Source organism: Somniosus microcephalus, chromosome 2 (assembly GCF_052327205.1).
Source record: "Somniosus microcephalus isolate GS21.2 chromosome 2, FLI_Smic_1.0, whole genome shotgun sequence".
Classification (NCBI taxonomy): domain Eukaryota; kingdom Metazoa; phylum Chordata; class Chondrichthyes; order Squaliformes; family Somniosidae; genus Somniosus; species Somniosus microcephalus.
Window position 1 is genome coordinate 269,797,243 of NC_140988.1, and position 144,179 is coordinate 269,941,421.

Consider the following 144,179-nt stretch of genomic DNA (forward strand, 5'->3'; position numbering starts at 1 on the left):
TGCTGCCAGGATACTTGGCTTTCACCATCATGATGTGCTGGGGGTGGTCACATACCAACTGCACATTAGGTGAGTGGTAGTCTTTGCGGTTACGGAACATCTCAGCACTGATATGCGCTGCCCGCAAGGCCACGTGTCTGCAGTCAATGGCACCCTGCACCATGAGGAAGCCCGATATCCTGGCAGAGCCATGTGCACACTCCTCCTGTTTCTTCCTGTTTAGAGCGAAGACTATGATGTCCCTTCTCCTAGAATACAGAGCCTCTGCAACCTCCCAGATGCAGCAACGGATGGTGAACTGTGAGATGTTTGCTATGTCACCTGTGCCAGCCTGGAAGGATCCGCTGATGAAATAAATTCAGGGCCACGGTCACCTTAAAGGCCACTGGTCGCCCTGCTCAGAGGCTCCAGGTCTGGTTACGAGAGGTGGCAGAGTTCTATGACCACCTTCTTGGTGAAGCGGAGCCACAAAACACACTGCTCCTGTCCTGGCTTAGGTGTAGGTAGGAAAAGTGCTCCCTGAAGACCCTAGGTGGGTATGGCCTCCTGCTGAGAGCCCTCCTCCCTCTGCGAGCAGCTTGTCTTTGCTGCCTCTGCTCCATCTCCCTGTCATGCTGCAGTGCGAGGGGGGACTGCGAGTAGAGCCCCCACGGCTGAGAGCAAGTGGTGTAGTCAGAGGCCTTCCAGTAGCAGCCAATGCCTTCCCAATGTCCAGTAGCACTCCTTGTGCACTTTAACAAAATTATAAATGTCTTCCAGCAAGCCAGTATTCATATAAACTCTGCGAGAGTCAGTAATCAACTTACCTACAAGTTGGATGTATCCCTTTAAATAGCACTGGTGGGGATGTCCCTCGTGAAGCTGAACGCACGTCCAGCTCTCCGTGTTTAGGAGAGGGCATTGTTTGGAACGGCGATGTCCAAAATGGCAGTTCGTGCGTCAAATCAGCATTACACGCTGACTAAAGTCACAATCTGCCTAATCTACATACTGCCGGCACACACACGTTCCGCCCGCGCTATCGCCCTTACCAAGACGGCGACCAGCATTGGCAGTGCCAGAAGTGGGCAAAAGTAGTTCGTTTTGGTAGGAGGAATAAGGTGGCCACTAATTCCATGGAACGTAAGAAACTAAATGGGGTAGAGAAGCAAAGAGATCTGAGATTACAGATATTTGACGCTGACATCAGCTTCTGACCACATATCCGCACCATCACCTACCTCCACCTCAGTAACATCACCCATCTCCACCCCTGCCTCAGCTCATCTGCTGCTGAAACCCTCATCCATGCCTTTATAACCTCTAGACTCGACTATTCCAATACACTCCTGGCCAGCCTCCCATTTTGCACCCTCCATAAACTTAAACTCTGTCGGTATCCTAATTTGCACCAAGACCCGTTCACCATCACCCCTGTGCTTGATGACCTACATTGACTCCCAATCTGACAACGTCCAATTTTAAAATACTCATCATTGTTTTCAAATCCCTCCACGACCTTGCCCCTCCCTAGCTCTGTAACCTCCTCCAGCCCTACAACCCTCAGAGATATCTGCGCTCCTCCAATTCCAGCCTCTTGTGCATCCACGATTTTATTTGCTCCACCATTCGTGGCCATTCTTTCAGCTGCCTAGGCCCTAAGCTCTGGAATTCCCTCTCTAAACCTCTAGGCCTCTCTACCTCTCTCTCCTCCTTTAAGACTCTCCTTAAAATCTACCACATTGACCAAGCTTTTGGTTACCTGTCCTAATATCTCCTTATGTGGCTCGGTGTCAAATTTTGTTTGATAATGGTCCTGTGAAGTATCTTGGGAAGTCTTACTATGTTAAAGGTGCTATATAAATCCAAGTTGTTGTTGTACATAGATCACTAAAAGCAATACAAGTTGATAAGGCCATAGAGTGCAAAGAAAGTACTGAGGTTCATTTCCAGAGGAATAGAATACAAAAGCAGGGAGTTAATGTTAAATTTATATAGGACATTGGATAGGCCACACTTAAGAGTACTGTGTACAGTTCTGGTTTCCATACAACAAAAAGGATAGTTAAACACTGGCGAAAGTGCAGAAAAGATTTGTAAGGACGTTAGCAGAATTGAGAGGATACAACTATCAGGAAAGAATTAAGTAGGCTGGGGCTGTTTTCTCTGGAAAAGAGAAGACTAAGGGGAGACTTGATAGGGGCCTTTAAAATTATGAAGAGGTTCTATAGGGTGGATGTGGAGAAACTGTTTCCACTTGTGAATGAATCCAGAACAAGGGGGCATAAATAAAAGATAGCCACTAACAGATCAAATAAAAGATTTAGGAGAATTTCTTTACACAGAGTGTGCTGAGAAAGTGCAACTACTTGCCACATGGAGTGGTTGAAGCAGATAGCACTCATATATGTAAGGAGAGGCTTGATGCATACAACAACAATTTGCATTTATATAACACCTTTAATGTAGTAAAACATCCCAAGGTGGTTCATGTAGTGTATGTGCCTTTAAGACAGAACTACTTTTACAGCTCCTGTATACTGTAGTACCGGCAGTGACCACACCTGTATATAAGCTTTGCGCATGCCTCTGTACCCCCAGTCTTGAGACTACCCTCCTCCAGTAAATACCTGTTTATTGTTAAGTTACAGCATCCGTGTGGTTACTGAATAACAGCATACCCTCAGAATCACGGGTCTAACAGTGGCGACGAGTGTCGATTCGAATTTACCTGCAACTAAAAAAAAAGTTGAGGCCAGGAACACGGGCGTCGACCACGAGCAACCGCCCAGTCGTCAGGCAGAGAGTGAACATCGCAGGGGAGGCTGTGGAGACCCGGGCTTGGTTCCCCAGCCACGACGATCAGCAAGAGACTGACGACAGGTCCAGCGCAGACCCTTCCCGGGCAGCGGCGGCTGGAGCCGACCGACGGCGGAGAGAAAGCCGAGCAGCGTCGACGGGGTAAGACAGAGGGTGAAGCGCACAGGGCGCAGCCGGGGGTTGAAAACCGAGCGGCGTCGAGAAAAAATAAATAAATAAACAAACCGGAGAAAGGGTAAAGCAACAGCCGGGTTCAAGACCGAGCGGCGGCGAGAAAAAAATTAATTAATAAATAAAAAGAAGAACGCGCAGAGCACAGCCAGGGCTCACGGGCGGAACAGGGTCTGCGGGGAGAAGACGGGAGAGCGTGGGAGATGTCATTGAGCCGTGGAGAAGGAAGAGCGCGGGAGACGCCATTTTTAGAAGCCGCAGCGGAGAAGAAGGGCGAGCGCGGGAAGGAAGGAAAGCGCGGGAGACGCCATTTTGTACCAGCGGAGAAGAAGGGGAAGCGCGGGAAACGCCATTTTTGACAGTTAAATCACACCCAGGGATGCCGAAGAGTGGCAGTATCTCTACGTTCGACAATGAAGTCGAAGATTGGGCGACATATGTGGAACGTATTGAGGTGTACTGCAGGGCGAATGAAGTGCCAGATGCCAGTAAAGCACTGGTTTTGTTAAATTCCATGGGTGCAAAAACTTATGGGTTACTGCGAAATGTAATAACCCCAGAGAAGCCGCTGAACAAGAATTTCGAAAGCATAGTAGAAATCCTACAGGACCACTTAAACCCCACACCGCTGCTGATAGCAGAATGATTTAAGTTCCATAAAAGGAACCAACACAAAGACGAAAGCAATGCTGAGTACCTAACGGAACTGCGCAAGCTATCGAAACACTGCCAGTTTGGAGCAGGACTAGCAGATACGTTAAGGGACAAGTTTGTGTGTGGGCTACAAAGTGAAGGAACCCAGAAACGGCTTCTATCAGAAAAGGACCTTACGCTGGACAAAGCTTTCAATATGGCAGTATCACACGAAGCAGCCGCAAGGGGCGCTGCAGAGATACAACAGAGACTGCAAGAATATGGCACCAATGAAATGTCCTATGGAACAGGGAAGTGCTATCGCTGCGGCAGAACAACACATGACCAGAAAGATTGTTGGTTCAAGGACCAAGTGTGCAAACAGTGTGGAAAAGCAGGACACATAGCAAGAGTCTGCAGGTCTGGGAAGAAAACCAACAGTAAGAAATCTCCACAGGAGAAGTGCAAAAAGGTACACCAGGTGATGGACAGTGGTTCAGACGAACAGAAAAGTGACACAGACTCCGGAAGCAAGGAGCTCGGTTGTCTGAAACTACATAAGGTAACCGAAATGGAGGATCACCAGGCTATCTGCGTTACACTGAAGATAGACGGAGTCCAAGTGAAAATGGAACTGGACACAGGATCAGCCCTAACAGTCATAAACCAAAGGGACTACAAGCGGCTATTTTCACATATACCCTTGAAAGCTACAGAGATTGTCTTGAAGACGTATACGGGGCAAAAAGTCTACCCCAAAGGAAAAATAAGGGTGAAAGTAATATATAAAGGCCAGGAAATACCTAAAATGGATATATATGTATTGCCAGATGGAGGACCACCACTGCTAGGACGTGAATAGATCGGAAGATACAATTAAATTGGCATTCCATACAGGCACTGAAGGTTGAGGCCAAAAAGGATGACGACGTCACACCTGGGCGACTGTCAAAAATGCTAACTGACGCAAAAGAAGTGTTCCAGGAGGGACTAGGAACACTAAAAGGCATAACAGCAACGATTAAAATAGAGGAAAATGCAAGCCCAAAGTTTCTTAAGGCCAGACCAGTGCCTTATGCGATCAGACCAGCTGTTGAAGTAGAGCTCGAAGGGTTGGAACGTTCAGGAGTACTGTCCAAAGTGGACTGGAGCGAGTGGGCTACACCCATCGTTCCTGTAATGAAGAGGTCGTTGAGTAATACGCCTGGGGAACCAAAGAAGGTCCGCATCTGTGGGGATTTTAAGGTGACAGTGAACCCAGTCCTTCACACGGTACAATATCCGCTTCCACGAATTGAGGATATTTTCGCCTCGCTATCTGTAGGTAAACGCTTCACCAAAATTGTTCTAGCCCAGGCGTACTTGCAAATGGAGGTAGAAGAAGCTTCAAAACAATACCTTACGATTAACACTCATAAAGGTCTCTATCAATACAACCGGCTGGTGTTCAGAGTAGCCTCGGCTCCGGCTATCTGGCAAAGGGCAATGGATCAGGTCCTGCAAGGGATTCCAGGGACCCAGTGTTATTTGGATGACATCTTAGTCACGGGCGAAAATGACAGTGACCACCTCGCCAACTTGGAGAAGGTGCTCACCAGATTAAAGGAGTATGGGCTACGAGCTAATCACCACAAGTGCGAGTTTTTCCAGAAACAGATCTCGTATTGTGGCCACGTCATCGATGAAGAGGGGTTACATAAGTCCCCTGAAAAGATTGAGGCAGTAGTCAAGGCTCCAGCACCGGAAAATGTGTCACAACTGAGGTCGTTCCTCGGGCTGGTAAACTACTACCACAAGTTCTTACCAAATTTGTCCACGGTATTACACCCACTGAACACCCGACTGCAAACAGGGGTACCATGGAAGTGGGATGACGAACGTAGACGAGCTTTCCAGAAGTGTAAAGAATTGATCACATCAAAAGAGGTGTTGGCCCATTTCAACCCAGCACTACCAATTCGTTTGGCATGTGATGCATCACCCTATGGTATTGGAGCGCTGCTGTCGCACAAATTCCCAGACGGGTTGGAGAGGCCAGTAGCCTTTGCGTCTCGGTCACTAACCTCAGCCGAGCGCAACTACGCCCAGATTGACAGGGAGGCCCTCAGCCTAGTATGGGGAGTAAAAAACTTCAACCACTATCTGCATGGGCAGAAGTTCACCTTGCTGACTGACCACCAACCACTTGTCTCCATCTTTAATCCTAAGAAGGGCGTTCCAGTGATGACTGCACAACGGTTACAAAGATGGTCCCTGTTTCTAGGGGCGAATCAATATGAAATAGAATATAAAGGCACGAAACAGCATGGGAATGCTGATGGGCTATCGCGCCTGTCACTGCCTACTGTGGAGGAAGCACCAGCAGTGGACCCTATCGAGATATTTTATTCGTCAATAATTGAACGATTGCCAGTAACGAACGCGGATATAGAGGAGACCCGCAATGATCCGACGCTGTCTCGGGTATATGATTTGACGGTGAGGGGATGACCAACACATGGCGACTCACTGTTGCCAGCATTCTCCTCCAGAAGAAAACAGCTGTCAGTATGCCAGGGGACAGTGATGTGTGGATCCAGAGTGGTGATTCCACCCAAGTTAAGGGAGAGAGTGCTAAATGAGCTACATGAAGGTCATCTGGGGGGAGTGAAAATGAAAAGCTAGGGCTTATGTGTGGTGGCCGGGAATCGATCAACAAATCGAAGACCTAACTAAGAGCTGCTTAGGATGCCAGAAGGTCCAAAATGCACCACCACATGCCCCTCTACACCCATGGGAGTGGCCCTCCTCTCCATGGCAACGGGTGCATATTGATTTCGCTGGTCCATTCATGGACTCAATGTTCTTAATAGCAGTGGATGCTCATTCAAAGTGGCCTGAGGTGATAAAAATGTCTTCAACCACTACAGAGAAAACGATTGCAGTCCTACGGACCATATTTGCCAGAAACAGTTTGCCAGAGCAGATTTGCTCTGATAATGGACCACAGTTTGTGTCCGAAGAGTTTCAAAAATTTATGAGAAGGAATGGGGTAAGGCATTACACATCCGCCCCGTATCATCCAGCCACAAATGGATTGGCTGAGAGGTTCGTACAAACCGTTAAGAAGGCGATAAAGGCCATGTGCGACGATGAAATTCCACTACCGAAACGCGACACATGCAGTTACCAACCAGACCCCGGCCATGATGTTCTTTAACCGAAGGTTGAGATCTCGTCTGGACTTGCTCAGACCAAATGTGCGAAGAAATGTTGAGGACAAACAATTCCAGCACATCAATGAGAAGCCAACAAGGAGCTTCAATGTAGGACAACCAGTCTTGGCCCGTGACTATCGAACAGAGAAATGGCAACCCGGAACAATATGCACAAGGCAGTACACATTAATGTACACAGGGGATGTCGGGGAGAACATTGTGAGACGCCACGTCGATCAGATCTTAGCGTCACAGGAACGCGTCAACCCCATGTCTCGAGTACCTGGGGATGAACCCGGCATACCGGTAGCATCTACCTCAGAACCAGTAGCAGTGGAACCCGATGAACTACCCGATGAAAAGGGGTCAGAATTGCCTCTGCACCAAGAACAAGAACCTCAGGAAAGGCGCTATCCCGAAAGGGTCAGGAAGCCGCCCCAAAGACTGAATCTATAAATGGACTATTGTTGTTTAATGTACATGTTAAAGTGTTAATTGTTATTTGAATATTAGGGGTACTACTAATCTAAAAGGGAATTGTAGTGTATGTGCCTTTAAGACAGAACTACTTTTACAGCTCCTGTATACTGTAGTACCGGCAGTGACCACACCTGTATATAAGCTTTGCACATGCCTCTGTACCCCCAGTCTTGAGACTACCCTCCTCCAGTAAATACCTGTTTATTGTTAAGTTACAGCATCCATGTGGTTATTGAATAACAGCATACCCTCAGAATCACGGATCTAACAGTTCACGGGAGTGTTAGGAAACAAAATTTGACACCGAGCCACACAAGGAGATATTTAGACAGGTGACGGTCACAGAGGTAGGTTTTAAGGAGCATCTTAAAGGAGGAGAGGTAGAGGGATTTAGGGAGGGAATTCCAGAGCTTAAGGCCTAGGCAGCTGAAGACACAGCCACCAAAGTTTTTTTTAAGCTGCGCAGACAGGCAGCACTCTGGAGCTCCCAAGCAGCCAACTCACCGGCTTTTAAGTAGGAAAAACCGCGCATGCACAGTATTTTGAAGGGGCCGCGCAAGAAAAATTAAAGGGAACATTGACGGCCGCCAATGGTGGAGCGATTAAAATCGGGGATGCACAAGAGGCCTGAACTGGAGGGTTATAGGGCTGGAGGAGGTTACAGAGATACATAGAAACATAGAAATAGGAACAGGAGTAGGCCATTCGGCCCTTCGAGCCTGCTCCGCCATTCAATGAGATCATGGCTGATCTTCATCTGAGATCTTAGCTGATCTTACCAGTTCAGTACCCCGTCCCCGCCTTTTCTCCGTAACCCTTAATCCCCTTAGCCTTCAGAAATATATCCAATTCTCTCTTGAAAATATTTATTGAATTAGCCTTCACAGCCCTCTGTGGCAGGGAATTCCACAGGCTCACCACTCTTTGAGTGAAGAAATTCTTCCTCATCTCTGTTTTAAATGATTTGCCCGCTATTTTTAGACTGTGGCCCCTGGTTCTGTGCTCCCCTGCCATTGGAAACATTCTCTCTGAATTCAGCCTGTCCAGGCCTGCCATAATTTTATATGTTTCGATGAGATCCCCTCTCAATCTTCTAAACTCCAGTGAGTACAAGCCCAAACTATTCAATCTCTCCTCGTAGGTCATTCCCGCCATTCCAGGTATCAGCCTGGTGAATCGCCGCTGCACTCTTTCCATGGCAAGAACATCCTTCCGCAGATGGGGCGACCAAAACTGTACACAATACTCCAGATGCGGTCTCACCAGCACCTTGTACAGCTGTAGTAAGGTATCCCTATTCCTATACTCGAACCCCCTTGATATGAAGGCCAACATACCATTTGCCTTCTTAATCGCCTGTTGCACCTGCATGCTCTCCTTCAGTGACTGGTGCACAAGAACACCCAGGTCCCTCTGCACTTCCCCATCTCCCAATCTATTGCCATTTAGATAATAATCTACCCTCCTGTTTTTACCCCCAAAGTGGATAACCTCGCATTTATCCACATTATAGTGCATCTGCCACGTATCCGCCCATTCCCCCAACCTGTCCAAATCGCACTGTAGCCTCCTGACATCCTCATCAGAGCCCACCCCTCCTCCTAGTTTAGTGTCGTCAGCGAATTTGGAAATATTGCATCCAATTCCCTGATCCAGATCATTTATATATATTGTGAACAGCTGGGGTCCCAGGACAGATCCTTGCGGCACCCCGCTGGTCACTGCCTGCCACTCCGAAAACGAGCCGTTTATTCCAACTCTCTGTTTTCTATCCGCCAGCCAGTTCTCTATCCACGTTAATACTTTGCCCCCAATCCCATGAGCCTTAATTTTGCATGATAATCTTTTGTGTGGAACCTTATCGAAGGCTTTCTGGAAGTCAAGGTACACCACATCCACTGGCTCTCCCCCATCTATTTTACCAGTTACTTCCTCAAAAAATTCCAGCAGATTAGTCAAACACGATTTACCCTTTGTAAATCCATGTTGACTCTGTCCGATCCTTTCCCCATTTGTCAAGTGCTCCGCTATTTTATCCTTAATAATGGACTCTAGCATTTTGCCCACAACCGATGTAAGGCTTACTGGTCTATAATTCCCTGCTTTCTCTCTACCCCCCTTTTTAAATATTGGGGTAACATTAGCTACCCTCCAATCCACGGGTACTGTTCCCGAGTCAATGGAGTTCCGGAAGATGATCCTTAGAGCATCTGCTATCTCCAGGGCCACCTCCTTAAGTACCCTAGGATGTAGTTTATCAGGCCCCGGGGATTTGTCGGCCTTCAGTCCCCTCAACTTACCCAACACCATATCCCTAGAGATACTAATTTCTGTCAGCTCCTCCCTCTCATTAGTCCCTATGTTTGCCGATATTCCTGGGAGGTTATTTGTGTCCTCCTTTGTGAATACAGAACCAAAGTATGAGTTTAATTGGTCTGCCATTTCCTTATTCTCCATTATATATTCTCCCGAATCGGACTGCAAGGGACCGACTTGGGATTTTACCAGTCTTTTCCTCCTGATATACCGATAAAAGCTTTTGCAGTCTGTCTTTATGTTTGCTGCAAGTTTACTTTCGTATTCTATTTTCCCCTTCCTGATTAATCCCTTTGTCCTCTTTTGCTGTATCCTGTACTGCCCCCAATCTTCCGGTCTGGTGCTTTTTTTTGCCAGTTGATATGCCCTTTTTTTTGATTTTATGCTGTCCCTAATTTCCCTCGTTATCCACGGTTGAGCCACCTTTTTAGGTTTATTTTTATGCCAAACCGGTATAAACATGTTCTGGAATTCTTCCATTCTATCTTTGAATGCTTGCCATTGTCTATCCACTGTCAATCCCCCCAGAAACACCACCCAATCAATCTTACCCAATTCCCGTCTCATACCCTCGTAATTCCCTTTATTTAAGTTCTGGACCTTAGTCTCTGATGCAATTTCCTCACTCTCCATCTCGACTGAGAGCTCGATCATATTATGATCGCTCTGACCCAAGGGGCCTCGTACAAGAAGATTGTTGATAAGTCCCTTCTCATTGCACAATACCCAGTCTAAAATGGCCTGATCTCGAGTCGGCTCCTCGACATATTGGTCCAGATAACCGTCCCGAAAACATTCCAGGAATTCCTCCTCCTCAGAATTTTTACTAATTTGGGTAGTCCAATCAATATGTAAATTAAAGTCACCCATGATGACAGCTGTGCTCTTATCGCACGCTAAGATAGGAAGGGTCGAGGCCATGAAGGAGAAGGGAATAGCAGAATATGGGGGGAGGGGCAAGGTAGGAAGAGATCATTCGAGTGGGAGGAGGCTCCGGTGGGGTATAAACCCTGGCATAGACCCGCTGGGCCGAATAGCTTATCTTTGTGCTATAGAATCTATGGGATTCTATTTGTGTTGAAATTAAAATGACAACCAAAATCTTACTTTAAGTACTGTTTAAAAATAAGCAGTTTTGTGGTTTGGTCTGGTTCCCACTAGGAACTGATTGAAACTAGTCAACCTCATTTCACAAATAATTCTTACAGTAGTCAGGAGATCAGACGTTTACATCGGCAAATGGATTGTTTTCAAACCTGCTGCATCACCAAATTCCCTTCCTGCTCATCCCCAGGCTGCAGGCGTCAGTCGGGTAACGATCTTTTCGTGTTCGTTCTTTAAAATGTAAATATCCATAGGGACTACAATCTGTAATTATTTCATGACGTGATATTACTTTCCAAATATGCCACAGGAGTGTGCATCAGTGATGTGATTAAACCACAGTATTACGTTTAAAAAATTCTGACTTAAATCGGCTATTTTTACTGTAAAAACTTGACAATACATGACAGCGTGTGTGCCACGGGAATTTATCCTACTAATAGACTCTTCTCCTATGAGGTTTAATTAACTTTCCGGTAATCTCAGTATTTTGCATATCTTTTGATCCGATAACTAGGGTTTATTAGACAAAGAGTGTATCGAATATCCTGCAAAGTAAAGCGAGTTTTGATCTAACTTCAACAACAACCTGTTTTTCGAGTCTTAACACTTTCCTCTCTGTCATGAAGAATGTTTGCGTACAGTGACACATTTTTAAAAAATCAATTACGAAGAACTCATAATACTTTTCTGTAATTCACACGCCCACCTATGAACCAACTGATGATGACTCAATTTACTGGAAGGCCACATTTCAAGGGTGTCTGCCAGGAAGTCGTTCTACCTTCCGGCGCAAGGCGTCTGCTGTCATCGCGACTCCTCCTCCGTAACCTTTTCTAAATCGATTCAAAAAAATCTAAAATGTACAGCGGATCAAGCTCTCAGTTACATGAAAAAAACGTAAACCAATGCTTCCCTTATCCATCTACAAAAACGACATGAACGCTCCCCTTAATCTACGTCTTTAATATTACTGGAACACTCCCTTTACTCATCATCCACGGTAACTATATTTAACAATTCCCTTAATCTCCATTCACAGGAAGGATGGTAATGCACTTCAAACCTTAATCCCATCTTTTCTTTTTATTCGTTCATGGGATGTGGGCGTCACTGGCAAGGCCAGCATTTATTGCCCATCCCTAGTTGCCCTTGAGAAGGTGGTACATAGATACATAGAAGATAGGAGCAGGAGTAGGCCATTCGGCCCTTCGTGCCTGCTCCGCCATTTAATGAGATCATGGCTGATCCTTTAATTCAGTATCCCGTCCCCGCCTTCTCTCCGTAACCCTTAACCCCTTTTGCCCGTAGAAATATATCTAATTCCCTCTTAAATATATTTAATGAGCTGGCGTACACTGCCCTCTGTGGCAATGAGTTCCACAGGTTCACCACTCTCTGAGTGAAGAAATTCCCCCTCATCTCTGTCCTAAATGGTTTAGCCCTTATCCTTAAATTATGTCCTCTAGTTCTGTTCTCACCCGCCAAGGGAAACATTCCTTCTGCATCCAGTCTGTCTAGACCTGTCAGAATTTTATACACTTCTATGAGGTCCCCTCTCAATCTTCTAAACTCCAGTGTGTACATCCCTAAACTACATAGTCTCTCCTCATAGGTCATTCCCGCCATTCCTGGTATCAGCCTGGTGAATCGCCGCTGCACCCCCTCCATGGCAAGAACATCCTTCCTCAGATGAGGCGACCAAAACTGTACACAGTACTCGAGGTGTGGTCTCACCAGTGCCCTGTACAGCTGCAGCAAGGTATCCCTGTTCCTGTATTCTAACCCTTTTGCTATGAAGGCCAGCATACCGTTTGCCTTCTTGACCGCCTGTTGCACCTGCATGCTCGCCTTCAGTGACTGGTGTACAAGAACACCCAGGTCTCTCTGTACTTCCCCCTCTCCCAATCTATTGCCATTTAAATAATAATTTGCCCTCCCGTTCCTGCACCCAAGGTGGATAACTTCGCACTTGTCCACATTATAGTGCATCTGCCATTTATCCGCCCAATCGCCCAGTCTGTCCAAATCGCTCTGGAGCTTCCTGGTCTCTTCCTCTGAGCCCACCCCACCTCCTAGTTTAGTGTCGTCTGCAAATTTGGAAATGCTGCATCCGACTCCCTGATCCAGGTCATTAATGTAAATTGTGAACAGCTGGGGGCCCAGGACAGATCCCTGTGGTACCCCACTTGTTACTGCCTGCCATTCAGAAAATGAGCCGTTTATTCCAACTCTCTGTTTTCTATCTGACAGCCAGTTCCCTATCCACGCCAAAACTTTCCCCTTTATCCCATGAGCCTCAATTTTCCATGCTAATCTTTTATGTGGGACCTTATCGAAGGCCTTTTGGAAGTCCAGGTACACCACATCTACTGGCTCTCCCCCATCTATTCTACCAGTTACTCCCTCAAAAAATTCCAATAGATTAGTCAAGCACGATTTACCCTTTGTAAATCCATGTTGACTCTGTCCTATCCTGTCCCCATTTGGTGGTGAGCCGCCTTCTTGGTCCGCTGCAATCTGTGTGGCGAAGGTACTCCCATAGTGCCGTTAGGAAGAGAGTTCCAGGATTTTGACCCAGCAATGATGAAGGAACAAGCCATATATTTCCAAGTCAGGATGGTGTGTAACTTGGAGGGGAACATGGAGGTGGTGGTGTTCCCGTGCGCCTGTTGCCCATGTCTTTCTAGGTGGTAGAGGTCACGGGTTTGGGAGCTCAAAGAAGCCTTGGCGAGTTGCTTGTAGATGGTACTCACTGCAGCCACGGTGCACCGGTGGTGGAGGGAGTGAATGTTTAAGGTGGTGGATGGGGTGCAAATTAAGCGGGCTGCTTCGTCCTGGATGGTGTCAAGCTTCTTGAAAGTTGTTGAAGCTGCACTCATCCAGGCAAGTGGAGAGTATTCCATCACACTCCTGACTTCTGCCTTGTAGATGGTGGAACAGCTTTGGGGAGTCAGGAGATGAAACTCATGCCACAGAATATCTAGCCTCTGACCTGCTCTTGTTGCCACAGTATTTATGTGGCTGGTCCAGTTAAGTTTCTGGTCAATGGTGAACCCTAGGATGTCGATGGTGGGGGATTTGGCGATGGCAATGCCGTTGAATGTCAAGAGGCGGTGGTTAGACTCTCTCTTGTTGGAGATAGTCATTGCCTGGCACTTGTGTGACGTGAATGTTACTTGCCCAAGCCTGAATGTCGTCCGGGTCTTGCTGCATGTGGACATGGACTGTTTCATTATCTGAGGAGTTGCAAATGGAACTGAACAATCATCAGCAAACACCTCACTTCTGACCTTATGATGGAGCGAAACTCATTAATTAAGCACTTGAATATCCTTCGCCCTAGGACACTGCCCTGAGAAACTCCTGTAGCGATGTCCTGGGGCTGAGATGATTGGCCTCCAACAACAACAACCATCTTCCTTTGTACTAGGTATGACTCCACCCAGTGGAGAGTTTTCCCCCTGATTCCCATTGACTTCAATTTTACTAGGGCTCCTTGATACCACAGTCGGTCAAATACTGCCTTAATGTCAAAGGCAGTCACTCTCAACTCGCCTCTGGAATTCAGCTCTTTTGTCCATGTTTGGAACAAGGCTGTAACGAGGTCTGGAGCAGTGTGGCCCTGGAAGATCTCAAACTAGGCAACGGTGAGCAGGTTTCTGATGAGTAAGTGCTGCTTGATAGCACTGTCGATGACACCTTCCATCACTTTGCTGACGATTGAGAGTAGACTGATGGGGCGGTAATTGACCGGATTAGATTTGTCCTGCTTTTTGTGGACAGAACATATCTGGGAAATTTTCTACATTCTCGGGTAGATGCCAGTGTTGTAGCTGTACTGGAACAGCTTGGCTAGAAGCACGGCTAGTACTGGAGCACAAGTCTTCAGCATGACAGCTGGGATGTTGTCGGGGCCCATAGCCTTTGCTGTATCCAGTGCGCTCCAGCCATTTCTTGATATCACGTGGAGTGAATCGAATTGGCTGAAGACTGGCTTCTATGATGGTGGGGACCTCAGGAGGAGGCCAAGATGGATCATTCACTCGGCACGTCTGGCTGAAGATGGTTGCAAACGCTTCAGCCTTGTCTTTTGCACTCGCGTGCTGGGCTCCATCATCATTGAGGATGAGGATGTTCATGGAGCCTCCTCCTCCAGTTAGTTGTTTAATTGTCCACCACCATTCACGACTGGATGTGGCAGGACTGCAGAGCTTTGATCTGATCTGTTGGTTGTGGGCTTGCTTAGCTCTATCCATAGCATGCTGTTTCTGCTGTTCAGCATGTATATAGTCCTGTGTTGTAGCTTAATTACGTTGGCACTTCATTTTTAGGTACACCTGATGCTGCTCCTGGCATGCTCTTCTCCACTCCTCATTGAACCAGTGTTGGTCCCCTGGCTTGATGGTAATGGTAGAGTGAGGGATATGCCAGGCCATGAGGTTACAGATTGTGGTGGAATACAACTCTGCTGCTGCTGATGGCCACAGCACCTCATGGATGTCCAGTTTTGAGCTGCTAGATCTGTTCTGAATCTATCCCATTTAGCACAGTGGTAGTGCCACACAACATGATGGAGAGTGTCCTCAGGGTGAAGACGGGACTTCGTACCCACAATGAACATGTGGTGGTCACTCCTACCAATACTGTCATGGACAGATGCAGCTGCGACAGGTAGATTGGCGAGGACGAGGTGAAGCAAGTTTTTTTCCTCGCGTTGGTTCTCTCACCACCTGCCGCGGGCCCAGTCCAGCATGCTATGTCCTTCAGGACTCGGCCAGCTCAGTCAGTAGTGGTGCTTCCGAGCCACTCTTGGTGATTGACATTGAAGACCCCCACCCAGAGTACGTTCTGTGCCCTTGCTACCCTCAGTGCTTCTTCCAAGTGGTGTTCAACATGGCAGAGTACTGATTCATCAGTTGAGGGAGGGCGTTAGGTGGTAATCAGCAGGAGGTTTCCTTGCCCATGTTTGGCCTGATGCCATGAGAGTTCATGGGGTCCGGAGTTAATGTTAAGGACTCCTAGAGCCACTCCCTCCTCCCAACTGTATACCACTGTGCCGCCACCTCTAGTGGATCTGTCCTGCCGGTGGGACGATACATACCCAGGGATAGTGATCGAGGAGTCTGGGATGTTGGTTGAAAGGTATGATTCTGTGAGTATGACTATATCATGCTGTTGCTTGACTAGTCTGTGGGACAGCTCTCCCAATTTTGGCATACGTCCCCAGATGTTAGTGAGGAGGACTTTGCCGAGTCGATTAGGCTGGGTGTGCCTAGGTCAATGCCGGGTGGTCCGTCCGGTTTACTTCTTTTGTAGTGGTTTGGTAAAACTGAGTGGCTTGCAGTTAAGAGTCAACCACATTGCTGTGGGTCTGGAGTCACATATAGGCCAGACCAGGTAAGGACGGCAGTTTTCCTTCCTTAAAGGACATTAGTGAAGTAGATGGGTTTTTACGACGATGGGTTTCATGGTCACCATTATTTTTATTCCAGATTTATTTATTTAACTGAATTTTAATTCCCCAGCTGCCGTGGTGGGATTTGAACTCACGTCTCCGGATCATTAGTCCAGGCCGCTGGATTACTAGTCCAGAAACATAACCACTATGCATCTGTATTATGCTACAGTAACTCTTCCCTGGCCCCTTCTAAAGTAATTGTAGTAACATTTTCTTTCTTCTCCACCTTTTTGTTTTGGTTCATTGAGTGTCTAACACAAGTATTATCCAATATATTAGCCGCTAGCCACAGTGGCTAATTGGGAATCCAGTTGTGGTTAATTGCATTTCTGATTAGTAAGTAAAAAAAAAGTAACAGACACTGTTCTTGGCCATGTGATCTCAATACTCATATTTGCACAGCGTATGCATATGTACTTTAACTTTTTTGTACGTTTGTTGGTAAAATAATAGGATGAAAATCAGTGTGCCAATAGGTTTTGATCGGTGTGAATGCTTTACTTAATTGATTAATGAATGGTGGTAGACGTTCATTAAATAAATATACACATTTGGAGTACATTTACCTGTATTGTGTGAGCATATGCAAGGAGCTTTCTACTAAAATTAGTGCATGTAGTTAAAATGGTGTCTCCGTAGCCAGACCTGTGGCCAGTCATCAATTTCTATTGGACAACAATAGTTTAACATGTATGTTTTATAGTCTTCAAACCAATCTTCTGAGAAATCCACTTAAAATTGAGTTTTTGTTTGTCTGATATGGAGGGAGTACTTTTTCCCTGTAAGAACAAACCTCACACAAGCCCGAAGCAGAGTTGAAATCAAGCCAAGCCTGGCCCAGCCTTGGCCTTCTCTGCCCACTCTCTACCAACCTAAGCCTCAATCACCTTCTCTCCATTTACAGCCCAATCATCCATCCTTCCCAGCACCATTCGGTCCAAGACTGAGGCCATTGCCGATGCCCGCCCTCCCCAGCCTTGGTCCACAGTTTCTCTTCGAACCATGTGGGCCAGCTACTTCTCTCACAGTCATACTACCCACTTCTGCCACTTTAGCTGTAATTTGGCAGTGTGCTTTGGCCTTTTTAAAAAGATACAAAGAAAGAACTTATAAATTTGAGGAATTGGGAGACTTGGAGCCAATATAGATCAGTGAGAACATGACATGGTGTACAATAGAGTTTTGGATGAATTGATATTTACAGAGGGTGGAGGTTAGGAGGCTGGTCAGGATTAATCAAGTCTGGAGGTGATCAGAGATAGAAGCAGTAGTTACAGAGCTGGAAGTAGCCTGTTTTTGTGATGGAGAGGCTATGAGGTCAGAAGCTGAGCTAAGGGTTGAGCAGGACACTGAAGTTGTGAACAGTCTCGTTAAGCCTGAGGCAGTTGCCAAGGATGCAGTGGCCGAGGAGGGAATGGAGTTGTAGGTGGCGGTACAGTGTTTGTGGCGAGAATGGAAGATTATGACTTTATTCTTCCCAAAGTTTAGCTGGAGGAAATTGTGGCTCATCCAAGACTGTATATCCGACAAGCAGTCTGAGAGCACAGAGACACTGGAGGGGTCACGAGAAAGGCAAAGAAGTACAGCTGGCTGTGATTGATGTAAATGTGCTAGCTGATCTCATTAGTACGATAGCAAAATACTGCAGATGCTGGAAATCCAAAATCCCAGCCCTGCCTTTCAATCTATTTAATTTCCTTTCCAGTTTTGAAAAAGGGTTAGACCCAAAACATCGACTCTATTTTCTCTCCACGGATGTTGCCTGGCCTGCTGAGTTTTTCCAGCATTTTCTGTTGTTATTAGCTGATCTCATTGTTGTGGATGATTTTACCAAAGGGCAGCATATAGATGCGGAAAAGGATGAATCCTTTGGGGAACCTGAGGTCTTGGTACAGGGATGGGAAGAGAAGGTATTGCTGGAGATGCTCTGGAAACAGTTGTATAGGTAAGAGTAGAGCCAAGCAAGGACTGTCTCATCAAGCTGGACAAAGGAGGAATTGCATGGAGGATGATGTGGTCAAGCGTATTGAAGGCTGCAGGAGGATGCTGAAGGATAATGCGTCATGGTGTTATTGTTTCTGCCATTCCTTCACTCTCCAATTCAGTCTTTGTCCCTAGCAGTGCTACCCCTACCTTAAGTATTCTCTTACAAGAAATGTGACATTTATTGCCTTTTTATGTTTTTACTAATTTTGTCGCATACTCCTGACTAATATATTTTTGTAGCTTTCCTTTGTATCTTCTATATTTCTCCTAGGTTTGATTTTTATTATCTGCCCTGTAGGTGCTAATTTTTTTTTGGTTTCAAATTTGATCTAATTTTCCTGCTAACCCCTGGAACCTGGAGAGACTACAGAAACTGGGGTTATTCTCTTTAGAGCGGAGAAGTTTAAGGGGAAATTTAAATGAAGCGTTCAAAATCATGAAGGATTTTCATAGAGTAAATAAGGAAAAACTGTTTCCACTAACTGAAGGGTTGGTAAACTGAGGACACAGATTTAAGGTAATTGGTAAAAGAGCCAGAGGTGAGATGGGGAGAATTATTTTTAGGCAGCGAGTTATTATGATCTGGAAGGCACTGCCTGAAAGGGTAGTAGAAGCAGATTCAATAATAACTTTTAAAACGGAATTGGATAAATACTTGACGGGAGAAAAATTGCCTTTCAAAGAGCCGGCACAGACACGATGGGCCGAATGGCCTCCTTCTGTGCTATAAGATTCTATGAACCGTAGCTTTCCATACACTTTTTTTCTCACTGAAATGTACTTGATTTGCACCTTTTCCATCTCCTCGTTAAATATTACTGATTTTAAGATTTTAAAACCCGATAATGAATTTCCCTGAGGTCAGATGGCTGGGAATCTAAAAAAAAGAAATTTTGTAAAAAAAACTGCAGCTCGTGTGGGCGTGGTGTAAATACGTCAGTGCGGGGAGGCGGGCTCAGACAGCCAGCAGCGAGATGCTGACAGACGGACGGGGCCGAAAGCGCGGCCTGCAAATTTTTAAGTCTGCGGAGCTGCCCGTCAGTAACTTGAACCTCAGCGAACTTAACTCCGTTGCAGTGGAAAGGTCTCGAATACCGTACAAAGAAGTAACACGGTAAACACAATGTAACTGACGTGGCTCTACAAAGTATACAGATAATATATTAATGCATTTTACATACGGCGTCCGCCTCTGGGCGTTGCTTCCGATGGAAGTGTCGTGGTGACGCAAGCGGGCCGCACGAACGACGCATGCGCAAGGCGTGCAGTGACGTCAGTGTCTGCGGCGCTCGCAGTGAGACGGTTCTGGAGGTTTCTTTTCACCGCGGTCTGACCTGGTCAGTCAGTTATGAGGAGATACCGGGCGGCTGGACGGGTACGGGTACGTGTTATTCGGCTGCTAAACCAGCCCTCAGCAGCTTGTTTTTACTTTCTTAGTGAGGGGACGGGGGTTCTGCTGTCTCAAGTGGGACTGATCGTTGTGTGCCTGCGGCTACTTTTCTTCCTCTCTACACTTGGTTCAGCAGTGTTTACCTTGGCTTATTTCATAATCGGGAATCTCGCAGTGATTTCAGTTACCACCACCACCAACAACCCCCCTCCCCCCAAAAAAATCCTGTTCTATTGAGGTGTGGAAACGAAGTGTTCAGAGGCAGTGTGTGAAAGTGAGAGTTGCAATAATATTTGAACTATATTTTCTCTAGGCCATTAGTAGTAGTAATGTGCCCCTCATACTCGAGGATGACGGTGCCAACAATGAAGGGAGCCTAGAAGAAAGAACTTGAATTTATATAGCGCCTTTCACGACCTCAACACGTCCCAAAGTGCTTTACAGCCAATGAAGTACTTTTTGAAGTGTAGTCACTGTTGTAATGTAGGAAAATGTAGCCTAAGTTCATGGCAGATGGGTGTGTTGACCCGGCAGGCCTATACATTGCTGACATTGTCTATCAAAAGCCCCACACAACCATGCCCCTGGATGTGGTTCTCCTGTTACCTATGATGTTGCCGATCCTTGCGTCTTGCCTCCACACTGGCACGGCATTGTAACTTAAGCCCTTCGCTCCTCTCTCTTTGGCATGGCATTGCGGACTGTCAGTGATGAGGATTTCCCAAAATTCAACGCCCATGTTGCACTGCTTCAAGTGAATCTTTAGTGTATCTTTGTAGCACCTTTGTTGCCCACCAGTTCCCCATAATACATGTACGGATGATATTATTACATCTCCGTACACCCTCATCAGATCATATCTTGTTTCAGGTGCTGTCAGTTTAGACCCAGGATTGTAATTTGTTTCTGGTTAGTGCAGAGGAAATATACTAAAATCAAATCTAAATTTCTTGTGTACAGCTTGGAATATTTGATACTAGTTTTACCTTTTTTAAAGGTGTTTTTTTTTACATATTTTAATGGCCCAGAACTTGGTGTCGGGGGCTTGCCGCGCGTGCACTTACCCAGCGCGCCGACATCTGAAACCTGGCCCACAGTGGATTTCCTGTCAGTGGCCCGGTTCTGATGTCGGCGCGCTGTGCTAACCTGACCCAGCGGCGTAGTTAGTGCGATGTGCCGGCTGGGATCAGGTGAGCACTGTTCAGCCAATCAGGGGAGGGGAAACTTCATTCATAAGTTTGAGAGTAAGAACTGTCAAACTCATGAGAAGTACTGCACCCCAAAACACTACTTAAACTTTAAATAAAATTTTAAAAAACATCCCAATCATTAAATCTATATATATAAATCGGTACTTCTGTCATTCTGTCAGTCATCGCGCGTACGTTGCGGGTATGCACTCGAAAGTTACAGGGCGTACCTACGCGCGCGTTACCTCCAAAGAAAGCTTACGCTTCTGAGACGGTTTTAAGCGTATTTACGTTTCGGCCGGGCTAAAATTGCGCCCGCGGTATCCCAAAAACCTTCAACATTCCGCTCATTAGCATCTCATTATCCGCTCATTAGTGACAGAGTGACCTCGAGCTCGACCAATCGTACGCCGGGTTGCTGGCGTGTGCCGCCGGGCCAATCGGTGCGCGTGTGGCCGGGCTTTATCGTTCTGAACCGAGGTGAGTCGCCGCCATCTTGATTCCAAACTTTTCCTTTCTTTTTCCCGCTTTCTGCGTCTTAAAAAAAAACGTTGCTTTTAAAACACATATTGTTTTTTTAAAAAATGATTTAGAAAGTAATTAACTTATCTAATCTCATTAATTTTCCTACCTTTCCCCGTTTTTCCAGGTAGGCCTAGAAGCCTCGGCGTCTCCTCCGCACCCACGCCCGAGCTAGGCACCTCCCGGCCCCACTCGAAGGCTGGAGGGCCGAGCCTCAGCCCAGCGCCGCTAGGGTGCGCGCGCAGCAGGAGCTGAGACGTCTCTCTCTGCCGGGGCTTGCTGAGCGTCCAGCGTTACCCTGGCAACGGGCGCAATCGGCGGTCTTCACCTCGGGGGGAGGGGGGACGGCCGCGACCCTCGCGGGGGGACGGCCGCGACCCTCGCGGGGGGACGGCCGCGACCCTCGCGGGGGGACGGCCGCGACCCTCGCGGGGGGGACGGCCGCGACCCTCGCGGGGGGACGGCCGCGACCCTCGCGGGGGGACGGCCGCGACCCTCGCGGGGGGACGGCCGCGACCCTCGCGGGGGGACGGCCGCGACCCTCGCGGGGGGACGGCCGCGACCCTCGCGGGGGGACGGCCGCGACCCTCGCGGGGGGACGGCCGCGACCCTCGCGGGGGGACGGCCGCGACCCTCGCGGGGGGACGGCCGCGACCCTCGCGGGGGGACGGCCGCGACCCTCGCGGGGGGACGGCCGCGACCCTCGCGGGGGGACGGCCGCGACCCTCGCGGGGGGGGGGCCGCGACCCTCGCGGGGGGGGGGGCCGCGACCCTCGGGGGGGGGGGCGCCCGCGACCCTCGGGGGGGGGGGCGCCCGCCGCCCTCCCTCCCCCCCGCCCCTCCATCCCCCCCGCCCCTCCATCCCCCCCTCCCCTGCCCTCCCTTCCCCCCTGCCCTCCCTTCCCTGCCCCTCCCTTCCCCCTCCCTTCCCTTCCCCCTCCCTCCCTTCCCCCCCTCCCCCTCCCTCCCTTCCCCCCCTCCCTCCCTTCCCCCCCTCCCTCCCTTCCCCCCCTCCCTCCCTTCCCCCCTCCCTCCCTTCCCCCCCCCCTCCCTCCCTTCCCCCCCCCCTCCCTCCCTTCCCCCCCCCCTCCCTCCCTTCCCCCCCCTCCCTCCCTTCCCCCCCCCTCCCTCCCTTCCCCCCCCTCCCTCCCTTCCCCCCCCTCCCTCCCTTCCCCCCCCTCCCTCCCTTCCCCCCCCCTCCCTCCCTTCCCCCCCTCCCTTCCCCCCCCCTCCCTCCCCCCCCCTCCCTCCCTCCCTTCCCCCCCTCCCTCCCTTCCCCCCCCTCCCTTCCCCTCCCCCCCGCCGTCCCTTCCTTCCCCCCGCCCTCCCCTAAGGTAAGTCTAAAACTAAACTTACCTTATTGTAGATTCTTTAAAATAATAAACCTGTGGGGAAAAAAAAATTCTAAATTGCACTAAAACACCACTTACCTGTAAAAATAAATACTTACGTGTGCTTTTTACAAGCGTAAAGACCGGAGGCCTTTACACATGCGCAAATCCCCCAAAACAGAGGAAATCCAGGACGCACGCGCTGCCCCCTGCAGCGCACGCGCTAGCCTCTTCACCTCTTGGGTTAGAGGAGAGGAAATGCCGGTTTTCAGTGCATGCTGAAAACCGGCATTTCCTCCGGCCAGACGCGTGAGCACCCCTTCCGTACTCACGCGTTTGGGGAGGAATTACTGCCCCAATAGTACTGAATATAGAGGATACGAGGATGACCTTTGAGATATGATTTGTAGCCCATGAATTGGCTGGCCTGATAACTGGCAAATGATAGTTTGTCATAATAGAATAGTATCATAGAATCTTACAGCACAGAAGGAGGCCATTTGGTGAATCGTGCCTGTGCCGGCTCTTTGAAAGAGCTTCCCAGTTATGGCCATTCCACTGCTCTCGCCACGTAGACCTGCAAATTTTTTCCTTTTCAAGTATATATTCAATTCCCTTTGTGGTGGTGGTGTGCTTTCTATTCCACGTTAAGAGGGGAAACAAAGTCCAGAGAGAGTACTCATTCAAATTACTCTCCACTCCCCTATTGTACTTTATTTTCAATAGATGTAAAATATTGACATTGATTTTCTACCTCCAACATAGTACCATCAGCTTCACCTATCCACCATGATGCTTGATTCCACAACCATTGTTCGGTGTCTGGTTGCCTATTCAACATTTGGTCATGCATGAGCAGTAACTTTGTAGTTCAACATTGGCAAGACAGAAACCACCTTGTTTGGCCCCTGACAGAAACTCCATGCCTTAGCCACTGCTTGTCTGGGTGCCTGCTTTTATACAACCGAGCTGAGCTTCACTTCCCACATTCAGTCTATCTCCAAGACTGTCTACCACCTCCAAAATATTATCGGCTACGGACACGACAACAGCGCACCCAGCCCAATCGACCCTGCAAAGTCCCCCTAACCAACATCTGGGGACTTGTGCCAAAATTGGGAGAGCTGTCCCACAGACTAGTCGAGCAACAGCATGACATAGTCATACTCACAGAATCATACCTTTCAGCCAATGTACCAAACTCCTTCATCACCATCCCTGGGCATGTCCTGTCCCACCGGCAGGTCAGACCCACCAGGGGTGGCGGCACAGTGGTATACAGTCGGGAAGGACTGGCCCTCAACATTGACTCCGGACCCCATGGCTTCAGGTCAAGCAAGGGCAAGGAAACCACCTACCGCCCTCCCTCAGCTGATGAATCAGTACGCCTCCATGTTGAACGCCAGTTGGAAGAAGCACTGAGAGTAGCAAGGGCACAGAATGTACTCTGGGTGGGGGACTTCAATGTCCATCACCAAGAGTGGCTCGGTAGCACCACTACTGACCGAGCTGGCCGAGTCCTGAAGGACATAGCTGCCAGTCTAGGCCTGCGACAAGTGGTGAGAGAACCAACAGGAGGAAAAAACCTACTTGACCTCGTCCTCGCCAATCTACCTGTCGCAGATGCATCTATCCATGACAGCATTGGTAGCAGTGACCACCGCACAGTCATTGTGGAGTTGGAAGTCCTGTCTTCACACTGAGGACACCCTGCATCGTGTTGTGGCACTACCACCGTGCTAAATGGGATAAATGCAGAACAGATCTAGCAGCTCAAAACTGGGCATTCATGAGGCGCTGTAGGCCATCAGCTGCAGCAGAATTGTATTCCACCACAATCTGTAATGTCATGGCCTGGCATATCCCTCACTCTACCATTACCACCAAACCAGGGGACCAACTCTGGTTCAATAAGGAGTGTAGAAGAGCATGCCAGGAGCAGCACCAGGCATACCTAAAAATGCGGTTCCAACCTGGGGAAGCTGCAACACAGGGCTACATGCATGCTAAAAAGCGGCTGTAGCGTGCTATAGATAGAGCTAAGCGATCCCACAATCAACGGATCAGATCAAAGCTCTGCAGTCCTGCCACATCCAGTCATGAATGGTGGTGGACCATTGAACAACTAACGGGAGGAGGAGGCTCCATGAATATACCCATCCTCAATGATGGTGGAGCCCAGCACGTGAGAGCAAAAGACAAATCTGAAGCGTTTGCAACCATCTTCAGCCAGAAGTGCAGAGTGGATGATCCATATCAGCCTCCTCCTGAGTTCCCCACCACCACAGAAGCCAGTCTTCAGCCAATTCGATTCACTCCATGTGATATCAAGAAACGGCTGAGCGCACTGGATACAACAAAGGCTGTGGGCCCCAACAACAGCCCGGCTGTGGTGCTGAAGACTTGTGCTCCAGAACTAGCTGCGCCTCTAGCCAAGCTGTACCAGTACAGCTATAACACTGGCATCTATCTGACAATGTGCAAAACTGCCCAGGTATGTCCTGTCCACAAAAAGCAGGACAAATCCAATCCAGCCAATTATTGCCCCATCCATCTACTCAATCATCAGCAAAGTGATGGAAGGTGTCATCGACAGTGCTATTAAGTGGCACTTAATCACCAATAACCTGCTCACTGATGCCCAGTTTGGGTTCCGCCAGGACCACTCGGCTCCAGACCTCATTACAGCCTTGGTCCAAACATGGACAAAAGAGCTGAATTCCAGAGGTGAGGTGAGAGTGACTTCAGGGCAGCATTTGATAGAATGTGGATTCAAGGAGCCCTAGTAAAACTGAAGTCAATGGGAATCGGGGCGGGGGAAGAAACTCTCTACTGGCTGGAATCATACCTAGCACAAAGGAAGATGGTTGTGGTGGTTGGAGGTCAATCATCACAGCCCCAGGACATCGCTGCAGGAATTCCTCAGGGCAGTGTCCTAGGCCCAACCATCTTCAGCTGCTTCATCAATGACCTTCCCTCCATCATAAGGTCAGAAGTGGGGATGTTCGCTGATGACTGCACAGTGTTCAGTGCCATTTGCAACTCCTCAGATAATGAAGCAGTCCATGCCCGCATGCAGTAAAACCTGGATGACATTCAGGCTTGGGCTGGTAAGTGGCAAGTATCATTCGCGCCACACAAGTGCCAGGTAATGACTATCTCCAACAAGCGTGTGTCTAACCACTGCCCCTTGACATTCAACGGCATTACCATCGCCGAATCCCCCACCATCAATATCCTGGGGTTCACCATTGACCAGAAACTTAACTGGACCAGCCACATAAATACTGTGGCAACAAGAGCAGGTCAGAGGCTAGATATTCTGCGGCGAGTGTCTCACCTCCTGACTCCCCCAAAGCCTTTCTGCCGTCTACAAGGCAGAAGTCAGGAATGTGATGGAATACTCTCCACTTGCCTGGAGGAGTTCAGCTCCAACAACACTCGAGAAGCTCAACACCATACAAGCCAAATCAGCCCATTTGATTGGCACCCCATCCACCACCTTAAACATTCACTCCCTCCACCGTACCGTGGCTGCAGTGTGTACCATCTACAAGATGCACTGCAGCAACTCTCAAACCTCTACCATCTAGAAGGACAAGGGCAGCAGGCACCTCCAAGTTCCCCTCCAGGGATCAGTGGTCAGGCCCCAGCTATTCACAATATATATCAATGATTTGGATGAAATATTAATTGGATTAAATGTAATATTTCCAAGTTTGCTGACGACATGAAACTAGGTGGGATTGTGAGTTGTGAGGAGGATGCAAAGAGGCTTCAAGGCGATTTAGACAAGTTGAGTGAGTGGGCAAATACATGGCAGATGCAGTATAACGTGGATAAATGTGAAGTTATCCACTTTGGTAGGAAAAACAGAAAAGCAGAGTACTATTTAAATGGTGATAGATTAGGAAATGTTGATGTACAAAGGGACCTGGGTGTCCTTGCACACCAGTCACTAAAAGCAAACATGCAGGTGCAGCAAGCAGTTAGGAAGGCAAATGGTATGTTGGCCTTCATTGCAAGAGGATTTGAGTGCAGGAGCAAGGATGTCTTACTACAGTTGTACAGGGCCTTGGTGAGACCACACCTGGAGTAGTGTGTGCAGTTTTGGTCTCCTTACCTAAGAAAGGATATACTTGCCATAGAGGGAGTGCATCGAAGGTTCACTAGACTGATTCTTGGGATGGCAGGACTGTCGTATGAGGAGAGATTAGGTCGACTAGGCTTGTATTCACTAGAGTTTAGAAGAATGAGAGGGGATCTCATTGAAACGTATAAAATTCTGACCGGGCTAGACAGACTGGATGCAGGGAGGATGTTTCCCCTGGCTGGGGGGTCTAGAACAAGGTGTCACAGTCTCAGGATACGGGGTAGGACATTTAGGACTAAGATGAGGAGAAATTTCTTCACTCAGAGGGTGGTGAACCTGTGGAATTCTCTACCACAGAAGGCTGTGGCGGCCAAGTCACTGAATATATTTAAGAAGGAGATAGATTTCTAGACGCAAAAGGCGTCAAGGGGTATGGGGAGAGAGCGGGAATATGGTATTGAGATAGAGGATCAGCCATGATCATATTTGAATGACGGAGCAGGCTCGAAGGGCCGAGTGGCCTACTCCTGCTCCTATTTTTCTATGTTTCTAAGTCACACCACCCTGACTTGGAAGTATATTGTCGCTGGGTCAAAATCCTGGAACTCTCACAGATTGCAGCGGTTCAGGAAGGCGGCTCACCACCACCTTCTCGAGGGAAACTAGGGATGGGCAATAAACGCTGGCCTTGCCAGCGACACCCACATCCCATGAACGAATATTTTTTTTTAAAACCCTACCTGACCCCCACTGCCATTTTTTAAAAAACTGTCATTACTGCTTTACTCACCATGAATTCTACTTTTTTAATGATGCCCTGTTTGGTCTCCTGAGTTTCATCCTCTATAAACTCCCAATTCATACATTGGGTATGGTAATGTAGTGGTTACGTTGCTGGACTAGTATTCCAGAGACCTGGGCTGCTAATTACCAGGGCAGGTTGAGAATTTGCATTCAGTTTTAAAAGAAGCACATGGTATGAAGATGCTATTGGACTGTTGTAAAAACCCAATGGGTTTTCTAGAAAGATGTTGCCTGTGGCCAATTAGTTTACCTTCATGAATCCTCCATGCAGTATTTTTTTTGATCTCTCACCAAGTCCCCACACATCAAGCAAGCATCCATGATAAATAAAGGAATTTACTGTTGTCACTATGAATTTCAAAATGATGGTTGATTTCAGCCTGGTTATTCAGTAATATGTGCAGCAACTTTCAATTTAAAAATAAATGCAGCATCCTTATATGCTAGCTCAGAGGTTTCCACTTATGAGTAATAGTGGCTAATGAGACAGCAGATGTTATGTGAAATGACTTTTAAAAAAATCTCTTCTTGATAGACAATCTTTTTCTTTTACTGTCCTTAAACAAATCAGACCAGATAGGCGTTGCCCATCTGTGAGCAGTTTGTAAAAGAAACAAAGCTTTGAAAATCCAGTCTCCAGTCTTTTGGAAAAAGCAAAGATATGAGGACACAGCCTTGTACATTAAGTCGTGCTAATGCACAGATTGTATACTGGGAAATTCTGCAAATTACATGTGCTCAGATGCATGGATGTGGCTGAAAGATCTGTCTGTCTAACTGGAGGTAAAAACATCACTTGAAGCTCAGGCTTTGAGACAAACTGAGGCCTTGAAGTTAAAAACTTTAATGAAAGGTATTAAAAGATAAAATGCAATTTGGTGGATACATTTAATCATGTTGTTGTGAAATATGTATTTTATTTTTGTTTTGTTTAAAACCTTATTTTGGACAGTAAACATTTGTTACTGAGGGAAAATATGGCAGACATAATTTTATCTAAAAACATTGAGTGAAGTGATTAGTTCATCAACAAACCGTGACTGTGAAATGTTTAACTCTGATTTTTCTTTTATAAAATGTTGATACAGTTTTCTAATTATAAATGTTTGGAAGATTCCATTATAAATGTTGACATAAAAAGTGTTACAGGAAGTAATTAATATGGATAAGAAGTATGTAATTTTTATAGATGTAAATCTTTCCTTAGCAGTGTTAAATTTTATGTGCAGTTGTGGTTTACTTAACCGATAGATTAGCCATAACAGTATGAAGACAAATGCAAAGTGCATATAAATACCTGTACTGTTAAGTGTTAGTGGAAACTTTTGGAAAAATTGACAGCTGTTCTGCATTTCATCAATTTTCAAATCTGTTGTATACTTTACACAAAATTCAAGTACTGCTGCTGTCCTATTTCCTTTGCCTCTGTTCGCTAAGTGACCTTTGTAAGTTTTTAATGTGCACAATTCCAGGCTTACTATGTTAACTAGTGCAATTATTTTAATAAATTAATAAAAGTGAACGCCATCTACATTAATTGAAAATATATAGTATTTCTATATACAGTAGTAGGTTCATTTGGAATAATTGCACACTTAAATGTGATCCAGATGATCCACTCTGACCTGCAGCTGCACTGAGACTTGTTCTTGTATGAGTGGATTTTGCATTTATGCATGTAGTGTTTCAATTTTGTGGTTTATGATGGAAACTTGAAGCAGTACATTTAATTTATTTATTCCACACTCGGACTTCCACATTATCTGAGACAAACTTTTGAGTCTGATTGATTTTCAGGCCTGATTCAGTGGCACTGTATTTTATCCTCTTTACTCAACCCTCTAGACTATTTGGTACAAGTTTTTACAAAAATAGTGAATAATCAATGTTGTTACTAGGCTTATGTAGCGCATTGGTACCAATACACTAAGAAAAATTACACTTAAGTGAGTGTGCTTTAAAGCTGTACAGTCTACTTCCTGTGTGATTTTAATTCATCACCTTAACATAGGAAGGAACATAGGAACATGAGTAGTCCATTTAGCCCCTGCGCCATCAAATGAGATCATGGCTGATATGCGACCTAACTCCAAATCCTTTGCCCCATATCCCTTAATACCTTTGGTTAACAAAAATCTATCAATCGCAGATTTAAAATTAACAATTGATCGAGCAACAATTGCTGTTTGCTGAAGAAAGTTCCAAAATTCTACCACTCTGTGTAGAAGTGTTTCCTAAATTCACTCCTGAAAGGTCTGGCTCTAATTTTTAGACTATGCCCCCTAGTCTTAGAATCCCCAACCAGTAGAAATAATTTCTCTATATATTTACCCTATCTGTTCCCATTAATATCTTGAAAACTTCGATCAAATCACCCCTTAACCATCTAAATTCTAGGGAATACAACTCTAATTTGTGTAATCTTTCCTTGTAACTTAACCCTTGAAGTCCCGGTATCATTCTGGTAAACCAATGCTGCACTCCCTCCAAGGCCAATATACCCCCTTGTATTCAAGTCCTCGAGATGTAAAGGCCAGCATTCCATTAGCTTTTTTGATTATTTTCTGTACCTGTTCATGACATTTTAATGATCTATGTACCTGGACCCCCAAGTCTCTTTGGAGCACCACTGTTTTTAGCTTTTCACCATTTAGAAAGTACCCTGTTCTATTTTTTTAGGTCCAAAGTGTTTGACCTCATATTTGCCTACATTGAAATCCATTTGCCAGTTTTGCCCATTCACTTAATCTATCAATATCCCTTTGTAATTTTATGCTTTCATCTACACTGCCTACAATGCTGCTTATCTTTGTGTCATCGACAAATTTGGATATGTGGCTCTCTGTCCCTTATATCCCATCATCTAAGTCGTTAATAAATATGTTAATAAATAGTTGAGGCCCCAACACAGATCCCTGTGGGACACTACTTGTCACATCCTGCCAATTATCCCTACTCTATCTCCTGCCGCTCAGCCAATTTCCTAACCAGGTCAATAATTTGCCCTCAATTCCATGGGCTTCAACCTTAGTTAACAGTCTCTTATGAGGGACTTTTTCAAATGCCTTCTGGAAGTCCATATAAATAACATCCATAGACATTCCTCTGTCCACTACTTTAGTCACCTCTTCAAAAAATGCAATCAGGTTTGCCAGGCATGACCTACCTTTCACAAATCCATGCTGGCTCTCTGATCAACTGAAAATTTTCGAGGTGTTCAGTCACCCTATCCTTAATTGTAGACTATAGCAATTTCCCGACAACAGATGTTGGGCTAACTGGTCTATAATTCCCTGGTTTCCCTCTCACCATTTTTAAATAGCGGAGTGATATGTGCAATTTTCCAATGTAAAGGAACGGTTCCTGACTTTGTAGATGCTCTAACTATAATCTTCCATGTGCTCACCTACTTCCTTCCTAAACCCTGGGATAGAAACCATCTGGTCCTGGGGATTTGTCATTTAGTGCCATTATTTTCTTCATTACTGTTATTTTACTTGCTTTAATTTTGTTGAGTCCCTGTCCCTGATTCAATATTAGTTCCCTTGGGATTTTTGGCATGCTATCCTCTTCCTCTACTGTAAATACTGACGCAAAGTAATTATTCAGTATGTTTGCCGTTTCCTTATTATCATTCTGCCAGAAAGTCAATCACCTTAAGATGTTTCCATCCATGTATTTCACCCTAAGTGTTATACGAACAATGACGTACGGGTAAAGACCCTCTGGTCCATCGAGCCTGTTGCACACAATTGTGATATCTTGTGTATCACAATATATACACTCCACCCCACCCGAAACCATGTGATCTCCTGGGAGAGGCAAAAAAAGTAATTAAAAAAAAGCACCCAGGCCAATTTGGGAGAAAAAATCTGGGAAATTCCTCTCCGACCCATGTAGGCAATCAAAACTAGTCCAGGAGATCACTCTGGCCCTGAATTCCCTGCAGTACCTACCTTCTGTAAGAGGTGATCTCCGCCCCAGCCAGGAACAGGTCCAGCTTGCGCTTGAAGGAATTCAGCAAATCAGCATCCACCGCACGAGACGGCAGCCTGTTCCAGAGGTCCACTATTCTCGGGAAAAGACCACCTCCTGACATCTAACCTAGATCTAGCCTTATACAACTTAAATTTGTGACCCCTTGTCCTCCCTAACCTATTTAAATGAAACAAATTGTCAACTGGAAAACAATCTATTCCCTTCATTATCTTATAACCCTCAATCAAATCTGAGTCTACGCTTCTCTAAAGTGTAGAGTCCCAACTCTTTTTAACTAGGATGCTTTAAACTGGGAATTAGTCCAGTGGCCCTCCTCTCCACCCTTTCTAAAGCCTCAATATTACCCACCATGTGAGGAGACCAAAACTGGACACAGTATTCCAAGTGCAGCCGGACCAAGATCTTGTACAAGGACAGAATAGTATGTCTCGTCTTGTACTCAATTGTCCTGTCGATACACCCTAACACCCTATTAGCTCTAGCTATTGCTTCACGGCATTGCTCATGTACCTTTAAAGATGTATGCCCTAGAATGCCCAAATCTCTTTCTAGCTCCACCTTCTTTAATGCTTTTCAACTCGAACTCAAAATCTCGTGATTCTAGTTTAGAAAAACAAAATCTATAATTATCCTGCAAGATATTTTTCACAGTTCAACTGGTCACTTTTTTTAGAGATCAGTTGTTAATATGAACATTCCACACCCCTACTATTTATGATTTGCTGAAAACCTAGTGAAAGCACAGTTTGAAAATTTCATGAAGCAACTATATAGACAACTTAATATTTTGCTAAACATATATACACTTAAGCAATAATGGCCCAGTAATTCCGGGCACAACGCGTGAGTACGGACGGGGTACCCACGCGTGTGCCCGGAGGAATTGCCGGTTTTCAGCATGCACAGTGCATGCGCTGAAAACCGGCATTTCCTGCCCTCTGACCCAAGGGGTTAAGAGGCAGAGCGCGCGCGTGCGCAGTGAAATTCCTTTTTTTTTCCAGAGTTGCGCGTGTGTAAAGGCCTCCGGTCTTTACGCGTGGAAAAACCAGACGTAAGTATTTCGTTTTTCAGGTAAGTGGGCTTTTAGTACAATGTAGAAATTTTTTTTTCCACAAATTTGTTATTTTTAAAGAATTTGCAGTAAGGTAAGTTTAGTTTTAGACCCTATCTTTTAAAAATTTATTTTTTTCAAAAAATTGATTAATTGTTTAAAACATTTTTTAAAACTTATTTATAGTTAATATCAGTGGGATGTTTTTTAAAATTTTATTTATAGTTAAAGTAGTGTTTTGACAGCCCATACTTTTCATGAGTTTGACAGTTCTTACTGTCAAACTCATGAATGAGTTTCCCCACCCCTGATTGGCTGCACAGTGCTCACCTGATCCCAGCCGGCACATCGCACTAACTACGCCGCTGGATCAGGTAAGCACATCGCGCCGACAGCTGAACCGGGCCAGTGACAGGAAATGCAAGCAGGCCCGGGCTTCAGATGTCGGCGCGCAGGATGAGTGCAGATCGGGGGCTTGCACGCGCGGCAAGCTCCCGATCCTAATTTCAGGGCCAATATCAGTTCGCTCTGCCATTTTCCATAAAGCAATATATAACTTATTTGTCTTCACTTGATGACGTGTTTGAGTTTAGAAACCGCTTCTGGCTATTATGGATATAGATAAATTTTATATTATACCAATGAGAGACACCATATTTGTGCACTAGTGCACTCAGCTAAAACACTACAGCCAGCTTATCTATAATGCCAAATAACCTATAATATTTGTACCAAATATAGTTTCTCAGTAATTTAGCTTTATTTTTATTTTTTTGGTAGCTTTTAAAATATATACATGAGCTCTTTAGATGTGTAATGGTGTGGAGATGCCGGAGTTGGACTGGGGTGGACAAATGTAAGAAGTCACACAACCTGGTGTTGTGTGACTTCTTATAGATGTGTAATGGTATACTACAGATAAAACATTCCCGATACTCCAAATTAATATAAAATGGCGTTTCCCTGAATAAGTTCTAATGTAATATTCTTCTTGCTGTCGATACTCAATTCATGTCCTTTTCTAATCAGTGTTATTTTATTGGCAATAGTGGTAAGAGTACTGCTGATCAAAATGGCAAGGATTTTCTTGATTAGCAGATTACTTGGAGAGTACAAATTTTAATATTATCAGTGACTAAAGGAAACAAAACCAAAAATTCTAAAACCAATATTCTAGATTGTGACCCCTTTAATTTGATAACGTTATCAAATGAAAAGTTACTTCTGTGCTTTCGGTTGGTTGTATTTCTACAGGCTGCTACCTTCTGTAAACCAAAGTACAAAGTCACTTTGTCACATTAATAAAATACTTATTGTGGAGAACAAATGATTGGCAAACTATAATTTGTTCAATTAGAAAGTTAGGATATGCCTTCGATGATTGATAAGATTGATCGTTCCGAATATGCTATAGCTTCCCATTTGTAAGCCCATTGTCCCTGTCCTATAGAAGGTGGCAGGCTTAATCACATTCTGCTACTTGGGTGACTTTTTTTTCTCAGGCCCATTTCTTGTTTATCCTCCCAAAATGCATTGCTTTGTGCTTATCTACATTAAATTGCATTTTCCACCTGTCTGACAAATCCAGTCTGTGCCTTTCCAGAATCTTTTACAGTCTTGCTTGCTAAACTTGCTACAGCGCCCATTTACTTCAAAACAAAAGTAAAAATGCTGGAAGCACACAGCAACTCAGACAGCAACTGTGAAACAAACAGACAAGTTGATGTTTCAAGTAAAATCGTTGAGGGTTCTCAGCGTCCCTGCTGGACCTGTGTGAATGTTGGGTAAAGACAGGATTGGGTTCAACAGTGTTGCCCCCACATCGAAAATTCTGCCAACATTCACTGTTATGGCTCACACAAATAATGGGCAAGGAACCAGAGGCCAGTCAGTACCTCTGGAACTGTACCCCAGTAAGGCATCAGGCAAGGAAGGGAGGAAATTGGAGCAGGAGAGGAAAAAACACGAGTGTTTGTTTATTTGAGGATCGTAGTAGTGTACACATGAGAACCAGCAAAGTTTATTGAAGAATAATTAGTAGATAAAATGTTCCTAAATTAAGTGCTATGACTTCAGTTATAAAATGGTGTAATTGATCGCTGTAAGAAGTAGAAATAACTTAATTAGATATTTAGGGATTCTATAAAACTGCATCTGAACATGTAGCTGGTATCCCCATAGCCCCTGATTGTTGTGCTGGTATTTCAGCCCCAACTTCTTGGAACTCTATTTTAGCCGTGGTTTTTGAACTGTTACGCAATTGTGCTATTTATCTTTTGCTGTAAGCATCAACTTGTCACCTCACGACTTAGAATCGTGATCTTCGATTTTGCCAGGTTTCATAAGGATCTTCCTGTGATTCAGGTTTCTTCAGAAAATTGGTGTAATTTGGTGGACCTGTGCATGAATAAGACTTTATTTCTCAATCTTGGTAAATTACTTTCAAAATAGGAATGCCAGAAACCATTCATACACATTTTAAACAAAAACAGAAACTGTTGCAAACACAGTGGAGAGACCTTTTCTTCAAAGCTGAAAAAATGAGGTAGACAGGTATATTAATATAATCAGAAAAAGGAGGGGAAAAATATAAATCAAAAAACGCATTGTAGAATCAACAGTAATTAGTCTTCAGTGTTTCAGTGCACTGTTTAACCAGATACAGACCACACCTTTCTGGAAAATTTGGCAACAGTTCATTTTAAAAAGTTGCAATATTCCACAGTAAAATTTAGTGAGCATGTTTTGCTCCTACTCATTATCTCACACCCTTTACAGACACAATTCATGGAATCTAGTTCTATTGAAAACATGAATTTATATTCGAGATTTTGTGTGTGCAATTACCTTGGAATGCATACGCCAAGGCAACATCCAGCTATTCTTCCTGTCATTGAAGTTGCCATTTAACACCAAAATGTTAACCAAAGCTGAATTTTAAACCTGTATATTCTTCCAACAGTACTGTAAAACATTCACATGTTCAACCTGGCACAAAATGCAGTCTGAAACTCTTGAGTTTTGTAGATGTTTTGGTGAGAGTGATTTTGCTCATTAAAGTGAGATTATGCTATTGGAGAACTGGAACACTGTTACTTACGTTGCTCAGTACCACCGCTAAGAACTCTTGAGGTCAGCTATAGTATGAGTCCAAAGCAAAGTAAAACTCTTTACACTCTGGGTGTTCAGACAATAGACAAAACAAGATGTAGTTGCCAGCACAATTTTTTTGAACCGAGTTCATTTCCAGCTTCTTGCCCCAGTAGCCTTTGATTTAGATTCTACTTCTCTACCTTCTTCCCCCATTCGACCATATTGGATTTCTTTGCATTTTCATCGTCTGTATAGCGATCTTTACTGTACATTTTGTTGTGCTTAATGCTGGGTTCCTGAAATAGAAGCATTAAATTCCCCAAACCCTGTATCAGAATCAGCACAAAAAGAAATCATCAATATGGGCAAGTGACATTTTATCTGCTTTTTGTGTGCCATATAAAATACTAAACTAATTCATTGCCTAAACAAGCAAGACTTTTTATGTACCCACCCTCATGTTGTCAAACAAATTAAAAATCACAATTGCTGAACTATTATTAACAAAAAAAGTTTTTTTAAATGCCACTTTAGTTCACAAGATGATCAAGCCTTGATAGGCAATACAGGTATTAACAGCACTTGTTTGGCAATTATATGGTGACCCTGTAATGGGCTTTAAATCACAAATCTAATGTAATAGTTTGTGTTAAACTGTGCTTGTAGTTACAATCCCTTGACGTCTAAATAGCTATTTGCCATTCTAAATTGGAGTACCCTGAACTATTTGTTATTTTAAAGCAAAATTACCTACAGAATTGCCAACATGAATGAGATTTAATTTAGAAAAAGTATTGTAGAAATCTACTATTTTGCACTTGTAATTTTTGTTTTGCAAATTCTGATTGTGGTTTTTTTTAAAGGAAGTTTTAAACCAATGTCGCAGTATATTTTTCACACACTTGGTTCACAAACATTTCACACCTTCCTATTAAGCAACAACGATGTTAATTTCCCACCTCCCACTTGTATTTAGTGACTTTTTGCTGAAGGTGAGACAAGAAACCATAGGGTTTGCCTTGAAAGTTTTAATTTCCTTTGTGAATGTACTCTTCTTCATGTCTTCAGTATTATAGAATTTTTTTATATGACAGAGTGCACTGATATCTGACTGCATAATATATCAGCAATTTATACTCTTGTGTGCTAAATTGTGAGCAGTTCGTGTTGTAGATTTGCATCACCTACTTTTGGTTTGTTTTGCATACAACCGTTGCAATCTCCAGAGATGGGAAACTAATCTGAGCAAGATTTTAATTTAGGTCCCAGAGGTGAAAAGATAGAGAATTAACTTGTGACAGCAAGTTTTTTGGAGGAAAAAATCTTGAATTGTTTAGGTGTCTTGTGTTTTCATATTCAGATTTGCTTGCTTAATTATAGAAATCCATTTTATGCTATCCAGTTGTATTTTTCACAAAAGTGCTTGTTGATATTTGCAATCCTTTGTGCTAATCAATTTCCTCCCTCTCCAAAGATGTTAACGGGCCGGATTTTCCAATCGGAGGCTTCCTGCATACAGATGCCTCCGATCTGGAAACATCTACGCACTTACCTGCTGGCTCCGTAGGTCCTGAGACTTCCGATCCTGGGCCTCTCCTGGTCCGCACGCGCAGAGGCCGAGGTATCCCAGGGGTGCATGTGGTTCGCAAGCGTCCCTGGGATCACGTGGGCCATGGGGAACCAATCAAAGAAGGGACTCCTCCTTCACACTTGACAGGTCTCTACGCATAGATCTGTCAAAAGTATGAATGTGGATCACTTTTATAAAAAAAAGTTAAACATTAAATACATTTTTTAAAAGCATTACGTATTTAAAATTACATAAAATTTAATATTTTAAACAAATTACATTTTTTTTTTAAATAGTTTTTTACGGGGCTAAAAATAAACTTCGCTTTTTTAAAAGTATTTTTAAATTATAAAAGTGGAAATTTTTTTTTTTTTTTTTTAAACTCTTATGCTGGTAAAAGCAGGCCTTTTAGGATTTGGATGATCAGCCATGATCTCATTGAATGGCGGAGCAGGCTCGAAGGGCCGAATGGCCTACTCCTACTCCTATCTTCTATGTTTCTATGCAACAGTGCGTTATTGTGACATTTTTGATAATTTTGCTGTGACATAATCACATGTTCTCTGTCGAACCAAATGTTAACACTTTTTTGTTAGTGTCTGTTCAGGTGATGAAATAGTTTTATATAGTAATTGGGAGTTTTTGATTATAGATAGAATCATATTTTATTGGTTACACTTATGTGAAGCCACTTGGGACTTTTTTCTACATTTTAAATGTTCTATATAAATGCACATTGATTTTTGTGGAGAGACATGCTTTTCTGTTAAGTGCTAAATTTGGGGAAGGTTTTGATATTTGGAGAAAAACACGTGGAAAGTAGACAATAACTAACTGGGAAAGTTGCATGACTTTTAAAATCAGAATTTGCATATTCTGCTAACAGAATATTTAAGGTGTTTCCCACCAAACTGTAACTCTTTTATTTGAGACATACAGAGCTACTGCACCTGACAATTTTTGGTTTGTCATTTATGGAGCAGCATTAGTAATTGCTGTGAAAACTTTTTTCTAAATTGTATGGTTCTGTTTTGTCTGAGGAATAAAAGTGTGGCAACATAGGCTGTTTTGGGAACCATCTTCATTGGGGGTCAGATGGTGAGAAAGGGTGCAGAAATATTTTTATTTCATTGTACTGTAAATCTCATGTATGGCAGTATCTTCACAGAATCTTGTGACCATACTTTGAGATGCAGTTTGTCTGAATTGTAGTGTTGGTATTTTACTGGTGAACATAATAATCATGGGTAAAAACCTTTACACCAGAATGCTCAATGTGCTTGATCTTATTGTATTCATTATTGTATATGGTGCAAACTAACGTATCGCTGTGTGTGGCATTAAATATGAACAGAACAGACCCAGCAAGAACTTGTATTCACATTGTGTGCCATTTCTTCTCTCTCCTTGCCAACCACTGAATAAATAATTGAATGAAAGACATGCATTCAGTCAGGCAGACACTTCTTGCTGACAAGTTCAAGGGCTCAATGTTCTGTGCAGCTTGGAATCTGCAGTCATTGGGAATCCGTTTCTGACTGCAGTCTACTCTTAAATCATGTTGCTTAATTTATATTACCTGATTTTTTTTTTGCGTATAATTCCCACTTTATTGCTATTTATGTTGCTTAATTCAAATTATTAGATTATTCAATCTTTTAGCACAGAAAACAACTTGAATTATCAGTAGACTGTAACCTGTTTCACCGTATTGTTTTTTTCTCCCAATATAGCTTCCAATAAAAGAAAGACTTGCATTTATATAGCGTTTTTCACGACCAGTTAATAATCACAAAGAATGCTTACTTCCACCTCCTGTAACATCGCTTGCCTCCAACCCTGCATCAGCCAGTCTGCAGCTGAAGCTCATTCATGCCTTGGATACATCCAGGCTCGTCTATTCCAATGCTCTCTTAGCCAATCGCCCATCCTCCACGCTCTGTAAACCAGCTCATGTCCGTAACCTATCCTGCACCAAATCCTACTCGCCCATCACTCCCATCCTTGCTGAGCTACATTGGCACCTGGTTCTCCAGTGTCTCAAATTTAAAATTCTCATCCTTGTTTTTAAATCTCTTGACCTCGCCCTTCCCCATCTCTGTAACCTCCTCCAGCGCTACAACTCACAGCAGAACTCTCCATTTCTCCAATTATGGCCTCTTGTGCATCCTCCTGCTTGTTGCTGTGCCTTCAGCTACCTAGGCCACACACTCTGGAATACCCTCTCCTTTAATACACTCTGTAAAACCCGCTTCTGTCACCCCTCCTAATATCTCCTTTGGCTCAGCATCCATTTTCACATCTCTGTGAAGGATGTTTTTCTACATTAACAGTGCTATATAAATGCACACTGTTATTGATCTATCTATAGAGATTTGTATGATGACTGAAGGAATGAAAGAGATGCAAAAGAAAAAGAAAGACTTGCATTTCTATAGTGCCTTTCATAACCTCAGGACATCCCAAAGTGCTTTACAGCCAATAAAGTACTTTTGAAGTGTAGTCACTGTTGTAATGTAGGAAACACGGCAGCCAATTTATGCACAGTAAGCTCCCACAAACAGCAATGTGATAACGACCAGATAATCTATTTTTGTGATGTTGATTGAGGGATAAATATTGGCCAGGGCACCAGAGATAACTCTCCAGCTCCTCTTGAATAGTGCCATGGGATCTTTTATGTCCACCTTAGAAAGCAGACAGGGCCTCGGTTTAACGTCTCATCCATCATATGTAGTAATTGTGATCAGACCATAAGAATGGGATTGGTCATTCGGCCTGTTGACTCTTCCTCCATTCTTGCTAGTCAATACAGCTCTATTATTTTAATCCCAGTTTCCTGTGGTTTTTTTTAATCCTCCATATCTTGTAATATTCTCTCTTCCCATACAAGTATCTGCTTTTTAAATCCTTAAATTGACTTTGCATCAATGGCTTTCTGGGACAGTGCATGCCAGATTTTCAAAACTGTGAAGATGTTTTCCCTACGTTTGCTTTTAATAGGTTTATCTCAAATTTTAGTGACTGGGTAAATGGAATGCAATAGAAGTGGCTTATATGGATTTTCAGAATGCATTCTATAAAGTATTACAGGATAGTTGTTACCAAATTCAGGCATATGGCACAAGAAGAAATGTAGCAGCAGCAGTAGTAAGTTGGTGTACAGGAAACCAGGTTAAGCTGAATATGTGTTGCCCGAGTTGAAGATGGGTAAGTGTGAGGTAATATGGAGGGAAAACAAAGAATGGGAAAAACATTGAAAACATGGACAAACAGATACCTAGGGATTCAAATACATAATTCCCTGAAACAGCATTCAGGACATTAAAAATAGAGGAATAAAATACAAGAGCTAAGAATTAATAAATGTATACAAGACTTTGGTTAGGCCACAGTGCTGTGTGCAGTTTTTGGTACCCGATATAGAAAGGTTTTTAGGGCCAAAAGCTGTAAAGGAGGGGAAGAAACTAATAGAGAAAGAAAGGGTAATTAAAGTACTACAAATGCAAAGATGCAAATGAGAGAAAACCGTGTAGAGAGAGGACAGAAACGAGCATATGAATGATATGCCTCCTGCCACATTTTCTCTTTTAACTGTTCCAGCAGCATGGATGACTTTACGTCCTAGATGTAATTAGGCCCTGGGAGTTGACAACAAGTATGCTAACGTTTCTTGCAGATTTCAGTGCAGAAAAATATGTTGCTCTTCAGTTGGCTTTTGACTACCTGACAAACTGCTTTTAAAGCCCGTTTTCATCTAGTGCAACTATTTCCTTTTAAACTTGCTCCTATTTCAAAAATTGGAAGACGGTAAGAAAAAGATTTTAGAAGAGAGAATTTTAATTTTTATAGCACTTCATCATATCCTCTGGATGTCCCAAGGTGCTTCACAAGCAATTAGTTCCTTTTTGAAGTGCAGTCACTGTTATGTAGGCACATGCAGCTGCTATTTTGCGCACACGACAATGAAGGTTCACAAGATTGATTCCTGGGATGGCGGGACTGTCGTATGAGAAGAGATTGAGTAAACTAGGCCTGTATTCTCTTGAATTCAGAAGAATGAGAGGGGATCTCATTGAAGCATACAAAATTATTACAGGGCTTGATAGGATGGATGCTGGGAGAATGTTTCTCTTGGCTGGGGAGTCTAGAACCAGGGGCCTCAGGATAAAGGGAAGGCCATTCAGGACTGAGATGAGAAGAAATTTCTTCACACAGAGGGTGGTGAATCTTTGGAATTCTCTACCCCAGAGGGCTGTGGCGGCTCAGTCATTGGGTATATTCAAAACAGACGTCGATAGATTTCTGACTAGTAAGGGCATCAAGGGATATGGCGATAGGACCGGTGAATGGAGTTGTGGCAGAAGATCAGCCATGATCTCATTGAATGGCGGAGCAGGCTTGAAGGGCCGAATGGCCTACTCCTGCTCCTATTTCTTATGTTCTTATGAGATGAATAACCAGTTCATCTGTTTTGGTGATGTTGATTTGAGGGATGAATGTTGGTCAGGACACTGGAAGAACTCCCCTGCTGTTCTTCGAATAGTGCCATGGGATGTTTTGCGTTCACCTGAATAAGCAAATAAGACCTTAGTTTTATGCTTCTTCCAAAAAGTGGCATTTTCAACTGTGCAGTGCTTCTGCATACTGCACTGAACTGTCAGCCTAGATTATGAGCTTGAGTCCTGGCGTAGGGCATAAACCAGGCACGAGGGCTACCAGTTAGCCAAGCTGGCACTCCTTTTTTGGGGGGAGAAAGAAAGAAAGACTTACATTTATATAGCGCCTTTCACGACCATCGGATGTCCCAAAGCGCTTTACAGCCAATGAAGTACTTTTGGAGTAACAACAGAAAACGCTGGAAAAACTCAGCAGGCCAGGGCAGCATCCGTGGAGAGAGAAACAGAGTTAACGTTTCAGGTCGAAGACCCTTCATCAGAACAGGGAAAAAAAGCAGGAAGAGGGATAGATTTTAAAGCAAGTTGGGGCTGGGAAAAGGCAGAGGGGATGAAAGAACAAAAGGGAAGGTCAGAGATAGGATAGAAAGCAGGAGAGATAAAGAGACATTGAGAGACATTAGGAGATATTGCTCTAGATGAAGTGTGAATGGCCCTGGCAGAATGAAGGACAGCTGCCATGTGGGAGGGAAGAAAAAAGCCCAGACGAAAGTGTGGATTAAAAAAGTACTTTGGAGTGTAGTCACTGTTGTAATGTGGGAAACGAGGCAGCCAACTTGCACGCAGCAATCTCCCACAAACAGCAATGTGATAATGACCAGATAATCTGTTTTTGTTATGTTGATTGAGGGATAAATATTGGCCAGGACACTGGGGATAACGTCCCTGCTCTGCTTTGAAATAGTGTCATGAAATCTTTTACATCCATCTGAGAGAACAGACGGGGCCTCGGTTTAATGCCTCATCCGAAAGACGGCACCTATGTCCGTGCAGCACTCCCTCAGCACTGCACTGGAGTGTCAACCTAGATTTATGTGCTGAAGTCCCTAAATCCAGGGGAAAGTGTGAAAATCTAAACACAAGATGCCATGCTAGATGAACTAGAACCTACCCAATGGCATTTATTTTTATCAGTTCACATGATTCAAAAAAATACTGGGAGCTAAGATTATTCCCCCACGGCCACAGATAACCCTGTAAGCCAATCCTCGAATGAGAGGGCGGTCATAGCATGACGAGCAGCTGGAAGCTACTGTTGTGAAACTGCATGGCATTAGCTAGTTTAACTCCGGCAGTACCACAGTGTGCACTTGAGGATCCGTAAGGCTCTGCTCTGTCAACGTGTACCTAAGCTCTGGGCTTGGATATTTGGGATGTAACCATACACGATGAGTGTGCGCATTGCATATTGAGTGAAGACAAACCACCACAGGTAAATATAGAAATAACAACAGAAAATGCTGGAAAAACTCAGCAGGTCAGGCAACATCCGTGGAGAGAAATTTGAGTTGACGTTTCGGGTTGGACCCTTCTTCAAAACTGGAAAGAAAAGAAACTAGATCGGAGGCAGGGCTGCGATCGGACAAAAGAATAAAAGAAACAAAAGAAGTTAGAAGCTAGACGAGATGGTAATAGGCTGGAATAACATCTGCAGTATTTTGCTATCGTACAGGTAAATATAGATTTGTCAGTAGCTTTTGTTGGAGACTCTTAAACATAGTGATGGTTTTCTGCGCGTAAAAGTCATCCTGCTAACTGAAAATAAAGTTTTAAAAATACGAGTGAGAAATCAATATCTTGAGCTTTGACAAAATATTTGCAATCCATTCCTCTTTATAAGGAAGTGATAATATGCTATTATTGTGGAGCAACTGATTATAGTATACAGCAGGGGGCATATATCCCTGCATGTGCTGTAAAACTCATGGATAGCACTATGTTTAGAAATATGAGCATTTCGATGAAAACTAATGATGTGGAAAAAAACTACTTTTTTTAAAGTTGGAATATGCAGTAAAGTGATATGGTACAAGTTTACCAGTGATAGATTTTGTTTTGAAATTTTTGTGCATCCTTACAAACTACACTGAGCAGTCTACATTGAAAAAGGACATTGCGTAACTATACAATACCACAAATAGAAGAGGATGTGACTCAATGATTGCTGTATAAATTCAGGCTATAGCTGCATCTTTCACTCAAATTATGTAAATCAGTTTGCAGTTACTTCTTGCTTTCAGATAGAAAGGCATTATAAAACTGAATCTTGCAATCTACAGGGCTTGATAATGGCAGGTTTGATGCGCGTTGTTACTTAAACCTTCAAACTACTAGAAACCTATTTCTGCTGAATTGTATTCTTCTGATTGAGATGTTTTATAAACATAATTTGTGACTTCAGTTACTTTACCAGTGAAGCAGGTAGATATACGATTATTTTTGTAAAGAAATCAACAAGGCAGTCGTGCTGCATCCATATGGTGACTATGCAATTTCTGTAATAACTTTAGATTACCAGAGGCTTATTGTAGTTTGCAAATTACCACAGATCGCTACTGCTAAATGATGTTTTAAATTTTTTCGTGCAATTTCATAAGAGCAACTATCAATTATTTTCCTAATTGTTCTATGCCTGTTTTAAAATGAGGCCATGCATTATTAAGAATTTTGATCTGCCATAGACACTTTCTTGGTTTCTGTGCCATTAGTCACCCCTTTAAGTGTACATGACGTCCTTAAAGTTCCCCACGATTATTGCAGTACCCTTGTTACCTGATTTATACTCTGACCAACACTATGATTACTGTTATGGGGCCTATAAACTACTCCCACCAGTGTTTTCTGCCTTTTGTTAATTCTTGGCTCCACCCATACTGATTCTACACCTTGTTTTTCTGGGCCAAGATCCTTTCCCCCTACTGCCTTTATCACATCCTTTATTATCAGGGCTACCCCATCTCCTTTTCCAGTTTGCCTGTCTTTTCTAAAAGTTAAGTACCCTGAATATTTAGTTCACAACCTTGGCCACCCTGCAACCTCGTCTCAGTAATGGCTACTAGATCAAACCCATTTATCTCCAGTTGTGCCATTTATTCATCTATCTTGTTGCAAATGATTCTTGCATTCAGATATAGCGCCTTTAATTAACTTACTATTTTTCCCTGATGTGGCCTTAGTCGCTTATGCCCTATTACTGTTATTAAACTCTATTCCTTCATGACACAATCTGCTTGACTTTACCCAAATCGCTATTCTGCTATACAGCTTTTGACTTTTCGCTTCAGACTTATAAATTTACTGTACCTGAACCTTCCCTCCCCCTTATTAGTTTAAAGCCCTATCTACTGCCCTAGTTATTTGATTCACCAGGACACTGGTCCCAGACCAATTTAAGTGAAGTCCGTTCCAATGGAACAGCTCCCTCTTTCCCTAGTACTGGTGCCAGTGCCCCATGAATTGAAACCCCTGCCTCCCACAACCACTACTCTCTAATCTGTTTGTTCCTCTGCCAATTGGAACGTGGCTCGGGTAGTAATCCAGAGATTATTACCTTTTGAGGTTCTGCTTTTTAATTTGTTCCCTAGCTCCTCAAACTCCTTTAGCAAAACCTCATTCCTAGTTCTATCTATATCATTGCTTCCTACGTGGACCATAATAATTGGATCCTAACCTCCTCCTCCAAGTTCTCCAGCCGCGAGGTGATGTTCTTAACCTTGGCACGGTGCAGGCAACAGAGTCTTCGGGACTCCCAGTCACGGCTGCAGAGAACAGTATTTATCCCCCTGACTATACTATCCCCTACCACTGCCACATTCCTTTTCGCTCCCCCCATTTGAATGGCCTCCTGTACCATTCAATCCTTGTGCCTTAGCTAATTTGCCCATCAACCCTGCAGTCTTTGTTCCCATCCACACCGGTAGCAAGTCCCTCGTACCTTTTGGGACAATGGCAAAGGCTGAGGCTCCTCCACCACTGCATCTGTGATCCCCTTACCTGCCTGAGTTGCAGTCACATCCTCCTGTCCCTGACCACTAACCAAATTTAAACCACTACCTAACTTAAGGGGGTGTAACTGCTTCCTGAGTCAAAATGTCCAGGTAACTCTTCCCCCTCCCTGATTCATTGTAATGTCTGACCTCGGACTCCAGCTCAACAACTCTGAGCCAAAGGTCCTCGAGTTCCAGAAACATACTTTGGTTCTGTCTTCACAAAGGAGGACACAAATAACCTCCCAGAGATGTCGGGGAACATAGGGTCTAATGAGAGGGAGGAATTGAATGAAATCAGTATTTGTAGGGAAATGGTTATAGGGAAATTGACGGGATTGAAGGCCGATTATTCCCATGGGCCTGATAATCTACTTCCTAGGGTACTTAAGGAAGTGGCCCTAGAAATAGTAGATGCATTGCTGGTCATCTTCCAAAATTCCATAGACTCTGGAATAGTTCCCATGGATTGGAGGATAGCTAATGTAACCCCACTATTTAAAAAGGGTGGTAGAGAGAAAACGGGGAATTATAGACCGGTAAACCTGACATCGGTAGTGGGGAAAATGCTAGAGTCCATTATAAAAGATGTAATAGCAGAGCACTTGGAAAGCAGTGACAGGATCGGACAAAGTCAACATGGATTTACAAAAGGTAAATCATGCTTGACTAATCTACTGGAATTTTTTGAGGATGTAACTGGTAGAATAGATGAGGGAGAACCAGTGGATGTGGTGTATTTGGACTTTCAGAAGGCTTTCGATAAGGTCCTGCATAAGAGATTAGCGTGTAAAGTTAAGGCACATGGGATTGGAGGCAAGGTACTGACTTGGATAGAGAACTGGTTGGCAGACAGGAAGCAAAGAGTTGGAATAAACGGGTCTTTTTTCGAGTGGCGGGCAGTGACTAAGTGGGGGTACCGCAGGGATCGGTCCTAGGATCCCAGCTATTCACAATATATATTAATGATCTAGGCAAGGGAACTAGATGTAATATCTCCAAGTTTGCAGATGACACAAAGCTGGGTGGGCGTGTGTGCTGTGAGGAGGATGCAGAGAAACTCCAGTATGATTTGGACAGGTTGGGTGATTGGGCGGATGCATGGCAAATGCAGTATAATGTGGATAAATGCAAGGTTATCCACTTCGGTGGCAAAAACAGGAAGACAGATTATTATCTTAACGGCAATAGATTGGGAAAAGGGGAAGTGCAACAGGACCTGGGTGTCCTTGTGCACCAGTCGCTGAAGGTAAGCATGCAGGTGCCGCAGGCGGTTAAAAAGGCAAATGGTATGTTGGCCTTCATAGCGAGAGGATTCGAGTACAGGAGCTGTCTTGCTGCAGTTGTACAGGGCCTTGGTGAGACCACACCTTGACTATTGTGTGCAGTTTTGATCGCCTTACCTGAGGAAGGATGTTCTTGCCATGGAGGGAGTGCAGCGAAGATTCACCAGACTGATGCCTGGGATGGCAGGAGTGACTTATGAGGAGAGATTGGGTCGATTAGGCTTATATTCGCTAGAGTTTAGAAGAATGAGAAGGGATCTCATTGAAACTTACAAAATTCTAACAGGACTAGACAGACTAGATGCAGGAAGGATTTTCCCGATGGCGGGGGAGTCCAGAACCAGGGGTCACAATCTAAGGATAAGGGGTAAGCCATTTAGGACTGAGATGAGGAGGAATATCTTCACCCAGAGAGTGGTGAACCTGTGGAATTCTCTACCACAAGGCAGTTGAGGCCAATTCATTAAATATATTCAAGAAGGAGTTAGATATATTTCTTAAGGCTAAAGGGATCAAGGGATATGGGGAGAAAGCAGGGACGGTACTGAATTTGGATGATCAGCCATGATCTCATTAAATGGCGGAACAGACTCAAGGGGCCGAATGGCCTACTCCTGCTCCTATCTTCTATGTTTCTATGTGGTTGCCAGGGATCATGCTGTTCTCCACAAACTCCCACGTGCTGCAGATGTGCAACACCTCCTGCACTGCCATCTCTATCTAACCTTGTTTAATATATGTAATTAAAGCTTTATGTAATTCATTCACTTGGTTTATTTTTAGATTTTTCAACTAGCTAATTTAACTAGTTTAAATTAATTTAATAAAGTATTAGGTATAGGTTCTTAGTTATTTGTGTGTCAGCCAGTGGCTCAGTTGGTAGCACCCTTGCCTCTGAGTCAGAAGGTTGTGGGTTCAAGTCCCACTTCAGAGACTTGAGCACAAAAATCTAGACTGACACTCCAGTGCACTGCTGAGGGAGTGGGGTGCACTGTCGGAGGTGCCGTCTTTCAGATGAGGCGTTAAATCGAGGCCCCGTCCGCGCGCTCAGGTGGACGTAAAAGATCCCATTGCACGATCCCATTGCAGTATTTCGAAGAGGAGCAGGGGAGTCCTGGCCAATATTTATCGCTCAATCAACATCGCTAAAACAAATGATCTGGTCATTATCACATGGCTGTTTGTGGGAGCTTGCTGTTCGCAAATTGGCTGCTGCGTTTTCTACATTACAACAGTGACTACACTTTTGAAAAGTACTTCATTGGCTGTAAAGCGCTTCGGGACGTCTGTTGGTCGTGAAAGGCATATAAATGCAAATCTTTCTTTTAATATTTACTGCCTCAAGCTTATGCAAAGCTCTACAATTTTTAAAGGCAAAAAGGAGCATCTCTTTTCCTCCTCACCAAATTCTCAACTTCTTACTCTTTACAATGCTCTCCGTTCACGTTGCAATCTGTGGTTATGCTCTGTGCCTCAATTCTGTTTTGCCTTATTGGAAATAATTTTTGCCTCATATAATGTTAACGTGGTCCATTTTTGGAAAGATTGAAGAGGTACATGTACAAAAGACACAAATGTCCAGTCCAGATCAGAAAACAATACCACTGTTGCCTTGGGACATTTTGCTATGTTAAAGATGCTATATAAATGCAAGTTGTTGTTGTTGTTACATCCTGGGTTATGCAGTCTTAGATACAAGGCAGTGAGTCAGCTACAATATATAGACTGTGCAAGCCAAATTGGCAAAAGAGCTTGGAGGACGAGTTCAAGAAAATGCATTCGAGATAGTTTTCTAGAACAATATGTCAAGGAATCAACTAGGGAACAGACTATTTTAGTATTGTCATGAAACAGAGTTAATTAGTATTCTCATAGTAAAGGATCCTCTGGGGAAGAGTGATCATAATATGTTAGAATTTCATATTAAGTTCGAGAGTGATGTGGTTAAGTTCGAAACTAGGGTCTTAAATTTAAACAAAGACAATTATGGAGGTATGAGGGGCGAGTTGGCTGAGGTAGATTGGGAAACTAGATTAATAGATATGACAGTAGATAAGCAATGGCAAACATTTAAAGAACTAATTCATAATTCTCAATGAATATGCATTCCTTTTTAAGGAATAAAAACTACTGGAAAAGTGGTACAGCCATGGCTAACTAGAGAAGTTAAGGAAGGTATTGGATTAAATGAAAAGGCTTACAATGTTGCCAAAAAGAGTAGTAAGCCTGAGGATTGGGAGGGTTTTTAAATCGGCAAAGGATGACCAAGAAATTGATAGAGGGAGAAAATAGAATGAGTAAGCTAGCAAGAAATATAAAAACAGTTTGTAAGAGCTTTTACAAGTATATAAAAAGGTAGCGATTAGCGAAAGTAAACATGGGTCCCTTAGAGGTAGAGACAGAAGACATTATAATGGGGGAATAAGGAAATGTCAGACGTTAAACAAATATTTTGTGCCTGTCTTCACAGTAGAAGATAAAAAGAACAATTGTGGGGAACTAATGGTTTAATGAGAGTGAGGAACTTAAAGAAATTAGTATTGGTAAAGAAAAAGTGCTGGAGAAATTAATGGGACTAAAAGCTGACAAATCCCCTGGACCTGATGGCCTACACCCTAGGGTTTTAAAAGAGATGCCTGCAGAGATAGTGGATTCGTGGATGCATTGGTTTTGATCATCTAGAATTCCCTAGATTCTAGAACGGTGCCCATGGATTGGAAGGTAGTAAATGGAACCTTGCTGTTCAGGAAAGGAGGGAGGGAGAAAACAGGGAACTATAGGCCAGTTAGCCTGACATCAGTACAGCATAGTAGGGAAAATGCTAGATTCTCTTATTAAGGATGTGGTAACAGGGTGCTTGGAAAATCACAATGGCCTGGATTTTACGGTGCTTCTACAGTCTTTAGAATGGGGTGAAAGGTTATCTGGGATAGGCGGGAATGTGGAGTAATCGGATCAGCCATGATCTTATTCAATAGCGGAGCAGGCTCGAGGGGCCGAGTGGCCTACTCCTGCTCCTAATTCGTATGTTCATATGTTCGCAAGTTCCGGGTTTCCGCATGCGCGAAAACCCGACACTTGCAATCTGTCAAGTTTCGCTTGGACAGATTCACCGCATCCGTTGTAAATTCACTTTCGCTGGCGCAAAGTTGGGCTATTTGTCCAACTACTGCCCAGTGAATACCCATGGAACCCTTACGCCTGGTAAAAGCAGGCGTAAGGCCTTTGACCAATGTAAGGGTTAAAATAAATGTTAAAATAACATTTTTAAAATTATTTAAACATTCACTTACATTTAAAATTAGTTTAGGTAAATTTTGTCCCATTTTTAAAATGTTATTTATTTTTCAAAATTAAATTTTTATTTTAAACGTTTAAAGGGTATTTTAATTAATTTTGAACCTGTGATCATTTATTTTTATTTAAGTGGTATGAAATTTTATTTATTAGGTGATTTCTATTATGCTTATGGGAATTCTGTATTTAAATGGATCCCCATAAGCATCCTAGGAATCTCACTTTTTGATTGGTTGGCCTGGCCCACATGATCCCAGGAACGCTTGTGGACCGCAAAGATATACTTGCCTTAGAGGAAATGCAACATAGGTTTACTAGACTGATTCCAGGGATGAGGGGATTGTCCTATGAGGAGAGATTGAGTAGAAACATAGAAATAGGAGCAGGAGTAGGCCATTCGGCCCCTCGAGCCTGCTCCGCCATTCAATGCGATCATGGCTGATCATCCAAATTCAGTACCCGGTCCCTGCTTTCTCCCCATATCCCTTGATCCCTTTAGCCTTAAGAAATATATCCAACTCCTTCTTGAATATATTTAATGTATTGGCCTCTACTGCCTTCTGTGGTAGAGAATTCCACAGGTATTAGACTAGGCCTATATTCTCTGGAGTTTAGAAGAATGAGAGGTGATCTCATTGAAACATATAAAATTCTTAAGGGCCTTTAAAGGGTCGATGCTGGGAGGATGTTTCCCCTGGCTGGGATGTCTCGAACTTAGGTCACAGTCTCAGAATAAGGGGTCGGCCATTTAGGACTGAGATGAGGGGACACTTCTTCACTCGAGGTTGTGAACCTTTGGAATTCTCTACCCCAGAGAGCTGTGGAGGCTCAGTCGTTGAGTATATTCAAGACTGAGATCGATAGATTTTTGGATACTAAGGGATATGGGGATAGTGCAGGAAAGTGGCGATGAGGTAGAAGATCAGCCATGATCTTATTGAATGGCGGAGCAGGCTCGAAGGGCCACTTGGCCTACTCCTGCTCCTGTTTCTTAGGTTATGTTTATTTTGACAATTTTATCTTCATCCTAATAATTTTGTTGTGAATAAATACATTAAGATTTTCCAGAATTGTTCAAATTCAGGAATTTCAGAAATACATTAAATTTAAAGACCTTGTACAGTGGGCAAAAATTTCAACCTAATGAGAGCAATTGTCAATAGATTGGCTAAATTAAAACCCCTCACTCTGACATTGTCCTATAAGGGGATAAGAGCTCGGAGCAGGAGTAGGCCATACAGCTCGAGTCTACTTCGCCATTCAATAAGATCATGGCTGATATTTGACCTCAGCCCCACTTTCCCGCACGATTCCCCATATCCCTTAATTCCCCTAGAGTCCAAAATTCTATCTATCTCGGTCTTGAATATACTCAGCCACTCAGCATCCACAGCCCTTTCAAGTAGAGAATTCCAAAGATTCACAACCCTCTGAGTGAAGAAATTCCTCCTCATCTCTGTCTTAAATGGTCGACCCCTTATCCTGAGACTACGCCCCCTAGTTCTAGACTCTCCTGCCAGGGGAAACGACCTCTTGGCAGCTACCCTGTCAATCCCCTTCAGAATCTTGTATGGAGTATTTGATCATCCCAGTTTAAATGTATCCGTATAATTACAATCCCATTCTTAACCAGATATTTATCCATTTGCTTTTTGAGCCTGTTAATCCCTCATTAGTCATAATTTTTCACAACTCTCTAAATTCAGGAATTGTACCTTTTTTGGATTGGAAAATTGCAAATGTCACTCCATTATTTAAGAAGGGAGAGAGGCCTAAGACACTACAGATCTGTCAGTTTACTATCAATTGTGTAGAAGTTACTGGAGTCTATCAGCGGAGTCTGAGTGACGGAGTACTTGGACAATTATCAACTAATCAGAAAGAGTCAGCATGGTTTTATGAAGTGTAGGTCATGTCTGACCAACCTAGTTAATTTTTTTCAGCAGGTCACTACCCTGGTGGATAAGAGAGTGCCTATGGATGTTGTCTATATGAACTTCCAGAAGGCATTTGATAAGATTCAGCACAAGAGATTATTAGCAAAACTGAGTGCACTGAATTGTAACGTGGGTCAGTAGTTGGTTGGGAGGTAGGAGACGAGAGTAGGGTTTGTTTGTTCACTGATTGATTGGTGAGATGTGACAAGTGGTATTCCCCAGGGATCTGTACTAGTGCATCAGCTTTTTTCTCTGGCTCTCTTGTTTATTTATTTCTATCACAGTAAGTTGTATGGACGGGAGCAGGATGTTACAAAGGGACACCGATAGACTGAGTCAGCAAAATATTTTCTTAATGATGAGACTTGGAGCTGTGACATGTGACAGTTGTTCCATGTACACTAATCACTAAAAGCTATTGCACAGGTACAAAAAGTAATCAAAAAGTATAATGGAACGTTGTTATTTTATCCCGAGGGAGTTGGAATACATAAATGCAGAAGTTATGCTTCAGCTGTACAAAGCCTTGGCCAGACCGCATCTGGAGTGCTACATTCAGTTTTAGGAACTGAAGGTCAGGAAAGGCAAAAAGGCACAATACTACGGATGGTAGAAATCATCTGAAATATAAACAGAAAATGTGTTAAATACTCAGCAGGTTAGGCAGAGTCTGTGGAGCAAGAAAGAGTTAATATTTCAGGTCTGTGACCTTCTGTCAGAACTGGAAAATGTGAAAATGTAACATATGTTACATGTTTTAAGCAAATACAGAGGCAGGGAAAGTGAGAGGAGGAAAGAACAAAAGGGAAAGTCTGTGATGAGGTGGAAGGCAGGAGTGAACAAGTTAAAAGACAAATGGAAATCATGTCTGAGAGAAGAGCAGAACCTCTTCAAGGTGGGCATTCCTGGAAGAGAAGTGGCATGAATTAAACACATACAAAGGCAAAATACTCAGGAAAGGGGTACAGCACATATTCACCAGAATGATACCACGGCTTAGAGTTAAATTGAGCACAGGTTTCATAAACCTGGTCTATATTCCCTTGAGTTTAGAACTGTGAAGGCTGATCTAATCGAGATCATTTAAAATGATGAACAGATTTGATATGGTAGATACAGAAAAACTATTTCCTCTGGTGGGGAATCCTGAACAGAGGGCACAACAAAATTGGAGCTAGGCCATTTAGAAATGAAATCAGGAAGCACTTTTTCATATAAATGGTAGTGAAAATCTGGAACTTGTTCCCCAAGAGGCTGTGGCTGCTGGATCAATTGAAATTTTCACGGCTGAGATCGCTAGATTTTTTTTTAGGTAAGGGTATCAACAAAGGAGGGTAAATGTAGTTACGGTACAGATCAGCCATGATCTAATTCAATGACGCAACAGGCTCAAGCAGCTGAATGGCCTACTCCTGTTCCTATAATCATAGCCTCAACTGCTTTTGATGGGATCCTTTTATATGCCATTACCTTGTTGGGGGAGGGGGTTTCTTCTAATTTGGGGGCTTGTTTAAATCTTATTTCATGTGTCCTTACAGTGCTCAGTCTGACAAAAAAAAAAACCTTATACAGCTATACCATATGTCTGAGGTTTAAAGCTCTGGATCGTGTCACCTATCAGTCATAATTCCTCCAATAAATCTCTGGGATTCTTTCCTCATAACTCAGAGCTCCATGTCCTGGAATAATCCTTGTTTCTCTTCTCTGAATCTTCCCCAGTGTATTAATGCTTTTTCACTTGAGAATTCCCAGAATTGTGCACACTATTCCAAATGTGATCTATGTAACCCGTGATCTATTCAATGTTCGAATAACTTGTTGCCAAATGTCCTTGAGGTTCATTCTAGTAATTGATCAGCTTTGTTGTTGAGCTATTTTACATTGAGATTAGGAAGCTATTAAGTGTTGTGCATTAGATACTGACTTTATGCATGGATAGTTTCCTCATTCTACTTGCTTCCATTTTTCATTTTGTTACTGGGAGGAACTGTTGGGTGTTGAATGGAAGTCGGTACCAGATTACATAACCGCAAGCTACCTAAACATGGATACCATCTAACATTTTGAAATGGAGACACAAAACACAAGGTGATCTACGTTTTGTCCTCCATGAAGATAGATATCACTCGCCATACTGCATCCAGTGATTGAATTGAGAAATTATTAAACTTAACCAACTTGGACAAATGAGTTGAGTGCCAACAACCCTTGAACTTAGCTCTCAGTATTTTCATTTGAAGTTGAGCACGTACAAGGGGTAATTTTATTAAATTGTACTCCTGATGCAGAGCTTTCCCCACCAGGAGCATACATCAGCAATTTGGGTGCACACAATTTTCTATGCATTAATTTTAACTAACATAAATCATGGGAAACGCATGGCAAAATTCCCAACATGTGCTCTTGGCAGGTAAGACTCCTCACTGGATGTGGAAATTCTTAAAATTACCCCTATAGAGTGCTGAGTGCAAATTTAGTGCAGTATGTTAGATTTTTCTTGTGGAATTGACCAGTACCTCCTATAGATATCCTCTGTAGTTAGTCATTTTGAGGTTCAGGTATTTGTGATCCAGTAGTTTAAACTGGGTTAATGCTTTTTTGATACTTATTAAATAGCTGTTAACAGTTACAGTAGTATAGTGGTTATGTGGTTACGGTAGCATAGTTTTATGGTTCTGTTACTGGACTAGTAATCCAGAGACCTGGACTAATGATTCAGAGACGTGAGTTCAAATCCCACCACGGCAGCTGAGGAATTTAAATTCAGTTAATTAAATAAATCTGGAATAAAAAGCTAGTATCAGTAATGGCAACAATTAAAAAACCCATCTGGTTCACTAATGTCCTTAAGAGAAGGAAATCTACCATCCTTACCTAGTCTAGTCTATATGTGATTCCAGACCCACAACAATGTGGTTGACTCTCACCTGCCCTCTGAAATGGCGTCACAAGCCACTCAGTTGTACCAAACCGCTACGATAAACAATAAGAATAAAAAAAACAGACGGATCACCCGGCATCGACCTAGGCACTGGCTTCGGATACGACAACGGCACACCCAGCCCTTTCGACCTTGCAATTTCCTCCTCACTAACATCTGGGGACTTGTGCCAAAATTGGGAGAGCTGTCCCACAGACTGGTCAAGCAACAACCTGACATAGTCATATTCACAGAATCATAGCTTTCAGCCAATGTCCCAGACTCGTCCATCACGGGAGGGAGTGGCCCTGGGAGTCCTTAACATTGACTCCGGACCCCATGAAGTCTCATGGCTTCAGGTCAAGCATGGGCAAGGAAACCGCCTGCTGATTACCACCTACCGCCCTCCCTCAGCTGATGAATCAGTACTTCTCCATGTTGAACACTACTTGGAAGAAGCACTGAGGGTAGCAAGGGTACAGAATGCACTCTTTGGGGGACTTAAATGTCCATCACCAAGAGTGGCTTGGTAACATCACTACTGACCGAGCTGGCTGAGTCCTGAAGGACATACCTGCCAGACTGAGCCAGTGGCAGGTGGCAAGAGAACCAACACAAGGGGAAACACCTACTTGACCTCATCCTCACCAAGCTACCTGTCGCAGATGCATCTGTCCATGACAGTATTGGTAGCAGTGACCACTGCACAGTCCTTGTGGAGACAAAGTCCCATCTTCACACTGAGGACAGCCTCCATCATGTTGTGTGGCCCTACCACCGTGCTAAATGGGATAGATTAAGAACAGATCTAGCAGCTCAAAACTGGGCCATCAGCAGTAGCAGAATTGTATTCCACCACAATCTGTAACCTCATGGCCCGGCATATTCCTCACTCTGCCATTGCCATCAAGCCAGGAGACCAACCCTGGTTCAGTGAGAAGTGCAGAAGAGCACGCCAGAAGCAGCACCAGGCGTACCTAAAAATGAGGTGCCAACCTGGGGATACTGCAACACAGGACTACATGTGTGCTAAACAGCGAAAGCAGCATGCTACAGACGGAGATAAGCGATGCCACAACCAACCGATCAGATCAAATCTCTGCAGTCCTGCCACATCCAGTCGTAAATAATGGTGGACAGTTAAACAACTGACTGGAGGAAAAGGCTCCATGAACATCCCCGTCCTCAATGATGGCAGAGCCCAGCATGCAAGTGCAAAAGACGAGGCTGAAGCGTTTACAACCATCTTCAGACAGAAGTGCCGAGTGGATGACACCCACGTTCCCCACCATCACAGAAGCCAGTCTTCAGCCAGTTCGATTCACGCCACGTGATATCAAGAAATGGCTGAGCGCACTGGATACAGCAAAGGCTGTGGGCCCCGACAACATCCCGGCTGTCGTGCTGAAGACTTGTGCTCCAGAACTAGCTGCACCTCTAGCCAAGATGTTCCAGTGCAGCTACAACACTGGCATCTACCCGACAATGTGGAAAACTGCCCAGGTATCGGCTGTGCACAAAAAGTAGGACAATCCCATCCGGCCAATTCCTGCCCCATCAGTCTACTCTCAATCGTCAGCAAAGTGATGGAAAGTGTCGCCAAAAGTGCTATCATGTGGCACTTACTCACTTATAGCCTGTTCACCGATGATCAGTTTGGGTTCTGCCAGGACCACACAGCTCCAGACCTCATTACAGCCTTGGTCTAAACACGAACAAAAGAGCTGAATTCCAGAGGTGAACTGAGAGTAACTGCTTTTGACATCAATGCAGCATTTGACTGAGTGTGGCCTCAAGGAGCCCTAGTAAAATTGAAGTCAGTGGGAATCGGGGAAAACTCTCCACTAGCTGGTGTCATACCTAGCACAAAGGAAGATGGTTGTGGTTGTTGGCAGCCAATTATCTCAGCCCCAGGACATTGCTGCAGGAGTTCCTCAGGGCAGTATCCTAGACCCAACCATCTTCAGTTGCTTTAACAATGACCTTCCATCATAAGGTCAGAAGTGGGGATGTTCACTGATGATTGCAGTGTTCAGTTCAGTGTGTGTTCGCGCCACACACAGCCAGGCAATGACTATCTTTGCACATGGGAACACCATCACCTCAAGTTCCCCTCCAAGTCGCACTCCATCCTGACTTGGAAATATATCACCATTCCTTCATCGTCGCTGAGTCAAAATCCTGGAAAACTCTCCCTAACAGCACTGGGAATACCTTCATCTCACTGGCTGCAGCGGTTTAAGAAGACAGCTCACCACCACCTTCTCGAGGGCAATTAAGGATGGGCAATAAATGCTGGGCTTGTCAGTGACGCCCATATCCCAGGAACGAAAGAACGTGTTAACAGATTTTTATCCAGGTTAATAAAAGAAAATTCAACCTTTTGGGCTATCGCTCTGCTTGATGTCATGTGATTCCCCAGCAAAGCATATGAATAGATAACTTGCTCCAAGGTTTTTGATCCTGCCCTGGAGTGAGCCAATAAGTGATAACACCTGTGTTGAATACAGTTTGGTTGGGGGGGGGGGGGGCGCTTATGGGCAACATGTTGGAACACCACCTCATGCAATCCTATGCTGCCTTCTATTTAATTTTTCTGTGTAAAAATATAGCTAAACTTTATACAAGTTCAAAAATTTAATGTTGAGGTAAGTTGGTTAATTTCAAAATCTTTGCCAAATTTAATTTTTTATTGTATATTTTTCAGTGACTACCAGAATCATGTTTCGCCAGTGGAGCTGGTTGACGTTGGTAGTACATCTATGCATACAAATCAGTGTATGTTTAAGGAGTGGTAAGTAAAGAAGATTTATGTGCTATGTCTCATAACCTGCCATTTTAATCTTTTTGATATTTGGCACAGGCATTAAATTTGTAATGATTTGTTTGCACTAAGATGGGGAAAATCAAAAGCAGTGACTTTCAGAAACCCTGCTACTAAATTGCATTGGAAACTTAGAGCCTAAAACTAGTTTTTCAACATTGAATAAGTGCAAGATTTTCAGTTGTGAGTAACTGAAGCATCGCCTCATGTCAAAAACATGGTTATAATCGGCAAGATGCATCCATTACATGGGTCACAGAGGATAGCCTGCTCTGCTTTAATCTAACATCACTGCTGCATTATCACTAATACAGTTGTTCTGTCACTGATACTCAGAGTAACTATGAATTTTAGCCAAATATGGGGCCCTTGTAAAACTCACCATAATGCAGAAAAACTGCATTTTCTTCAGGATTACTAAGGGTTTTAACAGCGTTGGTTGGCTGTGGTTGTGTGAATGTGACGTCAGACCTGAATCTACTGGTACAGTTACCACAGGAAAGCACGGCCAATCTGTTCACTTTGCTATATGTTGATTATCATCTCCATGCTGCCGCCTTTGGTTGGAAAGAGGAGAACAGCCTGTTAAAACCTCTTATGGGGCAAACTTGTCTTTTCTTGCCCATCAATTTTGTATGTTCGTATGCTACTGAAAAGAAAGAGACTTTCATTTATATAGCGCCTTTCACAACAACCAGACGTCCCAAAGTGCTTTACATCCAATGAAGTACTTTTTGAAGTGTACTCACTATTGTAATCTTGGAAGCGCAGCAGCCAATTTGTGCACAGCAAGCTCCCACAATGACCAGATAATCTGTTCTAGTGTTGTTTAATTGAGGGGTCAATATTGGCCAGGACACCTCCCCTGCTCTTCTTGAAATAGTACCATGGGATCTTTTACATCCGCTTGGTTTAACATCTCATCCGTAAGACAGCACCTTCGACAGTGCAGCACTCCCTCAGTACTGCACTGGAGTGTCAACCTAGATTTTTGTGCTCAAGTGTCTGGATTGGGACTTGAACCATCAACCTTCTGACTGAGGGTGAGGGTGCTACTAACTGAGCCACGGCTGATATACTGGGCATATGCAGTAGGCCGGGACACTAATTTACTACGCTTGCTTCATGTCATAGTTGTTGCAAGGAATGGCATAATTGCTTCATGAAATGCATAGGATTCCCAGAGTTGTGAATGTTACAAAAACAAGTTTGTTGCAAGCAATGTACATTGGTGTTCAAATAATGGCCCGTAATTTACGGTCAGTGGCGAAGCAAATGCGCTTGCCACTGCCCCAAAGAAAGCAAGAAGTTTGCTTTTTCGATGTGTAATTGATTGCAGCGCTGTAATGGGGATTTCCAGCAAATGGCTGCAGTGATGTCAACAAGCTGTCCAAGCAGCCAATCACATTGAAGAATTCTCTCAGCAAACCAGGAAATGTAAAGCAGCTTTGTTTTTTTTTAAAATATTGCAGAGAGCAAAATAAAGATTGGGACTTTCACATGGGGATAAAGAAGAAGCTGAAATATCATAAACACTTTTTTTTTTATTTAAGTTTTAAAAATTTGTCATTTTTATCATAATGGAGAAATTTGACACTCCACGAATAGTTTTTCAGGGCCAGAAAGTTTGTTTAGTGGTCAATACGCTGTTAAAATCCCAATTACACATATTCCAACAAGGCTTAATGTTTAATGGGGTATTAACAGCGATATTAGCACAGAAAAGCCCAAGTTTTTATCAGTTTCACTGATTTCATTGATTACACTGATTGCCAGCTATGGGGGGGGCCGTCCACAGCGCAGCCTGTGTCGGAGCAGTGAATGACTGACCACAGTCTTAAGGATTTCCGCGTTTAGATGCACATGCGCTAAACCCTGAAGTTGCAGTCAGTTTGTTGTAATTACCAACCGCAAATTCCGGGCCAATGCCTTTTCTCAACCCTGATTTTTCTTAGGTTTTTACTGTCTAGCAAGTCAGACATTTTGGTAGCTTTCACATTGGATTTAAACGTATTGTAATAATTGTTATCTAAGCAGAATTAGTTCTCCATAACAGTGGCTGGAAATGCAGGTCCATTAATCAGGGAGAGAGAGGGAAGTGTAGAAAGGAGGCTCCAAATTTCAGTACCCAGGGCCTCAAGAATTCTTCATGCAGCTCTGTCTGGGGTATAGAATTTCAAGTAGTTGAGGTAATTTGGCCACAAGGCAACTACTGACTTACAGACACGATTTACAGACTTAATGCCACTGATCCTCCATGCGTATCCTCCCTTGCTGTGAGGTGCTAGCTTAACCTGGGCTTAGTGCTGTTCTCTCCTTTTTGACACTCTCTCAAAAAGCAGGGAGGCTATTCCAATATCCATCGGACAAATGAAAGAATGCCATAAAATTTATAGAACTTGTATTTTCATAGAACCATTAGTTCTGTATCTGCCTCCCCTCCACAGCAGTGCCAGGCCTTCACTCAGCAAATGCCTATGAAAACATGAGTGAAGACAGGACTTCACTGTGTGGAGAATGGCCAGCAGACCCACTTACCATCGCTCAATACTGCAGTTTGTTGGTACTTTACTGAGAGCGGGCTTCAATAAGACAGTGGGACTATGGTTCAGCGAGTCCCACTGTCCTAAGTCATGGTTTTTCTGTCAGATTAAATTCAGCATTTCCACAATACCTTCTAAAACTGCCACCAAAACATCTTGCCCAGTATCCCCATTTAATAAAGTAAACATCAAAAAGAATCATTGAATTCAACAACTTCCAGTTTTTTCCGACCAGTCTCCATGAGCTCGAGGTCTGGTGGATGATACAAAACTGGAGCCAAATTGGAAATGGTTAATTCAGATGATTTACTTTATCAGCAGATATGACTTTGATTTTCCTCAATAAGCAGCAAGATGTTCTGACTGCCTATTGTGCTACATTTACCTTCCACTTGAGTTACAGCCCAAGAAATTATGAAAAGATAATTTAAAAGATTGAAAACCAGTGAATAGATCTTGCTCTGATGTACTCACTTTTCAGATTCTTCCCCCTCACCTTTCATGTGCGTTTTATTTCAGTCTTTTTTTTTTAAATCAGCTTGTGCCAAGTGCAATTAATCCATTGCAAGTAAGTATTGTTAAGATTTATTTTGAAGCATCTAGATTTAGTTGCTGTAATTATTTTATTTCTTTCCACTAGTAGATAGTTTTATTGAGAGATATGCCTACATCATCCCTGAGTCACCAGTAATTAAATTTGGATCGCAACTAGAAGCATCCTGCATCCTTAGCGATTCTTTCATAAAAGAAAATGGCGTAGATGCAAATCAGATATTCTGGAAGTTGAAGGAAAAACGGATACCAGAAGATCACTTCTTCACAGTCAATAGTACAGTGTCTAATGTAACACTGACCCTTTCCATTATTGGGGAAGCACTTCTGACCTGCAACGTACAGCTCAATGAGGATCAAGCAACAACTGTCTTCGGAATACAAATTACAACAGGATGTAAGTGTTTTTTCCAGTGGCAAGGGGTAATAAGGGAATTTCTAGTTTCTCAAACCATCTAACCTTCTAATTTCTTGGATATTATGGGAGAAGTAATATTCCAGAATTAGCCATTATGTAGGCTGAGTCATTCCAGAAGTTAGGGTGACGAGCATAAAAATGATAGTGAGGATAGAGACTGGATTAAAGCAGAGAGATAATGTCAAAATCTTGTGTATATAATAAAGTTTAGTTATTACAGTTGTATTATTCATTTTGAGAATTCAGTATTGTCCAGATAACATAGAAAAGACTTAGGTTATCAATAGGGAGAATTAATATGGCTATATTCCATTTTTGATGGTGGTTGGAATTTTTTTTCCCCCTGACTTCATGCTTTCACAAAACATATACTAGGATTTCAAGCATCTACAGCCAAATAGGTGTGTTTAGAAAGACCAACCCCAATCACATAGCAGTGAAGCTACAGGGGACACAGCATGTTGCCAGCCAGTCAAGAGCCAATGCATGAAGGAAACCAATGCATTTGCACTGGTGCCAATGTATGAAGTTCAAATTGTAACAGTTATGGGGAATTCTGGTCGGATCACTGAAACCAATGCACTTGGAAACATTTTGTCAAGTGGTGAACAGCTTGTCCCCTACTCCATTACCTTAGATGAGATTCAGAAAGGCAAGGAAAGAAAGGGATTTTATTCCCACTAGTTTGTGCTTCTTTTCCGCTTTCTCCAGTCCTTCAAAAATGCACGGACTTCAGCCGTATTCCGAATTTACAAATAATTAACACACTTCTTAAAAAGGCAAATTCAGAGTGACTGTGCTTCAGATTATCTAAGTGCTGCCAGTGATGATTCATTCCTAGCAAGAAATTGCTGAGGTTTTCTCAATCAGGGAAAGTATTTTATGTTTATGAAACACCATCTATGGTTGCAGTTTCCATTCCTACAGCTTTTGGCAAATCTGCTCCCTCTTAAAAATTTGACTCAGCAGAGCAACTTCTTAAAGGAGTGCAACAGTCACAGTCCTGTATGGTCATTCCAAAAAGAAATATTGTTTTTGTCCTAAGCAAACAAATACCTGTATCAGTTGGCTGTTAACTATTTGCTGTCTCAGAATAAGGCAGATTGCTCTGTTTTAAATGCATGGTTGGGGGGGGCAGGGGGGTGAAGTAAGAGAATCACAATGTTGTGAGAATTAAATCCCTTTCTTTCCTGGCCTTCCTGAATCTCATGCAGCTGAGGTAAATGTTTATCTTTAAAGATTTGAGTGAAAAATGAAGAGCCGCTAATAAAAAGTGATTATGAATGTGTAAACTATTTTTGCAGTTAACATGATGAAATGGACAGGTGTCACCAAACTACAGCCCATGAGCTGTGTTCAGGCTCTCGAGCCCTGGGAGTTCAGCCCACCCAATTGTTCTGTTTGGGATTTTATTTTGCACTTGGTTTTTTCCTGCTTGAATTTTGTGGGCCTGGCGGTTTGGAAAGAAAGAACTGAGTTTATATAGTGACTTGTATCTTTCACAACATCCCAAATCGTTTCACATAAAATGAATTGCTTTGAACTGCAGTTACTTTTACGCAGGCAAACATGATGGCCGTTTTTCACACTCCAAGGTCTGTTCTTGATACTGTTGTCTCATTGGATAAATCCAAACACCCAAATTCTACTCGTATAAACAAGTTGAGATGTATGCATATGAACATTCACTAGTGTGCCCCCACCAGACTCTGAACTACTTAGGCACAAAGACAAAAAAGCTCCTGGTGTAGGATATATTACTGAACATGCTTTTGTTACGAATCATGATGAAATGCACTTTTTTTTTCTTTTAGTGCTACCAGAGAAGCCAAAAAACTTGTCCTGTATTACATATTTTGCCAAAAGTATGATTTGCTCCTGGGCCCCAGTAAAAGATACATACTTGCCAACCAGCTACCAGCTGAAATTGTCGTAAGTATTACATGGAACAGAAACGGGCCATTCAGCCAAACCAATCTATGCCGGTGTTTATAGATCATAGAGCCCATTGAAGATGTTGCAGTGTCATTCAACTGGAATCAATAATCTTTTAACTTTTTAATGGTTAAAAACCTCTGCTACCTTTTAAATCTTTGTTTTCCAACAAAAAACTGCTAGAAGCATGAGAATTTGTTACAAAGTCTAACTCTAACCACAGCACCAGTAAAGGAACCTCGTTCCCTAACCAATGACTCCATCCCGCTCACTGGCAACTGTCTGAGACTGAACCAGATCGTTTAAACTTTAGTGTCGTGTTGAACTCGGAGATCTTTCGACCACATCCACACCATCACCTACTTCCACCTCCGTAGCATCGCCCGACTCCGCCTCTGCCTCAGCGCATCTGCTGCTAAAACCCTCTTCCTTGCCTTTGTTACCTCTAGACGTGACTATTCAGACACACTCCTGGCCAGCCTCCCATCTTCCACCCTCCATAAACTTGAGCTCATCAAAAACTCTGCTGATTGTACCCTAACCCTCGCCAAGTTCCGTTCACCCATCATCCCTGTGCTTGCTGATCTATATTGACTCCTGGTCTGGCAACACCTCAATTTTTAAAATCTCATCCTTATTTTCAAATCCCTCCATGGCCTCGCCCCTCTGTAGTTCTGTAACCTTCTCCAATCCTACAACACTCCAAGATCTCTGTGCTCCTCCAATTCTGACCTTTTGCACAGCCCCTATTTTAATCGCGCAACCATTGGTGGCTGTCCTTTCAGCTGCCTAAGCCCTAAGCTCTGGAATTCCTCCCTAAACCTCTCTACATCTCTCCTCCTTTAAGACACTCCTTTAAAATCTACCTCTTTGACCAAGCTTTTGGTCATCTGTTCTAATATCTCCTTCTGTCAAATTTTGTTATGTTTTGCTAGGTTCCAGTATATAATAAATATATATATATATATATGACATATTGGGGAATATTGCTTATAAACAACATTGTATCACTAATAAAGGGACATTATTACAGTAGGCTTTATTAAGCTTAATACGTTGTTAAAAAGCAGTAAATGTTGAAACATGTCGTAATTTTTTGTTTTTCAGAATTCCATCTTTTGAATTGGAGACATACAATTTGAAAAATGGTGTGAACAACTCCGTCGAAATTTTATACCAATTCATCCATTATTATGTTTTAAATACTATCTGGGTGGAGGCAAATAATAAGTTGGGCAGTGCCAAATCTGATTTAATACATCTGGATCCAGTTGATGTTGGTGAGTATGCATCTACGTATATGTTCTGAGGCAAATCTTATGAGCAATAGTGATCAATCCAGGCACAATACTTCCAGTGTTGAAACTAGAGTTACTCTTCGGCCATCATTTGTCAAAAAGGATTTTATTATCCATAAATTTTGGCATTTTAGTGCAAACAGTTGTCAAAACCTATTTGGAAAAAGATCCATACCCCAAACATGAATTCCTTTGTTCCCTTCACATGCTGCTTGCCCTGCCAGTATTTTCTGTTTTTATTTCAGATTTCCAGCTTTTTTTCTTCCTCTGCACTATTATGACATATATTCATGCTCCCACATGCAGTATTAAGTTCAAAGAGTTGAAGTGTATAAAAAGTTAGTGACTGTTTTCTCCTAGATTCACTTAGCATATTTTACACTTTTTTAGTGCATATACTGGCAACTTCTAGTATCATTATTAGATTAGCCTTTATTTTTGTGAACTTGGAGGGGGCTTACCAATTTGAACATTTTTGATTCCTTTTATGGTGTTTAATTGGAGCACCAACAATTCTTTGACATGTAGCTGATAAATCAGCTCAAGAAAATCAGTTTAGATAAATCTGTAGTTCATTTTTCTCTGATAGAAATTATACAACTGCCTTTGGCCATTGGCTAGTTATTCAGGCTCAATTCAATGTTTAATTTTCCAACACCCACCAAGTTTAGTCATGTATCTTGTTTATACTATGTATTATCTTAATTTTTTTAATTTTAATTTATATATTTTTTTAAATTGAAGCAACCTGTATTGCTTAATTGTTTGATAACTTCTGCATGCCCCGTGTTACACAATTGCTTTACTGTGTTGTGATGATGTGGTAGCTTGCGTGTTTATTGTTGAGGTGTGCTGGCTGATGTACAAATCGTGAGTCAATAGAAAACAGCACGAAAAGTGTTTGTCACCATACAGAAAGTAGTGAGAAAGGGATGGAGCTGAGCATGTATGTTAGCTAGAGGAACAATTACTATGCAAAGAAATATGAGGCTTTGCTATATGGTGTATAGTGCTACTGTCTTTTTTTTATTTTGCTATAGTTGTGAATTTGCAGAACAGTTTTTTAATAAAACTCAAAATATTTAGGTGCATGACATGAATCTAGTCATTCATGTGGAAATTACTTATGTAATAATACTGGGCGGCCTGCTGATGGCGCTATCCAGGGAGAGTATAAATACTCGGGCATGGGCCCAGCTTGCTCAGGACATTCTTTAACAGAAACTAGTGAAGGACACAACTAGATCTCCATGTTGAAAAACAGTTGATTAAAGCCTTGTTTAATGCTCAGACTAAGTGCCTAGTAGTTTTCTTACGTCAGTGCATGCATCACATTTTTGAATTAGTTGGGTTATTACTAGCTTGGATCTGTTCTAGGATGGAATTTGCTCGAGTTTGTTTGCTGGTCTAACTTTTTAAGAGTGTAAATAGGTCTACTTATTCACCATGAAAGAATGTTGGCACGTAACTTGCAGTCAGCAGCGATGCAAAGGCGCTTGCCGCTTGGCCCCGAAGAAAGCTGCCTACAGCGATCTCGGTGGCGAGAAGTTTGCCTTTTTGATGTTCAGTTGATTGCAACGCTGTGAATAGGGCAGCGGTTCTCAAACTTTTTTGGTTGAAGGACCCCTTTTCAAATCGATTAGTAATCATGGACCCCCCCCCCCATCTAAATTATAATACTCATATATGAAGGTGCTGCATGTAAACAGTGTTATAATAATGCTTTTAAGGAAACAGATATCAGTGCGATGGGTGTGCCTGCTTCTCACTGCAGAGTTTGTCTGTCCTTGGTGCGATGTTTGACAATTTATTTAGACGCTTCCTTTCACTAACATCTCTTCAACCCTCCAGTAAGCCAGATGTCACCTTGAGCTCCTCCAGTGACTCCATGGTTAGATACACTCAAGTGTGACTCTCTTCACAGACGAGGAAGGTTTCAGGTTAGATCCCTGGTCTCCCAATGTCTTGGCTGGTGTCAAAGACTGCGAAAGATCATGACAATTGGTGTCAGCACCCTACCCTAAGAAAAGAAAACTAAAAGGGCCAAATTTCCCAATCCTGATTACTATCCAAAGACTCCTGCTGGAAGTGTACTTGTGTGGGCACTGATGAGGACAAGATCAGCTCAGCTGTCCTAGCATGTCAATACATAGTATCAAATCAAATCAACTTTTATTGTCATTGTTAGTGCACAAGTGCAGTACAACGAAATGTAGGCTTGCGGCTCCCGAGAGTGTACATTTAGATTAAGACATTTAAACATTCAACATACTCAGAAGGAGGGTGAAAACGCTCAGTCTCAGGAGAGACAAAGCCGCTGCGTCCGTGCGCATCCAGGTTCACACAAAGAATGGACATATGAACAAGGTATCCCAGGGCAGCCAGCACCTATACTAAGACTTGGTAGCTTCAGGAAAGGAAGGGAGAACATTAGGTGAAAAACTACATCCACCTAGTTATTCCTTCATCAGTAGGCCCCCATTTACGACACCGTGTCTAGTTAGAAAGATTTGTTCAGTTGTGTCCCCTACCCCTATGATCATTCTTTTTGATTCAGTTTAACATGGTCCCCCTTTAGCTAGATCCCCCCACTCACTTCTAAATGCTTGGATTCACCCACCTCCTAAAAAATAGTTTAATTTCTGAAAAAAGCCATTCCAGCAAATCATAAATATCAATTCACATACATAAGATTTAATTCCACAGTTTGTTTATTTCTGCTTTCTCAACAATCAAAGAGCAAGTTATTATCTAAATGGAGAGAAACTGCAAAGTGCTACAGTACAAAGGGATCTGGGGGCCCTGGTGCATGAAACACAGAAGGTTAGTATGCAGGTACAGCAGGTGATCAGGAAGGCCAATGGAATCTTGGCTTTTATTGCAAAAGGGATGGAGTATAAAAGCAGGGAAGTCTTCAGTTATACAGGGTACTGGTGAGGCCACACCTGGAATACTGCGTACAGTTTTGGTTTCCATATTTAAGAAAAGATATACTTGCTCTCGAGGCAGTTCAGAGAAGGTTCACTCGGTTGATTCCAGAGATGAGGGGGTTGACTTATGAGGAACGGTTGAGTAGGTTGGGCCTCTACTCATTGGAATTCAGAAGAATGAGAGGTGATCTTATCGAAACATATAAGATTGTGAGGGGGCTTGATCGGGTGGATGCGGTGAGGATGTTTCCACTGATGGGTGAGACTAGAACTAGGGGGCATAATCTTAGAATAAGGGGCTGCCCTTTCAAAACTGAGATGAGGAGAAACTTCTTCACTCAGAGGGTAGTAAATCTATGGAATTTGCTACCTCAGAGAGCTGTGGAAGCTGCGACATTAAATAAATTTAAAACGGAGATAGACAGTTTCCTAGCTGATAAGGGAATTAGGGGTTACGGGGAGCGGGCAGGGAAGTGGACGTGAGTCTGGGTTCGGATCAGCCATGATCCTATTGAATGGCGGAGCGGGCTCGGGGGGCCGTGTGGCCTACTCCTGCTCCTACTTCTTATGTTCTTAATAGCTGATTCATCAATTTGAGCAGGCTGCTCCTCAATGGATTAAGATTAATTGTGTCAGTTTCACCCTGGACTCCGTGAGCTGGGTTGATTTGGAATCACATTTGGATGCTCGGGATGACCCATGTTTTATTGAATGCGATCTGAAAGCTGATCCTTGCTGCATTTACCAGCCGAGTTTACACTCGCTCACAAAGTTAGAGATGATGTTGCTGCATTTCTCCTCCATCCTTCACCCGAACTTGATGTAGTTTCTGCTGCCGGTTCCTCGCTACATAATCCCTGCGCTGCCATACTGATTTCAAATAATTCACATTCACAAGGCCCCTATGTCCGTCCGTCTGTGATACAGGCCCAAAGCCTGCAGCTGAAGTGTTTGAGCACGCCTGCTGTTGACTCACTGCTGACGGGTGGACCATCATTGAGTTGGGGGCGTAAGGGGATGAAGCTCAGGCTTTTGCTGAGGATTGATCGTTCGGGGTCAGAGGGGAAGGTCAGAGGGATAGTGAAAATGTGGCAGGGAGTGAGATTGGGAGAAGGGGGGTCAGAGGAAAGTGAAGGGGAAGAAGGTTCCGGAGGGGCGTTGGTGTCCAAGAGTTGATGAAGCTTGCGATCCTTGACATCGGAAAGGAAGAAAAAATGTTTTTTGTTGAAGCGTCGGATGAGTCAAAGGATGAAATGGAACTGTGGACCCGGACAGCTTTGAAATAGAGTTTTCAAAACGAGACGAGATGGTGATAGGACTAGTGGAGACAAAAGACAGCTCTTGATTAGGTGTGAAATGCGCTGGCAGAATGGGAGACAGCTGCCAAGTAGACATTGTCGGGTAGATGTTCTGGAGCACAAATCTACACGACAGCTGGGATATTGTCTGGGCCCATAGCCTTTGCTGTATCCAGTGCGCTCAGCCGTTTCTTGATATCATGTGGAGTGAATCGAATTGGCTGAAGACCGGCTTCTGTGATGGTGGGAACCTGAGGACTCTGCACTTCTGGCTGAAGATGTTTGCAAACGCTTCAGCCTTATCTTTTGCACTCACGTGCTGGGCTCCACCATCATTGGTCAGTAGTGGTGCTACCGAGTGACTCTTGGAGATGGACATTGAAGTCTACGCCCCAGAGTACATTCTGTGCCCTTGCTACCCTCAGTGCATCATCCAAGTGGTCTTCGACATGCAAGAGTACGGATTCATCAGCTGAGGGAGGGCGGTAGGTGGTTTCCTTGCCCATGTTTGACCTGAAGCAATGAGACTTCATGGACTCTAGACTCCATGTTGAGTAATCCCAGGCCACTCCCTCCTGTGATGCCACCCCTGGTGGGCAGGACATACCCAAAGATGGTGATAGAGTCTGGCTGAAAGGTATGATTCTGTGAGTATAATTATATCGGGCTGTTGCTGGACTAGTCTGTGGGACAATTTTGGCATAAGTCCCCAGATGTTGGTGAGGAGGACTTTTGCAGGGTCTTCTGGGCTGGGTGTTCCATTGTCGTGTCTGATGCCGGGTGGTCCATCCGGTTTTATTCTTGTTACTGTTTTTCATAGTGGTTTGGTAAGAGTCAACCACATTGCAGTGGTCTGGAGTTAGATATAGGCCAGACCAGGTAACAATGGCAGATTTCCTTCCCTAAAGGACATTATTGAATCAGATGACAATCCAGTAGTTTCATGGTCACCATTACTGATAGCTTTTTATTCCAGATTTATTTAATGGAATTTAAATTCCCCAGCTGCCGTGGTGGGATTTGAACTCCCGTCTCTGGATCATTAGTCCAGGTCTCTGGATTACTAGTCCAGTAACATAACTGCTTTGCTACCAAACCCTTCGTCCTATCCTGCATAAAATCATGCTCATCTATTGCCACAATCTCTGCCAACCTCCACTGATTATCTATCTCTATGCACAATGCATTAATTTCAAAATCTTCAAGCTAGTCTTCAAATCCCTCCATTCATCTGTAATTTTGCAATGTGCTCTTGCTCACATTGTGTGCTCTTCCATCTCTGCATTCTATCCTCTTTCCTCCACCACCCCTCAACCCCCCTGCCTTCCCCACAATCAATGGCTGGGCTTTAGGCCATTTTGCTCTACACCATGTTATTGTAAATATTTCCAGCAAACAAACGCCTTTTTTTTTTACTTTTTCTTTCCGACATCTGTATTACACATGGGTTAAAAGAGCTGACAAGTAACCTGCTTGCAGATATGTGCAGGATCGAACAGAAGCTGGAATAAGGAAGTGCACAGTGTCGTGATATTATTTACCTGCCTTTTTCTTTCCCTTTTTTGTTTTTGACTTCCATTCTCAGTTTGTCTCTGAAACTGGTTTTACAGTTATCTATCCATATTAAATTAATTTCTCTTGTATTTCAGTAAAACCTGATTCTCCAGAGATAACTTCGGTAGAACAAGTAGCAGGAATAAGCACAGTCTTGGGTGTGAATTGGAAAAACCCACTCATACTAGCTACATATCAACTGAAGTACAATCTCCGATATAGAATTGTCGATATTCAGGAGTGGACACAGGTAAGTTATTGCCCTGGTAAAGAAACTGGGAATGTTTGTTGTAAATGTAAAGGACAGATTGTCAAATGCACAATCAACTTTAAGAAAAGGTGAAAGCATTCAACAACAAATTTCAACATTGCATAAACTTGGACCTCTGATTTGCTGCACTAAGAATAACTAGTATTTACAAGAAATAGTTACTAGATGTAGTATTTATTTTTTTACCTTCCAGAAATTTAATTTATACACCAAAACAATGATATTTCCCCATAATGCGCAATGAAATAAACCCAGATATTACTTCAGTTCCGATCATCTGGTTCAATAAAACTTCAGTTTACGACTTCTAACTTGATCACAACAGGTGCCTCTTTGCCATCAGCCATGACCGTACTCTTATGTAGTGTAGTATTGGTTCATTGAGACTAGTGATCTTTGGTTTGATCCTCTGTCTGTGCTAAGTAGGCCATCTCTGGTGGTCTCGGCTGTTTTATCCCTAAATTTGTTCAATCATATCTGTGGCACTTGAGAAGTCATTGGCTAGTTCTGAATTGCAGTGGTAGATGGCTTATGATTAAGAAATAAATGAATCTTTAGCATGATCGAAGTTCAGTATCTGCACTACAGTTATTAACATCTGCTATTACTTTCTTGACAGGTTCCCCCCGAGGATACAAAATCCCATCGGGAATCTTTCATGATTCAAAACATGAAACCTTTCACTGACTATGCCTTCACAATTCGCTGTAAGGCAAATGATGAGACAGGATACTGGAGTGACTGGAGTTCAGAGAAAATTGGGAAAACTCCTGAAGCCAGTATGTAGAATGAAGAAACTTGAATTCTGCTGCATATAGTAATGTTGAAATTAACAGGTCCACCTGAAAATGAGTGAGCAACCCATCTGCCTGAAACAGGTTATAGCACACCAAGTGTAATTTTCAGATACAAATAGGTGGAGCATGCACATTAGTCACTCTTCCGCATCCAACTGTCCCAGCCCCTTGGGTAACAAAGGCACTTTCCTCTCCACACCTAGTTCACAGAAACACTCCACCCCATCCGACCCCGCTACCCATCCTTTCACAAAGACTCTCTTTTATCCTCTATACCTCCCAGTTCATACTGATACTCCTTTTCCTCCTCCCCCATCAATTCAGTCTGGTACTCTCCTCCCCTCTCAATCCAGTTAAGGTTTTACTCCTGTTTCCCAGTTCACACTGGCACTCTTCCAATCCCACACACACACACGCGCGCACACACACCCCTAAAGAATCGCTCTCTTCCCTATCCCCTCCATTTCTCTCTATCATTGTACTCCATTGCCCCCCCCCCCCCCCCCCCCAATCATTGCTTTACTTTCTTTGTTAGCTTGCCCCCGCTGCAGTCTTGCAGCTAATCATCTGAGGGCCCTTTCTCCTCCGCATTACTAACGTCAGTGATCCTTGCAGCTATATACTGACTGGTACGCTCTGCCTTGCACAAATTCCCATTTGCAGTACACAGTGACGTTCCCAGTGTTCAGAAGGAAGTCCATTAACAGTTGGACTTGGGTAGTAGTGGGTGAGCCAGCCAACATTGAAGAGCAGCACTGAAGGGTGAGGATTTTTATCAGGCACCCAAAATGATAGCCTTTAGCATTTGTGATATAAATACTGACTCGAACTAATGCATAAACCGCTTGGGTTTGTTTTTTAAACCAATGCTTTTTTTGCCATTTTATTACTAGGTCCGTTGCGAGGTCCACCCATTTGGAGAACAATTGAAAATCTAGACTTTTCGAAGAGAAGGATACATATCATGTGGAAGGTGATTTTGTTTATATAATACAAATGATTTTCTAGCACAGACACCTCAAGCCTACAAGTACCTATTGACAAAAAAAGGAAATAATCATTATAAAATACATTAGCTAATGCTCTGTGTATGTGGTCTGTCTGTCTGCCTCATATTTTATAAATGGGAAGATTGATTGCTAAATAGTTCTGTTTTTTTTCCTTCTTTGGGCATTGGATAAATGGTGCTGCAAGGTTGGGCCATTCTGATCTACCTAGTAGTTCAACTGAGAACAAGCAGAATTTGGTATTTGTGTGATAGAAACATAGAAAAATAGGAGCAGGAGTAGGCCGTTCGGCCCTTCGAGCCTGCTCCACCATTCAATATGATCATGGCTGATCCTCTATCTCTATACCATATTCCTGCTCTCTCCCCATACCCCTTGATGTCTTTTGTGTCTAGAAATCTATCTACTTCTTAAATATATTCAGTGACTTGGCCTCCACAGCCTTCTGTGGTAGAGAATTCCACAGGTTCACCACCCTCCTGAGTGAAGAAATTTCTCCTCATCTCAATCATAAATGTCCTACCCCGTATCCTGAGACTGTGACCCCTTGTCCTAGCCAGGGGAAACATCCTCCCTGCATCCAGTCTGTCTAGCCCTGTCAGAATTTTATACGTTTCAATGAGATCCCCTCTCATTCTTCTAAACTCTAGTGAATACAGGCCTAATCGACCTAATCTCTCCTCATGCGACAGTCCTGCCATCCCAGGAATCAGTCTGGTGAACCTTCGCTGCACTCCCTCTATGGCAAGTATATCCTTTCTTAGGTAAGGAGACCAAAACTGCACACAGTGCAGGTGTGGTCTCACCAAGGCCCTGTACAACTGTAGTAAGACATCCTTGCTCCTGTACTCAAATCCTCTTGCAATGAAGGTCAACATATCATTTGCCTTCCTAACTGCTTACTGCATCTGCATGTTTGCTTTCAGTGTCTGGTGTACAAGGACACCCAGGTCCCTTTGTACATCAGCATTTTCCAATCTATCACCATTTAAATAATACTCTACCTTTCTGTTTTTAGTACCGAAGTGGATAACTTCACATTTATCCATGTTATACTGCATCTGCCATGTATTTGCCCACTCACTCAACTTGTCTAAATCGCCTTGAAGCCTCTTTGCATCCTCCTCACAACTCACAATCCCACCTAGTTTTGTGTCGTCAGCAAACTTGGAAATATTACATTTGGTTCCCTCATCCAAATCATTGATATATATTGTGAATAGCTGGGGCCCAAGCACTGATCCCTGCGGTACCCCACTAGTCACCGCCTGCCACCCAGAAAAAGACCAATTTATTCCTACTGTTTCCTGTCTGTTAACCAATTTTCAATCCATGCCAGTATATTACCCCTTTAATTTTGCACACTAACCTCTTATGTGGGACTTTATCAAAGGCCTTCTGAAAATCCAAATACACCACAACCACTGGTTCTCCCTTATCGATTCTACCAGTTACATCCTCAAAAAACTCCAGTAGGTTTGTCAACCATGATTTCCCTTTCATAAATCCATGTTGACTTTGCCTAATCCCGTTGATAATTTTCTAAGTGTCCTGTTATCACATCCTTTATAATAGACTCTAGCATTTTCCCTACTACTGATAGGGTACTACAGACTGGTTAGCCTGTGTTCCCTCTCCCTTTTTTAAATAGTGGGGTTACATTTGCCACCCTCCAATCTGCAGGAACTGTTCCATAATCTATAGAATTTTTGGAAGATGACAACCAATAGGCATTCATGGAATTCAATTTATGGTCAGTTAGTTGTGAATCCAGGATTCTAATCAATATTCTAAAACTAAGTATCAAAATATGTTGTGTGGCACATGAATTTACAGAATAGTAGGGGGAATTATTTCTTTATATTGTCTGCCCAAACATGTTAAAACAATACACCCAAAATTTGACAATTTCCTGTGAGGAAACAAATCCTTCCCCCTCCCTTTCAGTTACTTATTTAGTAAACTACAACTCCTTTTAACAACACAAAAAAAGTTCACCAGTGGACTGGAATCTAATCCTGGACAATACTGAAATTCAATGGTGTCGTGCCAGGATTGCCTTCCAAGACTGGGAAGGATCCTTATCCAGCTTAATGACACTAGGTTGAAGAAAGACACTCTGGGTATGTCACGTCAATGGACCATTTTATTTGACATGATCTAGCAGAGATTTGACAGACTCTGTTATGCCTGCAAAACATGGAATATCTCTTCTTGAGTAGGAGATATTTGGAACAAGATCATTTTTTGCAGCAATGCTGGAGAAGACCTGAAAGTGGTGTTGCTCAAAAAGTAATGTTGCACTTTAAAATGTTATGATTAGGTTACATTTAAGGAGTTATTTTACAACTTCCAAAAAAATATATATTCCACTGAGAAGAAAAGGGTGTAAAAGAAAAGACAGCCATCCGTGGCTAAGTAAAGAAATTAAGGATAGTATTCTAGGACTCGAGCCCCATAATCCAGGCCCACACTCCCCGCTGCCAGTACTGAGGGAGCGCTGCACTGTCGGAGGTAGCCAAATCTAGTGGGAGGATAGAGGATTGGGAAAACTTGAAAAGACAGCAAAAAATAACAAAAAGATTGATTAAGAAAGGGAAGATAGATTATGAAAGTAAATTAGCAAAAAATATAAAAACAGATAGAGTTTTTATAATTATATAAAAAGAAAAAGGGTGGCTAAAATAAATGTTGGTCCCTTAGAGGATGAGACCGGGAAATTAATGGTGGGAAATATGGAGATGGCAAAAACACTGAATGAATATTTTATATCAGTCTTTACAGTAGAAGACACTAAGAATATCCCAACACTGGACAAACGGGGGGCTAAAGGGGGGGAGGAAATAAACACGATCAAAATCACTAAGGAAGTGGTACTCGGTAAAATAATGGGACTCAAGGCGGATAAATCACCGGGACCTGATGGCTTACATCCTAGGGTCTTGAGGGAAGTGGCGGTAGGGATTGTGGATGCATTGGTAATAATTTTCCAAAACTCCCTGGACTCGGCAAAGGTCCCGGCAGACTGGAAAACTGCTAATGTAACACCCTTATTTAAAAAGGGCAGTAGACAGAAGGCTGGAAACTATAGACCGGTTAGCCTAACATCTGTGGTAGGTAAAATATTGGAGTCCATTATTAAGGAGACAGTAACAGGACATTTGGATAATCATAATTTAATAGGACAAAGTCAGCATGGTTTTATGAAGGGGAAGTCATGTTTGACAAATTTGCTGGAGTTCTTTGAGGAAGTAACATATAGGGTGGATAAAGGGGAACCAGTGGACGTAGTGTATTTAGACTTCCAAAAGGCATTTGACAAGGTGCCACACAAAAGATTATTGCTTAAGATAAAAAATCACGGGATTGGGGGTAATATTCTGACATGGATAGAGGATTGGCTATCTAACAGAAGGCAGAGAGCTGGGATAAATGGTTCATTCTCAGACTGGCAATCAGTAACTAGTGGTGTTCCGCAGGGGTCAGTGCTGGGTCCCCAACTCTTTACAATCTATATTAACGATTTGGAGGAGGGGACCGAGTGTAACATATCAAAGTTTGCAGATGATACTAAGATGGGAGGGAAAGTAGTGAGTGAGGAGGACATAAAAAACCTGCAAGGGGACATAGACAGGCTAAGTAAGTGGGCAGAGATTTGGCAGATGGAATACAATACTGGAAAGTGTGAGGTTATGCACTTTGGCAGGAAAAATCGTAGAGCAAGTTATTCTCTTAATGGCAAGAAACTGGAAAGTACTGAAGTACAAAGGGATCTGGGGGTCCTGGTGCACGAAACTCAAAGGGTTAGTATGCAGGTGCAGCAAGTGATTAAGCAGGCCAATGGAATGTTGGCTTTCATTGCTAGGGGGATAGAATATAAAAATAGGGAGGTATTGCTTCAGTTGTACAAGGTATTGGTGAGACCGCACCTGGAATACTGCGTACAGTTTTGGTGTCCATACTTAAGAAAGGACATACTTGCTCTCGAGTCAGTACAAAGAAGGTTCACTCTGTTAATCCCGGGGATGGGGGGATGGACATATGAGGAGAGGTTGAGTAGATTGGGACTCTACTCATTGGAGTTCAGAAGAATGAGAGGCGATCTTATTGAAACATATAAGATTGTGAAGGGGTTGGATCGGGTGGATGCGGGGAAGATGTTCCTGATGATGGGTGAAACTAGAACTAGGGGGCATAGTCTTCGAATAAGGGGCTGCTCTTTCAAAACTGAGATGAGGAGGAACTACTTCACTCAGAGGGTGGTAGGTCCATGGAATATGCTGCCCCAAAAAGCTGTAGAAGCTACATCATTACATAAATTTAAAACAGAAATAGACAGTTTCCTAGAAGTAAAGGGAATTAAGGGTTACGGGGAGCGGGCAGGAATTTGGACATGAGTCTAGGTTCGGATCGGTCATGGCCCTGTGGGTAGCGGAGCGGGCCCAGGGGCCGTGTAGCCTGATCCTGCTCCTATTTCGTGTGTCTAATTCTGTTAGATTCAGGAGATGGTTCTGTGATAGTGGATTGGCGGTTAGGATCAGATCAGCCATGATCTTATTGAATGGCGGAGCAGGCTCGAGGGGCCGATTGGCCTACTCCTGCTCCTATTTCTTATGTTCTTATGTTATATTTCACCTTCAGCGTGCTATAAATGAGATCAGCTAAAAATGAGACTTTTTTGTTAAAAATCAAACCTGAATTGCCTCTCCTAATTCTGAAAAGGCATGCATTTAAAACCGCTTTCCTTTTTCTTACTAGTGAGAAAACGAAGAACTGCATTTATTAATTTTAAATGACTTGATACTAACTATAGCAGCCAAATGCTGCCAGTAATGCTAATCATGTTTTGGTCTACCATAAGAACATAAGAAATAAGAGCAAGAGTAGGCTATACGGCCCCTCGAGCCTGCTCCACCATTCAGTAAGATCATGGCTGATCATTGACGTCAATTCCACTTTCCCGCCCGATCTCCATATCCCTTGATTCCCCCAGAGTCCAAAAATCTACCGATCTCAGCCTTGAATATACTCAAAGACTCAGCTTTCACAGCCCTCTGAGGCAGAGAATTCCGAAGATTCACAACCCTCTGAGTAAAGAAATTCCTCCTCATCTCAGTCTTAAATGGCCTACCCCTTAGCCTGAGACTATGCCCACTAGTTCTCGACACTCCAGCCAGGGGAAACAACTTCTCAGCATCTACCCTGTCATTCCTCTTCAGAATCTTGTATGTTTCAATGAGATCACCTCTCATTCTTCTAAACTCCAGAGAGTATAGGCCCATTCTACACAATCTCTCCTCATAGGACAGCTCTCATATCCCAGGAATCATTCTAGTGAACCTTTGTTACACCACCTCCAAGGCAAGTATATCCTTCCTTGGATAAGGAGACCAAAACTGTGCACGGTACTCCAGGTGTGGTCTCACCAAGGCCCTGTACAATTGTAGCAAGACTTCCTGGCCTAGAAATTCAGTCGCGTTTGCGCCCACTTATTGGCTATAGAGTGGTTTGCGCCGGAAGTTTTTTAGCGTCCGAAATTCAGTTGGTCCCTAACATCGGCGTTAGCCGGTAGCGCTGCGCCGGCACCGATGACGTCATCGGTGTGCGCAGCGCCCCGGTTCCAATGCTATTCCGTGCCGATGGCCAAATTCAGTTGCGGCCGCCTCGCCTCGCCTTGCAGCTCCGAGAGGCCGGCGCATAAAGGTGGAGGGGCGGCCGGCCGCTTTCCCGGCGGCCGCCTGGCCGCACCTCCCTCCCCGGACTCCTGCACCACCCCCCCGCGGCATTGGTGTCTGACTCCCGCGAGCCCGGCACTTCTCCGTGGTGCCGGGCTCATTTGCCGGGGGAATCCAGCGGCGATCTCACGGCTGCAGGCAGCTCCTCCTTAAGAGAAGGAGGAGGCCTGCAGTACCCCAGCCTGCCGCACCGCATCGGGTGCCGCAGCGGCAGCTGGATGCCTGAAACTGACTTTCATCGCCCCAAACGAGGCGGCCAAACCCTGCAATAGCGCCCGCCTCCGTCTTGGGGCGGCGCAACTGAATTTCAGGCAGGCGCTACGGGAATCCGGGCGAGCGCAAAATTTCGGGCACTAAAGACCTGGCGCGGCGATACCGAATTTTTAGCCCCCTTACTCTTATACTCCAATCCCCCTGCAATAAAGGCCAACATGCCATTTGCCTCCTTATTGCTTGCTGAACCTGCATGCTAGCTTTGTGTTTCTTGCATGAGGACACCCAAATCTCTCTGAACACCAACATTTGAAAGTTTCTCACCATTTAAAAAATAATTCTGTTTTTCTATTCTTCCTACCAAAGTGAATAACCTCACATTTCCCTGCATTATACTGCATCTGCCACCGTACTGCCCACTCACTTAGTTTATCTATATCCCTTTGCAGACTGTGTTCTTCTCACAGCTTACTGTCCCACCTAGCTTTGTATCATCAGCAAACTTGGATACATTACACTCGGTTCCTTCATCTAGGTCATTAATATAGATTGTAAATAGCTGAGGTCTCAACACTGATCCTTGCGGCACCCCACTAGTTACAGCCTGCCAAAAAGATCCATTTATCCCTACTCTCTCTTTTCTGTCCGTTAACCAATCCTCTATCCTAATTACGCCAAACCCCATGAGCCCTAATCTTGTGTAATAACCTTTTATGTGGCACCTTATCAAATGCCTTTTGGAAATTCAAATATACTACCTCCACTGGTTCCCCTTTATCTACCTTGCTAGTTACATCCTCAAAAAAAACTCTAATAAATTTGTCAAACACGATTTCCCTTCCTAATCAAGTTATGATTTTCTAAGTGCCCTGATACCACTTCCTTAACAATGGATTCCAGCATTTTCCCGACGACTGATGTCAGGCTAACTGGCCTGTAGTTCTCGTTTTTCTCTCTTTCTTGAATAGCAGTGTTAAATTTGCGACCTTCCAATCCGCTGATACCATTCTAGCCTTTGCACAAATGTCTGCGTTGACAATCTGTCTGCGCTACCTAGATTTCTGCCGAACTGTTTAAAATCTATTTAAATAATTTTTCAAATTACAGGAACTAGATAAGTCAGATGCTAATGGAATTATCTTGGGGTACCAATTGAAGATTAAGGAAAAGAATTCTCAGAAAATCCGAAGGATTGAAACTAAAGATCTAGAATACAATATTACCCTTTCACGAGGGGAATATGAAATCATACTTGCTGCCAACAATTCAGCTGGTGACTCTCCTAAAGCAATTTTAATAGTGCCAGCAACACTGGAGTCAGGTAAGCTATGATAATATAAAGTGAAAATAGGCGATTCAGTCTATCAAACCCATTCCCTCTACATATTTGTCCTGTTGGAATTAACCAAACTACTCAATCTCCCGTGCAATACTAACCACTACAGGCAACATCTTCCAAGACATTCAAGCTGTATGAAATGTTGTTCCCTAATACTAAAGATAATCAAGTCAAATTCCAAGATATGCCATTCTTGCATCCGTTAACCAAGCTTGCATCCATCATCCCAGCAGTACAGGAACCATTGTGTGCCATCTATTACCTTCATCCTTCAAAGCTTCATTCCCATTCTTAATCGGATATATATTTCATTTTACTTCCCTCCCCTACCGAAGTCACAATATTATGACCAATACTACATAGAATACTCCAGATGGGGTCTAACCACTAACCAATACAACTTTTTGATTTGTATTCTCCTGCTTCTAATTTAAACTAATACTTTATTTACCTTTTTTTTAAAAAAAACTGGACCCATGCATACCCTGGACCGATGGTTAAGATGATTTTATTCTCCACAATATTCTCAAAAGGAGTGCACTCGCTGCATAAATGGTTCCTTCAACACATCCTCCTCTTATATTGGATCCATCCATTAATTATTTAAAATGTTGTGTATATTGAACTGCTTTTGCTGGGTTTTTTTTGGATAATTTTTCCACAAACAGGATTTGAAAAAAGATTTACTTTTTAAAATTTAGGTTTTTGGATCTACTTGTGAAAAGAAAGACTTGCATTTTTATAGCGCCTTTCACAGCCTCAGGACGTCCCAAAGCGCTTTACAGCCAATTAAGTACTTTTGAACTGTAGTTGTAATGTTGTAATGCAGGAAATGGGGCAGCAATTTGCACACAGCAAGCTCCCACTAACAGCGATGTGGTAATGACCAAATAATTTTTTTTAGTGATGTTTGGGGATAAATATTGGCCAGGACACCGGGGATAACTCCCCTACACTTCGAAATAGTGCCATGGGATCTTTTACGTCCACCTGAGAGCGCAGACGGGACCTCGGTTTAACATCTCATCCAACAGTGCAGCACTCCCTCAGCATGGCACTGGAGTGTTAGCCTAGATTTTTGTGCTCAAGTCTCTGGAAGGGAACTTGAACCCATGACCTTGTGACTCAGGCGAGAGTGCTACCCACTGAGCCACGGTTGACACACACTTTTTTTTAAGTCTCTGCTGCTGGATCTAAATTATTAAACTGTTTTATTTCACACCAAGTCACCATATAGAGAAATTTATGATTTAGATTGTACAATCAGTATAACTTGTCTTTGCATATTAACACAGAACAATGATTACACTAACCACATTCAAGGATGACCTAGCTTGGCTTAATCAAAACAACTCAAAACTACTCTTGTGCACTCTCATTCTGATTGACTTTTAGGCCTTTGCTGATTTTTTTTTTTTATCACCCTGTGTACACTGCCAGAAGGGACCAGAGACTTCCCAACTCAATGGGTATGAGGTGTTTATCGATTACTGAGATGGGCTAACTAATTATTTACAGTCTATGCAGAAACAACATCACAGCTTAGCTCATTAGTATTTTGCTACCTACTATCCGTGCCCTTTTTAAAAAAAAAAAAAAAAATTGTGTGTATACACTAGCTTTTTAAAAAAACCTTTAAACTTAACTTTCATTTTCCCCAAATCCTTTCTGTAAACATCCTGAAACACAACGCTGCTCATTATTTGATCTGCCTCCAGTTTTAGTATTATTTACAATATTCACATAATGAATCGAGAAAGAAAAAAAACTTTGGGTCAATTTAGGAAAAACGCTGGGAAATTCTTCTGACAGACACCCCCACTCACTAAATGCAATCAAGCAAGGTCCAATGACCACAGTAACTGATGACACTAGTTCCAGTTAACCCATCTACATTCTAGGTAGTGTCAGCCTTGATTACGTACTCAAATCTCTGCAGTGCAGCTTGAACCCACAACTTTCTGATTCGATGAAGTGAGTGTTCCCACATTACAACAGTGACTACACTTCAAAAGTACTTCATTGGCTGTAAAGCACTTTGAGACGTCCGGTGGTCATGAAAGACACTATATAAATGCAAGCCTTTCTTTACGACTGAGCTAAAGCTAACAGATATATGTGTGATTTATAACAGGAAAAATTGCAAAAGCAGCATTAAAAATATATTGACTGTCAACAAAAAGGAGCAAACATTTCTTTCAATGCAAAATGTGTTGATTTTGTTTTAGCACTACCACCTGTACAAAACCTCAGCGCTTACCCTCAAAATGGTCAGTTGATGGTCAAGTGGAAGCGTCCTGTTTCCGCAGTGAGTGGCTACGTGATAGAGTGGTGTGAAGAATTCAGCAAGAATTTATGCCCTGGGCCATTATACTGGCAACATGAGCAAAAAACTGCAAACCAGGCTTTCTTAAAAGGTGTGTGTTCCTGTCATCTTGGCTTCAGTTACAGTATAGGGGCCTAGAAATTGGCCTCCTTAGCACCTTCTGTTAACGGGATGCTAAGCACTTACCGGGCGTAGCGAGAAGATCGACTCCCACTATATTCGGCGGGAGGTTTGCGGCGGCAGTATGTATGGTGTTGCGCCCGGAGATCATGACTTCATCGCCCCGGTAGTGCCCCAGACCCGAACTTCGGTTATGCCCTTTGCAGCGTCGCCAGGCGAAAACACCGGCAGCTGCAGGAGGTGTTCATCAGAAGGCTGGGCGCTTCGGGGGCGATACTTAAAGGCAAGGTGGCCAAGGTAAGTAATTGTGAAATGCTCTTTTTTTCAATAGTCTTCACCAGCGATCGATCAGCCAGGCACTCTGCTGCAATGCATCGGGCTGATCGGGCCGGATCGCGGCTGCCGTCGGGGACCTGGTAAAGTTTCCTCTTCCCTTTAAAGGAGGGAAGGAGCCTTCCAACGCGGCAGCGCTGCACAGCCCATTGTGCAGCGCTGCCGACCTACAACCCCGCCTGTTGCGCTTCAGGAAGGCAGTGGAGCGCTTGATTTAGCACTCCACTTACTTCCTGGAGCGCAAACCCCGAATTTTTGACAATTTAAAAACCATTAGTGCCTGTCGCTAATTTTTTCAATTTTTTAAAGTTAGCACCCCAAACGGGGTGATACTGAATTTCTCCCCCTAAGCGTTTGGAGGGCAGGCATGCAATGTGATGGCCTGTCGATTCTTTTTATTTTCACATTGTTCCATGGCTCCGTGCTAGGACATAGAAGTGATTTTCTACATTTGTGTTCCTAGTGTGTAACCTTGCCAGCTGAGAAGAACATATTGGAAATTTAAGTACAAGTGCACAATTTTAAATGGTTAGACAACTGTGCACAGCATGCTCAACTAAGTTTATCCTGAAAAACCACTGTTAGAGGATGTATTTATTTATGATCTAGATGTTCTTTGCCTCAGTATCAATAAGGGTCTTAAAACATTGAGGTCGAGCATTCATAGGTTTTTTTAGTATATAGTGCATGCAGTGGTACTTGAGCATAGAATTAATCATATAATACTTGCAATCACACCTGCTGATTGTGGGATTCAACACCAATGTGCCCGATGGGGACTTTACTGGTCTTTTTAAATTAATCCACTTTAGCTGTACTCTAGCAGTGAATTTGTAAGTATTCCAACATGATATTTTATTTCTTTACATCTGGTTAAGTTTTTCTACTGAGTTCCCCATGAACACTCCTCAGCCAACAATGCTGGCAGATAATCTGCCAATTTTTTGCCACCCAATACCCTAATTGCTACTTGAGAATATTGGCCCAGAAATTCGGCTCTCCCCGGGTGAGTAAGCACAGGGTACTCACCCGTAGGCCGGATGGAATTGCCGGTTTCCTGCATGCACTGCGCATGCGCGGGAAACCGGCACTTCCGATCCTCTGAACGAAGAGGTTCAGAGGTCGAACGCGCGCGCAGGGGAGGCTGCGCGTGCGCTTTGAACTTAGGTTTTTTTTTACAGGTTTTCCCGGGAGGGTAAGCCTGCAGGATTTACACATTTAAAAAGCAGGTGTAAGGCCTGCTTTTTGCAAGGTAAGTGGTCAATTAATTAAAATTAAAACATTTTTTCCACAGGTTTATTATTTTTAAATACTTTAAAGTAAGGTAAGTTTATTTTTAGCCCTGTTATAATATAAAATTATTTTTTTCAAAAATTTAAATTATTGTTTAAAATAGTTATTTAATGTAATTTATAGTTTATTTAAAAAGTGTGTTTTTTTTTTTTTTTAATTTGAAGGTTTACTGCTATTTTGGGCCCGTAGTATTTATAAGTTTTGACAGGTCTACCTGTCAATCTTATGAATGGGCTTTTCCCTTCTCTGATTGGCTGCCCATGGCTCACGTGATCCCAAGGGACGCATCGCACTAACTATGCCCCTGGGACACGCAAGCACAGCGCACCGGCAGCTGGGCCAGGCCCCGGAGTGGAATTCCACGTGCAAGGTAAGTGCAGGTCGGGGGCTTACACCCACGGGAAGCCCCCGACCCGAATTTCTGGGCCATTTTTCTGATTTTACTCCTCCTTCTATGGAACCACCTTGGTACCACCCTGCTGGTCTGGTGATGGGATGCTCACTTTGTGCATATAAATGTCCTGAATCAATAAGCCACTTGGACATGTAACTGATTTGGGGGTTGTTGAGGAATGGGGGGGGTGGGGGGGAGCAGTTCATCCTCGACCTCTTTCATTTCTTAATTTTGTCACATGCTGTAGCCTGCATTAATATATTAAATTTGGTATAATAAGTATCTAGCCAATTGATCGTATAGAAGTTGAAGTGATAGAAATGTCTGTTTAATTTCATCTATTACTTCTACAGAAAATGTTATGCCATTCAAGCGCTATAGGATAACTATTTACCCTCTGTACCGTGGTTGTCCAGGAGCTCTGCTTTCAAAACTGACATATCTACAACAGGATCGTACGTACACACTAATGATACTAACTAAAATGCAGGAGATATTTGCATATAATAGCTTAATTGTTAAAATGTATTAAAAATGCAATGTATATGTTTAATTCATCTGCATATTCAGTCCATAGTATCAGCATGTTTTCATATAGATTGAAATATGCTGTAGAAGGGAGCTGGCTAGCACATTGCCCTTTCATCTCTGGGACCTGACTAACAATTCCTTATTCTTAGTAGGCACAGGTTGATTGCATAAAACTGTCAGAATTTGCCAATAATACTAAATTGTCATAAGAAGTGGAAAATTCACTGATAATGAAATAATATGGTACTTTTCTGAGATTGGAGGTTAAGAAAGTGTGGGTAGAACTTTCTATTTTGCATTTGTTTCATGCTGTATCTAGCCTGGAAGACCTGGATGCCAGAAATGGTAAATTATGCTAATCGCTAGTACTGATCTCTCCCTGATAAGTACAAAATTAGCTACACCTGACTTAATAATAAGTAAATTTAGCAAAATAATTGGAGTAAAGGAGGTTAGATACGAAAGATCTGAGAACATAGGATTACTTTTACGACATGAATGTTTTGCACTGTACAAGCTGTGGTAAAAGTTGAATTGTCCTGTTTCTTAGGTCCAGTAAATGGTCCTTTAGTTCATCTGAAACATGTGGGAAAAAAAGAAGTTGAATTGATGTGGAATGAAATTCCTGTAAATGAGCAGCGTGGTTTCATCACCAATTACACCATATTTTACAAGAGTGGCAATGCAAATGAATCAAGTAAGCAAAAGAGGCCTTTACCTTTGTTGCTTTAAGTGAAATGTCTAGTTTGATGATTTCAGAAGATTCTTTAACTGAATGGACAAGGTTGCCGTTTTAGAAATACTGAAATTACAATTTTATTTTCTGTTCTTTTACTTGTCTTGTATTAATTATTTTGATATTTCCTGCAGGATGCAGCTGTAAACGTTAAAAGATATGTGTGTGCAATTTTTTAAGTATATGTAAAACCAGGTTCTGCATTTAAAGTAATTAAAGTACATACTATGTGTAATGCGGTTTATTTTAGGATTAGACACCAAGGGTCTGTAGTTTTTTATATGCTGTTGCCAGTATCATTCACACTTCATTGATTTCTATTTAGAACAAAATATCCATTTAATTTAGTAAGTTCCCATCCAAAATTGTAGATTTGTAGACCAACACGGCAGCTAGATTGTACATGGCAAGATCCCACAAACAGCAATGAATTGTCAGTCTTGTGCTCAAGTCCTGGAGTGGGTCTTTAACCCTTGACCTTCCGACTGAGGCTAGAGTGCTATCACTAAGCCAAGTCTGACACAGCAGGATCATACAACTTGAAAAGAATATTGCAACAAGTGTAAGGATTTTTCAATCCTTTTCACAAACTGATTAATGGAATTTCTTTATAACCTTTTCAGCTACTAAACAGTAAAATGGATGGACTGGGCTTGGGCTAGGGTGTGATGACTTGGAACGCATCCATTACTCAGCAGAGTGATCAGTCTGTTTGAAGACCAATTGATGGCTTATTTTTTATGAGCTTGTATTCAATCAAAAAACACAGTCTGATTGCACTGATCCCAGTGTTAACAAAGTGAGGTGTTCCAAAGCAACTTTATTGGCCTGCATTAACCCAGTTTTACTGTTTAAAACTGAGATTTTACAGAACTGCTGGGAGAGCTGTGTGAAGGTATTAAAGATAATTGTTTCTAAAAATAATATATTTGCAGCTTGTGTAGGGATAAATTACTTTGTCTTTCCTCTAAGTTATAGCAGTTATTACTTTGCTGTCCCATTGAAAATAACCTCTTGACATGTACACCATTGAAATATCACAGGATTACTTTGTTACTGTACTAAAGTAATAGATTTTGTGAAGAAAATCATGAGGTTGCAGGCAGGTTAAATAAAGCAATGAAAGGTTGAATATATTTTTGAGGTAGCATTTTAAAATAATACGCTTGTAAATCCTGTCTCCAATCATTCCCACTTTATTTTTTTAATCAGAATGGCAAATACTGTAAATGCTTAACTGACTACAGTGGAAAGGTGAGAAAACATGTCCCCACAGTGTACATAACAGAATTTCAGATGAAAGAGGAAAGAATAGTGTCAGGAAAAATGTGGTGGAAAGAACAATTTGGTCTTGGTTTCGGACTCTGCTGTACCAATTACTTAATCAGTTCAAGTGAACAGAGTCTATAATGTTGAATGTGAAGTGATCTGACAATTATTAAATGAAGACCCTGTCTTATCCTTCAGTAAAACTTTTCTAACTCTTAATTTTTTTATTTAACTGAGTGGTAGCTGATGTCATCCCAACTGCAATATTCACAGCATTTCCCAAGCTGGGTATTGAAGCATGGGCCCAAAATTTGCTGGAGCGGCATGCCCCGTTGGTTAGATTTCTTCCCTCACCCTTCAGCTCAAAGGTTTTTTGCACCGCAAATTGCTGGAAGTGCAAGCTAATAATGAGTCATCTGGGACTTTTGTGAACAAGAAATAAACAGGAATGATGGAGAAGGAAATAGGGTGAATTAGAGTCAAATTAGGTACTGAATGAGAAATAAGATTGGATTCAGAGTAAGAAAAAAAGAGAAAGGAAAGTAAGAAAAAAATTAAAGCATTTAAAATTCAAAAGATTTTAAATCTTTAACAACAATTTACTTACCTGCAGGGTGAGACTCCACAGTTTCAATTGTTCCCTTTCTGGGCCGGAGAGGTTGAGAGGCATTGCAGAAACATAAATTTAGTCAATAAAAAGGGTGCTTGCACTGACCTGCCCTAACTTCTGTAGCGTTGATTGCCTCACTGTTATTCTTACTGCAAACTCCAGGCCAATATGTTTTTTAGTCCTTTGCATTAATAAAAGTTTTCTGCGTAACTGGTTCACGTTCCCTTGTATCTCTTCAGTTGGTTTTGTTTTGATTTGACAGGAGTTTCACAAGTTGTTTCTAATTCTTGCCAATTAATTTCCAGGTGTTGTTGTTGATGCAAAGGATCAAGAGTTCATACTGAATTCATTAACGGGCAATACTTTGTATGTGGTACGTGTCATGGCATCAACAGTGAAAGGAGGCACAAACAGCTCTGAAGTTAATTTTACTACTTTAAATTTTGGTGAGTTATTAACTAGATAAAGTTTTTCTCAAATCTCCAAATTAAATGCATTACTGAATAATCAATGGCAACTTGCATTCTAATGGCAGCATTAACTGAGTAACTAATTCATTTAACATGTATTCTGAGATAGAAATTGCTACTTTTTGTCAGAGCTGCAATTGATTCATTATTGGATTAGAACAGGGGGTGTCAAACTCATTTTATATGGTAGGCCTGATCTGACATCTTGGCACTTTCAGCAAAAGTTATTTGGACGCACTGGGGTTTTGCCCGTTTTTTGGGTGTAAAGTAGGTGCAATGTACCTGGGTGCTAGGTCCTGGATCTAACATGAGGCCTGAGGCCCAGTTTCGGATGATTCTCGGACACAGGTGAGATCCCAAGCAAAGAGCCGGCAGTTGAGACGTGGACGAGGTTGTTTTGTGGGGTTCACTGCTCTTAGAGAGGCGCAGCAGCTTAAGGCAGTGCCAAGCGCAGTTGGAGCTTGCGATGTAAAGTCGGAGTGTGCAATTCTCCGCACGCAGAGAATTCTCAGTCTCTGTACCCATTCACCTATGGGTGGAAACAATCTTTTGCTATTTACCTACAGTAAAGTCCCCAGGCTTCACACATCCCTTTACTGGCTGCTCCTCTCTCAGCGCCGCTCCCACTCGCCACATTGCTGCTGCTGCTCTCGGCTCTGCAGGAAATGCTAGGCCACACAACCCCACCCTATTCCCTGTGCCCTGATTCCCTTTCTCCTCTCTGCCCAAGCCTCAATCTCCTGACATTCCCCGCCCCCCGCATTCTCTAGTCTTCATCTCTGCTCCGAGCTGTCCTCGCCCCCCTGACACTTTCTCTCCTGCCCCGAGTCCCAATTTCCTGGCCCCTAGTCTCTATTCACCCTTGCCCAGCCCAACCCAAACCCGTACAAATCCCGCTTCATTTCAATCTCCCCTACACCTGCTGGTCCTGTTTGCAGTCACCCCTAAGCAGGTGCCTCTGTTCTGGCGGGGGCTTGCAGAGGGGGTGGGCACTGCTCCAGCACAAAATTTAAAAGGCGTACTTCTCCTGGACTGTTAAAAGTAGTGCCCGGGATATTCATGTCTCATTATAGGTGACTTTGCAACCCTAAGCACAGCGCACCATGGGCCGGATAGAATTATTCCGCGGGCCATACGTTTGACAACCCTGGATTGATTAGAGAGGTGGAAGGACTTGAAGGTAGAGCTGCTGCTTTTTTCCTACAATCTACAGGCTTTTCAAACCTAAGTTTGCTCTCATTTAACCTCTGCTCTCAGATTTAACTCCTTTTCTCCTATTTTAATGCTACTGATGTCCTGTACTATGTGACCTGGCTGTTTGCCAAGGTTTCTCAAGATAATTTCTAAAATGTTAAGTAAATCATTGGTACAATTGATATTTAAAAAGAAGTAAATACTCGTGATCAATTTGGTTCATGGTATAATATAAACCAAGTCATCTGGTAAAAGTAACCACAACAGGCTTTCTCTCAATAATTCCAATGATTCTTAAATGTTTAAAAGTTTACACTCCTATTCATTTTCTTGTTTGATTTATCGCAACATCTGAGGAACAAATTAATTCTGGATCTAAAATTAATAGTAGATAAACATAGATGAAATAATTTTTTGCGGTAGAATTTTTTTGTAGTTTTTTTGAAAATTTACCATTAATTTAGATTGATAACACCATTTTTTTATCAAGTAAACCTTACAATAAGTAACATTTATAAGCTTTGTAAATTTAAAATCATTACCCTTGCTCTTCCTACTTTTGCATTTTTCTAACCATGTATTTCCTGCAGATTATCCCAAAAGTTTTCTGGGTGTCCTTGGGTTTCCATTATTGATTTTGATATACAGGAAACTTTCTGGTATCCGGCACTGACTGGACCGAGCTGGTGCCGTACTATCAAAACTGCCGTAGAAACCAGCACTAATGTTAAAACATACGGAGCTTTTGAGCTCTGAATCAACAAACCCTACAGCTTCAAAACAGTCGGCCGCAGCTTAAAAGTGTCTCTGTAGCTAAGCAACAGCTTCAGCTAGACCTTGCAGAGCCTGACTGGAGAAAAAAAAAGCAACGAGAAATAAAAAAACTTATAGGAAACGGCTCCTGAATTTTGCCGGTAGATAGAGCTTTCCGGACATTTAACCTCCGGTTAAACGAAAGTTTCTTGTACATAGATTGCAATATGACAAGATTCTGCTTTACTTTTTTAAAACATTTAGATGAAAAATACCTCTAGTTTCTTTGTGTATTTAATTAAATTGAAGCTAATCCTGTAGTTTTAACCTTCATAGTTTGGTAGAGTTCTAAACAACTCTACAAATATCAAACTAATTGTTGTAATAATTGAATGTTTAACCTTCTCCAATTACAAGCAATTTTCCAATATTGTCCACATATAAAACTGTAATTTCCCACTCTAAATTTACTATATGAGGTACTTCATAAAGTTCATTTTTGTTTCCCAAATTTAACTAAAATTAGTTTGGTTACAGAAGAAATGAAGAAATCTTTCTCATCAGTGCATTCATGTTAGCTGATCTTTGTAGCTCTGCTTTGCTCCTCCTGGGTTGTGGTATTTAAATGGAAATTCTGCCTTACTCTAATCAATCACCTATTTTCCCTCCCAACTCCATTTCTCCATCCCATGTCCAGTCCTGGCACCTGCTGTGTTCCTTCTGCCCTCCACCCGGAAGTCCTCTCCTAGTACACATTGTTCTCTGGTGCTGGAAGTCAGGCATTTTTGACATAATTTTCAACTTAATCGGATCCAAACCTGAAACATTGTGAAATGGTCATTTGTTGTTTTTGAGCAATATTATGAAAAGTGATTCATTCATTCAGACAGGGTACTTGTTAAGTGGGGTGACTATTATTTCCTTGGCCCTCAGGATAGAGCTCAGTGCTGGTTGGTCTGCAATGCTGTTTCTTTTTAAACTACCAAAACATCAGATTGTGGAAACAAGCAGCAAATTTCTTGTGTTTCATTCATATAGAAACCCACCCAGTACTTAAATAGCCAGGCATGTGTACAGCCCAATTTAATCATAATTCTATTTTATTTGATATTACTTCTATAGGAAAATTATTAATTTCCTTCTACGAAAACATTAAACACACTTAATAGAACACTATGGGGTCGATTTTCATTAAGCTGTCGGGAAGGAGGCGGGACTACAACTTTCGGGTTTTAGTCCCGCCTACATCAACGTCCGGCCAATCCACACGATTTTACCTTGATTGACCTTGTTGAGCCCACCCAGCGGGCTCAGCAGGCCAATTAAGGGCCACCCGGTAACAGGTGACGTCACAGACTGAAATTTCATCTGTCAAGAGGTCTTGACAGATGAAATATCAGTGTTTAACAGCTGTTTGAAGCTGTCAAATACTGACAGTCTGACTTCTAACCTGAATCCTTCTACACAGACTCAGTTAGAACTGTCACCGGCAATGAAAGCTGAAGGCTGTCACTTTTGACAGCTCGTAGCCATTTTGCTTTCAGTGCCGGCTGAGTGATGGACTCCCGAAACCTAGAGGAAGAAAGGCTGTTAAGGTAAGTACAAGTAATTTAAACTTCTTTACACACTTAGACACACCAAACACACTTACCTTTGCATTCATGCACCCATCACTCACCTGAACACCGACATTGTGACCCCTCCAAGTCCTTCAACCCGACGGCCCGCCTGCTCTAACCTGGCGTGGTTTGGAGCCGTCGGGAAACCCACACGACACCCCACAAAATAGGGATTAGGCTAAAAACTGCCTGTTAACAGGCAGTTAATTGGCACTAATCCCTTCCCGCCTCGGGTCGGCGGGTCCCAGTGCGGGGCGGGTACCCGCCTCCTGTGAAACTTGCATGGAGGCGGGTTTTGAGCGGGATAGTGTCGGGACCCCCGATTTCGGGATTTCACCCACCCCCCCCCCCCCCCCCCCCCCCCCCCAAACATGCCTGAAACCCTGCCTGACGGCTCCAGGAAAATCGACCCCTATGTATTCTTGTTCTAAAATCCAAATTTCTAAGTTGAGGCCTCTGTGTTGGCATAAATACTGTCTACATTGAAAGTTATTTTATGATTTATTGTAAAACTTTCTACAAGTAGTAATGTTAATCCTATTTTTCTTCTTTGCAGCAAAAGGTGAAATTGAGGCAATTGTGGTGCCCATTTGCCTGAGTTTCCTCTTGATCACTATGATGACTATACTATTCTGCTTCAACAAAAGACATCTGTAAGTATAATTTATTTAGGGTTAGCGGTGTGACTTGCAGAACCTTGTTTTAATCTATTGGCAAGTGTGACAGCCTTTTTAGATCACACTATTCATTTTTTAGCTGGTTAGAGTTCACTTGAGCACTGCCAGCCCTAGCCCCTTACCTGGCCTAAGCTTCAGGTCACCTATTCCCTCCCACTTTCCCTCCACCCCCCCCCCCCCCCCACCCCATTATGACTCATTCCATCCATTGCACCAACCTCGAGGCTGCAGCTTTGTCGCTCCCTCTCCGGTTTAGTCTTTAGTCCCAATACTCTGATACCTTCCTTGGCTGCATGTCATGCACCAGAACCAGGCAGACTGTCCTTCTCCCACCAATTGCGGTGCCCACCTTGACCCAGTGCATGTCACTGTCATCTTGTTTTGTACCTTGTCCTTTAGTAAAGTTCAGAACCAGTAATTAATTGAGTACACAAGTAAAGTAGCATGCATAAAAACTATACAGACCTAATGGGAGTCAGAGAAAAAACGATTGAGAGAGAAAAATAGTCACAGACGGTTAAAAATAGTCCCAGAAGCAAAAGGTAAATAGTGAAAAACAAACAAAAATAGAGAGGCACAAAGGATTGACGAGTGGCAAAGAGCAAGAAAAACAGTTACAAGAAGAGAGACGTGATTTTTGCAGACAGATAATGGACAGAAAACACAGAGTAGGAATAAATAGGTCATTTTCGGGTTGGCAGGTTGTAATTAGTGGGGTACCGCAAGGATCAGTGCTTGGGCCGCAGCTATTAACAACCTATATTAAGGACTTTGGTGAGGGGGACAGAGTGTAATGTTTGCTGACGATACAAAGCTAGGTGGGAAAGTAAGTTGTGAGGAGGACGCAAAGAGGCTGCAGAGGGATACAGACAGGTTATGTGAGTGTGAAAGAACATGGCAAATGGAATATAATGTGGAGAAATGTGAAGTTAGCCACTTTGGTAGGAAAAATAGAAAAGCAGAATATTTTTTAAATGGTGAGAGATTGGGAAATGTTGGTGTTCAGAGGGACCTGGGTGCCCTTGTACACGAATCACAGAAAGTTAACATGTAGGTACAGCAAACAATTAGGAAAGCAAATGGTACATAACATAAGAAATAGGAGCAGGAGTAGCTCCACCATTCAATAAGATCATGGCTGATCTTCTACCTCAACTCCACTTTCCTGCACTATCCCCATATCTCTTGATTCCCTTAATATTCAAAAATCTATCCATCTCTGTCTTGAATATACTCAACAACTGAGCCTCCACAGCCCTCTGGGGTAGAGATTTCCAAAGATTTGCCACCCTCTGAGTGATGAAATTTATCCTCATCTCAGTCCTAATTGGCCAACCCCTTATTCTGAGACTGTGAACCCTGGTTCTTGACTCCCCAGCCAGGGAAAACATCCTCCCTGCATCTACCCTGTCGAGCCCTGTTTATATAAAAAAAAAAAAAAAAAATGTGTATGTTCCAATGAGATCACCTCTCATCTAAACTCCATAAAATATAGGCCTAGTCTACTCAATCTCTCCTCATAGGACAATCCCCCCATCCCAGGAATCAGTCTGGTGAACCTTCGTTGCACTCCCTCCATGGCAAGTATATGGTATGTTAGCCTTTAGTAAAAAAGGATTGGAGTATAAGATTAAATAAGTCTTAACTACAATTATATAGGGCCTTGATGAGATCACACCTGGAGTACTGTGTACAGTTTTGGTCTCCTTACTTAAGGAAGGATATACTTGCCTTAGAAGGAGTGCAATGAAGGTTCACCAGACTGATTCCTGGATGGGGATTGTTCTATGATGAAAGATTGAATCGAATGGGCCTATATTTCCTAGAATATAGAAGAATGAGAGGTGATCTCATTGAAACGTATAAAATTCTTAAGGGGCTTGACAGGGTAGATGCTGAGAGGATGTTTCCCCTGGCTGGGGAGTCTAGAACTAGGGGTCACAGTCTCAGAATAAGGGGTTGGCCATTTTGGACTGAGGAGGAGAAATTTCTTCATTCAAAGGGTTGTGAATCTTTGGAATTCCTTACCCCAGAGGACTGTGGATGCTCAGCCATTGAATATGTTCAGGACAGAGAACGATAGATTTTTGGATATTAAGGGAATCGAGGGATATGGGGATAGTGTGGGAAAGTGGAAGTGAGGTAGAAAATCAGCCATAATCTTATTGAATGGCAGAACAGACTCGAAGGGCCGTATGGACTATTCCTGCTCCTATTTCTTATGTTCTTGTGGCCATTTAACAACAACAAATACTGCTGTGGGGCATAAAACTTCTGTCATATCCTTCAACTCGCTGAGAAATGCCATGGGAGATCCACTAGTTTAATTTCAAAAATCTTTTCTTTACAGGATTAAGAAATATGTTTGGCCTAATGTTCCAGATCCTGCAAATAGCAGGGTTGTTGAATGGTCATCTAGCACTGGAAATCTCATTCAGGTATGATTTTTCATCTATGACTATACAACTAATAGCTTTGGGAGACGATTCAAGAGATGCTGAAAAGCAATGCAGTTCTCTACATGTTTACTGTAGACAACAAAAAATAGTAGAATGACATAGTGACAAAGTAGTGCACATTAAAATAAAACTAGGTAAAAACAATCCACTTAGGAAACCATTATATTATGTTTATTTATCATGAAAGATGGCCTTGTGATCCAAGAGGCATATGTGTGCAATTGTTGGCACAAGTTCTATTTGATCAGCTGTTGCTGCTGGTCTGACCAAGGTCAAGTAGCTAATGCCTAATGTTTCCTGGTGATGTTTAAAATGCACCAGATATAAAAGTGGTCAGTGGCACTCTTTTTTGCAAGAACAGGGATATTACATTACCTTGAGGGGAATATTTTACAATTTCACACTCCTGACACAGAACTTCAAGCAATGGGACTGCCTATTCAAAATTCATATACGGAGGTCCGTTAAAGCAACTGGGCAGGAAATTGTGCATGCTGCAAATTGAGCGCACTGACCTCCAAGCATAAATTCCTGATGTGTGCTGTCATTACATGAAGCTCTACTTGCAGAGTGATAAATCATAACATTTCCCCAAAGATCAGATGTTCAGAATGTGTTTATTGAGCTGGGGACTATCTAGTAAACAAATTAAATTTGTAGACATGCATGTATTAAACACTGCCTAGTTGGTTGTGTCTATGGCAAATGGAAATTTAATCCATGATATAGAACTTAATTATTTTGGACTTGTCTATAGTTCTGTTTGCTGTAAATGCTATTTTGGAAATGCTTAAAGCTTTAGCATCTATTGACCGTCATTTATTTTGATACAGGCACAGATTGCTGCAGAGTTCCCATTGTAAAAACATGTTTGGTAATTGCTGATCACTTGCAAAAAAAAGACTGCAAACAAAAGATGTGGGCATGTTTGTAAATTTGTAAATAGGGAGGGATACACTTCTCATACATGTGAGCTGTCTTTTAAATAATTCAAACGAATAGTCGTGTATGCAATAAAGGGGGAATTTAAAACATTGGTTAATTTTAATAACTAGATTTTATAATTGTGATGTAAACTTACTTTTCTCCCAACATAGCTGGCAAAGGATGTGTAACTGAAAGTTGGTCATTTATCTCATCTACTGTTTACTGAACTTTGCTCTGCAAATTGACTGCCACATTTACCTACATAAAAGTTATTGTACTTCAAAAAAGTAATTAATTGGCTGTGAAGTGCTTTGGGGCATCCTGAGGATGTGAAAGGCACTATATAAAATGCAAATTTGTTCTTTCCTACTAGAGTGCTACTGAACTGAGTTTTCACTGACTGCTGTTTAATTTGATAAGGATCTTCATTTGTGTTGCATTACTTTGATTATGTGTTTAGATTATAAATGTCACTTTTAATCACACATAACTTCTTTTTTCAGCAGAACACCCTAGGCCCAAAGGAACCAATGAATCTCGATGGCTTTATTTCTGATGTTAGTATAATTGAAGCTGAAGCTGATGCCGATGATAAGAAATACCTGTCTAATGAGGATGAAATCAAGCAATTGACATCCTTGAAGAAGGAAAAGAGTATGTCAGAAGAGCACAGCAGTGGTATTGGAGGCTCCTCGTGCATGTCATCCCCTCGACAAAGTGTTTCAGATAGTGATAGTGAGTCAGCACAGAATACTACAAGCACAGTCCAGTATTCAACTGTATTAGTGAGTGACACTGGCTACAGGTGCCAGCAACCATCAGCACAGGCTTTTACAAGATCGGAGTCAACCCAGCCACTATTGGAAAATGAAGAAAAGCCTGATGAGCATGCATATGGCAATTTTGGAAGCTGCAGTACAGAAGTAAAAAGACAGTATTTTAAACAGAATGGTAGCATTGAGGAGACCGATTTAAGTGAACCACATCCAAATGAAGCAGAAAGCCTGGGTGATTTGAATGAAGACGACTTACTCAGATTAAATCAAATGGAAGTTTCAGATCAGAGCTCAGACTTGGAGGGATGCTGTCCAATAGTGGAGGAGTTCCCAAGCAGTAATGACCAAACTGTTGTCAAACTGGAGTTTTTGGGATTTAGTGCAGGTCTGGAAACTGATCAGCAGAGTTACATGCCTCAGGCTGTGAAACACAAGAGTTATATGCCTCAATCAAAATAAAAGAAGTCTACCCTTTTTTCTTGTGCTTGAGATGAAGCAGCTCTTATTTCACAGGCCACATGTCAAAGTTGTGAACTGTTGTTTAATGTTCACGGCTATCCTAAGTAAGTAGGCCTAAACAATCACTTGTAATTCAAGTATCTGTGGTAACACCTTGGCTTACTGAGAAAATTGTATCCAAATACCACTGTGAATATTTTGTTTGCAAAATTGTGGACAACAATTTTTGAGGATGAATTATTTTATTTTCTGGTTTTTATCATTTTGTATTTTAAAATGCTAGCCTGGTGGAAATGCTACACTTAGACACAGAAACAAAGCCAGATCATTAGTGTACTTACAAGGTAGTCATATACCAAAGAGAGTCAGGCAGCTGATTGGTTTTGTTATTGTGAGGCAGGGGAGGGAGGGTATATAAAATTAATCTAATGTAGGTTTTCTTTAAATGCATACTATTTTGGATTTGTTTTGATGTTCTTTCAGGATTATGACAGTTAAGTTTTGAATTTTTTTTAGATTCCCTTGTCAGTGTTAATTTTTTGTTAGTGTACGTTCTTTTTAAATATTGTAATATACAAGGTATTTTACTTTGTCATTTTTAATTTTTATTGAAAAAAATTACAACTATATTATGAAGTCACTATACAGATTTTTTTATAATTGGAAGTATTGCAGTGTTCGGTGGGTTCATAAACGTAAATTCTGCCATATCCGATTCTATCAATAATCTACTGAACATTTTTGAAACTGGTAGAAAGCACATTTGACTTGGAAGTCACAAGATAAATCTAAGCACTCGTGTTGTCAGGTCATCATTTGCCATAACAGACTTTCAGTAATTATTGTGAATAATATGTACCATCTTGCTTATCCAGTACCCTTGACTACTTAATAGGAATGCTGTTATAATCTTCGAATAATTCTTTTTATTTGAAAAATAAATCCCAGTGAATATGGCTAGTATCAGTCTAGATTTTAACACCTTTAAGGTTTAGAGGTGGCAAAAGCACTACAACCATTTCTTCTTTTGGAAATATATTAACCAGGTAAAGAGTAGGGGGGTAAATACCAGATTTACACTACTGTAGCTATATGCCTTAAACAACAAAAACTATTTTTATAATATGTACAGTGTTATCTTTCACACTTTATTTGAGATGGGGGCAAGAATGCAAAGTAAGACCTGCATAAACCACACAAATACCTAAAATGTGAACAAGAACACTGGAGCAGTGAGCATTGTGTTCAGTGGAATGCAGTAGTCTTGAGTTCTTCCAAACTAGGATGTGGCTGCATTTTGAGGTCTCTTGCAACTATATTTGTAGAGGTGGCAAAACCATTACTTATGTATACAGTATGAGGTATAGTGGAAGGCTTAATAGTGAAGTTTGAATGTAAATTTGCCACGCACAGTTTTTAAAGGATGTACGCCACTTAAATATTCATTATAATCAGTGTTGCAACACTTTAATCGTGTTCTGAACAATTCATCCTACTCAATTACCATAATATAAGCTATATCCATTCACATTACCTGCTAAACTAACACTAAAACATCTGCTTCAAGCCAAAGAATTTCAATCATGAGCGCTGCTAATAGAGTGTGTGTGTGTGTGTTAGTTAATTGCACACCTCAAGAACTTGATAGATAAGTGCATTACAAAATGTAAAAATAATTGTACTTGCCACTTAATGGACCACACTGCAATGTTCAAGGCTTAATTAAAAGTTAACCCAGTTCCTTCACTTGTGCTTCACTATCCTAATGGCTAGAGCTTTTCACACTATTGAAGGGACTCTTGCTATATTTCTTGTCTGTTTTCTAACCGCATAAGAATCAACTTTGAGCAGATAGCCTCCGAGCCAAAGGTTAGCGTCCTGATGACATTTTGTATCCATGTATTGAATTGAAAAGAGTAAATTATAATCAACATTGTGGTCAAAATATTGCTGGTTGCAATATTTAAAGTGAGGATTTTTAAAAAACTGATACCTTTTCTTTGACTATGCCCCTATTTTAATCTTGCTGGTACCTTATACAGGTAGACTATCCTTTATCCGAAAACCTCGGGACCAGCCGAGTTTCGGATAAAGGAGAATTTCGGATTTCGGAAGGTGGGTCGGCGGGGGTCCGCGGGGGGTCGTGCGCACGACTTACGCTGACGCTCAGCGTAAGTCAGTCGGGGTCGGCGGTTGTCGGGGCCGGGGGGATCGGCGGTTGTCGGGGCCGGCGGGGTCCGCGGGGGGGTCGGCGGTTGTCGGGGCCGGGGGGGTCGGCGGTTGTCGGGGCCGGCGGGGTCCGCGGGGGGGGTCGGCGGTTGTCGGGGCTGGCGGGGTCGGCGGTTGTCGGGGCTGGCGGGGTCGGCGGTTGTCGGGGCTGGCAGGGTCGGCGGTTGTCGGGGTCGGCGGGGGGTCGTGCGCACGACTTACCCTTTATCTGAACTTCCGAAACCGGAACCCTCTTTTCGTTCATACGCACGACTTACGCTGAACGAAAAAACCTTCGGTTTTTAGAGGGTTTCGGTTTTCGGTTTTAGAGGGTTTCGGTTTTCGGAAGTCCGGATAAAGGGTAGTCTACCTGTACTGCCAAAATTGCTGGGCAAGTTTAACTTTCAAATTATAGTCTGTGCAACTTGTGATGTGGGTGTAAATCTCCTAGGTTACAATTGCACTTGTATATTATAAAGCTATATATTCTTTTCATAAAGTCATTTAAGCTTTAGCTGAAAAACAAAACTTGTGGTTAAGGCTGTAGGATTTGAGCTTAGCTAATTCTGCTTGGATCCAAAATACAGCTGTTCAAGTTTGGATTGTGCTGCCCCTTACTTTTCACGGGCCACATTTTTATTCTCTATACTTCCTGCCTCCAAAGCTTCTAAACCTAAAATCATTGTTACAGATCTGCTTATTAGTCCATTCAGTTGTATTGTAGGAAGGACTGTGATGTAGAAACAATATAGCCTAAGTAATGGGATTTTTTGATGAACAATACTTGTGTTACATACTATAGAGTAAGGAATTGCCTATACAAGACATTTTACCACAAGGAAATGGTTAAACATTTCATCAAAGCCTGTTTCTTGCATTTAAAGCTTAAGATACACTGGAATATTCTATTGATATGTAAATAAATTTCATTCACTTCTTTGGAGCCCAACTCTTGTCCTTTATTTTAAATAGTAAGGAGGTTCTCTTGTTTCCAATGGGCTGAATGTAATATATAAGCAGTTCCCGAAAAGCTTGTGCTCTTAATGTAAAAACACGCTTAATATGATAACACGCTGTTTTGGGAATAATATATCTGCACTGTTTTGTTGCCTATTGCTTTTCTAGAATGGTGAGGCAGTAAGCATGAGTATATCATCTGTATAAATATGCAGCTATCTAAAAAATGCAATAATTATTACTTATATTTATCAACAATAAATCAAAAGAAACTTGAGTAAACTTTTGCAGCTTTAAGAGCATTGATTTTACAGCTTTGTAAGTAATAAAGTACTTTAATTGAATCATCTTGTAGTGTACTTGGCTTCATTATTTTTAAACAAACCATTTTTATGTAAGTTCCAAAATTATGTTTCTTTTATCTTTGTAAATGTCAAACAGTATAGTGCTGTAGCAAGAGTTTGGGTTTGGAACAATATTGATCTATGTGGCTGATGGTGGAAAAGTGTATTTGAGAAGGTAGATGTCACACTGCTTGGGTTCAGATGCTTATGGAACCTTTTTCCAGTTTTTTTAACAAAATTAAACTTCAAAGAAAAATTAAGTGAATTAGCAAATTTTGGCTTTTTTAGTTTGAATTTAGGTATTTATATGCGTTTTAAAAGAGTACATGTTCCTGCCATATTCTTCTTACTGATGAATCATGTCAACCAAAATTTTGTATATTTGTGATTGTTTCTTATTTACACAGTATATATACCTAGCTTCTGAGTTACGACATTTATTGAAACAGCATGTTTATTCACATTTAATTACAAGAGAGCCTTTACTGTGGATATGTAAAATTGCATTCTTAAATCTAGAGCATTCTGTGGACAGATTTTATTTGTGTTTAAGATTATTCAACAATGACTGTTCAGGATTTTTGAAATATAGTTAAAGGGATAATGCTTTTCATCTAAACTTCTGTTTCAACTTGGACAACAAAAATTGCTTTGGAATTAAAGGTACATTTTTATTGAAAGAATGACAATCTTTTGTAAATTTAAAGATTGGAGGATTCAAATAAGTGGAGTCCTATCGCAAGCATATTCTTTCTAAATTTAATATCTAATTCTACTTAAGATTAACTTTTAAATCATTGAGCCAAAATATAACCCAAATGTTTATCTTTATATGATGGTAAATGGAAATAATATTAAAAAATTACAATTTAAGGAGTGAATCTCAAAGTTGACTCTAAATAAACTTGATTGGCATTTTTGACAAAACCAGATTATATTGATAAAGAAGGAAAATGTCAATTTCAACTCTACTTATTTCTTTGAATATATGTACCCACTCTGCAGAGCATTGAATCTCATGTTGCTGGTTCTATGCCATTTAGTCAGATTTGATATATCGTGTGGTTTACAGTAAAGCAAGATTAAAAATCTGCAAAATTAATTTTTTTGTTTTCAGAAACTCTTGTATAATCAAAGTTGTGTATGTAATCTTTTCATTTTTAATAAAAAAAATAAACATCCTAATTTATCAATTTAGTGTTCATGTAAATTTAGTGTACAGTAGTGTACTGATTTATATTACTGGATTAGTAATCCAGAGGCCTGGACTAATAATCCAGAGAACATCAGTTTAGATCCCACCATGGCAATTTGAGATTTTCAATTTAGTTGTAAAAATCTGGAATCGTTTAAAGTAACCATGATTGTTATAAAAACCCAACTGGTTCACGAATGACCTTTAGCGAAATAAACCTGCTGTCCTTGATCCTGTCTCACATTCACATCCAACCTACACAAACAATTCAGTTCTTAATAGCAAATTCATCATAAGGTCATGCAAGCTAGATCACTGAATTGAACATCACCAGTAATAATCTGATTCTCTATTTTAAATCACATTGGTTTCCTAATATCTGGCTGTTCCATTTGCCTTTTATTTCATGCATACAAACCTGAATTGGGGGAAGGCTACAGGCCCACGAACAGTAGCAATGCTGTTGGACAGAGTATAAATCAACAAATAATGGAGGCCTGTAAAAAAGGTACAGTAATAATCATGGGTGATTTTAATCTCCATATTGATTGGACAAATCAAATTGGCCATGGTAGCCTGGAGGAGAAGTTCATAGAGTGCATCTGGGATGTTTTCCTAGAACAGTATGTAATGGAACCAACCAGGGAGCAGGCTATCTTGGATCTGGTACTATGTAATATGAGAGAATTAATAAATGATCTCCTAGTAAAGGATCCTCTAGGAAAGAGTGATCATAGCATGGTTGAATTTCAAATTCAGTTGGAGGGTGAGAAAGTTGTATCCCAAACCAATGTCTTGATCTTAAACAAAGGCAATTATAATGGCATGAGGGCAGAACTGGCTAAAGTGGACTGGAAAAACAAATTAAAGGGTAAGAAAGTTGAAATGCAGTGGTGGACATTTAAGGAGATATTTCATAACTCTCAACAAAAATATATTCCAGTGAGAAAGAAAGATTTTAAGAGAAGGGAGCACCATCCGTGGCTAACTAAGGAAGTAAAGGATGGTATCAAATTGAAAACTAAGGCATACAATGTTGCCAAGATTGATGGGAGACTAGAGGATTGGGAAATTGTTAAAAACCAGCAAAGGATGACTAAAAAAATAATAGATGATGAATTATGAGAGTAAGCTGGCAAGAAACATTAAAACAGATAGTAGAAGCTTCTACAGGTATATAAAAAGGAAGAGGGTAGCTAAAGTAAACATTGGTCCCTTAGATGATGAGACTGGGGAATTAATAATGGGGAAATGGCAGAGACTCTTGTTGAAGTGCCTTTTTCTTAGCTCTGGGTAATGACTCAATACACTCTTGGATTTGTCAAACGGACAGGCCTTTTATTTCTCTTGCAAGGAGAATCAGTACCTCCACTCAAGGGGTGAGGCTACTATTCCAATGGTACAGCGTTAGCGTTCCATGTTTATACAGTGTAACAAACAAGTTTAATTGACATTCCTTTGTTCCTCAATCAGGATACATTTTAGATTAATCATTAGGTCTTATGACATATTGACAGAAGGATCCTGGACACAAGTCAACCGTTAATCTATAACAGGACATGAATCGTGTAACCGGAGGTCCTCTTTAATCTTAATCATGTATCTGGAGACTAGGTTTGCTTACGGTCGCAAGTTGTCAGGTCACTAGGTACTTCAAACGGAACCCATTGTTTCACTTCTACATTCTCATTAGGTGGGCAGACATCTGTTCTTGGCTGTAATCCAAGTACGTGCAATAGCTCTAGTTAAAACTTTTACCCAGCAAGCACCTGAAATTAACCCCTTATAATATGTAGATTTCCTCATTCTGAACAAATATTTTGCATCTGTCTTCACTGTAGAAGACACTAACAACATCCCAATAATGGATAATCAAGGGCCACGGAGTGGGGAACTAAAGGCGATCACTATCACTAAGGAAATAGCACTCGGTAAAATAATGGGATTAAAAGACGACAAGTCCCCTGGATCAGATGGCCTGCATCCCAGGGTCTTAAAAGAAGTGGCTGCAGAGATAGTGGATGCATTGGTTGCAATATACCAAAATTCCCTGGACTCTGGAGAGGTCCCAGCAGATTGGAAAACTGCTAATATAACACCCCTATTTAAGAAAGGAGGGAGACAGAAAGCAGGAAACTATAGACCAGTTAGCCGAACATCTGTTGGGAAAATGCTGGAGTCCTTCATTTAAGGAAGCAGTAACAGGGCATTTAGAAAAACACACTGCAGTCAAACAGTCAGCACGGTTTTAGGAAAGGGAAATCATGTTTAACAAATTTGCTGGAGTTCTTTGAGGATGTAACAAGCAGGGTGGACAAGGGTGAGCCAGTGGATGTGTATTTGGATTTCCAGAAGGCATTCAGTAAGGTGCCACAAAAAAGGTTACGGCATAAGATAAGAGCTCACGGAGTTGGGGGTAATATATTAGCATGGATAGAGAATTGGCTAACTAACAGAAAGCAGAGAGTCGGGATAAATGGGTCATATTTTCTGGTTGGCAAATGGTAACTAGTGTGGTGTCACAAGGATCGGTGCTGGGGCCCCAGCTATTTACAATCTACATTAATGACTTGGATGAAGGGATCAATTGTAATGTAGCCAAGTTTGTGGATGATACAAAGGTGGGTGGGAAAGCAAGTTGTGCAGAGGACTCAAAGAATCTGCAAAGGGATATAGACAGGCTAGGTGAGTGGGCAAACATTTGGCAGGTGGAGTATAATGTGGGAAAGTGTGAGGTTATCCACTTTGGCAGGAAAAATAAAAAAGCAAACTATTATTTAAATGGAGAGAGATTACAAAATGCTACAGTTCAAAGGGACCTGGGGGTCCTTGTGCATGAAACACAAAAAGTTAGCATGCAGGTACAGCAAGTAATCAAAGGCAAATGGAATGTTGGCCTTCATTTCAAGGGGGTTGGAGTATAAAAGCAGGGTAGTCCTGCTACAACTGAACAAGGTATTGGTGAGACCACACCTTGAGTACTGCATACAGTTTTGGTCTCCTTATTTGGCCTCCTTGCATTGGAGGCAGTTCAGAGACGATTCACTAGGTTAATTCCAGAGATGAGGGGTTTGACTTATGAGGGTTGAGCAGGCTGGGCCTATACTCATTGGAATTTAGAAGAATGAGGGGTGATCTTATCGAAACATATAAGATACTGAGGGGGCGCGACAGGGTAGATGCAGAGAGGATGTTTCCCCTCATGGGGAAATCTAGAACTCGGGGGCGCAGTCTCTGAATAAAGGGTCGCCCTTTTAAAACTGAGATGAGGAGGAACTTCTCTCAGGGTTGTAAATTTGTGGAATTCTCTGCCCCAGAGAGCTGTGGAGACTGGGTCATTAAATACATATAATATAGAAACATAGAAGATAGGAGCAGGAGTAGGCCATTCGGCCCCTCAAGCCTGCTCCGCCATTCAATGCGATCATGGCTGATCATCCAAATTCAGTACCCGGTCCCTGCTTTCTCCCCATATCCCTTCATCCCTTTAGCCTTAAGGAATATATCCAACTCCTTCTTGAATATAATTAATGAATTGGCCTCTACTGCCTTCTGTGGTAGAGAATTCCACAGGTTCACCACTCTCTGGGTGAAGAAATTCCTCCTCACTTCTGTCCTAAATGGCTTACCCCTTATCCTTAGACTGCAACCCCTGGTTCTGAACTCCCTGACCATCGGGAACATCCTTCCTGCATCTAGTCTGTCCAGTCCTGTCAGAATTTTATAAGTTTCAATGAGATCCCCTCTCATTCTTCTAAACTCCAGCGGGTATAAGCACAATCGACCCAATCTCTCCTCATACGTCATTCCTGCCATCCCAGGTATCAGCCTGGTGAATCTTCACTGAACTCCCTCCATGGCAAGAACATCCTTCCTCAGATAAGGCAATCAAAACTGCACACAATACTCAAGATGTGGTCTCGCCAAGGCCCTGTACAATTGCAGCAAGACATCCTTGTTCCTGTACTCGCAACTTCTCGCTACGAAGGCCAACATACCCTTTGCCTTCTTAACGGCCTGCTGCACCTGCATGCTTACCTTCAGCGACTGGTGCACAAGGACACCCAGGTCTCGTTGCACTTGCCCTTCTCCCAATCTATTGCCATTCAGATAACAATCTGCCTTCCTGTTTTTGACACCAAAGTGGATAACCTCGCATTTATCCACGTTCTATTGCATCTGCCATGCTTCTGCCCAATCACCCAACCTGTCCAAATCATCCTGGAGTTTCTTGGCATCCTCCTCACAGCATACACGCCCACCCAGCTTTGTGTCGTCTGCAAACTTGGAGATATTACATCTAGTTCCCTCGTCCAGATCATTAATATATATTGTGAATAGCTGGGGTCCAAGGACCGATCCCTGTGGTACCCCACTAGTCACTGCCTGCCACTCGGAAAAAGAGCCGTTTATTCCAACTCTTTGCTTCCTGTCTGCCAACCCGTTCTCTATCCAACTCAATACCTTGCCCCCAATCCCATGTGCCTTAATTTTACACGCTAATCTCTTATGCGGGACCTTATCGAAAGCCTTTTGAAAATCCAAATACACCACATCCACTGGTTCTCCCTTATCTATTTTATCAGTTACATCCTCAAAAAATTCCAGTAGATTAGTCAAGCACGATTTACCTTTTGTAAATCCATGTTGACTTTGTCCGACCTGGTCACTTTTTTCCCAAATGCTCTGCTATTACATCCTTTATAATGGACTCTAGCATTTTCCCCACTACAGATGTCAGGCTTACCGGTCTGTAATTCCCCATTTTCTCTCTACCACCCTTTTTGAACAGTGGGGTAACATTAGCTACCCAACAATCCATGGGTAGTGTTCCAGAGTCTATCGAATTTTGGAAGATGACCAGCAATGCATCTACTATTTCTAGGGCCACTTCCTTAAGTACCCTAGGATGTAGATTATCAGGCCCTGGGGATTTATCGGCCCTCAAGCCCATCCATTTTCCTGACACCATTTCCCTACAAATACTGATTTCTATCAGTTCCTCCCTTTCATTAGACACTATGTTCCCCGACATCTTTGGGAGGTTATTTGTGTCCTCCTTTGTGAAGACAGAACCAAAGTATGTATTTAATTGGTCTGCTATTTCTTTGTTCCCCATTATAAATTCCGCTGATTCTGACTGCAAGGGACCTATGCTTGACTTCACCAATCTTTTTCTCTTCACATATCTATAAAAGCTTTTACAGTCAGTTTTTATGTTCCCTGCAAGCTTACTGTCGTATTCTATTTTCCCCTTCTTAATTAATCCCTTTGTCCTCCTTTGTTGGATCCTAAACTGCTCCCAATCCTCAGGTTTACTGCTTTTTCTGGCCAATTTATATGTCCTCTCCTTGGATCTTATGCTATCCCTAATTTCCCTTGTTAGCCACGGTTGGGTCACCTTTTTTTGTTTTATTTTTATGCCAAACTGGGATGAACAAATTCTGTAGTTCATCTTGTGATCTTTGAATGTTTGCCATTGCCCATCCACCATCAACCCTTTGAGTGACATTCCCCAATCAATCCTACCCAACTCACACCTCATACCATCGTAGTCTCCTTTATTTAAATTCAGGACCCTGGTCTCTGAGTCAACTATTTCACTCTCCATCTTAATGAAGAATACTATCATATTATGATCGCTCCGACCCAAGGAGCCTCTCACAACAATATTGCTAATTAATCCTTTCTCATTACATAATACCCAGTCTAAGATGGCCTGATCTCTAGTTGGTTCCTTGATATATTGGTCCAGGAAACCATCCCGTAAACACTCCAGGAATTCCTCCTCCACAGTATTGTTACTAATTTGGTTAGCCCAATCTATATGTAAATTAAAGTCACCCATGATAACTGCTGTGCCCTTATTGCACGCTTCTCTAATTTCCCATTTAATACCATCACCAACCTCCACATTACTGTTTGGAGGTCTCTATACCACTCCCACTAATGTTTTCTGCCCCTTGGTATTTCTCAGTTCTACCCATAGAGATTCCACATCATCAGAGCTAATATCCTTCCTTTCAATTGTGTTAATCCCCTCTTTAACCAGCAATGCTACCCCACCTCCTTTTCCTTTCTGCCTATCTTTCCTGAATATTGAATACCCCTGGATATTGAGTTCCCAGCCTTGGCCACCCTGGAGCCATGTTTCCGTAATCCCAATCATATCATATTCTTTACCTCTATTTGCGCAGCTAATTCATCCACCTTATTATGACTGCTCGCATTAAGACACAAAGCCTTCAGGCTTGTTTTTTTAATGCTCCTAGATCTTTTAGAATTATTTACTGTGGCCATGTTTGATTTAAACCCTTGATTTCTCTGCCTGTCTTTTGCTTTTATCCTTGTTTCCTTTTCCTCTATTTCCCCGCTCAGGTTCCCAACCCCTGCCATTTTAGTTTAAACCCTCCCCCAGAGCATTAGCAAACGCTCCCCCTAGGACATCGGTCCCGGCCCTGCCCAGGTGCAAACCATCCGCTTTGTACTGGTCCCACCTCCCCCAGAACCGGTTCCAGTGTCCCAGGAATTTGAATCCCTCCCCCTTGCACCATTCCTCTAGCCGCGTATTCATCTGAAATATCCTTCTATTTCTACTCTGACTAGCATGTGGCACTGGTAGCAATCCTGAGATTACTACTTTTGAGGCCCTATTTTTTAATTTACCTCTTAACTCCCTATATTCAGCTTTTAGGACCTCATCCCGGTTTTTACCTATATCGTTGGTACCTATATGCACCACGACAACTGGCTGTTCACCTTCCCCCTCCAGAATGCCCTGCAGCCACTCCGAGACATCCTTGACCCTTGCACCAGGGAGGCAACACACCATCCTGGAGTCTCGTTTGCGGCTGCAGAAACGCCTATCTATTCCCCTTACAATAGAATCCCCTATTACTATAGCTCTCCCCCTCTTTTTCCTCCCATCCTGTGCAGCAGAGCCACCCCTGGTGCCAGGAAGTTGGCTGCTGCTGCCTTCCCCTGGTAAACCATCCCCCCCATCAGTATCCAAAGCGGTATATCTGTTTGAGAGGGGGGTGGCCACAGGGGACCCCTGCACTACCTGCCTGTGCATACTACTCTGCTTGTTGGTCAGCCGTTTCCTTTCTGCCTGTGCCACCTTTATCTGCGGTGTGACCAACTGATTAAACGTGCTATTCACGACGTCCTCAGCATCGTGAATGGTCCAGTAGGTATCCAATCGCTGCTCCAGCGCCGCAATGCGGTCTGCCAGTAGCTGCAGCTGGACACACTTCCTGCACACATGGTTGTCAGAGACAGAGGAAGTGTCCCTGAGTTCCCACATAGCACAGGAGGAGCATACCACTGCACCGGGCTGTCCTGCCATGACTTACCCTTTAATTAATTGAAATTAAATTAAACAAATCAATCCCACCAATTACACTACAGATAAATGATATATTTAAGGGCCCTGGTTTACCAACAGTCCCCGCTACACCACAGAGACCCTAGAAACTATAAACCACAGAGTTAGAGTTTAAAAAAGAGAGAAATACTCACCAACCAATCACTTACCTGCTTTCTGGTGACATCACACTTCAATTACTTCTTACTTCTCTCCCTCTCTGAGATTGGTAAGCCTACCTGCTCTCAGCCGCCTTTTATAGCCTCGCCGCTCGCGTTTCCTGCCGCGAGGCCTACCTGCTCTCAGCCGCCTTTTATAGCCTCGCCGCTCGTGTTTCCTGCCGCTGTGAGGCCTACCTGCTCTCAGCCGCCTTTTATAGCCTCGCCGCTCGCGTTTCCCACCGCCGCCAGTCCAAATCATCCTGGAGTTTCTTGGCATCCTCCTCACAGCACACATGCCCACCCAGCTTTGTGTCGTCTGCAAACTTGGAGATATTACATCTAGTTCCCTTGTCTAGATCATTAATATATATTGTGAATAGCTGGGGTCCAAGGACCGATCCCTGCAGTACCCCACTAGTCACTGCCTGCCACTCGGAAAAAGACCCGTTAATTCCTACTCTCTGCTTTCTGTCTGCCAACCAGTTCTCTTTCCAAGTCAATACCATGCCCCCAATCCCATGTGCCTTAACTTTACACGCTAATCTCTTATGCGGGACCTTATCGAAAGCCTTATGATAGTCCAAATACACCACATCCACTGGTTCTCCCTCATCTATTTTACCAGTTACATCCTCAAAAAATTCCAGTAGATTAGTCAAGCACGATTTACCTTTTGTAAATCCATGTTGACTTTGTCCGATCCTGTCACTGTTTTCCAAGTGCTCTGCTATTACATCTTTTATAATGGACTCTAGCATTTTCCCCACTATCGTTTTCTCTCTACCACCTTTTTTGAATAGTTGGGTAACATTAGCTACCCGCCAATCCATGGGTACTGTTCCAGATTCCATCGAATGTTGGAAGATGATCAGCAATGCATCTACTATTTCTAGGGCCACTTCCTTAAGTACCCTAGGATGTAGATTATCAGGCCCTGGGGATTTATCGGCCTTCAATCCCGTCAATTTCCCTAATGCCATTTCCCTACAAATATTGATTTCTTTCAGTTCCTCCCTTTCATCAGACCCTATGTTCCCCAACATCTCTGGGAGGTTATTTAAAGTGAAGATAGACAAATTTTTGCAAGATAAGGGAGTGAAGGGTTATGGGAAGCGGCTTTGAGCCCTAGATCAGCCATGATCTTATTGAATGGCGGAGCAGGCTTGAGGGGCCAAGTGGCCTATTCCTGCTCCCATTTCTTATGAAACCTCTTTCAGTTTGCAGGTGTTGAGGCACTTTTAAACAACTGTGCAATTGCTCAAGCAAGAACACTGCAAGTTCTGCTCCTAATTTAACTTACTGCCAGCATCAGTAGAGCATATGTACCAGCCAACCATATTTCAGTCAACATTGGATGCATGCATGAACTGAGAGGAGATGTGTGCTACCATGAATGGAGTCAAAGGAGAAACTGTATCAACCTGAACTGGAGAGAGGGGGGAATTGAGTGTCTTCATGAACTGAGGGAGAATGTCTTAATGTCACTAATAACCAGTAAAGAACTTTAGAACAATTTAAGAATCCAATTTTCATTACAATCAATTAAATACTTTTGAAGTATAGTCACTGGTGTAATATAGGAAGTGCAGCAGCCAATTTGTGCACTGCAAGGTCCCACAATCAGCAATGGGATAATGACCAGATAATCTTTTTTTAATGATATTGGTTGACGGATAAATATTGGCCAGGACACAGAGGAATTCCACTGCTCTTCTTAGAATAGTGTCATGAGACCTTTTCCGTCCACCTGAGAGGGCAGACGGAGCCTCGGTTTACCATTGCATCCCAAAAAATGGCACCTCCAACAGTGCAGCAATCCCTCACTATTGCACTGAAGTGTTAGCCTGTATGTGCTCAAGTCTGCAATGGGGCTTGAACCCACAACCTTCTGACTCCGAGATGAGCGTGCCACTGCTGAGCCAAATCTGACACCCAAGTGCTATACTTTTATTTCCTGTTAGATATTTTAAACTTCACAGGAAGTGAAAGCTACTTGATTGGCTTTTCTGCAAATAGTCTTATTGAAGCTATTGCTTTTCTCTCTTTAAAAAAAAAATGCTTAGTACTGTTTCCTGTTGGCTATTTACATTTTTCAGGAAGCTAAAACTACTTACAGCTTTTTTGCAAGTTGTCTTATTAAATAATGCATGTACCTTTTGTTTCTAAAGTACAATACAGAGTATTTCTTTCACAAACCATATCATTTTCTTACCCTGCCTAAAGCAGTGGGGTAGAAATTATGTGGTTGTTACTATATCCACAATTGCAAAATCGCATATCTATTAGCTAATGCACCATACAGTATTTTGGAGTAATTGTTTGGGATTCTGCAATCTGTTCATTTGTCTGAAAACATAAAGCAATGCAGTTATTTTATTATCATTAGTCTGAGAATCTGATTCTGAGAAAAGGCCATTCAGCCCACCTTGATTTGGTAAGGGAGCCCACATGATTTTCTGTCCATTTAAATTAACGGATGGAAAATCGGCCATGGAAAGCCCATTAGGGGTAGCATTCATTGTGCCCATTTTTCGTGTATTCGCTGCATCCTGTTAATCCAAGAGCCCCAAGCGCAGGAACAGGACATTTTGCCCCAGAGAATCTACCAACATGCGCACACTTAACATATTCATCAAAATATGGCTGGTGTCTAAAGTTAAATATATTAAATTACAAAAAAAATTATGCTACATTAACAATGCTACCATTTCCAATTTAAATAAAAAACCTGGATTCAGCAACTGAATACAAAGTGGTCAGATTTGCAAATGACACCAAACTAGTGGCAGTGGAATCCGAAGAGGCAGCTCTGAAATTATAAAATAAGTTGGACAGGATATGTTAGTGGGCAGAACAATGGGAAATAAAATTTAAGACTGTGGAGGAGCCACAAGAGACTCAGTGTACTTTAGTATAATCCCCTTAATTGTATTATAGTGCAGCCGGGGACTGCACCTTTAAACTGATTGTTACCTTTACAGTGTGTGTTTGCCTTTATCCTGCGTGGTGACGTCATGACGCCGATCACGTGACCGTCAGTGGCGCGAAGAACATGGGGACGTCATGACGTCAGCTTAGAGAACTTTCCAGCAGTCTTCGACTACCTGGCATCTTGAACGAACGTGTTTTGATTTCCTCCTTGTAACATCCAGCAAACTTCATTGTTATTAAATTCCAGTCTTTTAATCCATTGAGTTGAGTTGAATTATTTAGTTAGGAACCTTCGTTCCTACATTGGTGACCCCGATCTCATCGAACAAACTTCGAAGAGAATTCAACATGAGCACAAATGCCGTCGCCCTCAAATTGCCTCTGTTCTGGGAGCAGCAACCAGAAGCTTGGTTCCTACAGACGGAAGCACAGTTCCACCAGACGAGGGCAAGTATGGGGCTCTCAAAGCTCGTTTACTGCAAATATTTGGCCTTAACAAATCAGAGCGCGCACGCAGGCTCATTGCCATGCCAGGCATCGGGGACTCAAAGCCTTCCGAATTAATGAGCCAAATGCTCACCCTACTTGGTTCGGAAGACCAATGTTTTTTATTCCGAGAACTTTTCCTCTGCCAGCTACCTGACGCGGTGCAGACAGCCTTGGCCAGCTCTGAGATCACCAACTGTGTTAAGCTCGCGGCAGAGGCAGACAAAATTTTTGCAGTCTCACAGCAGTGCTGTGCAGCCACGAGGCGCCCTTCTCCTGCGCGTGCGAAGCCCAGCCCTCCTCCAGCAGGCTGGTGCACTTACCACGCCCGTTTTGGCGCCAAAGCTCGATGCTGCAAGCCTCCCTGCAGTTTCGCCCCCCAAAAAAAATCCTTCAGCAAGCCATCGCCCTTCGAAAAGGACGACAAGCCCTGAAAAGCGCGTTCAATTTACCATGGCGGTCGGTTCAACGGGGAAATTACTTTATGTTACGGATTCCACAACGGGAAGGCGATTCCTCTGCGACACTGGGTCCCAGTGCAGCATTTTGCCAGCTTCCAGGCTGGATCTACAATCCGGCAGCCGCGGCCCTGCACTCGAGGCAGCCAATGGCGCGGCGATTCGCACTTTTGGGAAACGGATGGTTACCGTTACTTTCGGCGGTCAGCAGTCCCTCTGGCAATTTATCACTGCCACAGTGTCACAGGCCATACTAGGAGCCGACTTCTTTTGTGCAAATGGTTTTCCAGTCGACGTCAAAAACTGGCGCCTTATTCACGCGTCCACTTACCACGTGGTGCCCTGCCACCGCAGCACCGCCGTGTCCTGGTCAGTCACCTGTGCGGTACCAGTTCAAGACGGGTTTACACGCCTACTCAGCGAATTTCCAGAGCTCACCCGGCCTACCTTCTCGGCAGCAGTCATGAAACATGGTGTGGCACACCATATCACCACGAATGGATCACCGGTTTACGCCCGGGCGCGCAGGTTAGAACCCAGCAAACTCGCGGCGGCTAAAGCCGAATTCCAAACAATGGAGCGCCTTGGGATCGTCTGACGCTCCGACAGTCCTTGGTCCTCTCCACTGCATATCGTCCCCAAACCAGGCGGAGGGTGGCGGCCTTGCGGTGACTACAGACGACTAAACGATGCCACGACTCCTGACAGGTATCCCATACCTCATATCCAGGATTTCTCAGCACATTTGGCTGGAAACTCAATATTTTCAAAGGTGGATCTCGTCCGCGGGTATCACCAGGTTCTGGTGCACCCCCAAGATGTTCCCAAGATGGCGGTCATCACACCTTTTGGTCTTTTCGAATTTCTCAGAATGCCTTTCGGGTTAAAAAATGCAGCGCAGGCTTTCCAGTGGCTCATGGACTCTGTTTTACGGGATTTGCCTTTCCTTTTCGTATATCTGGACGATATACTCGTCGCTAGCAAGAACCCCAAGGAACACTTGTTACATCTACGCCAGCTCTTCACTCGGTTAAGCCAGCATGGCCTCACTGCCAACCCAGCCATGCCAATTCGGTCTCACCAGCATCGATTTCCTGGGGCACAGGATAACATCGGATGGCGCCGTTCCACTAGCCACCAAGGTTGAGGCTGTTACAGCTTTTCCATGTCCCCTCGCTGTTAAGTCCTTGCAGGAATTCCTGGGGATGGTTAATTTTTACCATCGTTTTGTCCCCAAGGCAGCGCAGTTGATGCAACCGCTGAATGAAGCACTGAAAGGGAAATCTGGCAAAGACCTCATCAACTGGACTCCCCAGATGGACCAGGCCTTCCTAGATACCAAAGCAGCACTGGCAGATGCAACCATGCTGGCACACCCTATTCCAGGTGCAACCATCGCTCTCACGATGGATGCTTTGGACTACGCCATTGGAGTGGTGCAGGAGCAGTGGGTAGACGGGACTTGGCAGCCGCTGGCCTTTTTCAGCCGCCAACTACGCAAGAACGAACGCAAGTACAGCACGTTTGATAGGGAGTTGCTCACCCTGTTTTTGGCTATTCGACATTTTCGCTTTCTGCTAGAAGGATGCCCGTTCACCGCGTTTGTGGACCACAAACCACTCACGTTTGCCATGGCCAAAACGTCTGAACCTTGGTCAGCGCGGCAACAGCGCCACCTCACCTTCATTTCGGAATTCACCACCGATCTACGACACGTCTCGGGCAAGGACAATCTCGTGGCCGATTGCCTCTCCCGCGCTCCTGTCCTGGCAGTTAACCTGGGCGTCAATTTCGCTGGCTTAGCGGAAGAGCAGTTGGCTGACCCCGAAGTTCAAGCGTACCGGACCACGCCTTCCAGTTGGCAAGTCGCTGACGTTCAGTTCCACTCAGCAGGAACCAACCTTTTGTGCGACACGTCTATGGGAGTGCCTCGTCCCATAGTGCCGGTCGAGTGGCGCAAGAAAGTCTTTCGGGCGATACACGGGTTGTCGCACCCAGGGATGCGAGCTTCGCAACGTCTCATGTCCCGCAAGTTCGTGTGGAAGGGCATGCACTTAGATGTCCGAGATTGGACAAACAATTGTATTGATTGTCAAAAAGCGAAAGTCAACCGGCATGTTAAAGCCCCTTTGGCTGAGTTTCCAGTGCCAGAGCGACGGTTTGACCACGTGCACGTGGATCTAGTGGGTCCTCTCCCCGGTTCACAGGGTTTCACGCATCTCCTCACAATAGTGGACCGCACCACCAGGTGGCCAGAGGCGATTCCGTTGGTTGCTACCACTACAGCTGATATTGCCAGGGCATTCCTGTCGTCGTGAGTGGCTCGCTTCGGCGTCCCATCCGACATATCATCGGACCGAGGTCCACAATTCACTTCCGAATTATGGAACGCCGTTGCACACGGCTTAGGTACCAAGCTACACCGTACCACCGCCTACCATCCGCAGGCGAATGGCCTGTGCGAAAGGTTCCATCGGTCGCTTAAGGCATCCCTTCGTGCCAGCCTGCACGGATCCAACTGGGTAGACAGATTGCCTTGGGTGATGCTGGGGCTAAGGACGGCTCCCAAGGAAGACCTTCAGTCTTCATCAGCTGAGTTAGTTTACGGGCAAACCTTGAGGGTCCCTGGTGACTTCCTGCCTCCGCATACAGAACCGTGGTCTGCAACTCAGCAGCTTATCCAGCATCGCGAGGCGGCCAAGAACTTCCTGCCCATTCCGACCTCGCATCATGGCTTACAGAGGCCTCACGTTCCTGCGGACCTCATGTCCACCGATTATGTCTTCATCAGGCACGACGTGCACAGAGACCCACTTAAACCACCATACACCGGCCCATTTCATGTCATATCTGCCGGTGAGAAATATTTCACCGTCGACGTAGGCGGCAGACCGGACACCGTCTCCATCGACCGTCTGAAGGCCGCTCACCTCGATCGCACTGAAACAATAGTGCCTGCCCAGCCACCTCGCCGAGGACGACCGCCGTTGCACACCGATTCATCATTACAACAGCCAACCATTGAACCGCCTACAGATGCCTCACCGTCGTTTTCGCAGTCAGACATTGCGTTCGCCGCACCTGACACACCACAACAACCACAGCCAGGCTCCATGCTTTCTCCCGACGTTCCACTTCCGCCGCCTGAGGGTCGTCGACGCTCGCAGAGAACCATCAAGCCCCCTGTTCGTTTGACACTGGCCATTAATGGGGATTCTGGGGGGGTGCCTGTGGAGGAGCCACAAGAGACTCAGTGCACTTTAGTATAATCCCCTTAATTGTATTATAGTGCAGCCGGGGACTGCACCTTTAAACTGATTGTTACCTTTACAGTGTGTGTTTGCCTTTATCCTGTGTGGTGACATCATGACGCCGATCACGTGACCGCCAGTGGCGCGAAGAACGTGGGGACGTCATGACGTCAGCTTAGAGAACTTTCCAGCAGTCTTCGACTACCTGGCATCTTGAACGAACGTGTTTTGATTTCCTCCTTGTAACATCCAGCAAACTTGGTTGTTATTAAATTCCAGTCTTTTAATCCATCGAGTTGAATTGAATTATTTAGTTAGGAACCTCCATTCCTACAAGACAAACAATTGTAAAGTGTTTCACATGGCCAAACAATGCGGAGCAGCAATCAACAAAGTGAAATAGCACGTTAAACTACATGCATTCTACTACATGTCGATTATAGGTCAGAGCAGGGGTGGGCAATTATTGGGTCTGGAGGGGCACTTAACAGGTTTTGGTGAGCTGTTGAGGGCCACACACATAAAATGAATAGTGTTAATGACAATTACCATTAAAATTTGTTATGGCGTTTATTGTATAAAGAACCCCCTGTAAGCATTAGTGCAGGTCCCAAGGATTTTCTTTGTATCGGACATTTTGTATGATTATTACTGCTGATTGACCAGCAGCCTGTTTGGAGAAGATGGGAGGGGCCCAGGTGTTCATGATGGACAGGAGATTCTAGCCAGGACTACAAGCTGATTACGGGAGAATGTCTGAGCAGACAGAATTCTCTGGGAAACAATGGGTAGAAGATGGAGGGCCATTGTAAATTAATGGGAAACCACTTTGTAATGTACTCGACACACGGACACGGGATGTATTCCTTCAGCCATCAACACGAGGCTTCTTTATTTATTTCCTTTCTCTGTTTACCCTCCGTTGCCCCCTACCGGGGTGGAGGGTAACTATCACCACATCTCCCTTTCTAAACAGACTTTGAATACTATTCCTTTACTATTAACATTTCAAATGACCTTCTTTCAAATCATTACTTTTTACTGTGCTTAAGAAATAACAAACTCTAACAAACATAACATCTCTAATGCACAATGTATCTCTTTTTTGTTTTTGTTTTTAGAGAAACACGAATAATGCAAGCAGAGTAAGCTTGGAGGGACAAGGTGACTGCCTGAACCCTCCACCAAGTACCTTGGGTATTATTCTGACCCAATGAGGTGTCTTGGTTCTTAAGCTATTCATGTTGCAAAGTCCTGGAGGTATGAAGGAGGATTGCGGACCCTTTCAGGGTATCGTCTGGAACCCAATGGAGGTGGGGTATCCCCTGTGGGTGGAGGAGTTCCAGGACCCGCATCCCCATTGTAGTCATTGGGAATGGAAGGCTCATCAACAGCGTCTGGGGGCTGCTGGGTAAGTGCGAGGTGTCTGCGGTTCCTGCAAACAATCTGGCCCTGGATATCAACCAGATACTATCTTGGGGCGTTGGCCTGTCCTTGCACAATGCCTCTTTTGCGGGAGTCACGTATCCACACATAGTCACCTGGAAGGAGTGGACACAAGGGCTTAGCTCTGTGGCGACTGTTAAAGTTAGCCTGTTGTCTTAGTTTAGATTGTTTGTCCTTGTCTGTAAAATTCTGGAGGTCGGGCCAGCCTGGGCATTGTTGTACTTTACGTTGTAGTTGACCGCTTAATCCAGGCCACCAGACAGAACACCTGGCTCGTGCTCTGCATTTTGTGATCCCTTGATGGCCATCATGCAGTTTGTCCAGAATGTCTTTCTGTATTGATGCTGGAATGACCAACCGGCACCCTTGTAGCAGCAATCCTTGTGCAATAGTGAGGTCAACTGAAACGGCCGCATAAGGTCTAAGAGCATTGTCAAGTTTCACATGATCTGGCCAGCCCTCACGGCAGTATGTGAAGACCTGACGAAGTAGTTCATCCGTTTCCTGTTCTTGACGAAGTGCAGCCAAGCGTTTCTCGGTAATGGGCAGTGCAGTGAGTATTGAGTGTACGTAATTCTCTATGCACTGCACCTCAGGGGAATCATCCACCGGCAGCTGGTAGGGAGCCCTGGAGAGGACGTCGGCAGTTGCTAGGCTCTTCCCTGGCACATGTGATATAGTGAAGTGAAAGTGCATAAGTCGCATCCGAAAGCGCTGAATGCGGGGGGACAACTTGTCCAGGTTTTTAGATCCCAATAGTGTAAGGAGGGGCTTGTGATCTGTTTCGACCTGGAATATCATGCCTATTAGGAAGTCTCTATGGCGCTCACATGCCCATGTAATGGCCAGGGCCTCTTTTTCAATCTGCACATAGCGCGGCTCTGTTTTTGAAAGGGCTCGTGAAGCATAGGCTACAGGGCGCCAGTCAGTGTCAGGTCTCTCTTGTAAAAGGACTGCACCCAAGCCAAACGATGAGGCATCAGCTGACACTTTAGTGAGTCCATTGGGGTCATACAGTGCAAGGCCTGGCGGGGTGGTTAGCTCCGTCTTTATCTCAGTGAAAGCTTGGGACTGCTGGGGTCCCCAATACCATGAGGTCTGCCTGTTGAGGAGATCCCGGAGTGGCTTGGTTTTATCGGCTAGATGGGGTATGTATTTGCCCAAGTGATTGACCAGGCCCATGAAGCGGCGTATTTCAGATACATTCTTTGGCGTGGCCATGTGTGTGAGGGCTTTGACTTTGTCAGGATCTACTCTGACACCGGTCCCATCAATGACCTGGCCGAGAAATTTCACCTGCGTTTTGGCAAATTCACATTTGGAGTTAAGAGTAAGTCCAGCTTGCTGTAGTTTACTGAGAATTGCAAAAAGTCACTGATCGTGCTGTTCTTGGGTTGCGCCAAACACCAACACATCATCCATTTGGCATAAGACACCATCAAGTCCCTCAAGGAGGCGGGACATGCAACGTTGGAAATGCTCAGGGGCGGAGGATATTCCAAAGGGCAGCCTGTGGAAACAGTAACATCCGAATGGCGTGATGAACGTGGTGAGACGTTTTGACTCCCCCGACAAGGGTATTTGCCAGAAACCAGATTGAGCGTCAAGCTTTGTAAAAACCTTTGCATCTTTCAGCTGCCCCAGTGTGTGCTCTACGCAGGGTAAGAGATGCAGCTCTCTACAGACACTTTCATTGAGTTTTGTTAGGTCTACGCAGATTCTGATTTTTCCATTGGGTTTTGGGACTACAACCATTCCGGAGCACCAGGCTGTGGGTTCCCCAACTCTTGCAATTATCCCCAGTTGCTCCATGTGGATGAGTTCCTCCTTAACATTGGACATAAGGGGGAGCGAGACACGTCGGGGTGTAGAGAGAGCAAAAGGTTTAGCATCCGGCTTGAGGCGAATGTGATACTTCTCTTGCAGTCGCCCAATGCCTTGAAACAGTCTGGGGAACCGCTGTCTGACCTCCCGTTCGAGGTCCGTAGATACTGTCTTTGCTACTTGTGGGTCCAACCTGGACACCAGACGCAGGGAAATTATGGCGGGGCAACCGAGGAGCGCTGTTCGTAGACCGCGTACCACATACACGTCCTGTTTTGTAGACCGTGGACCACAGGTCAGGGTAGCTGAAAATTTTCCTCTGACATTCAACGGGACTTGACCAGGCCTCTGAAGAGTCTTAGTGGTGCTCTGAAGAGCCTCTTGACCTAGGTCGTTGTAGAGGCACGCCGGGATGACAGTAACATCAGCCCCTGTATCGAGTTTGAATTCAGTCATGTGACCACACAGGCTTAGGGTGATGGTCCACGGCTGGTCCTGCCCATCTCCAATTGACCCCAGGAACGCTATCTCATTGTCGTCGTCCTCTGATATTTCAGCAACTGCAGGTGTGGATCGGCAAACTGCAGCAAAATGTCCCTTTTTCTGGCAATTCCTGCAGCTAACATCTTTGGCTGGACAGATTTGTCTATTGTGTGTACTCCGGCCACACCATCTGCAACTCTGCTTTTGTGGTTGGAAATGTGTTCCAGTTTGAGTTCCAGTGCGAGGCCTCTGTACATATTCATGTGAGTCAGTTTGTCTTGATTTGGTAGAAAAATGTTTTTGAGGGGCTGATTGTCGGGGGGCACTTATGGTTTCAATGGACTCCTCCTCCTCATTACTATCTTTCCGAAGCATTGATTGCTGTTTCTTTATTGCTTCACTTTGGAAAACCTGTGTTTTTGCTTTGTCAACCGTGAGGTCTGGATCCATCTGTAATTTTTCAGAAAGTTTAAGATCCCTTAGTCCAACAACCAATCTGTCACGAATTAGTTCGTCCCGCATAGCTCCATATTCAGTGTTCTATGAGCTCATATAGTGCTTTGATGAAGCTATCACCCGATTCCCCTCTCTTCTGCACGCGCCTATGGAATCTTGCGCATTCGAATATCAAATTCCTCCGCGGGATGAAATGATTAGACAACTTCGTTTTAACTGTGTCATAGCTTTTCAGTTGATCAGCCGTAATATTCCTGCATCGGACGATCGCTTCAGCCTCCGCTCCCATGGAATATAATAGCGTGTTGACCTGTTTTTCCTGTGACTGTTTATCAAGGCCTGAAGCCTGTCTGAAGCGTTCAAATCTGCTGAGCCACACGGCCACTCTTCCAGACGTGTAAAATCAAATTCGGAGGGGGGAGAAATCTGAAAGAATGCAGGACTTTGAGTGGCCATGATAGTAAGCAACGTGGGGTAAGTACACTTTTTTTTTCTCAGTCTCTCTTGTTTATCTCCATCCTGGCTTAACTAGCTACTATACTACACCCGTATCGTAAACTTTCACTCACCGGGAGCTGACTGGTTTCACTGGGAAAGTTAGTTCCATTGACGCGGACAGTCTTTAACAAGGGTATTTCGGGTACTTGCCACTTCTGTCACCATGTAATGTACTCAACACACGGACACAGGATGTATTCCTTCAGCCATCAACACGAGGCTTCTTTATTTATTTCCTTTCTCCATTTACCCTCCGTCGCCCCCTACCGGGGTGGAGGGTAACTATCACCACACACTTAACCCAGGATCGGGTGAGAAGTGCGGCCCATCATCTGCCATTAACACCAGCACTTAGCTGAGATAGCTCCGAAAGGCGGGAACCGGACAAAGGAGGGCCATTGGAAACTAATGGGAAACCACTTAACCCTGGATCGGGTAAGAAGTGCAGCCCATCATCTGCCATTAGCTCTAGCACCTAGATGGGATAGCCCCAAAAGGCGGGAAACCAGACAAAGAAAGGTGATTAAGGTCTGTGTATTGCAGTGATGTCTTTTTAATTAACTTTTAGGGTATAAGAGAAGGCAGCTTTGGCCATTCTCGCTTGCTCTCGCCTTCACATGCCCTCATCTCTGAACCAAAAACCGATCATTCCGTCCGAGGCGGAGAGACGAAACCACCATGAGCGACAAGAGCCTCGCCTTGCTCTTCGACTGTAGGAATGAACCTTGAAACTGGGACTTGGATACTGCATCGGTGATACGGAACCAGGGGACGTGCTCTACACAGGGAAGCAGCGAGCAAGAAAACGGACAATCGGGGTGCGCATTGTCCAAGCCCATGCATCCTTAAGACCACCGGTACTGTGTGAGGGGGTGTTGTGTGTCCCAACCAATGCAGAGGGGCTTAGTGGGGAGGTTCTGTGTGTATTATATGGTGTATGTTCCGGGGTTTGTGGGACAAGTCTATGTTATACTCTGTATAGCAACACAGTGTGATTTTAGGCAACTTAATATGAGACAGAGGCCTGTTCGACGGATCAAGTTGTATTGTTGTACTGTTTGTTTTACGCCACCAGGCATTTTACGTACTGAAGGCGGGTGTGTGTGTTAATTTTATTAAACATCGTACGGTTGAGTCCATAAAGCTTGTCTGTGTTCCAATCCTGTTCACTGTAATTCTTGTCGTCTAGAACTAAGTAGGAGAGGTGATTCGAACTACCAAGGCAAACCACCTACAGAATTGGCGACCACGGCAGGACAATAGGTTGTGTGAACAAGATCATGGAAAGTTTAGAGGGCAAGAGATCTGCAATGGGGGACAGGATGTCCTCCTATGTGTTTGGTAAAGTTAATGCGTCTCAGCAGTGGGTGCTGGAGATGTTGCATTCTGACAGTCCTCAGGATAGGGCTGCAAAGTGGACGGGGAGCATGGAGCATAAGAAGTCTAAGGAAAAAGCGATTTGGCTCCTGTGCCTGCAGAAACAGGTCGAACTGCTCGGAGCAGGTTGGAAAGCTGCAGGCCGAGCTCAGGGAATCAGAAGAAAAATCAGACGCAAGGGCGATAGTGGGTAATAGATTAATGGAGGAGCTGCGCGAGGAAAGACAGGAGAAACACGCACAGGAGGAAACCTCCCGCAACCGGGGAGTATCTGCAGTGCCAGGTCACCGAGGCCAAGCTCAATGAGCAGGTTGTAAGGGAGGAGAAAGCCCACTTAACGGGTAAAGTTGACGGGCTAGAGGGGCAGCTTAGAGACATAAAGGTAGCCTACAGGGTAGCCAGGAGCAGGGGGTACGAGGATTTAAACCATGGGCCCTGCGAGGAAAGGATAAAAAGTCTGACCCAAGCCCTGTCCAAAGCCGGAGGGATGGTTTGCTTAACAACCCCGGGGGAAGCTCAGGTGGACGGGGAAGAGGAAAGACAGGGGTCTGAGGATTGGGTCTGGGATAGGGAAGCCCGACCAGCACCGCAAGCGCCACTGGGACCGATGTGTCCTCTGCGGCAGCAAAAGTATGGTCCGCTCGCACAAAACGGTGCTCAGGGCCCGCTGCAGAGCGATTACATGGTCCCGTTTACCACCCCACAACTGCAGGCTATGATAGCAAGCATGCCCAAATTAAGAAAAGAAGGGGAGCCCTCCATTCACTTCATGGAAGTCAAGCAAATTGGGGGGATCAATGGGTGTAGTGAGGGCGAAACTCATAGGCTGCTACAATTTTCCATCCAGGGAAATTGTGAGCAGCGAGAGCGGCGGACCTGCGGGAGACTCGGCGGCGGTGATTTAAAAGCGCGGCAGAGACCAGGTAGGCCTCAGAGCGGCGGACCTGCAGGAGACTCAGCGGCGGTGATTTAAAAGCGCGGCAGAGACCAGGTAGGCCTCAGAGCGGAGAACCTGTGGGAGACTCGGCGGCGGTGATTTAAAAGCGTGGCAGAGACCAGGCAGGCTTACTATTCTCCAATCTCAGAGCTCAGAGGGAGGGAGAGAAGTAAAAAGTAATCGAAGTGTGATGTCACCAGAAAGCAGGTAAGTGATTGGTTGGTGAGTATTTCTCTCTTTTTAAACTTTAATTCTGTGGTTTATAGTTTTTAAGGTCCCTGTGGTGTAGCGGGGACTGTTGGTAAATCAGGGCCCTTAAATATACCATTTAACAATTGGTGGGATGGATTTGATTTAATTTAATTTCAATTAATTAAAGGGTAAGTCATGGCAGGAGAGCCCGGCCCCGTGGTGTGCTCCTCCTGCACTATGTGGGAACTCAGGGACACTTCCTGTGTCCCTGACAACTATGTGTGCAGGAAGTGTGTCCAGCTGCAGCTACTGGCAGACCGCATTGCAGCACTGGAGCTGCGATTGGATACATACTGGACCATTCGCGATGCTGAGGACGTCGTGGATATCACGTTTAAGCAGTTGGTCACACCGCAGGCAAAGGTTGGACAGGCAGAAAGGGAAGGGGTGACCAACAGACAGAGTAGTAGGCGCAGGCAGGTAGTGCAGGGGTCCCCTGTGGACATCCCCCTTTCAAACAGATATACCACGTTGAATACTGTTGGGGGGATGGCTTATCAGAGGAAGGCAGCAGCAGCCAACTTCCTGGCACCAGGGATGGCTCTGCTGCACAGGACGGGAGGAAAAAGAGGGGAAGAGCTATAGTAATAGGGGATTCTATTGTAAGGGGAATAGATAGGTGTTTCTGCGGCCGCAAACGAGACTCCCGGATGGTGTGTTGCCTCCCTGTTGCAAGGGTCAAGGATGTCTCAGAGCGGCTGCAGAACATTTTGGAAGGGGAGGGTGAACAGCCAGTTGTCGTGGTGCATATAGGTACCAACGATATAGGTAAAAAATGGGATGAGGTCCTAAAAGCTGAATATAGGGAGTTAGGAGGTAAATTTAAAAATAGGACCTCAAAGGTAGTAATCCCAGGATTGCTACCAGTGCCACATGCTAGTCAGAGTAGAAATAGAAGGATATTTCAGATGAATACGTGGCTAGAGGAATGGTGCAAGGGAGAGGGATTCAAATTCCTGGGACATTGGAACCGGTTCTGGGTGAGGTGGGACCAGTTCAAACCGGACGGTTTGCACCTGGGCAGGGCTGGGACTGATGTCCTAGGGGGAGTGTTTACTAGTGCTCTGGGGGAGGGTTTAAACTAAAATGGCAGGGGGTTGGGAACCTGAGCGGGGAAACAGAGGAAACGGAAACAAGGATAAAAGCAAAAGACAGGAAGGAGAGAAACAAAAGTGGCAGTTAGAGAAATCAACAGTTTAAATCAAACATGGCCACAGTAAATAATAATTCTAATAGGTCTAAGAGCGTTAAAAAAACAAGCCTGAATGCGAAGAGCATTCCTAATAAGGTGGATGAATTAGCTGCGCAAATAGAGGTAAACGAATATGATTTGATTGGGATTACGGAAACATGGCTCCAGGGTGGCCAAGGCTGGGAACTCAACATCCAGGGTATTCAATATTCAGGAAAGATAGGCAAAAAGGAAAGGGAGGTGGGGTAGCATTGCTGGTTAAAGAAGGGATTAACACAATTGTAAGGAAGGATATTTGCTCTGATGATGTGGAATCTGTATGGGTAGAACTGGGAAATACCAAGAGGCAGAAAACGTTAGTGGGAGTGGTATATAGACCTCCAAACAGTAATGCGGAGGTTGGGGATGGCATTAAAAGGGAAATTAGAGAAGCGTGCAATAAGGGCACAGCAGTCATCATGGGTGACTTTAATCTACATTTAGATTGGGCTAACCAAATTAGTAACAATACTGTGGAGGAGGAATTCCTGGAGTGTTTACGGGATGGTTTCCTGGACCAATATGTCGAGGAACCTACCAGAGATCAGGCCATCTTAGACTGGGTATTATGTAACGAGAAAGGATTAATTAGCAATCTTGTTCTACAAGGCCCCTTGGGTCGGAGCGATCATAATATGATTGAATTCTTCATTAAGATGGAGAATGAAGTAGTTGACTCAGAGACTAGGGTCCTGAATTTAAATAAAGGAAACTACGATGGTCTGAGGCACGAGTTGGGTAGGATTGATTGGGGAATGTAACTCAAAGGGTTGACGGTGGATAGGCAATGGCAAACATTCAAGGACCACATGGGTGAACTACAGAATTTGTTCATCCCAGTTTGGCATAAAAATAAAACAAAAAAGGTGACTCAACCATGGCTAACAAGGGAAATTAGGGATAGCATAAGATCCAAGGAGAGGACATATAAATTGGCCAGAAAAAGCAGTAAACCTGAGGATTGGGAGCAGTTTAAGATTCAACAAAGGAGGACAAAGGGATTAATTAAGAAGGGGAAAATAGAATACGAGAGTAAGCTTGCAGGGAACATAAAAACTGACTAATAGCTTATATAGATATGCGAAGAGAAAAAGATTGGTGAAGTCAAGCGCAGGTCCCTTGCAGTCAGAATCAGGGGAATTTATAATGGGGAACAAAGAAATGGCAGACCAATTAAATAGATGTTTTGGTTCTGTCTTCACAAAGGAGGACACAAATAACCTCCCAGAGATGTCGGGGAACATAGGGTCTGATGAAAGGGAGGAAATGAAAGAAATCAGTATTTGTAGGGAAATGGTGATAGGGAAATTGATGGGATTGAAGGCTGATAAATCCCCAGGGCCTGATAATCTACATCCTAGGGTACTTAAGGAAGTGGCCCTAGAAATAGTAGATGCATTGCTGATCATCTTCCAACATTCGATGGAATCTGGAACAATACCCATGGATTGGAGGGTAGCTAATGTTACCCCACTATTCAAAAAAAGTGGTAGAGAGAAAACGGGGAATTACAGACCGGCAAGCTTGACATCGGTAGTGGGGAAAATGCTAGAGTCCATTATAAAAGATGTAATAGCAGAGCACTTGGAAAACAGTGACAGGATCGGCCAAAGTCAACATGGATTTACAAAAGGTAAATCGTGCTTGACTAATCTACTGGAATTTTTTGAGAATGTAACTGGTAAAATAGATGAGGGAGAACCAGTGGATGTGGTGTATTTGGACTTTCAGAAGGCTTTCGATAAGGTCCCGCATAAGAGATTAGCGTGTAAAGTTAAGGCACATGGGATTGGGGGCAAGGTGTTGACTTGGATAGAGAACTGGTTGGCAGACAGAAAACAAAGAGTTGGAATAAATGGGTCTTTTTCCGAGTGGCAGGCAGTGACTAGTGGGGTCCCACAGGGATCGGTCCTTGGACCCCAGCTATTCACAATATATATTAATGATCTGGACAAGGGAACTAGATGTAATATCTCCAAATTTGCAGACGACACAAAGCTGGGTGGGCATGTGTGCTGTGAGGAGGATGCCGAGAAACTCCAGGATGATTTGGACAAGTTGGGTGATTGGGCAGAAGCATGGCAGATGCAATATAACGTGGATAAATGTGAGGTTATCCACTTTGGTGGCAAAAACGGGAAGGCAGATTATTATCTGAATGGCAATAGATTGGGAGAAGGGGAAGTGCAACGAGACCTGGGTGTCCTTGTGCACCAGTCGCTGAAGGTAAGCATGCAGGTGCAGCAGGCGGTTAAGAAGGCAAATGGTATGTTAGACTTCGTAGCGAGAAGGTTCGAGTACAGGAACAAGACTGTCTTGCTGCAGTTGTACAGGGCCTTGGTGAGACCACATCTTGAGTATTGTGTGCAGTTATGTCGCCTTATCTGAGGAAGGATGATCTGGCCATGGAAGGAGTTCAGCGAAGATTCACCAGGCTGATACCTGGGATGGCAGGAATGACGTATGAGGAGAGATTGGGTCGATTGGGCTTATACTCGCTGGAGTTTAGAAGAATGAGAGGGGATCTCATTGAAACTTATACAATTCTGACAGGACTGGACAGACTAGATGCAGGAAGGATGTTCCCGATGGTCAGGGTGTCCAGAACCAGGGGTCACAGTCTAAAGATAAGGGGTAAGCCATTTAGGACAGAAATGAGGAGGAATTTCTTCACCCAGAGAGTGGTGAACCTGTGGAATTCTCTACCACAGAAGGCAGTAGAGGCCAATTCATTAAATATATTCAAGAAGGAGTTGGATATATTTCTTAAGGCTAAAGCGATCAAGGGATATGGGGAGAAAGCAGGGACATGGTACTGAATTTAGATGATCAGCCATGATCGCATTGAATGGCGGAGCAGGCTTGAGGGGCCAAATGGCCTACTCCTGCTCCTATCTTCTATGTTTCTATGAAAGTAGTACCAGGCCCTGTCCGCAGCCACCAAGCTGTAGGCAGGTTTAAAGGAGGAAATCCTGAGAGCCATGGGACATACCCAGGGTAGTCCGTTCTCCCGAATGGAGAGAACACTGCAGCTGGTTGGCGAAGCACCACAGGCATTCGCAGACAGGCTATGGCCTGTATACAAAAAGGCCACGGGTGGGATACTAGACAGGTTACAGCTGCAAGGGGGCCCCAGGAATCATTGGCTCAGGACCCTCGTGGTAAACAGTTTGCCATGAATAAGGGCAAAAGCAGAAGCCTGGTTTGATTCCGAGGACCTCGCGAATACGGAAGCCGACGTGCTCCATAAGCTGAACCTGGCCTTTAAAACCGGTTCAGAGGAGGAGGTCAAACCCAATAAAGGCAAGGTACATGAGTTAAAGGCCAGTGAGGGTAGCAAGAAGGAATGGCGTCTGGAAGGGGTTAGTGCAAAAAAGGCAAGGACATGTTTTGGGTGTGGGTAGATGAGACACTGGAGGCGAGAGTGCCCGACCCAGAAAAAGGGGCAAGGCCGAGGGGATCCTCCAGTGCAAAAGGCACAGACTGTCGAGGCGAGGGGGGCGACCGGGGAACCATTTGACGTTCTGGTGGCTGCCCTTCGGACGGTTTTTGTGCAGGAGAAAAGGAGGGTAGACGCTGCCGCGAGCAGTGCAATCCTGACTGCTCCCGTATGCCCAACACCCTGACTAGAGTGCGTCCAGCCTGAGTACCTGTGTCTGCTCACGTACGATGAGTGGGGCAGACCTTGTGTGAAGATGGGGGTGGAGACGGTACACGGGAAGTACTTGGTGGACACCGGGGCCTCGAGCACGGTGATCCATTCAAGGGACTCGACCAACTCACCCTGGTCTAGTAGGATCCCATTCAGTCTCGTGGGGTTCACGGAACGAGCAGGCGGGGGAATGTCCAAACCTTTGGCCATAGATTTAGGATCTCTCCACACCAAGTGGAAATGCGTCCTAATAAAGTGGGAACAGCCAGGGTCAGTAGTCCTAGGGGTCGACTTTATGTTAGCCCATCATATAATAGTGGATTTGAGGAATCACTGCCTTTGGGGAGCGGTGAATTCCGATAAGGAGGGAGAAGTTATAGTAATTCCTAAGGACGGGGAAGGAAGGGGTAGTGTGTGCATGATGAAGCCTTAGGGGAGTTACGACCTGGAGCAATTGGTCAGTAATACCCCAGCTAAGTATCAGGCGAACGTGAGAGACAACCTTGCATTGTTCGCCACCCATAAACACGATTGTGGCAGGGTGACCGGGGTAGAGGTTCGGGTGCAAGGGGACCCCATGTCACAGTTTCCCCAGAGAGGCAGAAGCCGACTTAGCGATGGCACTGGGATCCCTCGTAGAACAGGCGGTGCTGAGGCCGATAGCCACCCACATAAACTCACCACTCTGGCTGGTTAAGAAGCCCGACCAGTCGTGGAGAGCCACCGTGGACTATCGGGTGCTCAATAAAAATATCCCAGCCTGCGCGCCCACAGTCGCGGCTGTTGCTGACCTCAAAGGGAGCATTCCAGCGACCGCAACCACGTTCACGGTGCTGGATATCTCCAATGGGTTCTGGTCGGTTCCCCTTAAACGGGAAGACCAGTACAAATTTACCTTTACATTTAAAGGGCAACAGTAAACCTGGACATGCCTCACAACAGCCACTCCATATTTCACCAATGTATGGCTGACACACTCAAAGGCTTCAGCCGACCCAACCAGCTAATCCAGTATGTGGACGGCTTGCTTTTGTTCTCCGCGGAGGGGGAGGAGCATAGGCCACTGCTGGCCGAGCTGCTGAGGGAGGCCGGGTTTAAAGTAAACCCGAAGAAAGCCCAGATCGGCTGTGAGGAAGTCAAATTCCTCGGGCTGATAGTAAAGGCAGGGGAAAGGGCCATAGATGAGGTGAAAAGAAAGGCAGTACAGGAGTTACCAGTCCCCAAAGACGTAACAGGGGTAAGATCCTTCCTGGGACTCGCAGGGTACTGCAGGGATTTTATTGAGGGTTACACAGCCACGGCAGCCCCTCTGCTTCGGCTCCTCCGCAGGGGAGTCGGGTGGGAGTGGGACCAGAGCTGCCAGGAAGCGTTCACACACCTCAAGGAGGATTTGCAGACAGCTCCCGCACTGGGGGTCATCAACGGTGGGGAGGAATTCTTTTTAGAGGTAGCAGCCAGCGGGGATAGCTTGAGCGCAGTGTTGCTCCAGGAGCGACACGGCAAGCTACGGCCCATGGTCTACTCATCTAGGGTTCTCACCGAGGTAGAACCGGGATATTCCAACTGCGAGAGGTATCTCCTGGCCACGCATTGGGCCGTAAAGCGCGCTCAGCTCTTTACGAGATTATCCCTGATAGTTCTACTCATCCACCATACCCCCACTCAGATGTTGTTGGACAGGAGAATAAAGGATGGGACAGTGAGCAGTGCTCGCATTGCTCGCTGGACTTTATTGCTCCCGCAGATGAATCTGAGAGAGCAGGGGTTGACCGAGCCCAAGTTGGCAGCGAATTTGATTTACCCAGGTACGACCCACACGTGTACAGTAGAAGGGGTATGGGATGTGGATGTCGGGTTCCGGGCCGGGTTACACCCGAAGGGCTGGGACATTTACGTGGACGGGTCCAGTTCGGTAGCAAAGGGGGAGCGCTTCACCGGGTGCAGGATCTATGACCCCACGGCTAAGATAGCTAAGGACCTTAAACTCCCCAGCACCCTGAGCGCTCAGCATGCCGAACTGGCGGCGGTGGTGTGTGTGGTCACCCACCCCGACGAGTTCCCCACCCCCTACACCATCTGCTCGGATTCCATGTTTACATGTAATTCGTGCACCGAGTACCTGGCCATCTGGGCTCGGCGTGGTTTTAAATCCGCGGATGGGACACCCCTAGCAACAGCACCGCTGCTAGGAAGGATGTCCGCGATTTCTGGCGTGCGCGGCAAACAACCCTGATTCTCAGCGTAGGAAAGTCCCCATAGGAGACACATGGCAGTCCCTCCAGGTCGATTATATTGAACCACTACCCACCACACAGGCAGGTAACAAATACTGCCTAGTCCTGGTGGACGTGTTCTCCAAGTGGGTGGAAGCTTTCCCTTGCCGAGCAGCCACGGCTTTGGCGACGGCAAGGATTCTGGTAAAGGAAGTGTTCTCCCGGTGGGGATTGCCACAGGTCGTGGAGTCCGACCAAGGGAGTCATTTCACGGGGCAAGTAATGCAGGCCACCTTGAAGCTTAGGGATTATGGGGAAGTGGCATGTGGCTCACAACCCACAGTCATTGGAGGTTGTGGAGCGCCTTAACCGGACGATTAAAGAAAGGCTAAGGAAAGAGACAGGGTCGTCCCCGAAAAAGTGGGATGAGGTCCTGCCGTTAGTTTTAATGGGTGTCCGGGCCAGCCTCTCCAGAAGCACAGGGTATTCCCCACATGAGCTCATGACCGGGAGGGTCATGCGCACCCCACCCACGTTTTGTCACTGGTTCTAATGGAAGCCCAAGTCCGGGAAGTGAACCGGGACAAGTTTGTACAGAATCTGTATGATAAATTAAAACAGATTCACTGGCAGGCAGCCAGTAACATGGGGAGCCAGCACCAGAAAAATCGGTTGCTGTTCGAGCCCCAGAAAACCCTCGAGTGGAAGGTGGGAGACCAGGTAATGGTACAGAACTATGCCCGGGTACGAGCATTTGAGCCACTATACATGGGGCCGTATAGCATAGTGGACAAGGCAAGCCCCATGGTGTACACGGTTAAACTCCCAAAACGCACGAAGTGGTTCCATATTAACCAGTGCAAGCGGTTTAACCCAGGGGAGAGAACAACAAAAGTAAAACCACACCAAGGCCCAATAATGAGCATGGTGGACGCGGGTCTTCCTCCCATGATTTGGGACGGCGATGACCCGGTGGTCGGGACAGTAAGGAGGAGCAGTAGGGTCCCACATCCAAGGACGCCTCCTTACACGCCGACCATGAGCCGCAAAAGGCCCCGGCGTGAAGAGCCTTAGCGGGGGCACCCGGCAACACGGGTAGTGATGTACATGGTCTTAATGTACATAGTTCTTGTATATAACGAAGCCAGGCCTGTGGAGGTAAACCCTCTCACAGAAAGGGATTGTTGCTTTTTGTTTCATTGGAATCCGAGTATGGAATGGAGACAGCCCTGAGACTGAGCGTGGTCTTGATGTTGGCCAGAACGAGGCACAGCAGGAGAGGGGACACCGAGTCGTCCCTTCTCTATGGCTGTACTGGTGGGGACGGACCCACTGTGACTAAGGGGGGTAGGAGGGGGGACACAGACGGGATGGCAGCATACTTCCAGGGAAGATGGCCAAGGTGGCTGGGGTCCAATTCGATGAAATACTCCAGCCACGCCAGGTTCACATACAGGGAGGCTTCCCTACCATGTCCCCAACTGAAGATCACAGCCACACAGGTTAGGGTGACCGAGGGCAAGCGTGTGTGCCTAAGATCCAAGGGACACATTCCCCTGGGATGGTGGTGATGGCTTAGGAAGTTGAGTCAGGACAAGGGGAACAGGTCAGCGGACTGGGAAAGACTGGGGAACGACACGTACCGACAGATCACTGGGACGAAGGGGGGAGTGGAAGTATGCTGGAACAAGTGGTGGAAAGGAGGAACAGGGGATTTATGTGTGCGTGTGTGGGGGTCAGAACAGATCTGCCCAGCAGGTGTGCCGATTGCTTTCATACGGCAATGGCAGGATTCCGGGGCCGGGATGGGATCGGAGTTCGGATGCTTGTGTAGTCCCAGACCCTCCCAACACATTAAATTCCACGGAACTGGTAGTGCACAGTAGGTAGTATTATGTCCGTGAATGATTGAGACACGGACAGCAGGAGTTGAACAAAACAAGTCTTTACTGATGGAAGTCAATAGTGAAACTGAAAACAACAGAGGCTCACTAGTGCCTTTTATACAGGGGTGGTCACTGCCGGTACTGCAGTCTGAGACCAGTTATTCTCTTAAAGGTACATACACAACAATTCCTCCCCTTTTAGATAAACAGTACATAACATTCATTTAACAACTAAAGGATAACTAATTACAATCACAATTACGGTTGCTAGATACATTGGTTAAGTTTAAGCAATTATAAGTTCAGTCTTTGAGGAGGCTTCCTGATTCTGTCTGGATAACGCCTCTTTGGGGTATCAGGTTCTTCTGGCAATGTTGAGTCGGGATCAATGTCGTTGTTTGGTTCATCTGCTTCCAATATGACCGGTTTTGCGGTAGCTGCAATTGGTACGTCGATTTTGCCAGGTGTATCAGATCGTGGTGTGGAGTTGACGTTTTCCAGTGACTCTAGAATCTGGTCAGCATGGCGTCTTACAATGCTCTCTCCAACGTCCACGGTATACATGAGAGGCCCTTGCCGTGTACAAATCATTCCTGGCTGCCATTTCTCAGTGCGGTAGTCCCGGGCCAAAACTGGTTGACCTATCTTAAAACTCCTGGTCGGCCTTTCATTCATATTCTGAAACTGCCTGTTCTCCACATCTCTTCGGACATTTGGCTTAACCAAATCCAAGCGGCATCGTAGTCTTCGATTGAAGAACATCATGGCTGGAGTTTGGTTGGTAACCGCATGTGTCGCATTCTGGTAGGCAAACAAGAAGTTGCCCACCTTGTGTTGTAGGGGTATATCTTCATTACACATTGCCTTGATAGCTTTCTTGAATGTTTGGACAAACTTCTCGGCCAATCCATTAGTGGCTGGACGATATGGGGCAGATGTGTAATGCTTAACACCATTGTTCTTTAAGAACCTCCGGAACTCTTCAGACACAAACTGTGGTCCATTGTCAGAGCAAATCTGTTCAGGCAGCCCATTCCTGGCGAATATGGTTCGTAAAACTGTGATAGTTTTTTCCGTGGTGGTTGAGGACATTTTTATTACCTCTGGCCACTTTGAATGTGCATCCACCGCAATTAAAAACATCGAGTCCATGAAGGGACCAGCAAAATCAATGTGCACCCTTTGCCATGGAGATGAGGGCCACTCCCATGGATGCAGAGGAGCTTGTGGTGGGGCGTTTTGGACCTTCTGGCATCCTGCACAGCTCTTGGTCATCTCTTCGATTTCTCTATCGATTCCCGGCCACCACACAAACGCTCTGGCTAAGTTCTTCATTTTTACCCCACCCAGATGACCCTCATGAAGCTCATTGAGCACTCTATCCGTCAACTTAGGTGGAATTACTACTCTGGATCCACACATCAAGGTTCCTCTGCACACTGACAGCTGTTCTCTTCTCGGCGAGAATGCTGGCAGCAGTGGTTCACCATGTGCTGGCCATCCCTTCACCGTTAAATCATAGACCCGTGATAGTGTCGGGTCATTCCGTGTTTCCTTTTCTATGTTTGCATTCGTCACAGGGAGACATTTGACTATAGTCGAGTGGAATAACTCCATTGGATCCACTGCAAGGCCTTCTTCCACCGTCGGCAACGGTAGGCGTGACAATCCATCAGCATTCCCATGCTGTTTAGTTCCTTTGTACTCGATGTCATATTGGTGTGCCCCGAGGAAAAGGGACCACCTCTGCAGCCGTTGTGCTGTCATTATCGGTACGCCCTTCTGAGGGTTGAAAATGGAGACAAGAGGTTGATGATCGGTTAGTAGAGTAAATTTTTGACCGTGCAGGTAGTGATTGAACTTCTTCACCCCCCACACTAGGCTGAGGGCCTCTCTGTCAATCTGGGCGTAGTTACGCTCGGCAGAAGTTAACGAGCGTGACGCAAAAGCTATCGGCCTCTCTAAGCCATCAAGGAACTTATGTGACAGTACCGCCCCAATGCCGTAGGGAGACGCCTCACACGCCAGTCTGATCGGCAGTGCTGGGTTGTAGTGAGCCAATACTTCCCTTGAAGTGATTAAGTCCTTACTCTTCTGAAAGGCCCGCTTACAATCATCGCTCCATTTCCATGCTACCCCCGTTCATAGCAGGGCGTTCAGTGGTGCAGAATTGTCGACAAATTCGGCAAAAACTTATGGTAGTAATTCACCAATCCGAGGAATGACCTCAGTTGCGACACATTTTCAGGTGCTGGGACCTTAACAACCGCTTCAATTTTGTCAGGGTACTTATGTAACCCCTCTTCATCAATCACGTGGCCACAATACGATATCTGTTTCTTAAAAAACTCGCACTTGGGGCGGTTGGCGCTCGTAGCCCATGTTCCCGTAGTCTAGTGAGCACCTGTCCTAGGTTGTTAAGGTGTTCACTGTCATCTTCACCTGTCACAAGGATGTCGTCCAAGTAACACTGAGTCGCCGGAATCCCTTGCAGGACTTGTCCCATCGCTCTTTGCCATATCACCGGAGCCGATGCTACTCCGAATACCAACCGATGATACTGGCAAAGACCTTTGTGAGTGTTTATCGTGAGATACTTCCTAGAGGACTCTTCAACCTCCATCTGCAAATATGCTTGTGCTAGGTCAATTTTTGTAAAACGCTTCCCTCCAGACAGTGAGGCGAAGATGTCTTCTATCCTTGGAAGAGGATATTGTACTGTGTGAAGGACTGGGTTCACCGTCACCTTGAAATCCCCACAGATGCGAATCTTCCTTGGCTCCCCGGACTTATTGCTTAACGTTTTCTTCATGACAGGAACGATGGGTGTCGCCCACTCGCTCCAGTCGACCTTAGACAACACGCCTGCCTTCTCCAGATTCTCCAGCTCTGCCTCGACGGCTGGGCGAATTGCATATGGTACCGGTCTTGCTTTGAAAAACTTGAGAACTGCATTCTCTTCTATTTTTATTGAGGCGGTTACGCCTTTAAGCGTGCCCAGTTCTTGTTGAAATACCTCTTTGGCGTTAGCTAAGATTGTTGACAATCGTCCAGGAGTGACGTCTTCATCTTTTTTACCGTCCATCGTCATTGCATGAATGGAGTGCCAATCTAAGTTTATCTTCCTGATCCATTCATGTCCCAATAACGGTGGTCCACCATTTGGCAGTATGTAGAGATACAATTTCCGTATTTTCTTGCCGTTGTATTCGACAGGCACCCTTATTTTTCCTCTGGGGTATACTTTTTGCCCCGTATACGTCGTCAAGACGATGGATGTCTCTCTCAAGGGTATGTGTGAGAATAGCCACTCGTAGTCTCGTCGATTCATGACGGTTAGCGCTGATCCTGTATCCAATTCCATTTTAACTTGGGACCCTGCTATCGTGAGGGTGACCCAAATGGTTCGGTGATCCTCTTTTGCGATTACATTGTGAAGTTTGAGACAGCTTAGTCTCCTGTTCCTGGATTCACTATCGCTCATCTGGTCTTCGGAACTACTGTCCGTCATCTTTTGTACTTTCTTGTACGGTCCCTTAGTAGCCTTTTTGTTGTCGCTGGTCTTCCCAGACCTGCAAACTCGTGCAATGTGTCCCATCTTTCCGCATTGCCTGCATATTTTGTCATGGTTAGTTCTGCTGCAGCGATAACATTTTGCAAATCCCCGTGTCATTTCGTGGGTGCTGTATTCCTGTGGCTTTTGTTGAATTTCTGCAGCCCTCCTGGCTGCTGCTTCATACGATACTGCCACGCTGAAAGCCTTATCTAGCGTCAGCTCTTTCTCTGATAGTAACTCCTTCTGTGTTTCTTCACTCAGGAGTCCACAGACAAATTTGTCCCGTAGGGTATCTGCCAGTCCTTCTCCGAACTGGCAGTGCTTTGATAGCTTGCGTAGTTCCGTAAGGTACTCAGCATTGCTCTCATCTTTATGCTGAGTTCTCCTGTGGAATTTAAATCTTTCTGCTATCAACAGCGGTGCAGGGTTTAGGTGTTCCTGTAGGACAGCAACAATTTCATTAAAACTCTTCGCCTTCGGTTTGGCTGGAGTAATCAGGTCCCGCAATAGGCCGTACGTTCTAGCGCCCATTAAGTTTAGCAATACCGATGCCTTTTTCTCATCAGCTATTTCGTTTGCCTCGAAATATACCTCGACTCTTTCCACATACGTGGTCCAGTCCTCTATTGTATTATCAAAAGCAGTGATACAGCCAGTCTTCGGCATCTTGCAAATCTAAAATGGCGCCTCCCGTGCTTTGCCTTCTTCCCCGATTTAACAAAATGGCGCCTCTCGCGCTTTGCCTTCTTCCCCGCTGTTGCTAGCGCTGCTTTCCACGGTTCCCGTTGCAACCTGCAGCTCCTCGCGGTTTCTTGCGCGTTTAATATTTCTTTTTTTATTATTTTCCCGTCGTGGAACAACCCTGTGGGACTCTTGCCTCCCTCTTCTCGGGTCTATACGCAGCCCGGCTTCGTAGCACCCTGTGTGCTCCACCCTCTCTCTCTCTTCTTCCCAACAACGCTGCTCGGCCACGTTGCAAGCCACCCGCTCGAGTTCACGACCGCCGCAGCCCAGGAAGGATCAGTGTACTACCTGCCACCAGCCCGATTAGCTGAAGCACCGTCGACAGGAACCAGGCCCCGCTTTCAACAGCTTCTCCAGCAACCTTCAACTCCGCTAACACAGGGGCGGATGCCCACGGTCGACGCCCGTTTCTACTGCCTCTTACTTTCTTTTCTTTCTGGCCTCAACCTCTGCTCACTTCGCTGTAGGAATGGATCCCAGGAGGTGGTGCAGACTGTAGGTAAGTTCGTATCTGCTCGTCGCCAGTATTATGTCCGTGAATGATTGAGACACGGACAGCAGGAGTTGAACAAAACAAGCCTTTACTGATGGAAGTCAATAGTGAAACTGAAAACAACAGAGGCTCACTAGCGCCTTTTTTACAGGGGTGGTCACTGCCGGTACTGCAGTCTGAGACCAGTTATTCTCTTAAAGGTACATACACAACAGGTAGCCCCTGCCCACAGCCCCACCGGTACAGGAGACAGAAGTTAGATGTCCCGCCACCACACCAGGTTTAGTTCTAGTCCCGACTGGGAAGATTTTATTCCAGGATGTACATTACGCGGCTGCGTCGGTCATCTTAAATTTAACCCGGGTGCAGCTGCCCGAGTGGTGTCCGAAGGAGACTGAGCAGTTTTACAAAGCCCTTATTAAAGAAATGTTCCGCCAATTTTTTGAACTCAGCTACGGGGATGAGAGTTGGGAGAAACTGTATGGCATGGATGTGTACGATAGAGGCAATCCGGGTAAACAAAGGCGAGGGACGGTTAATGACATGGCCACGGCTTTTAGCATGGGCACGTCCCTCGTCAATAGCATGGATGATATCCAGCTGCAGATGCAGATTAATAGTTTAAAGGACCAACTGAGAAAGATACTAGGGGAAGGGAACGAGGTGGAAGGTTCGGAGCTAAAAGAAAGATGACCATTCATTTAAAAGAGGTCATCACTGAGCTGGAGACACGCACTAAGACCATCAACGATTTGATATGGGAGGACAGGAATGCCTCGGCACAGGCAGCCAGAAGTGATGCGTGTGTGTTGTACGGTGCGTGGTTGCTAAACGAGGGACGCAGTAATCGGAAGGACTTGCAACAAGGTCGCGTCCCATCGTAGGTTAGCAACCGACACCTCACAGCGCTCAGCCCATATCATAATTCGATGAGCCCATGTCAGCTCCGATTAGCTTCCGAAGCCTACCCAGTCCCAGTTGATTGCGGACGGTCCAACTACACAGTTATGGGGATTGTACTGCGGATGCCGGTAATGGGCGGGTCACCGCAGCCAGTGCCGGTATACCGGGTCGATAACATCGGCGTCTTGAGGGACAGGGTGCATATGCGGTATCATGGGGCCCCACCGTTTGTTATAAAGTGGGAGCACACCGTGACTGGCACTGACCTCAAGGGGTGCCAGAGCAGGGCCACACACGTGATATTGTGTCCCCAGCACCTGAATGCGTTCGATCGACCGCTATGTGGGTTTAAATCGGAAAGTGCAGAGCCCATTAATTGCACCATGGAGGTGATGGCCCAGAGCCATGTTCCACCTTCGGTAGCATACGCGGGCGATGGGACGTACTGCGTCACGACAAGCGTGGACCAGTATCGGGTACACAACGACATTTGGTGCCCGGTCACCGATTTGACTTTCTGCTTCAAACCCCGCACAGAAGTTCAGGTGGCGCAAGAGCGCATCCTTCCCATTTCAGAGCCACCCACGGTACAGCTCGTGGTAAACAACACGGTACAGAATCTACAGCAGTACATTACACGGTTCGGGTACGAGATACAGCCTCTGCCCGAACACCTCACAAAATTAATAAAAGCTGTTGAGCTGTCACAAAAACATTTTTACATGCTTGAACAGCAAAACCAGGACCCAGGGAAGGAAATTAACGGGATGATTTCCCCTCCCTGGTGGGACATTGGGTTAAATGTCGAGATCTCTCCGTGGATCCGGGTATGTTCGCACGCTCTTGTAATTATAGAGAGTTTGGTGGTATTCTACTTGTTCCCATGGATTGGAGGATAGCTAATGTAACCCCACTATTTAAAAAAGGTGGTAGAGAGAAAACGGGGAATTATAGTCTGACATCGGTAGTGGGGAAAATGCTAGAGTCCATTATAAAAGATGTAATAGCAGAGCACTTGGAAAACAGTGACAGGATCGGACAAAGTCAACATGGATTCACAAAAGGAAAATCGTGCTTGACTAATCTACTGGAATTTTTTGAGGATGTAACTGGTAGAATAGATAAGAGAGAACCAGTAGATATGGTGTATTCGGACTTTCAGAAGGCTTTCGATAAGGTCCCGCATAAGAGATTAACGTGTAAAGTTAAGGCACAAGGGATTGGGGGCAAGGTACTGACTTGGATAAAGAACTGGTTGGCAGACAGGAAGCAAAAAGTTGGAATAAACAGCTTTTTCCGAGTGGCAGGCAGTGACTAGTGGGATACTGCAGGGATCGGTCCTGGGACCCCAGCTATTCACAATATATATAAATGATCTAGACGAGGGAACTAGATGTAATATCTCCAAGTTTGCAGACGACACAAAGCTGGGTGGGCGTGTGTGCTGTGAGGGGGATGTCGAGAAACTCCAGTATGATTTGGACAGGTTGGGTGATTGGGCAGAAGCATGGCAGATACAGTATAATATGGATAAATGCAAGGTTATCCACTTTGGTGGCAAAAACAGGAAGGCAGATTATTATCTGAACGGCAATAGATTGGGAGAAGGGGAAGTGCAACGAGACCTGGGTGTCCTTGTGCACCAGTCACTGAAGGGAAGCATGCAGGTGCAGCAGGCAGTTAAGAAGGCAAATGGTACGTTGGACTTCGTAGCGAGTAGGTTCGAGTACAGGAACAAGACTGTCTTGCTGCAGTTGTACAGGGCCTTGGTGAGACCACACCTTGAGTATTGTGTGCAGTTTTGGTCGCCTTATCTGAGGAAAGATGTTCTTGCCATGGAGGGAGTGCAGCGAAGATTCACCAGACTGATACCTGGGATGGCAGGAATGACGTATGAGGAGAGATTGGGTCGATTGGGCTTATACTCGTAGAGTTTAGAAGAATGAGAGGGGATCTCATTGAAACTTATAAAATTCTAACAGGACTAGACAGACTGGATGCAGGAAGGATGTTCCCGATGGCCGGGGAGTCCAGAACCAGGGGTCACAGTCTAAGGATAAGGGGTAAGCCGTTTAGGACAGAGATGAGGAGGAATTTCTTCACCCAGAGAGTGGTGAACCTGTGGAATTCTCTACTGTTAGATCCGTGGTTCAGTGGATAAATAATCACACGGATGCTGTACATAAACAAATAACAAGTCTTTACTGGAGGAGGGTAAACTCTAGACTGGGGTACAGAGGCATACGCACAGCTTATATACCGGTGTGGTCACTGCCGGTACTACAGTATACAGGAGCTGTAAAAAGTAGTTCTGACTTAAAGGCACATACACTACAATTCCTCCCTTTTTAGATTAATAATACCCCCTTAATATTCAAATAACAATTACATTTTTACATGTACATTCAATAACAAAAGTCCATTTATAGATCCAGTCTTTGGGGCGTGTTCCTGACCCTTTCGGGATAGCGCCTTTCCGGAGGTTCTTGTTCTTGGTGCAGAGGCGATTCTGACCCCCTTTCATCGGGTAGTTCATCGGGTTCCACTGCTACTGGGTCTGAAGTAGATGCTACCGGTATGTCGGGTTCATCCCCAGGTACTCGAGACATGGGGTTGATGCATTCCTGTGATGCTAAGATCTGATTGACGTGGCGTCTCACAATGTTCTCCCCGACATCCACTGTGTACATTAATGGCCCCTGCCTTGTACATATCGTTCCGGGTTGCCACTTCTCTGTTCGATAGTCCCGGGCCAAGACTGGTTGCCCTACATTGAAGCTCCTTGTCGGCTTCTCGTTGATGTGCTGGAATTGTTTGTCCTCAACATTTCTTCGCACATTTGGTCTGAGCAAGTCCAGATGAGATCTTAACCTTCGGTTAAAGAACGTCATGGCCGGGGTCTGGTTGGTAACTGCATGTGTCGCTTTTCGGTAGGCTAATAAGAAATTGTCCACCTTATGCTGTAGTGGAATTTCCTCGTCGCACATGGCCTTTATCGCCTTCTTAAAGGTTTGTACGAACCTCTCAGCCAATCCATTGGTGGCTGGATGATACGGGGCGGATGTGTAATGCCTTACCCCATTCCTTTTCATGAATTTTTGGAACTTGTCGGACACAAACTGTGGTCCATTATCAGAGCAGATCTGCTCTGGCAAACCGTTTCTGGCAAATATGGTCCGTAGGACTGCAATCGTTTTCTCTGTAGTGGTTGAAGACATCTTTATCACCTCAGGCCACTTTGAATGAGCATCCACTGCTATTAGGAACATTGAGTCCATGAATGGACCAGCGAAATCAATGTGCACCCGTTGCCATGGAGAGGAGGGCCACTCCCATGGGTGTAGAGGGGCATGTGGTGGTGCATTTTGGACCTTCTGGCATCCTAAGCAGCTCTTAGTTAGGCCTTCGATTTGTTGATCGATTCCCGGCCACCACACATAAGCCCTAGCTAGGCTTTTCATTTTCACTCCCCCCCAGATGACCTTCATGTAGCTCATTTAGCACTCTCTCCCTTAACTTGGGTGGAATCACCACTCTGGATCCACACATCACTGTCCCCTGGCATACTGACAGCTGTTCTCTTCTGGATGAGAATGCTGGCAACAGTGAGTCGCCATGTGTTGGCCATCCCCTCACCGTCAATTCATATACCCGTGACAGTGTCGGATCATTGCAGGTCTCCTTCTCTATATCCGCGTTTGTTACTGGCAATCGTTCAATTATCGACGAATAAAATATCTCGATAGGGTCCACTGCTGGTGCTTCCTCCACAGTAGGCAGTGGCAGGCACGATAGCCCATCAGCGTTCCCATGCTGTCTCGTGCCTTTATATTCTATATAATCTGTCACCCCTGATCCTCTCTAACTTTTACCGCTGCACTATAGAGAGCATCCTGACAAACTGTATCACAGTATGGTATGGCAGCTGTAGCTACTATGACCAGAAAGCCCTGCAGTGGGTAGTCAAAACTGCCCAACGCATTAGCGGCACCCGGCTACTGACCATAGAGCACATATACCAGAAACACTGTCTACGGAGGTCACGGTCCATCATCAAAGACCCTACCCACCCCAGCCACAGTCTGTTCGCCCTCCTGCCATCTGGGAGATGCTACAGATGCATTCGCACCCGTACGACCAGATTTAGGAACAGCTTCTTTCCCAGGGCTGTCATCCTACTGAACTCCACAAATAAACTCTAAAGCCTGCACATCTGCCAATGCACTTTATTATGGTTATATTTATGTTAATATACTACAAGCCAAATGTATGTTGAATGTTTAAATGTCTTAATCCAAATGTACACTCTCGGGAGCCATAAGCCTACATTTCGTTGTACTGCACTTGTGCACTAACAATGACAATAAAAGTTGATTTGATTTGATTTGATTTGATTTGATATTGATTTGCCCCTAGAAACAGGGACCATCTTTGTAACCGCTGTGCAGTCATTACTGGCACGCCCTTCTTAGGATTAAAGATGGAGACAAGTGGTTGGTGGTCAGTCAGCAAGGTGAACTTCTGTCCATGCAGATAATGGTTGAATTTTTTTACTCCCCATACTAGGCTGAGGGCCTCCCTGTCAATCTGGGCGTAGTTGCGCTCGGCTGAGGTTAGTGACCGAGACGCAAAGGCTACTGGCCTCTCCAACCCGTCTGGGAATTTGTGCGACAGCACCGCTCCAATGCCGTAGGGTGATGCATCACATGCCAAACGAATTGGTAGTGCTGGGTTGAAATGGGCCAACACCTCTTTTGATGTGATCAATTCTTTACACTTCTGGAAAGCTCGTCTATGTTCGTCATCCCACTTCCATGGTACCCCTGTTTGCAGTGGGGTGCTCAGCGGGTGTAATACCGTAGACAAATTTGGTAAGAACTTGTGGTAATAGTTTACCAGCCCGAGGAACGACCTCAGTTGTGACACATTTTCCGGTGCTGGAGCCTTGACTACTGCCTCAATCTTGTCAGGGGACTTATGTAACCCCTCTTCATTGATGACGTGGCCGCAATACGAGATCTGTTTCAGGAAAAACTCGCACTTGTGGCGTTTAGCTCGTAGCCCATATTCCTTTAATCTGGCGAGCACCTTCTCCAAGTTAGCGAGGTGATCACCGTCATTTTCGCCCGTGACCAAGATGTCGTCCAAATAACACTGGGTCCCTGGAATCCCTTGCAGGACCTGATCCATCGCCCTTTGCCAGATAGCCGGAGCCGAGGCTACTCCAAACACCAGCCGGTTGTATTGATAGAGACCTTTATGGGTGTTGATCGTAAGGTAATGTTTCAAAGCTTCTTCTACCTCCATTTGCAAGTACGCCTGGGCTAGATCAATTTTGGTGAAGCGTTTACCACCAGATAGCGAGGCGAAAATATCCTCAATTCGTGGAATCGGATATTGCACCGTGTGAAGGACTGGGTTCACTGTCACCTTAAAATCCCCACAGATGCGGACCTTCTTTGGTTCCCCAGGCGTATTACTCAACGACCTCTTCATTACAGGAATGATGGGTGTAGCCCACTCGCTCCAGTCCACTTTGGACAGTACTCCTGAACGTTCCAACCCTTCCAGCTCTGCTTCAACCGCTGGTCTGATCGCATAAGGCACTGGTCTGGCCTTCAGAAACTTTGGGCTTGCATTATCCTCTATTTTAATTGTTGCTGTTATTCCTTTTAGTGTTCCTAGTCCCTCCTGGAACACTTCTTTTGCGTCAGTTAGCATTTTTGACAGTCGTCCAGGTGTGACGTCGTCATCCTTTTTGGCCTCCACCTTCAGTGCCTGTATGGAATGCCAATCTAAATGTATCTTCCGGATCCATTCACGTACTAGCAGTGGTGGTCCTCCATTTGGCAATACATATATATCCATTTTAGGTATTTCCTGACCTTTATTTGTCACTTTCACCCTTATTTTTCCTTTGGGGTAGACTTTTTGCCCCGTATACGTCTTCAAGACAATCTCTGTAGCTTTCAAGGGTATGTGTGAAAATAGCCGCTTGTAGTCTCTTTGAGTTATGACTGTTAGAGCTGACCCTGTGTCCAATTCCATTTCCACTTGGACTCCATCTATCTTGAGTGTAACCCAGATAGTCTGGTGATCCTCCATTTCGGTTACATTATGTAATTTCAGACAACCCAG

The 144,179-nt window shown here is 44.1% G+C and overlaps 1 protein-coding gene and 1 pseudogene across 7 annotated transcripts; both read left to right on the forward strand.

The window, feature by feature from the left end:
• Window positions 1-19,110: 19,110 nt before the first annotated feature.
• On the forward strand, window positions 19,111-98,479 carry il6st (interleukin 6 cytokine family signal transduce). Of its 7 annotated transcripts, none has more exons than XM_085971949.1 (16): window positions 19,111-19,261; window positions 57,781-57,867; window positions 61,081-61,389; window positions 63,225-63,342; window positions 64,453-64,625; window positions 70,521-70,675; window positions 71,316-71,475; window positions 72,387-72,466; window positions 79,556-79,769; window positions 82,016-82,204; window positions 84,607-84,708; window positions 85,335-85,481; window positions 87,705-87,845; window positions 91,992-92,088; window positions 94,463-94,550; window positions 96,002-98,479. In XM_085971949.1, exons 2-16 carry the CDS (start codon window positions 57,795-57,797, stop codon window positions 96,731-96,733), a joined length of 2,778 nt encoding a protein of 925 aa, XP_085828075.1. In that variant the 5' UTR covers window positions 19,111-19,261; window positions 57,781-57,794; the 3' UTR covers window positions 96,734-98,479. The 7 variants fall into 7 exon arrangements, with proteins under 7 accessions (XP_085828075.1, XP_085828046.1, XP_085828028.1 ...); XM_085971920.1 differs by lacking the exon at window positions 19,111-19,261 and adding an exon at window positions 19,412-19,534 and having other exon boundaries at window positions 61,084-61,389; XM_085971902.1 differs by lacking the exon at window positions 19,111-19,261 and adding an exon at window positions 19,413-19,534.
• A 39,348-nt stretch (window positions 98,480-137,827) lies between these two features.
• Window positions 137,828-138,940, forward strand: LOC147123379 (uncharacterized; annotated as a pseudogene).
• The last annotated feature ends 5,239 nt before the right edge of the window (window positions 138,941-144,179 follow it).

What these genes read in the sequence shown, in the direction of transcription:
- il6st (XM_085971949.1), top strand. Translation starts at nt 57,795, where the DNA reads ATGTTTCGCCAGTGGAGCTGGTTGACGTTGGTAGTACATCTATGCATA. An exon ending in ATATTCAGGAGTGGACACAG is followed by an intron (nt 70,676 to 71,315) that starts GTAAGTTATTGC and finishes CTTTCTTGACAG; the next exon opens with GTTCCCCCCGAGGATACAAA. An exon ending in GGATACATATCATGTGGAAG is followed by an intron (nt 72,467 to 79,555) that starts GTGATTTTGTTT and finishes TTCAAATTACAG; the next exon opens with GAACTAGATAAGTCAGATGC.